The sequence below is a fragment of the Semicossyphus pulcher genome, unplaced genomic scaffold (genome assembly GCF_022749685.1).
Source record: "Semicossyphus pulcher isolate SPU_LCO1_2020_fin unplaced genomic scaffold, fSemPul1.0.p SCAF_13, whole genome shotgun sequence".
Classification (NCBI taxonomy): Eukaryota; Metazoa; Chordata; class Actinopteri; order Labriformes; family Labridae; genus Semicossyphus; species Semicossyphus pulcher.
Genome location: NW_027211637.1, coordinates 22678189 through 22794602, shown reverse-complemented (window position 1 = coordinate 22794602; position 116414 = coordinate 22678189). Strand labels below are relative to the sequence as shown.

The following is a 116414-nucleotide window of genomic DNA, read 5'->3' as shown; positions in this document are numbered from 1 at the left end:
GCTCATTGGAGGGGTATTCGTTCTGATTTCCCTGGAAAATCAGCCCGTCTCCATCTCTCATTCTGTCCCGTCACAGTGTCTGAACACTATTTCTTTCCAGCTCTGTAAGACTGGCACTTAAGTTAGTGCGTAGCTGGTGATCACGCCGCTGAACCTGATGGAAGATGACAGCTGCTAATGATGTAAAGTGTGGTTTATGGAGGATACAGGATTTAAAATGTCATTTAAGTGCGTTGAACAATTTAAAGAAAGTAGCGGTCTTAAGCAAGACTGATTTGATGATTTACAAAAGGTCATTGTATTCAGAAAATGGGATTTAAATAGTGTGTGCTAAGAAATTAAGACATCCATTTTTTGCCACTAGCCAAGGTCAGTGACAGACAGAGCAGTTCAGATGCCCTCCTCTTGGGCTTTTAAGATTTACTCCTGGTTTTCAAGAGGAATTCCAAGGTTCTCCAAATATTTGACTTCAAACTTCCAAATAGAGTTTGCTGTTAAACATGCTAGCAACATTGCTCTAGGGTTGGCAATGTCTATCTGTTGGTTGTCTGTCTGTCAATGTCTGACTTTTGCCCAAACCTAAATATTAAAAAAAATACTTTAGTGTGTCAAATACTTTGGTTTGTGACTTACCTAATGATATCAGCCTCACCTGTACTTTCTGCTATCAAATTTCAGCATGCTAACAAGCTTAAATGGTGGACATGATAAAGAATGTTAGCATAGCCATTTGAGCACATAACTAGCATTTAGCTCCAAGCACTGTTCTGCCCAACTACAGGCTCAGAGTTGCTACTGTGGCAGCAGGCTGTTTGTTAGACTTCTTTATTCATGAAAAAACTAATTTGTTTAACAGTCGAGACGAAAAATATTACAAATTTCAGTATTCCTGTTGTTAGTCAGCTGAAATCAATCTTCTGTACAGAGAGGCAGCAGCTAATAGCATTTGTAGCAGCCTGTATCAACAGATTTGGCTCTCGCTTATGACAAAACCCTATCTACATTTTTTAATTTACTCGTTAACATCCCGAACATGTCCTCTCTCCGTACCTGTATGGGGCCAGGGCCGACTTCAGTCCTCCTCTTAGCCTTAAAATCCCCAATAAGAATATCATATACATTAGCAGATGCAAGGCACACCCTGCTTCCAGTGACATGATAATCTTTGATTAATCGTGACAAGTTTGTTTGACATTTTGCCAAGAATATAGACACAGCTCTCTTTGTGCTGTCAAGCCTGTCCTTTTCCCTTCAGACCGTGGTGCTTGTCATTCAGGCAACGTAACAAGGAACTTTCTTTACTTACTGTAAGGAATCTAGAGGAAGCACTTACTTAGCTAGAAGGTCGGAAAACCAGTAGTTCTAGCCCAGTTAGCGTCTTCTATCCACAAAACACAACTTTACAGGTTTACCAAAGTACTTGTATCACCCAGTTGTCTATAAAAGGGTAAAGTTAGACTTCTGCTTCAAAGCAATGGTTTGGTATTTGGGCCAAAGGTTGGATGAGAAGATACATACTACTCTCATGTAAACTAAATATGACGCTACAGCAGGAGACAGTTAGCTTAGGGAAAAAGCTAGCCTAGCTCAGTCCAAACGTGACAAAATCCTCCTAACAGCACATCTTAAGGCGTTTTCAGACCAAATGTTGTACTTGTGTGTATTTGCCTGCAGGTTATTTGTGTTCATTTGGGTTGTTTAAACATGACCCAGTTTTCACCTTTCAAGATTTGTAGTCAAACAAAATGCTGTCATGTCAGGGTCAATAATATCATCAACTCTGTTCTTTTCACCGCCTTCATCAGGGACTGTGTCTAACATAACTTAAAACATGCTTCTTCCATCTACTTGAAAATGACCAATGACCAGTTGGAGGTCCTGTTAGCCATATCAGCCTCAGCTGCAATTTGGCTTACTACAGGGGTTTCATACTGAAAAGATTTTGCTGTGATTAAATTGCAAAAAAATTCAAAAGTTTGCCGAAAAAACTGCATCATGAAGCAGATTTGTAAAAAGTAAGAATCCATGCTTTGTCAGGTCTGTCTGATGGACGACAAGCAAACTTTTAAAATGCTTGTTTTTTTGAATGGAGTTTGGTTCAACAATTTCTGATGTAATATCAGGACGTCAGGAAAATGTCAGTTTTTTTCCAACACAGCGTGACAAAAATTGGTCTGTCAAGTTTAATTTTTAAAACAACATTAAGATGTCCCTCATTCGCATCATTGCATTGACTTTTATATTATTGCCTTGCAACAAAAATGTGCTTCACTGTTGGTCTAATAAACCTGTTAATCCATACAAACAAAGTTTTTTATGTTAAGTCGTATTTCTTTTCAGAATTTGACGCTTTATTATTGTCAGGAGGGAGCTGATTGGCTCTCCTAGAAGGCAAAGTCTAAAAGTTCCAGACTACTTTTTCCCCTTTTTTTCCACAAACAATCCATCCACACTTTTTCCATACCCCTATGCAGATTTCAGGGACAGGTTAGACTTTCCTGAATCTTTTGACAGCATGTTGGCCTCAGCTCCAGTCAAATTTAAACCATGAATCATCTAGCTGTGGTGAGCGAACAGTTGAGCTCATACTGAGTGTTAAACTTTTATCAGGATGGAAAATAAACATGGTAGGAGGTCATGGGGAGAGGACGCGGTAAGGCCAAATTATGTTTATTATTCTTTCTGTGTTATTCACAGCCTCAGTGACCCTGCCTTACATCCATGCAGAGTTCTTTTCCTGTTATTATAGTTTTTAACTTTTAACTTGTTGCTTGTTTAAATCTATGACTTGTTCTTGTTTAATGAATGCAGGCTGTCATGTTATATGTAGGTAAGTTATAGTCATATTTTTTATTTTAATACAACCCAATTATCTTAGTGAATTTCTAATGGAAAGAAAGTAAGAAAAGAAAACACACACAACATGTAACAGATAATCTTTTCCAGTGACAGATGCAGACTTTCTGCTGTTTGCTGTATCTTGGGTTGATTGTAAATGAAAGTCTTGTTTGTTCAGTTTTTTCCCTCGTCCCTCTTTTAGAAACAAAACCCAAAGAGCAGGAAATGTGATGCATCGCCGATAGTGAAACCTGCGGTGCCAAGTCCCCGTGGGTTCTTGCTGAGCCGGCTCCTGCGTAACACTGTCCATCAGATTCTCAGGATGTGCGGCTGTTGCATTGGTATTGGAAAAATCATCTCTGTGTGCACCCACCTTGATGTGGATCTATAAACTTGTCCGCTCACCCGGGAGCTGGCTCAGGAGTTGTAAGAGTTTAGTCATAGTTTCTTGAGTTCAAGTTTAAAGCACCCGAGTAAGAATTGGCAATCACACACAGATCAGGTTTCTTCTGGTCATGGCTCCGGAGATGCCTGCCTTGTCAGCCCTTTACTCCAGCAGTCTTTATGCTGACCCCATGCAGTTCTCTCTCCTAATGGTGTGTGTTAACAGCAGTGTAATGTTGTTTCCCCTGTGCTCACTTAGGATTGAACTGACAGCTAATACTAGATTGGGTTGCAAATTTTTGCAGCACATATCGTTGATAAATGATTTTTATGGACATTCAGGTCAAACTCACTTAAATGTTGTAGCAGGTTTTCAAACACACACCGGGTGGGTATACTACGAAGCAGGATTTGCGGTTATCGCAGCATATTATGGTAACTCATGGTAATTTGAATTTGTCTAATAGACTGAGGGATAAACTGTTCCTCTGTAGGTTGTGAAAATGCGCCGACTTAATAGGATAAATAGCCTGTTTGAAATCCCTTGGATTTATTTTAAAGATTTAGTAAAGATACAGTCCTCGTTGCACTGATCGCAGGTTTGACTCCAGATCTGCCGATTCATTTGGTGCATGTCATCCCCCACTCTTTACTCCCTATATTTCCTGTCTCACTTTATCTGTCCTATGATTAAAGGCAAAAGCCAGAAAAATAATCTTAAATAAAAAAAAAACTTTTGAAAAGTAGAATTTTTAGAGCTATGCGGTTGTCACAGGAGTTGGGACTATTAAAAAAGGGCCGTAGAAGTAGCTCAGTCTGTAGGAACTTGGCATGGGAACTGGAGGGTTCAAATCCCGGTATGGACCAAGTATGGAAAGTGGGACTGGTAGCTAGTTCATTTGCAGGGCACTGTTAAGGCACCAAACTGCTCGTCCGTGTGCAGCCCCCTCCTCTCTCCAATGCTATATTTTTGTATGCCTGTGCTGCATGTTATTAAATTAAATTTCCCTCTGTGGTTAATAAAGTTTATCTTCTTCTGCAGCTACAAACATATGATGATTTTATAGGATATGACTCATTGCAAGAGTACATAAAGCGGTTAAACATGACATCACCTTACACAACTGCATCAGTAAAATCTATACATTAAGACAAAAGTTGTATTAGTCCTTAAACTTCTTATGTAATGCTAAAACACTGACAGGGATCCTTTTCCTGCATAGTGATGACTACTTTTGCTTTGATGTTTTAAGTACATTTTGCCGATAATCAAACACTTGTACTTGAATGCAGGATTACCAAAGGCTGAATACTTCTTCCACCACAGGTGAAGAGAATGAAATCCCAAAGAAGCCTAGAAGAGTGGTCGTGGTAATATTATCACGTGTGATGCAGGAGAGGCGGATGCTTTGATAAGAGAGGATCCACTGTGATCCTGTGAACCCTTTCTCTGTGGCCTTGATTAGAAATGTGTCCCCGAGAGCTCCAGCTTCTTTGTTATCTCGGTGCTGGTGGATGCATTTACCGGGCTGCATTCAGCATTCAAACATTGTCCCAGGCCCAGATAGTCACCCGAGTGTAAACAGAATTTAGGATGCTGCGGTGATCGCTGGAGAGATTTCATCTTCAGCTGCACATGACAGAAAGTTTCATTTTCTGCACGGCTATGTTTAAAGTTTGCCTAAATGAACTAAAACTGTCTTCGAACTTACTGTATCTTTAAATTTGTGACCTATTACACCGTACATGACAGCTGGATATCCATTTTGTGCTTCAACGACTTAGGCGTTATTGTATTCAGAGCTTGTTATATCTCAAATAGGCACTAGATCTGAGTGTGATGGTGGCGGCGGCGGCACTGTTTGTGGAGGATGATTTTTTTTTTTCTGGCAGTCATTTAAATTCAGCATGAATCGCAGTGGGTGAAGAAGCATAAGAAATCTTGACTGATCAAATATTGATGAATACCGTGACAAATCATTGCAAACTCCAACTCTCTCCCTGTAAATGCTCTAATGGAGCTAATATGACTGCTTGAATGGTGATGAATCGAGTTGTTGCTTCTGTGCCGGATCTCAGCCGGATGTGTGCCAGAAACAAAAAATACATTTAAAAGTAGGCAGTGCGTACAGCTCGCTCATATTTGAGTGGTTTACATTGATTGCACATATTGAGATGCTACTTAACTGTAATTGCTTTGATGCTCGAGACCTGCAGTTAAATGTTTTGACAAGTTTAAGCATCTGCAGGATTGTGTAAATAAGAGTTCTTGATGGAAGATGAATTTATCGAACACATGTTTAGTTGTTGTGTTCTGTTCTTAATGTTGTTTAAGCCTGTTTTCACAGCTGTTCTGTTGACTGTAAATTGTGTTCTAGAGATACAGAGTTGTTCTTAAGCTTCTAAAGAAAGTCAGATGTCGCCGACTTTTAACCTCAGTCCTATCATGCTATTATGGGGAGCTAATGCCATTATGGTAGAACAAAACGCAGTTTCTCTCCGTGCCTTTGGAGGACGCTATCCACTTCTCCAATGGGCCCTTGAAAACCTCCGCCAGACTACGTAAAACGAGCCTCCGATGTCATGTCTCGTTCACACTCGTCAGGTTTGAAATGTAGACTGCAGACCCGAAGATTTTTTAGACGGTCCATTGGTATATTTGCATCGTTTTTCAGATTCTGTACAGCTCTGAAGTGATCAATGTCCTTTTAGTATTTCACTCCATCGTCTCTCGCTGGGCCGTTCCTTTCAGAGGGAGGGGCCCAATGCACACTGGGTGTTGTAGGAATGTAGAATGGGCGAAACCACGAGCTGTTTGTACAACTTTCTCCACAGCTATGGCGCCAATTTCAAATGTTATTGCTTCTATCGATTACAGAGAACACCAGCTTTGACTGACAGTGGCTTTTTCCAGGGGAGAATTGCATCACGATTAAATAGTCGTATTGGATTTCACTGTTTAACTGTTATGGAAATGATTTGTGAATGAACATAATATTTACCACAGCTATTTGGATTAATAATTTTTTCAAGAAGGGGCTGTACACTGGTGCAGCTGTAGCGCTGTAGCCTCACATGCTAAAAGGATACTAGTTCAAATCCCGGTGCGGACAAAGTTCTGTGTGGAGTTTGCACGTTCTCCCTGTCCATGCGTGGGTTCCCTCCAGCTTCCTCCCACAGTCCAAAGACGTGCTCGTTAGGTTTATTGGTGACTCTATGGTATTAATGTGAGCGTGAAAGGCTGTCTGTCTCTATGTGTCATCTCTGTGATTGACTGGCAATCAGTCAAGGGTTTACCCCGCCTCTCGCCCAATGTCAGCTGGGATTGGCTCCAGCCCCCAGCAACCTTGAGAGGATAAACGGTGTAGCTAATGGATGGATGTAAAAAGACAAATATTTGACGGCTCCACCTTCTCAAATCTGAGGACTTTTGCTTTTTCTCATCCTACATTGTAGTACAATAAATATCTTTTTCGATATGATGTTTTTTGGTAGATTTTATTTCTTTAATTACAACACTGATGCAGTCTTTTATACAGTACTGTACCTCTCTGATGGGTTTGGAATCCAGCCAGACGAGTTAATAGTCAGAAAAGTAAATCAATACATATTGAAGCATTTGATAAAGGTTCTTTTAGGTTGTTGATTTTGGCCTGCGCTGAAGTAGCTCTCTAAACGCGCTGTGTGGTTTTATATTGCCTTCTGTTTCAGTCGCAGCGACTGTGTCTTGACTCCTCTGCTGTGATTTGCAGCCTTAGAAAACCTCGGCTGCCCTCGCTGAGTCCCCTGAACGGAGCCTGAAGCCTGGAGATTGGCAAGTTCATAAATAGGTCATCCCAAGCCAGCGTAACAGCTTTAGCATGTGTTTTGGGACCCCTCGGCAGGAAATAATAGCATGATGGAGAAAGCTTTTTCTTGTGGCTGGCGGCGGCCACTCATTTACCCGTGGATCTGCTGAACAATCAGTGTGCCAAACCAAATTTACGAGCACATGAACTCCGTCTCTCCAGCTAAGCCCCCTCTAATGAAATACCCCTGCTAGATTAATGTCTACGCAGGGATGATTTGCATTCAGACCCACCTATAAATCTCAAGCAATGGCCGAAGACTGTTTGCAACTTGCGCTCAAAATCAAATGCAGGCTGCCTTCATGTGTAATGGACTGTCAGTTCTTGCATCTCAGAGTGGCTGCAGGCTCGCTGGGAGTAATCCAGCCTCTGCTGACCTCTGGTTACCTTAATCATTCCTCCTTAGACAGAGGAAAGGTTGGTTTGTGTCCTTTGATGTTGCTGGTTGTTCTGCAAGAGAGGGCAATGATGGCTTTAAAGTGCTCTGTTACCTTTATCTGTTACAGGTAAAGGCCACACCAAGAGGAGGGAGCAAATTATAGAGGGAGTCAGGCTAGCCTAACATATTATGTTTAACACCAAACTCAATCTTGCACAGCTGCCTCAGGTTGCTTTTAACTTTTAAAGGGCAAGAGTGCGAGCAAAAAGTCCTGCTGTTCAGTTCATGTGACATTTGATAAGCTAAGACTGTTTTAAAATGATATTGCGGCTGTGCATGAAATTATATTGGGGCTACATTTCTGGCATCTATTTTGAAAAACATTGAGCTTTTTATTTTATGGTCAAACACAGCCTTTGTGCCTCCCCTGGATTCTGTGTGTATGATCTTAAAACAGGAACTTGAGGTATGAGGCGGAATTAACATGCTTTCAATTCTCTGTCAACCGCTATAGTTGAGATTGATTTGCATTAAGATATGACTTAAAGGCACCCCGTGGAGTTCTTGACCACTAGTGGTGCTAGAGAGCCGTGTTTTTTAAGAGTGGGTCCACTGTTGGTTTCACACTACTCACTGCTCTACAGATGGTGGTGTAAGAGCCAGTTTTGTTTTTTGTAAATGGTCAAAAGAATATTGGTTACCACCTCGGTAGACTATAGAAAATTATAGGACTACAATTCCCACGGTGCTCCAGCTAATTAATAGAGACAGCTGTGCGCAATTTGAAGCTGAAACCGAAGAGAGACCATGTAACGTTTTTATTGTTCATAGTAAAGAAAGATAAATTAGGTTTGCTTCTCATTTTATTTGAGTTTTGCCTTTTTGATTTGGTTTTGACTGTTGTATTGTCTTTGTTGAATGTGTGTTCAAACAACTTTGATTTATTTTGATTAACCGCACGAGCCATCCGACATCAAGCCAGCCGGACAAGCCAAACAAATCACCAAACAGTGAGTAGAGCAGGCCAAATATCTTGTCTCTCTAGGAAATGTCTATATCTTAAAGGGGTCTAAAGTGGCTTAATAGAAAACAAGTAGCAGGAAGCCGCGACAGGTGGTAACACGCATGAATATGTATCAATTCACAAGCTGATAGAGAAAAGAAGATTGCTAGCAAGCAAACCTTGACGTAAACAATGACTGCAGTGTTCAGAATATTCAAAAATATGGCATTGTCATTGTTAGTTTGTCCTCAAAGGTGGACAATATTGAGAATTTCCAAACAAAACATTGAATTTCAACAGAAACTTTGTTGACAAGAAAACATCCACGGGGGTAGTAAATGATATAAAGTTACGGCAAATTGGTCTTGTATAATCATCCAAGTAAAATAAACAAAGTCTATTTAACAACCCAAATCTTAAAGGAATATGAAGGCAATTTAGGAAACATGCTTTTCTCTGCAAGAGTCAGATGAGAAAGTAGATACCATTGTCATGCCAGAAACCTCTACATAAAGCTAGCTAGCAGCCGGTTAACTAGGCTAAAAACAGCTTGTTATTAATTTGTACAGGTCTGTTTATGTACCTATTGAAGAGGTATAACATTTTAAATAGTGCGCTTTACAGGTGCTGGTAGATAGATTATGTTACCTTTTGCCAGAGCTAGGCTAACTGCTCCCCCGTTTTCATTATTTATGCTGTGTCAAGCTAGCTAGCTGCTCACTGTATCTCATGGTGGCAAAAGGAAGTGGCGCCTGTAACTGCCTCGGCCAGCTCAGTGTGTAATTGGAGATGCCTTTAATTAGATAATGAAAGTATAATGTAGACTGTTATAGAAAGCTGCATTCTTTATTGTGGCTTTCATGCTTAAAATGTTACAGTTTTATTTGTGTGCATAGTAGAGTTGATTCTCAGCAATAAAGTGAACCATAAATGGGGCATTGAGACATGAAAAAGCAAACACAAAACTCTCAGTTTGAGCAACTCTAAATGTGCTCTGTAAATTTGATGCACTTAATCTTTACTTCACACCCTTTCACTCCAAGCTAGCTAAGTCATCAGATATTTTGCCCCTTCTTTCTTGTTATGATCAACACTGAAGCAGCACACTTGCAGGGGCTACAAAGCTCAAGTACAGTCTCTTGTTCAGTCTTTATTTTCTTCACAGTTGAACCAATTATCCGTCTCGCAGCTGTCAAAACCAGCTGATGCAGCAGCTGAATCGAAGGCAATTTGTAGCATAGTACCTGTGGAGAGCTGTTTGAAAGGCTGCCATTGGTTTTCTGCCAAGTGGGAGTGTGGTGTGTGTGTGTGTGTGTGTGTGTGTGTGTGTATCGCTGACGAGGTGGAGGCTGAGTCAACAGCTAAACACAGATGAGGAGATACTGCTAACACATCTTTTTAGTTATCAGGTAGATGTCAAACATGGACTTCCTTACAGATGGCTGGGCCAGTGACAACCAATATTTGAGCTGAATGTCTGTTGTGAGCAGTTTGGATGGAGCTTCAACTCTGTGAGGCTGGGAGCTCGGTCCGGGCCTCGGGATGTTGTGTGCTACCTTTTTCCACTATAAATTGGGTCATCATAAGGTTATTACAAGTAATCCTAACTCAAGGCAGTTTGGTCTTAGGGTCCAAAAAACTATTTTGAGCAATGCTTTTGAAAATATTATGTAAAATCAGAGGTGCAGTTTCTACAACATCTCAACTATTGAAAGTTTTCCATGAATGATTCATTTGAAATTAAGAATGTGAGTCAAAGAGATTAACCGTATAATAAAGTTGACCCAATTACAAATATATAATTATGTTGACAAAAATAAACAAGTGGCTAAACAGTGCAGTGGTTAGCGCTGTCGTCTCACAGCTAGAACGTCCCTGGTTTACATCCCAGTTTGGCCATGAATGTAATTGAAAGACTGTGTTCACAAAGCAACTACATTGTAAATAAAAGTTAAGTAAACTGGGACTGTGTTTGAAATTGCATTTTATATACTATAACTCTTGTCTAGCCTCAGGACCCACCACCACTTCCTTAATAAACAATTGTGACCCAAATTTCTGAAAATTTTCAACCACTCAAATATATTTAATGACACATGGTGCACTTTTGCTCCTGAGACAGAACAAAATATCACAGTATGTCAACATAAACAAAACGCAGCAGTATAATAATCAAGTGAAATGACCAGCAGTCAATAGGAGGAAAATATTCATTCAATCAGCAGCCTTTTTTCAACAGAATAAACTCAAAAGGTGCAACATAAATGCAACTACTGTTGGGCTCATCAAGTTCAAGAATGTAAATGTAACTGTTGCTTTGATTACCCAATCAGTGGATACATGGAGTGTGAATAATCTACACTACTACTGCACACAAGTCATTTTTCAGCACACATCTGCAACCCAATGAAAACAGCTCCACGACCTACTTTTGGGTCCCGACTCATCAGTTGAGAACCACGGCTGTATACTATATACTCCATACTGCATACTGCGTCCGGCAGTAGTACGGAGCTGTTCAAATTTATTTTGCAGTACGCTACGCCAGGTGCCAGTTTCTGGTTTTTGAAAGTGGAAGTAAACAACAGCCTGCCAAAAGCAAACTGCCGCTTCTTTAGCTATAGCGCCCCCTTCTGCTCAAAAGACGAAAGAAAGAAAGAAAATAGATTTATAGATAATAGATATATACTGTAGATTTGCAGATTATAGATATGTAATAGATATGGATAGCTCTTGAACCGAGGTCATTCTTCTGCTGTCTGCCTTTTCAACTGGTGTTGTGACGTTCCAGCGCTTTGCATTGTGGGAGACAGTAGGCGAGGTAGACTGGTCCGGTGTAAATTTAGCTTTTGTTTGAATACTACATGCTACATTTTGGCCATATCAGTATGTACTGCTAGTATAGTATGGCATTACGAACAGCCTTAGATCACAAGTACAAGTCAATTTAACTAGGAACGTTTGTTTGTTTTAAATTGTCAACTTAAAAGGCCCAAACACAACAACCTTTTTTTAGTTCATACAACCAATTATTTTTTGACAGTGTAATTCTTGTGCACTTTATGGTAAATATCATCGTTCTTATACTGGTTCTCCCCGTCTTGTGTTTCTCACATAGAAAACAATGAAGATGTCTACTATTAATATCCTGAGTGACTTGCAGGTTCAACAGTTTCCATTGCCTCTTCTCACAGGTGTTGGACTCTAATCTTTGTGTTTCCACTCTGGCTGCCGGTGTGCGCTCCTGCTTGTGTTTTGCGTAACCCTGGAGATTCCGAGGGCTGATCTAAATCCATGCAATATGTTCAGGAATGCAGCCAGGGTGAAAGTGAGATTTACTTTTTTTATCCAGCTCTCTCTTTGCTCGGTCAGGTGCTTTAGTCTAGTCGGGGTTGGAGGAAAGGGCACGCTACCTTTTCGACTTTCGCAAGGGTGTCAAAGATCTGCGACATTAGAGCCAGACTTTTTGAAATCGTATTAAAATTGTCTGATGTTTTTACATTTGAAACACATGGACTGAAAACACGAAAGCTTGGTATTCCTTGCCTTTTGTCCTGAAATAATGTTTGTTGCTCTCAGCCCAAACTTTACCATTAGAGTCCAGATCCATAAGCTAAAAGACGGATGAAACCTCATCTATAGGCTCATCAATAAAGACCCGCTCCCGGCTTGACAACAATACTGATGAGTGACAGAGTCAGTATATCACATCTAACAGACCCAGCACCTCTGCTGGCACATTTCATGCTCTTTGTCATTTTGTCTAAATAATATATCGACTACTAGAGCAACGTCAGATCGGTAAATTGTGAAAAATGAAAGCGGAGGAAGGAAGCAGGTGGACTGTTTTTGTAGCAGTTTTCAGCAATATGTGCAAGAGTGTAAAAATGTGTGCGCAGGGGCCGACAGCCTGTGGGGGTCACACACCAGTAACTCCTTAGAGGAACATAATTTGACAGCACCATAAGAAGCAAACCACTACAGAGGACTGGACCAGCTCATTAGATCTGCTTAGCCGGACACATTTCTGCCTGTAATTAGTTGCTGATTAATACAGATCATTTAGGTCTCAGTAATAGGAACGCCACAAGTACGCAGCGCACTGGGGGGAGCCTAACACATGATGAATGTCCTTCATTTATGCACTGGACTGAGAAAATGCGACCATGCATGCACCTGATTGGACGAGCAAGAGCAAAAGCTACGTGAAGCGCTGAAATGCTGCTGCGAGCTTCATCTTGACTTCAGTGTTGAGCTGTTACAGCCGAGCACAGGTTCAAGTCATTGATCACTCATGACAATGTTGCGTATTAAGGCAGGAGCTACAAAATTGCAGGAAAATTGCAGTTCTGTTTTCTGCAAAAAAGTTTAGTAAATTCAGTCTTACTTCAGATGTGATTTATTCTTTCCCATCACAGCTTCAGGGGAGGGGTTGTTCGCTAAAGCTTGAAGCGTTTCATGGCTGTCACGGCTGCTGCAGAATGACACAGTATATATTCAGTAAAGCCAATAACTGTTTGGGTAACTTTGGAAATAACTCCGGTCTAAGCGGTTCAGTTAAGGACTCTGTGAAGTTCATAATGGAATTCCTGCTGTTAGCTTCCTCAAGCATAGTCGAAGATGAAGTTAGGGCTGCGTGTCCTGATTTCTCAAGTTGAAGGTTCGGTGGAAAAAAATATTAGGAGAATGAAAGGCAGAATTAGAAGAGAACCGGCGATGTTTTGCATGCCGTGTAATCTCAAGTACACACACCTTTTGCAAACTGTCTTACCTTTAAAATATGTCATCAATCACACACCTTGGACAACCTTGTGATTACCAATGAATTCGTCTGAATTGAGGAAAGGAAATAGCCTTTTCCTTTATTGCCTTAGCACTCGCTTTTTTTTCTTATTGCCGTAATAAGGGTGGTAATGTGATGAAGTGCTAGAAGCCATTTCTTCAAGGCTTAACCCTACTCAATATTTTACAGCAAAAAAACAAATAATGGCTTTGTAATTACGTTGGGCGAGGAAAGTAAAACAGCTTTAGGGGAAAGTGCCCGGGCCTTTATGATGCATAGTGGTGCTGTATTTGAAAGTACGGGAATTATTGCACTACAAACATGACGGGGATAAAAACGGGGATGCATTGGGCGTGAGAGATGTTTCCGATGTTCTTTAAATCCAGGCGAGGAGCTATGATTAAACCAGCAGACTGGTGCATTTCTGCAGTCGTGTCCAGTTGCACTGACTCTTGCAGAAAGCTAGATTGATAAACTGAGTCAGCATTTTTGGCGCCGGGTGTGCCCTCTGTCCGTTTCCTCCCTCACAACAGGAAACAGACTGTCCTCCTCATTGCAACACACTCTGAGCCAAAGGGAAAACGGACACCATGTATACCATCCACACATACATGCAAAAGGACACACACATATACACATTGTTGCAATGGGTTAAAGTGCAGGTTAAGTGCAGTGTAACATTCAGTTTAAGTATCAGCTGGGTTCATGTCTTAATTCTGATCAGAGATTTTACTTCTCTCAGGGCCACCGTGGGAGAAACCAATCTCCCAGCCTGTGGAGGCCTTCCTGTGGAATGATACCTCCTGTGGGATTTAGCGTTTCATGTATTATTTAAGTCTTTGGGAATGCACCTGAATTAACCTCAGTAGCTGGTGTTTCTGCACACTGCAGGAAAAAAACTGTTTAACTTGCTTTCAAATTGAGAGATACTTCTTAGATGAGGCCGTAAAATGTGGAATTCACTTATTTTGTGACTTGCCAAATTGTCTTTTTCTAGACTGCAAGCTAAAGAAACTAATACTTAATCAATATGCTTGTTTGTATATGCATTCATTCTAAAGAGCTGTTTCACTTTGTTTTATCCAAAGTTAGTTAGGCTCAAATCCAATTCCTGCAACTCCTAGTGTTATTGCCTGAGCTGTATTGTTTCTGTTTCACTAACGGAGGCAACTCATGCAAATTGCAGAACTGCAGGTATTATAATTTCATGAATAGCAGAAGATAAATAAAAGTTAAGTGTGCCTCTGTTGCTGCCTTAACTTTACAAGCCAGCGGCTGGAAAATCGAGGGCATAAAGTGGTGAAGTTCTGCTTGAATAACAATGACTGATGACACCTCTCACTGTGTAAGACGCTGTAGAAGTGTGAGAGAAAGTACTAGAGTAAATGAGGCATGACAAGGGTCGGGATTTTGTAGAGTAGTAGCGGTAGTAGTAAATGTAGTAGTAGTAGGAGTAAGAGGAGTAGTATTAGTAGGAGTTGTAGTAGAAGTTGGGGTAAAAGTATTAGGATTAGTAACAGGATTAGTAGTATTAGGAGTAGGACCAGTGGGAGTTAGAGTAGGAGTAAGAGTAGCAGCAGGAGTAGGTCTAGTAGTAAAAGGTGTAGGAGTAGGATTTGTAGTAGGAGTCACGGGAGCAGTAGGAGTAGGACTAGTAGTAGTAGGAGTAAGAGTAGTAGTAATAATAGGAGTAAAAGGAGTTGTAGTAGGAGTAGTAATAGGAGTAGGGGTACGAGTAGCAGTAGGAGTAAAAAGAGTAATACTAGGAGTAGGACTAGAAGTAGGAGTAGTAATGAGAGTAGGTAGGAGTAGTAGTAGGAGTAAAAGGAGTAGTACTAGGAGTAGGACTAGAAGTAGGAGTAGTAATGAGAGTAGGGGTAGTAGTAGGAGTAAAAGGAGTAGTACTAGGAGTAGGACTAGAAGTAGGAGTAGTAATGAGAGTGGGGTAGGAGTAGTAGTAGTAGGAGTAAAAACAGTAGTACAAGGAGTAGGAGTAGTAATAAGAGTAGGTAGGAGTAGTAGTAGGAGTAAAAGGAGTAGTAGTCGGAGTAGGACTAGAAGTAGGAGTAGTAATGAGAGTAGGGGTAGGGGTAGAAGTAAAATGAGTAGTGGTCGGAGTAGGACTAGAAGTAGGAGTACTAATAAGAGTAGGGGTAGGAGTTGTAAAAGGAGTAGTACTAGAAGTAGGACTAGAAGTAGGAGTAGTAATAAGAGTAGGGGTAGGAATAGTAGTAAGACTAGTTATAGATGTAGTAGGAGTAGAAGTTGGAGTAGTGGCATTAGTAGGAGTAGGATGACGACAAGGATTAGTAGTATAGGAGTAAGAGTAAGACTAGTAGTAGGAGTGGACGATATAGTAGTAGTACTAGGAGTAGTTGTAAGCAGGGGTGGACATTTACAAAGTAAATTTACTTGAGTACTGTACTGTGGTACATGTTTTGAGTATCTGTACTTTACCTGAGTATTATTTTGGCGGGAAACTTATTACTTTTACTCCACTACATATCACTGTTCTCGTTACTCGCTACTTTTGCTCTGAAGTCAGATGATGAATTTTCTTTTGTTGTCTAAAATTTGTATGTAGCATGTACTACTACAAGTAATAGTAATAGTAGTAGTAGTAGTAGTTGTAGTAGTGGTAGTAGTAATAGTAGTTTATAGTGGCCCGTCTGGAGGACAGAGGAGCTGTCCAGGGTCCTGATCATGTCTTCTCCCTGGTTTGCACTGAGGATGTTTTGTCTGCATGGCTGGATGCAAGCAGCTTTTAAGAGCGACATATCTTTCAGCAAGTCATTAGTGAAATATGCTTTTGGTCTTATAATTTTTTTCAGTGATGCATTATAAACACAGGAATCGATAGCTTCTGTAATTGCCAGTGGATCTGGTCTGCAGCATGTGTGTCAATGAATCTCATCCTTCCCTCTGCCTTTTATTGACCCATCTCGAGTTTTCAGCTTTATTCTACAGTCATAATGGGGTTTGCTCTAATGAAAACAGCAGTGGTATCAAGTTTGCACGGCGCTTTATAGAATAATTAAAGGATGCTTGGATGTCTTTGCCAAGACACCAGACTATCTGAAGCAGATGTTTAAGTAAAAGAGGAGATTCAGCAGGGAAGAGAAGGTGCACAGCGAGAAGAAATCAAACGAGGGAAACAAGTAACAGCGAAGATAGGGAAGAAAAGAAATCAGTCAGCAGTCAGAGAATTGGCAACAGCAACAGAGAGCATCATTATATAAGCTAAAAGTGATCACACAGCCTTTGAAGAAGTGCCTTTGCAGCAACAGAACCTAATGGTATAGTATAGTCACCACTGTATTTGGGCCATTAATGCCTCATTGTTTTCCACATGTGAAAAGTGAAACGAGGCAATAAGGGGGCTCATAAATTTGCCCTGATGCAGCCAAGCGGTCACTTTATTGCCCCCTTAGTGCTATGGTTCACCGAGCAGGCTACATTTTATTTCTGCGGTGTGAAGAGGACTTTTCCTTGCTGTAGGGATGCTGTTTACTGCAGGGTGTTTGTATAAGTACCTATTAATTTTCACGACCAAAATTGAGTGCACAGATCGATGGCAGAAAAAATTACATACATGGGTCAAAAAATACTCGCACATACCCAAATCTCTACCCAAACTAAAATTAAATCAAAACTGTTCTATACCTGCGTAGTATCAGATGACCTTTCATAGTAGACATTTAAGTAGACACAGCTGTTACAAACAACATTAACGATGTTATTAGAAACACCTGTGTTCTTGCCAGCATGCACAACAGAGTTACAAACTCAGAGCTGCTGCAGATGTTTTTTTTTGTGCTTTTAAATCCCATTTAAAATTTTCTGAACAAAATTCTCAATGAAAGTCGTCATATTAAGATGTTTAATGTTATGTATGTAGGTTTTAACAGTTTAAACTTCTTAACTTTAATTAAGTATGTTTTGTAGGCAGACAGCTATAAACTACGGAAGCCCTAAGCGGTCATGCATCCACACATTTTATTTACTCTGTTTTCCCTTGATAACAAGTAATTTCTTGAGGTCAACACTTACCAGGACATGCCATGCTGCCATTGCCCACACTAATGAGGTAAATTCAGCCTATTTCTATGTTTGTTTTGTGCTTTAGCAACTCTGGGGATACATGTTAAGATCATCTGAGGTTACGGTGCTGTAGCGTTATAATCTTGAGATAACAAGAAAAATAAGTCGAGTTTAAAAGAAAACACCGGAAATTACTCTGATCACAGGAAAACGGAGTAAATAAAATCTATGGATGCATGTCTGCTTAGGGCTTCGGTAATAAAAACTACAGTACCCATGAATCCATGCTTCCTTTGCGATGCAGAAAAAGCAAGCAGGATAGTTGATGCAGTCATCAGAATTAGCTTTCCCTTGCCTGTACTTGTCCATGTTCCATAAGATCAAGCTCAATTATTTGTATGGTTCTTGCAGAAAGGCACCTTGGGAGTCGTAGTTGATTTTCCCTTTATATTGTTATGGACATTGGCTTGTAATTCTGACTTTCTATTAAAGAACCAGGTGTTTTCTCACACACTTTAGCCATGTGTTGTACCTTTGATTATACTTAACTTTGAAACGTAAACGGTCCTTCTCCTCCCACTTTGACGCTCTGCTCCTGGACTCTGAAACTGAAGCAGCTAAATGGAACTCAGCCATGATTAACTTTGATATTTACACCTGTGATTTACCTTCTGTGAGAACGTCCTTATCAAGAGTAATGATTGAGACTATGCCGGAAAGATCGAGTCAAAAGTGTTGCACCCCTATCTGCATGATAGCTAAACTGTGCTGCTGTACTGCGGTTGCTGAATCAAGTGATGGTGGTCAGCGAGGTGTTTTGTGACTGTGCATGTCATTACCTGCATTACTGACACACTGCAGCACTCTTGTTTCTACCTACTCGACAAAATCAATCAACCAGTGTTTGTTTCTGTCTTCTAGGTCTGAGTTTGACCCCTCCAGAATGGTGAGGTACGTACAGCTGCCCTACTAATAAATACTGCGTTTATTTCTCCTCAGGATTGTACATCCGGCTGAATTCAGTGACTTTTCTCTCTTAAAACTTTTAAATCCTGCGTCGCTTCTTTTTTTTTATGTGAGTCCATCATGGTGCAAGCAAGTTTAAGTGGTTTTCCTCTGTCTGAAGGATAGAGGCCGGCTTGATATGATGCTATTACTGGTGTTTGTGGATATAACAGTGTGGAGAAAATGATGAGATTTTATGTCAAGTGCAGCACAAAGTCACATCCCCCTGTTGTTAGCTTGTTCGCTGGGTGAACTTTAGTGGCTGGAGATTTGTAGCTGTGTCTGTGCAGAGTTAAGATGTGCTCTGATTTAAACTGTAATGTGAATCCATCGTTCCTCTGAGCACAGTTTAGAAATATGGCTCGCACGTAGAGAGTAAATGTGCTTCTCTCTCCGGTAAACACACTCCTTATCTGCAGCTTCTCTCTTTAGGGACGCCTCGCTGTGGGATCCAAACAGCCCCTTCCTCTGCCTCTGTGTATTGAGGACCTGGCTGTGTCTAGACGAGCCGGGTGCAGCCGAGCCTGTCCCGTGCTTTAGTCAATTTTTTTCAGGCCATGTCTGTTCTTTGCCTCAGTCTTCGCCTGTGTGCGCTCCACAAGCCGCTTTTCTTCTGCTCCAAATGTCCCTTCACAACTTTTATGGAAATCCAGAGGGCCACAGCCTGGAGATGTGTGCCAGTCTTTGTCTTTATACCGTCACTGAAAATGTGTGTGTGAGAGAGAGACAGAGAGAGAGAGAGAGAGAGAGAGACAGAGAGACAGAGAGAGAGACTAAAATCTGTGTATTCTGAATGAAATTAGGAGTAAAAGTAGGGGTAGTAGGATTACAAGAAGTAAGAGTAGGAGTAAGAGTAAAAGTAGTAGTAGGAGTAGAAGTATTAGAAGTAGGAGGAGTAAGTGTAGGAGTAAAAGTAGTAATAGAAGTTTTAGGAGGAGTAAGAGTATGAGTAAAAGTAGGAGTAGAAGTTTTAGGAGGAGTAAGAGTATGAGTAAAAGTAGGAGTAGAAGTTTTAGGAGGAGTAAGAGTATGAGTAAAAGTAGGAGTAGAAGTTTTAGGAGGAGTAAGAGTATGAGTATGAGTAAAAGTAGGAGTAGAAGTATTAGGAGTAGGAGGAGTAAGTGTAGGAGTAAAAGTAGTAGTAGGAGTAGAAGTACAAGGAATAGGAGGAGTAAGAGTAGGAGTAAAAGTAGTGCTAAGAGTAGTAGTATTAAGAGTAGGAGGAGTAAGAGTAGGAGTAAAAGTAGGAGTAGAAGTATTAGTATTAGGAGTAAAAGTTGAAGGAGGAGAAGAAGTATCAGGAGTAGGAGGAGTAAAAGTAGTAGGAGGAGTGTTTTTAGTTACAAAACTTTGCCTCAGGTTTACATATCTTGTGCAAATAAGAGGAATCTATCTGAGATAACAGTCAGTCAGTCAGTGTTCAGTAATATAAGTCATGCATTGTTGTTTCACACTGGAGTTTTGTTTTTTCAGTATACACTCTCTGTTAACGATAATCCTGCACATTTAGATTGGTGCGTTATGTAATACAAACCAAATCTACCTGCAGGTAAAAATAAAGTAACCTGAACCTCAACTGCACCGTCCTCACTGGCTTCCAGTCTTAAAAGCAGCTCTCATTACTGATGTTTTCAAATCCGCAACAAAAGAAAGTTGGAAAATAATCCAAGACTTGGAACACTAGATATATATTTAATGAAATCTCTGCAATACTCTCCATTATCCCTCATTTAAATATAATCAACTTTAGATGGAGAAATAATCTTTATATCAGAAGATTTCTCTGGTTGAACTACATTATTTTTTACCATTATCCCAATTCTATCTGCTGCTGATGGTTGAGTCTAAAAGCATCGAGTAGAAACGCAGGACAAGGCTTCAGATGCAAACGATCCCATCTCACCAAATTGACTCTTTGATGTGGTTGGAAGCTTCCCAAACGGCAGCGGCTCTCTGCATGCCGCTCTTGGTTGTGAATTTGGCCACAGTTCCCAGAATCTTCCCTTCAGTAATATAAAGCAGGTGTGCCAAGACTGTTATTGTGCTGCTACTGTACATACGCTAACGTCTGATCTTCAAGTGCACAGCTCTACCTGCACATTTTAGATCACGCGACAGCTGCAAACATGGGTAGGCTGCATGATGTGCCTCAGAGCCATAGACATGACGGCACTGATCCGTCAAATCAATGAAAATCCTCATGAGCAGCTCATCTCTCACTCTGTTGGTGATACTTTAGTAATGTTAAGCTGCTTTGACACATCTTTATCAAATTAACAGAGCTGGACATTTAAATTAGAGAAGATGTACAAGGTGTTTTGTCAAAGGCTGACAGGGATTGTAAAACAGTTATATAACAGTATAAAGAGGGAATGATAAAAGAATTTACAAGGAAATGAATAAATCCATCATTGAATCAAATTTCAAAGCAGTTCATCAACTCAGAAGGTGACTGGATGATACTAGTTTTTAGTATATCAGCATTTTTATTAAATAGTTTCCCCCCCATTTACTCCATTGGCTTAATCATATACAGTATATGGGAATCTATAGTGTTTCGTGTCGGCCAAATGATGGGGATGAACCAAAGTCATCATGCTTTGTATTTTTTAATGTATGTGGGAATTTTCTGGGGATCATCAAGGGGGGGTAACTTGTTTAAATTTAAAGTTATATGCAGGGGCAATTTATTTTATGACATTTATTTAAGGACCCCCGACTTCCCCCCTGGAGAGCAAAGAAGGATTATCTTATCTTGTTTACGAGGGCAAGTTGGCTGATTAGAGTACCATGTGGGGATGAGGTAGGGGGTTTTGACAGCTTGAACACTCGGCGGAGAACTGCTGTACTTCTCTCCATGCTGCATGTAAAGTGTAAGTAAAGAGACGTGATATGACATAACATTGAGTTTGCTTGTTCTTCACAAATTATCTCCAGGAGGAGAATTTCCCTCACATGTGCAACCACTAATACAAGACAGGTGATGCACTGATGAGAGATGCTGTTGTTTTACCTTAATGCAGATCACCAAAGTGGTTACACTCCAGAGCTGCACTCATTAACAACATTGTATAGAAAATATGCTCATTAGCACCAAAGAAATACTATACAGTTTGTCCTACATACATGAAGGTCATACTCCAAAACGGCAGCTGTAACGCTTTGAATCTTATAAGCAAATAAATGCATGATTGTGAATGAATCACTACTTAATAATGCTGAAATGTAAATTACACTGAGTGGTGACTTGTGTGGTTGAATCGCCCTCTTTTAGATCACCAGTAGTTTCAAGTCGTAAAGTATTGTGCATTGTATTGTAAAAGTGTACAATGTTTATTATGTTTATTATTAGTCATTTTCAGACCTGAAAATTAAGACAATTTGTTTAAAAATGATGGCTTAAATGTACACATCGTAATTAATATAATATAAAAAATTCAAAATGGAATATTTCAGCTACCAAAAGTAATCCAGCTTGAATCAATCAGACCTCTTTCCTGTGAGGGCATGTCAGTCGTAAGATCCAAGAAAGAGACGGTTATTTGAGGAATTTGAAATCCTTAATCTTCTTTGGATATTAAAAGACTTGATTGGCTAGATAAAAAAGGTAAAGTAAAATTATTTGATGCTATATATTACATATATTAAAGTAAGTATTCAGAAGAAGGGCTGGGACAAAATATTGATTCTCAAATATATATCCTGAAGAAGTTAATCAGATATCGTGATGTATCATTATATGATTTTCTTGTGATATAGCAATTATCGCAGAATCGCTGCATCGTGATATTATCCTCATCGTGGGCCACGTATCACGTATTTTATCACGTATTGTGTCACGTATCGTAGTGCGTATCGTAGCCGTATTGTATCGCGTATTGCATCGAGTATCGTATCGTGAGTTACCCTGCGATTCCCACCCCTATTCAGAAGTGTCATGATGTCACATTAAGGGATACAAGTTCTTATAACTTTATTATGTCCTTTCTTTGCCTCCATACTTATTGAGCTCCATTTCACTCCTCCCCAAACACAACGTAGCAGTTACCCTCAGTTTAAACTTGCTGTTTGGTACGACCTCATACTTTCCCTACAGATACAGCAGAAGTATCTCCATGTAAATATTCAGGAGCATCTCTTTTAAATCAAGCAGCAGCCAGTTTGAAATCTCTGTGACTGTTTCTGGGAACTTCTCCATCAGTCACATGTTTTTTCCTGGCTCCGAGTTCCCTTTTGTATCCGAGCTCGACACAATCACTACGAGTGCCAACACAGCACTTAGCTGACAACACACAGCACACTTTACATCTCTCCCCCTGTTAATGTGCCACGGCATGACACAAGTGAGCCTGGCTGTTTAAAATTTTGTGTGTTACACGCCTGCGTAGGTTTCATTATCATTAATAATGAACATGCCTCTGAACCTGGCACAGGCGCTATAAATAAATAAGCTCCTGCTCCCCAAGGATTGCGTTGCACTGGTTGGATAGAGGTTCAAGTGTGTGTCAGCGAGTGTGCGTGTGTGTGGAGTGAATGAGATTGGCCTGGGCATTGATGGGAGGATTACACTCATACACACATTGTGGCTAATGAGAGAGGAATATCAACACGCCGGTGTTTAATTGGTCTGCTGTTTTTGTAATCACAATGGATGGCTTCATTCAGATGCGATTAGAAGCAGGGGGAGATAGACAAGCAGGCGGGGGCGCTCTGCAGCCTCGCTGACCTGCTTTTATTGGATTGTTCTTCACTGAATGTCTGATGATAAGATGTTCCCGCGCTGCCCGGCGCACCTTTGTACAGCAGTCATTCATAAAGCCAGACTAGCACACGACACAAGTCTATACAGCGGAGGAGCAGTCTGACCCTTATCACAGCGACTGCAGAGAGAGAGCAGGATGAGAGTGCACTCGCACTGACAAGTTTGTGCTCTTGTTGTTTACACTTGTTTACCTGTGCGCGGTAAGCTGGTGGAATGTGACTGCCTTTTTTATTCAGAGTGTGTGAGAAGAGAGAGGATAGAGCTGTTCTGATACCAATACTAGTTTGATATAATGCCTCCTATACCGTTATATATATATATATCATTGCACCGATCTGATACTGTAATATATTGACACCAAAAAAATCAACTTTTTTTCACCGCTTCAAAACAGTAGCTGCACTTACTGCCACCGTTAGGTATTATGACTGCGACCAGTAACTAATGTTTCAGAGCAGCAAAGAAGAACTCATTTCTGGTCAATTATCTCGTAACGAAAGCAAATGACAACAGTGCAGTGCTAGCAGAGAGTTCCTGAGGTTCTTAACAGGTGTGGTATTATCAGCTGAGGTCTCCTGCTTTCTATAACAAACTGACCTGGTAATTAAAACCAGCAAAAACCCAGAAGAAAACTGCTAAAAAAACGGTGTTTCTGGGGCGTCGGTTAAGCGTAGAGGTTAAATTGCGCGTCCCATGTACAGAGGCTGTAGCTGCCCTGGGTTTGCTGCATCCCCGCTCTTTCTTTCCATAATCCGACTCTATCCTCTGTACTCTCGAATAAAGGTAAAGGCAAAAAAATATGTCTCTCAGAACTGAAGAAGCCTTTCAAATAAGAGGCAAAGCGTCTTCAAGAACCAAGTCAAGTTCCCTTTTGGATTAAACCTTTGAGTTGCCATGACCTCGATGACCTCGATGACTGAGAACCTTCACAGATATTTATATTGAGATTTTACTGAATGTCATTCTCAGAGGCAGGTAACACAAACATGATAGCAATCATATCACATCTGTTATTTTTTAGTCACACATTGGTATTGGATCAGTACTTGGTATCGGCTGGAAATTCAGGTATAGAAATCAGTCTCAAAAAGACAAAATGGTATCGAAACTTTTGAGTGGTGAATCGATGACAGTGGGACTCCTGAGCTGTGCACATTCTGTCTTTATTTACTGAGCATGTTTGTTGTACGAAGGCCAGGGCAGCTTGTCCTTCTGTAAAGTGAGTGACTAGAGATATCCTGCAAAGCCTCGGCGCAGTGTGCGGCTTTTATCCTGCTGTTCTCCTCAGAGGGTTGGGGGGAAACAGAGAGTCAGGGATTATAAACCCCCCCTGTATTGTAGAGAAGACCTCTGTGAAAGTGTGACTCGGAACAACATCAGAAAACAAAGTGTTTGCCTTTAATTTAAGAGAGTCATTTTAAATGCGAGCAAAGAGGCGGCACTCCTACAACTTGTTTTGCGTCTAACATATGAGGCATTCACTGACATCACGATGGAGCTGCAGTTTTCTATCTGCAGGCAGGACATTAGTCTCAAACAGCACAATGTGTGGACTGAACTGTGCGTAATTCACACAGAAATCTAACCTAAAAAAGAGCCGGAGAGCACGTCAGGGCAGCTGAGCTAATATGTATCTGCAGGGACGAGAGAGGTGCATATCTTGTGCTGTCTCTCACCCTCAGCCGGCGCTCTCTGCAGGGATCACACAAACCCTCCCTCGCTGTCCCTCGCTGCTTTGAGAGCGACGCTGCCGTCTCTGTCCTTGTGCGAAGTGGATTTCAGCTTGTAATCATGCATTGTTCTGAAAACAGTTCCCTCCACAGGAATTAAAACTAAACCCAGCATGTGTGTGCAGGACATAATAAAAGAAAACAACACAATCCCCAGCTGGAAAACAACAACTTTTTAATGAACTGCAGGTATTTGGTTGTCAGTCATCTCTCTGATCTCTCATCTCCGGCCTGAAACAATACCTGCGTGTTTGAGGCTGCAGCTTTATAAGAGTAACAAACTAAGGGAAACACAGGGAGAAATTTCAGACTAATTCAAGGTTCACAGCTCCAGACTCAGCCAGAGCAGAGAGCATTAGCATTTTTGAGATTAATAATTCATTATGCCAAAACAGCAGCAAATGGCAGCAGCCATGACACAATTAGCCATCGAGATTACTCAGCGCAGGACTCTCCACACAGAGTAACAGCTGTGTTCAAGAATGAAGGATACGAATGCATTTACAAATTTAATGACTGAAAATTAAAGGAGGCATTTCATTTTGATTTTGGTTTCATTTGACTGGACGATGATGTTTTTTTTTTCTCCCGAGCCGGATGTCACTTTATGTTTTGATGAAGTCCTCCTCCGCCCGGAGGGACAGGCAGGCCGAAGGTGTCTGGCTGCGAGTTGACAGCCTGAGAAATGTGCCCGGCCTGTCGGAGACAACCGGCCCAAAGGTGGCAGAGCTCGGTGAAAACCTTAACAAACAATAGATGAGAGAGAAACGTCTCTGTGGAAATGGTTTCCAGTGGAAACAGATGAGAAATGTCAGAGCAGTGATCAGTGGAGGACAAAACTGCAACCACACACTGACCGTGAAGACACAGATACATCAGTACAGAGAAACCTATCAACCAAGTCACCATTTTAAAATGTTCACATTCACTGAGCAACTTTTAGACTGCCGGAGATCACGGTCAAACATAATCTGGGGTTTAATCTTCACAGTCATTCATTTAATGTTGTTTAATATTTGAAATACAAGAATCCCATTGGCATATTTCTTCGTTGTCTTGACCTGATGATAAAAAGGAAGCAATTTTCTATCCGCTCCTCGACATGTTGAAGGCGGCCTTCTCATAATGCGTGAGCGTCCTCTGACCTTCGACACGGTGTGCTTGCATTTACACTGAAGGTAGCTTGAAGCTTTTGCTTCTAGCTACAAGATAAGAGGCGGATTTTGTTATCGCTTTAGCAACACGGTAGGCTGTCGTTTACTGACAGAAGAAAAGTGACAAAATACATCGATAGCTGTGGGTATCAAGAAGTTCTTTAACTTTTATTTTTCATAAACGCTTTAAAAATTGTGACGCAGGTTTTTCAGACCTGGGAAGACCTGGTTATAGATGCCGATTGTCTCTTTTCCCACTGCCAGTGAAGTATACTCCTGTCGGTCTCTTTTCTGCTGCATCACTGCCTGATGTCACAAATGCGCCCGAAACAGGGTTAGTAAACAGTGATGTTATGGTGGTTAGGTCTTTATTGTATCTATTCCTCATTCAGTCTGTTTATCAAACTCGGCGCGAACAAATTTTGAGCGATGTTCGAGCGCTGCTCGGATGAAGGGTGGATTTTGTAGCTGAGATGACGAGGAAGCGACTGAGCATAGTGTAGTGCCGGAAAGGGGGCGGAGACTAGCGTGTCGACGCAGGTTTTGTGTTCACAGAGGAAGTTCCAACACAGAATTTCATCTGGTTTTCTTTGCTACATTTGTGATATTACAGAAATGTGATGCAGATACACTGAGGAAAAAAACATTTCCCCAAATCCCAAAGGGAAACCTCAGGGGGGTTTATGACTTTGACTTTAACGCAGAGCAGCCTTTTAACATATAAATGTGTATTTTACATCTGCCCTTCTGTGTCAACAATCTGAGAAGTGTGTTTTGATGTAATTTGTCCTTCTGCAGGAGACATGCCTCCCTACCTGTGGAAGTCATGGAGAATCCCGGGAGGCTGGTGTCTGCGGGCCACAGGAGAGTCGTCCCCTGTCGTAAATGGAAGTCTGCGTCCTTTGGGTACAGTAAGATGTTATTTTATGATTACATGCTCAGTGTTTGTCCCGTGAGTGCCCACTGTGTTTCCAGCACGGAGGCACAACACTCATTTTCTTGTCCTCCTCCTGCCGTGTCAGTGTCTAACAGTTGTCACAGTGGATATCGATGCCCTGGTAATTACTCAGCCTGTCTGTGGTGGATATATCGGCCGTGACAGCTTGACGGCTGCAAACTTCGCTCTGATCTAATATTTGAGTCTTTGCAGCTGAGCTCCAATCGTCAGCTTTTTATGACACAGCGGATTCAGCGCAGGGATGCTGTTTTGCAGACGTCTACGATGAACTCCAGTGAAAGAGGAGGTCATTAGGCTTAGTCTTAATGAAATATAATCCGTTAGATATGATCTGCTTTGTTCCTCCTCAGCCATTAGCCCGTGCCGAGCTCGGAGACAAGGAGAGACGAGCGCAGACAGTCGCATCGGTGGGACAGAGTTAGGGGGCTTCAAAAGGCTGGAGAGAGTTTCAAAGACGCCTCCTACTGTAGCGCTGTGTGCTTCATCATCAAAAAGCAGAGTGAGCCTAATCCATAGCCCACTTTTGGCTCGTGTGCAGCCCAAAAATAAATCCCAGTGCATCGTGGTTCTGTTCTATTTTTAAAGAGCAGTGTTCAGAAGTTTTCTGATGAGCACGAACATCTGGGGGTTGTTTTAAGACTTTGCTAAAGCTGCAGTAAAGAAGAGGAATTTGCAGTTTCTCGCCGATGAATATCTCACTCGTTTGTGTAATTGTCGCTTTGTTTGTAATTTGAAGCATGGCTGAGAGCTAACAGGTTAAATGGATCATGACTGTAAACAGAATGATGGCTGCGATCGGAGGTTGATTGTTTTCCTCTCGGGCTCTGCAGCATTGTTTGCTTCTGTTTGGGCTCAGCCATCTCTCACAGTCACGCTGTAATTAACCCTAATTAAGAAATGATGACAGTGCAGGAGAACACAACCCTTTCAAATCGCTCATCATTCTGACTTTTCTCATTTATTACAGTAAGCTGCCTCATTACCTTTTCACAGATGGAAGAATTACAATAAAAGAGTCTCTTTTAAATAGGGATGCACCGATACCACTTTTTTTTTGGGTACTTGCCGATACCGAGTACCAATTTGAGTACTTAATATCATTACAGTTCTCATAATGACTTAAAAGTTTCATTTTCATCAGATGTTCCTCACTTTCTGACTGTCACAAAGTAAATCGACAGAATGATGCAACTTTTGCTGACATTTTAACTTTGTTTTACTTAACAAACAAACATGACACTACCACACATTTTACTTTGGCGTCACCTATAACACATTCAGTGGATTTCAGTATAACACAACATACCACATATAGTGTAGAAAAGATCATGTGATGAACACTCCCATTTCTGAGCGTACCTGAATGCAGCACTACACAGCGCATCCCCCGAAACACGGCAGTGAGGGAGACATGCCCGGACTTGTTTACTCCACTTGCTACGGAGACATCGGTGATCGCTGAAGGACGGTATGTGTGTCCATGAATATGTAAGTTAGTTTGCCTTAATGTTTATGTTACACTCTGTTAGCAGTTTGGCCGTGAGTGGACATGTTAGTGCTGTCTGTGAGGACTAAGCGTTTATCTGAAAAGTGCTCCTTTTCCGCCTACCTGCTTCACTAACGGGAGGCTAACGTCAAGACTTAAGGTGGTATTCGTCTGTGGTAGTCGTCGTAGTTTTGAAAGTACAATTAAGAGTATTTAAGCTCCGATTTAGTTTAAAAAATCTATTTATTTAACCTTTTTTTGACCTTATATGACTTATAAAAGAGAGCAAAAACAGACGAGGGACCGTTAAAAAATAGCAAATTGAGCACGTAGGAAACAGACAAGAAACAGCATAAACAAAATCTAGTCTAGAAAAAGCAATTTCACTCTTCAGTTCCACCGTTTCTAAACTTTGTTGAAGCTTTGAACTCTGTTACAAGCTGCCAACTTATTTCTCATTTTGCTCACTCTACATGTTTGATCACTTTTACTGTGTTATTGTCAGTACATGGTATTGGGCTGCACGATTATGGCCAAAATGCTAATCATCATTATTGTGATCAATATTGATTCAGCTCAGCGGTTGAATACGGCGTCCCACATACAGAAGCTACTGTCCTCGATGTGGCGACCCCGGGTTCAACTCCCACCCTCAGCCCTTTGCCGTGTCATCCCCACTCTCTCTACCCATGTTTCCAACACTATCCACTGTCCACTCTTTCCAATAAAGGCATAAAAAAAGGGCCCAAAAATACATTTAAAAAAGAAAGAAAGAAATATCAAGATCACGATTATGAATCACGATTATTTATTAATTTTAAGGACAACATTTTTTATTGTACTTTCACTTTTAAAGAAACAGAGTACGCTTCAAGTTCAGTTTTGTGCTGCATTACAGCTCATGTACAAATTTTGCATCAAACTAAGACTTCACTGGTGCATCTTCTAGAAGCAAAATATAAATACAATTGTACCAAAGCAGGGCTGCATGGTGGTGCAGCGGTTAGCGCTGTCGCCTCACAGCTAGAAGGTTCTTGTTTCGAGTCCCGGTTCGGACGATGTGGGCCTCTCTGCGTAGAGTTTGCAAGTTCTCCACGTGCATGCGTGAGTTCCCGACATGCTCGTCAGGTTGATAGGTGACTCTAAAACTGCCTGTAGGTGTAAATGCGAGCGTGAAAGGTTGTCTGTCTCTATGTGTCAGTGATTGACAGGCGATCAGTCCAGGGTGTACTCTGCCTCTAACCCAGTGACAGGTAGGCTCCAGCCACACCTGGACCCTTAACAGGATATGCGGTATAGATGATGGATGAATGGACTGATGTACCAAAACAAGCAGTTGCGTTGGCCTCTTGGCCTTCATACACTCATCGTGCTGCTCTTTGTGGTGTTAGTGAAGTTAGCTTTGTTGCTTTGCGGCGCAGACACAGGTTTCATGCACTTTTCCACTCTTATTGTCGTCAATATCGCCGCCAATTGTGATCAGGATTTATATTCGATTAATTGTGCACCCCTCCTAGGCGGTATAAACACTGAGTATATGCCCACAAGACTTCGCACACACACCAACACTCATGCACCAGAAATACTAAAAGACAGAAATTAAGTCCTTGGTCACAGCTGTTTTTGTGTCATGTTTGACCTGTCATCAAGCATCCTTTCCTTGAGCACAACAGGAAGTTACCTTTACGTGATGTGCCAAAGGTCTCGGGCCGGATTTGAACTCAGGATGTTGCAGTTAAGTGGTTTGTGCTGTGGATCCCAGAGGCCCTGGAAAACAACATTTTTCTCCTCATATCTGAAAAGAAATGTGAAAATGTGTTGGGTAATCATTCTCCATTGAAGCATTTTTGGCTCTCAGTGAGGGAGTGATCTTTGTGTGTTTGAAGGAAGGAGGAAGTGAAATATTAATTATTGTGCCATTTGTGAGCGGCTGTGCCGTGCCCTGCAGTGTGCTGAATCACTCCACTTGTTTCAGATGTTTTGAGCATATCGGGAACTTTTTAAAGAAAACTTTCATTACAGGAAGTGATTGTACTTGTAGCTTTTATTCTGCAGGAACTTCTGTTCCAAATAATAAAAGTGGAGTTATCGCAGCCCAGTTAATTTCAGCCTGTGTTACTTTCAGGCGTCGTTGTTAGAGGCTGTCGGTCTCCTAAAGCTTCCTTAATTCTTTGGAAAGTGAGTTAAAGAGAGTAATAGGAATTAATGGGGCAACTTTGGTGTCGAAGCAGTGCGAGTGGCTCGCTCGCCGTGCTTAATGGCAGAGTTTGGGCGATCTCTTGGGACCAGCTTTCAGAGCGAGCAGAGCGGCTGCCAGAGCGTAAGAGCAGAAACCAACCCGGGGGATTTTCTTCGATTGTTGCTTCTGCTCTACATTTCTCTTTACCTCTCTGTCTTTGTTTGCACTCCTCTTATATTACTCTGCATATGTTCTTTCTTGCTCACTACCTCTCTTTTATCTGCCTCCTTCCCCAGCAACAAAGCAATCACACACAGAACAAAGATTTGATCAGCTTCAGAGCTACACGGATAATATAACGGCTCAGATCTGCTAGCACATATTACATGTCTGAGTGAGCATATTTGAGTCAATCTAGTTAACTAATGATGTCGTTGTTGGAGCTGGTTATGATGATTCTTCCACTAAGATGATCAGCGTGGAGTAAATGAGCTCACGAGTACAACAATAAGCTCCTAAACTGTTCAGATTGATTGTGAAATCACTACAACCACAGTGTAACACACTTTGGAGCACAAAGGGAAACAGGATTTGTTTTGGGTACATACAGGACAGACCACATTGTAGTTTTCTTGATGTGGTGCTATAGTTTTTGGTCTAGAAGCTTCTTTCCATCTATCCATTATCTATACTGTTTATCCTGTTCAGGGTCGTGGGGGGCCCGACCCCAGCCTTCAAAGGGCGATACATCCTGGACTGATTAATCACAGGGCCGTCACATAGAGACAGACAACCTTTCACGTTCACACTCACACCTACGGGCACCAATGAACCGGGCGGGCATGTCTCTCTTGTCGTTTTGTGGGAGTTTTTAACCAGAGGGAGCCCACGCATGTCCGGGGAGAACATGCAAACTCATGCACAGGAAGGCCCACTTCGTCCGAACCTGGTTTCGAACCCTGAACGTTCTAGCTGTGAGGCGACAGCGCTAACCACTGCACCCCATGTGCAGCCCAGAGGTGACTATTTCCATCTACTTTTGTCTAACACTTTATCAAAGCAGTTAAATGTTTTTAAAGGAAGAATAAGCTTTATTTAGGGCTAGGCAGGTACGCCGTTCTATGCACCAATATGAGTTCTAAAAAACTGGCAAAAAAGAGATGATTTACGGTTATTGATCGAGTGATGACGGCCAGTAAAACAGCATTGCTACAGTATGCAAGGCTCCAGTTTTTAACACACAGGTTATTATACATGATACGTATATACAGAATGTGTATATTTTTTCAGATCAGCGCTTGGTACTGGCTCTAACTCAAGTTCAGGTATCAGAATCTGTACTGGAATGAAGGAAATAGTATTTGAAGATCTCTACTTGTATCAGCTTTGCTTTATCAGTGAAAGAATTTCATCTACAAGATGTGAAACTGCAGGATTTTAAATGTCTCATTTTTCCTACCAAGAGTAAAAAACCAGAGGATATTTAATTTGTACGCAAGAAAAGCAACAAAATAATTAGACAACTGTTTGACTTTAAATGATCTACTAATTTATTCTCTGACTTATTGTTTCATTTGTTCTGTTTAATTGTGTATCCGCTGTCTGTGGGATCCTGAGCAGGAAAATGTTACTCCCAGGTTTCACACATGAGCACACACTGTTACCATGAACCAGTTTAATTACTGAGGAGCCTCATGTGTGATGATGTTGCCTCCAGTGCAATAGAATACCTGAACCTGAACAAAGGTCTGAGATTACCTGACCTCTATCAGAGAGCATGCTTCTCGAGGTGTTTAATGTCTTTCTGCTCCCGACTCGCCCGCTCTGCCTCCCGCTCTGCCTCCCGCTCCTTCACTCGGCAGCCGCTAATAAAGCTGAGCGTGTCGCGCCCCGGAGCAGAGGGGTAGAAATGCCGGCAAAATGAAATGCAAGACATTAAAAAAGCATAATGTTGAAACAGGGAATTAATGAAATAATAGAAGGGGGAATTACTTTGAGAGATGAATTATAAATTGGATACTTTAATAGTTGGCTTAACTGCCAGTAAAAGTAACAGGTGGAAATTGCCTCTTGAAGTGCTACAAGAGGCTTTATTAAACTTAATTTGAACTTTGCTTCTGAAGCACTGCAGTAAAGAACAGCCAGTGAGCAGAGCTGTGATAAAAATATGTAAAATTTAGAGTTTTATTCAGAGAGAGAGGACAGTGGATAGTGTTGGAAACAGGTAGGGAGAGCGGGGTTCACGCGCGCCAAGGGGCTGAGGGTGGGAGTCGAACCCGGGGCTGCTGCATCGAGGACTGAGCTAAACCAACGCTCCTCAGCTCAGCACTTAAATGTAAATATATCTAACTTAACAGGTGTGCCATGCAAACAAAAGATATTCAGTGTCTTTTGATCCCACATATTGAGGTTTGTTAAGCCAGTAGTCAGCCGTGACAGCACAGTAAGGTGGACTGGATGTGATCCACAGCGCACCTCGGATGTGTTCCTGTTACAGCAGGAGTGTAGTCTGTGTGGGTGTAACAGAGTTGTTAGCGCGCATCATGTGCAGCCTTCTTTGTCACTCTGTGTCCCTGAAGGTTCCATGTGTGAATAAAACTCACTGCTTTGTTTGTGGCGATCAGTTGTGATAGTTATTGCCTTCTTATACAGCGAGCAAAAATACATTTCTAAAAAGGCTACTAGAAATGATTTATTTAATTGATCTGAATCTATTATTTATTTCCTTCATATATTTAGTTCTATAAATGTTGAGTATAGGAGTGAAATGACCATTCGCTGGAATTGCACCGGGCTAAAGGTGTTCTTCAAAGTGTTTGTTTAGATTTAGACCAACCAGTCTTAAAACTATAACTTAGATATTCACTTTAATCATCACGTATATAATATGTATAATATGATAAGATATCATAATCATATGTAACAAAGACAACCAACAAATCCTCACATTTAAGAGCATGGAGCCAGAGATTTTTTCTTTTAGTTTTGCTTAAAAAATGACAAATGATAAGGAAAAAAATCATTAACTAGACCGATATATGGGCTGATAAATGGTCCAATATTAGCTTATTGCATATGCTGTATATCAGCATTATTATAGTTTTGAAGTTTAAAGAAAGTTTTTATTTATTTTTATTTAGTTGGTTTTACAAGTTCATAAGTAGTTTTATTTAGAGGAATTGACTAGTTTTAGTTTAGTTCTTTTTTAGTTTTCGAGCAGGATAAAAGTGGTCGCTATAGCAACCACGGTGTGAATCGTGGGGGAAAACGAAAACTAGCTTATTTTACCTGCAATTCTATTTAGTTTTAGTTTGTGTTAGTTTTATTGTTCATTGTAGTTTTTGTTCTTATTTCAGTTAACGAAATTATTGTTTCACTGCTAGTTTTATTTTTCATTAACTATAATAACCTTGCTGTATATCCATATCAGTGTATGTAGGGGCTGCTGATAGGAAATTACAGCCAAACTAGGTTTTTAATTGATAAAAAAAAACAATGACCTCATTAGATTGCTACAAGAGCAGCTTGCAGGAGTCCGGCTCGCTCTGCTGTGACCTACAAACACAAAGCTTTAGAGTCACCCAACCTGTCTGACGTCAGCATTATAACTATGAAGTCTGTGAGGTTCACTATTTTTTCCCTCTTTTAGTCACAATAATTTTCTCTCCCGCCCAAACCGCTGTGTAGGAGTCCATCATAAAACGAACCCACTGTGAAAAGAATCCCCATTGTTGTGGCTGTATTGTTTCTATTGTAATGTGCTTCTGCTGCTGCTGCTGCTGCTGCCACCGTGAGAGGTGAAAGCATGAAGTGTGTTTGTGGGTTGAGAACGTGAAAGTGGAGCAGTCTCCTCGGCCAATCAGGACGCAGGATTAGAGCTTATTGTGAGAGAAGCGATAATTGCTCTGTACGGTCTGCTGAGGAGAAAAGAATCTGAGTTTATCTCAAGGCATGTGACGGCAACTTGAAAGGAAACGGCACAAAAGCAGCAGAATGATATAATACGTGATGAGATGTGACGTCGGAGTACAGATGATGTCATCAATAGAGGAAAAAACACTTCCTAGGTACTATTAAACACACGAAGAAGAAGAAGAAGAAGCGTGTGTTAACTGATTTTTGCTGTTGCAGTAGCTGCTGTATTCATCGCCTGCAGCTGCATTCCATTTCAGTCCTGTCCGGAGTTGGGACCTCTGTGCGCCAATCAAGCCAAGCTCAAGGCTGAATGAAGGCTTTTAAATACCCAAGATGCACTCCTGTTTCTTTTCGCCTCTCTTATTCCTTTTTTCTTTCACTCAATCAAAAAACATCTGCTTCTGTGTATCCCTCCACCCTCTCTGACTCTGTTTGTCTATCTCCGCCTCTTTTCTCTCCTGCTTTAATTAATAAATTACATCCGACTCGATAAATAGACAAAGGCAGGGGCTCTGCTGAGGTAAAGGTAAGACTATGCTGTCAGGGTTAAAGTGTAAATCCTCCTGCAATCCTTTACATCCCTCTTGTAAAGCTCCAACGGTGTTACCGAAAGGTCGTAAAGCTGCTAATATGTCACCGCTCCGTGTATTTGTGTTCTGGCGTCGGAACCAGGAGCTCTATTCCACGTCTAAATAATTCAGATGCTTAATGGTGTTCATTATGGGGAATGTCTATTTCAGAGCTGAACCTGTGATTATCTGCAGGCCCCTCTAATAATACCACTGCAGAGCCTATTGATTCCTGGGAATGGCCTGATCACAGACCCCCCCTCGGCCTGCCTGCCCGCCACAAACAGCCGGGTGTTATTTGCTGACGGTTGGAAGCCGTGCTGTAGCCGCGGGGGTGAATGTATTGGACGAGTGACACATGCAGTAGATGGAGACGTATTTCCATATGCAGGCTCATGCACCGTGCATCCTGTGTGTGATGGTTGTGTTTTGCACCGCTGCATCCCCCCCTTCACAACATCTGAGGTCATTTGGAAAAAGGCCTTAACGACACGGTAAACATTTGTCGTACGTGGCAGCAAACAGTCCTCGCTAAATGAAGGAGCGGTCGCTGTGTGCCAGAGGAGGCCGTAATGAAAGTGCCTTCCACCTCCTATAAAACCGCCCAGTTGTATGAATTCTTCCTTTTTATTGGGCCTTTTTTATTTACTGCTGTTCGTATTGTAAACTTTGATTCCACCAGATGGGAAACAATGATTTAACAGCCCCATGAAACCGAGTGCCCACTTCCATAATGTGTTTGAACTCCGAGGGAAAAGCTCCCGCTTGTCTTTGAAGTTCGCAGCTTCTGTTTCGTCATCACATTCTCAGAGAGTTAATTACAGGCTCCGTGCTGCGCCGTGGAGCCCGATCACTGGAAAACACACACTTTTGATTCTGGAGTGAACGCGGCCATGTGGCGTCTGATAAGTTGCTTTGACTCTTAGGAGAAATGCGAGGATCTTGGTGCCACGTGTCTCTAACTTCACTTCTGCTGTTGATCCTTTTGGCCTAGGGAGAGAAGCCTCAATGTGTGTATTTGCGTGTGCGTGTGCGCCTGCTTTGTTTTGCATTCAGACAGCCTCTCCGCACATAAACAGTTTGAAGGATCATGAAACAATATAATAAAGTCTGGCCAGGATTCAGCCGTGAGAGGACTGGCTGTGTTTCATGTATTTTAAGTCTCTGTGCTATTTAAATTCTGTGGATGGATTTAAAGTGAGGCTGCATCAAAATGCTTCACAGATTATCATATATTCAGTCACTTTTTCACAAATGTTATATTAATACTAACTACAACTTTTTCCTTTGTCCTCTCAAATTTCATTAGAAACTTTCACTGAATTGGGCTGCAGTGGTTAGCTCTGTTGCTTCTGTGTGGAGTTTGCATGTTCTCCCCGTGCATGCGTGGGTTCTTTCCTTGTGCTCCGGCTTCCTCCCACAGTCCGAAGACATGCTCAGCAGGTTCATTGCCCGTAGGGGTGAACGTGAGCGTGAAAGGTTGTCTCCCTTTATGTGTCAGCCCTGTGATTGACTGGTGATCTGTCCAGGGTGTCCTCTGCCTCTCGCTCATGACAGCTGTGATAGGCTCCAGCCCCCCGCAGCCCTGATCAGGATAATGTTGTAAACACAAATCCGTGAAATTACCTTAAGTTGACAAGCCGCCATTTCTGCGGTGGCATCTCCCGATAACATCTGCGCGTTTGAATGCCAGCTGTCCTAAGAAGTGAACAGCTTTCTACTTTTACCGTTACTTCCTATGTAACTTTTGACAACGATGTAAAGGACATCAGGAAGAACCTGGGGAGTCATCGGCTGCTCTAACAGTCGTGACGGACTTTAACAATACACAAGAGTCCCCCTGTACGAGGCTGGACACTACACAGATTCATTAGCCACGCAGAGGACTAAGATATTCTTCAGAAGTGGATCGAGAATATTATAATTGTTATATTATTATTATTACAATAACTTTGGCCCTGTCTCAGTGACCTGTAGGAGACATGTTGTTCATCGCCAGGCTATATAACACTTCTTTACTAGCTAGTTAGCACAATCAAGTAACTGCTGCATGTACTTATTACAGATCATTTGCCAGTACAACTATGTGATGATTAAATGCAGCTTTTAATTGATTAACGAGCTAAAAGAATGTTGTTATATTACACAGCACTTCATCACAGATAAGTGGCGGATGGTTTTTCTCCATTTCTCCGTTACGTAATCAGGCTGTTGAATGTAATGTAAAATGTAAAATCTAAATAATGTTAAGATCGCCTGATTAAATCATCTTCATCAGCAACTGGATGCAGCTGTCTGACGTCTTTAATCCAGCTATCTGTGCTGCTGTCACAGTCAGCAGGCAGCAGCAGACACTGGCTGTGTTTGAAGCGCTATACTACATACTACACACTATATATTACATACTGCATACTGTGTTCGGCGGTACTAAGTACGGAGGAGCTTTTCAAATTCATTTTGCAGTACGCTACGCCAGGTATAAGTAACAATAACGCCGCTTCTTGAGTTAAAGCGCCCCCTTCTGCTGGAATGCTGCTGTCCGTCCTTTCAACTGCAGCTGTGACGTTCCAGCGCTTTGCATTGTGGGAAACAGTAGGCGATGCATGCTGGAGATTTTCTCCAAATCAGTATGACATCCGGGTGTTTTTGGCATACTGCACATTTAGCTTTTGTTTGCATACTGCAGACTACATTTTGGCCAAATCAGTACGTACTGCTACTATAGAACGGCTTTAAGAACACAGCAACGAGTTGCCACTGCAGTGATGGCAGCTACAGATAGTGTATAGCTAATGGTTGGATGGATGGGATTTTTACTTACTTATTTTTTGTTCTAAATAACTACAAATAACAAATCTGGCCTCAAATCTCATGTTATTAGAAACTGACTATTTGTGTTATGGTCTCTTGCTGAAGAAAGAAAACACACATTTCAATAACCTACAGGATCCTAAGCAAATCCAATAAAGCGGACATTATCTGAGTGAAAAGAACATACAGTTCAGTCATCATATCAGCGATGTTCAAGGTCTGCCTGTATGACAACATAACCCGTCTCATTGTTTCCTTTACGTAATCCTCTCTTCAGTGTGTCCTGTGCTCACTGACAGGCAGGCGCTGTGAGTCAGAGTGGAGGTTCAACATTTCCTTGACTTGATATTAAGTCTTAATAACCGTGATGTCCTTTGACACTATCACTGCAGCGCACGCACGTCCCAGCAGCAGCTCCAACCGTAAACCTTTGAATCACAGCCTGCAGACGCTCGCAGTAATTAGCCGTGACTTTATCTATGATATGGGCATGGCTATAGACACGGTGCGAGAAAATGTGTCTTTTGTGCTCTTCTTCAGACAGGCGGGAGGAGCTTGTGTGACGTTCATTGTGCCTGGAGTAAATGTGTCTGTTTGGAAGTAATGGAAAGAAACCCAGGTGTCTAAAGTGACAGAATCATGTGTGACATCAGCGTGATTCTGAGGGCTTCAGGTGATGCAAGCCAGAGGGAGACACGTCAGAGCATCCTTTTGTAACCAATGTTATGCCTGCGTTCTAACACACGTTGTCACTTTCCCTGTTAAAGTAGATACAGGCAGAGATTAGCGATAGTCTCTCACATAGCTTATCCTTTCATCAGCTCCATGCCAAAGTAATATCAGGCAAAGGGCCGCTGAGCGCTTCAGATCTATCTCCCCGTCTGATAGAAGGCATTTGCAATTCCATCGCAGTGTATCGCCACTCGGATCGAGCAGAGGGAGGAGGTGAGGGAGCAAGGAGCAGTTCACTATCCCTCCAAGAAAATAAGAGCGGCGCGATCGCTTGATCTCGCCTGCTTTTTTCAGGGATTTGTCCGCGTATATGCAAGAAGATATTAACAACATGCCGCCGCTGCCGAATGTGTGATCTGTTTGTGTGTGAGGTGAAATCTCCTGCAAGAGGAGAAGAAAGTGCAGATGAAAGAGGGATTAGTCTGTGAGGGTAGAAAGGGCCGTAACAAGCAGAAATGAGACATGCAGAAACAGCTCAAGCCGATCGAGCAGCTCTGAACTGGCTTTTCTTTGTGCCTCTATGTGTGTGATGTTGCATGTTGATGGCATAATAAATACTAAATCACCCTCAAGTTTAAGAGTCACATGCAAGGAAGACATTCAATTTATCTTTAACATATCTGTGAAGAGGGATCATTAAGAGATCAAGATAAATTACTTATTATTCACCGCACAATATGGTTTGCTGGAAAAGAAGGCATTGACAAAGAAAGTTGATAGATGAGACGATGAACCTGACGTTGATCTGTGACCGAGTCAGTCAAGGCCAAAGATGCTGGCTGAACTTATCCTAACTATCAGTCACGGCGATAATAATCATGTATGAGAATAAGAGGTCCTGATTGGTTCAGAAGTTGTAATAGGGGCAGCTGTGGCTCAGTGGTAGAGTCGCTCGTGGTTCGATGTCCTTGGGCAAGACGCTGAACCTCCCGGTGGCACAGCCAACGGTGTGTGAATGTGACAACAGACTGACAGTTGGGCACTTTACGTAGCAGCCTCTGCCATCAGTGTGTGAATGGGTGGATGTGACATGTAGTGTAAAAGCAGCTGTGTGTGGTCACAAGACTAGAAAAGCGCTATAGAAGTGCAGTCCATCTACCATTTACTAAGTCTGTGGAGACGTATCTATTATAGAGGCGTAACTGAGTCCCTTTCCTCAAGTATTGACTTTAAACTTCAATTCTTTGACATTTCAGACTTACATTTCACTACATTTATTTGACTTTAGTATATTTATTTAATTCAATACCTTGCTCGGACAAATCCGGTGGTAGATTGGGCCCCTATAAATAAAAAATAACTGTTAAGTCAGGAAAAATGATCCAATTCCACCCCCAAAAAACAAAGCAGACAAGTAAAAAATGTAAAAAAAACAAGACCAGTTTTTCCACTTTCCAACCACTTTTAGCATTTTCATACACCATCAGTCTTAACATTGTGACCACCTGCCGAATATTGTGTAGGCCCTTCTATTGGCGTCAAAACAGCCCTGACCCGTCCAGGCATGACGTCTGTAGGTGTGCTGAAGTATCTGGTACCAAGACCAGCAGATCCTTGAAGTCCTGTAAGTTGCGAGGTGGGGCCTCAAAGGTTAGGACTTGTCTGTCCAGCACATCTCACAGATGCTCGATTGGAGTGAGATCTATGGAATTTGGAGGCCAAGTCAACATCTTGAACTCGTCATGTTCCTCAACCCACTCCTGAACCATTGTTGCGGTGTGGCAGGGCGCATCGTCCTGCTGAAAGAGGCCACAGCCATTAGGGAATACTGTTTACATGAAGGGGTGTCCTTGGTTTGCAACAATGTTTAGGTAGGTGGTCCGCTCCAAACTTACTTCCACATACATGGCTGGACCCAAGGTTTCCCAGTTCTGACACCTTTATCAGAACCAGCGTTCACGTGTTCAGCAGTTTGAGCTTCAGTAGCTCCTCTGTTGGATCGGACCACACAGGCCGGCCTTTGCCCCCCACGAGCATCAATGAGTCTTGGTCGCCCATGACCCTGTCGCTAGTTCCCTGGTTTTCATTCCTTGGACCACCACTGCAGACCGGGAACACCCCACAAGATCTGCGGTTTTGGAGATGCTCTGACCCAGTTGTCCAGCCATCACAATTTGGCCCTTGTCAAAGTCTCTCACATCCTGACGCTTGCCCATTTTTCTTGCCTCCAGCACATCAACTTCAAGGACAGAGTGTTCACCTGCTGCCAAACTATCCCACCCACTGACAGGTGCCATTGTAACGAGATAATCAATGTTATTCACTCGACCTGTCAGAACTGCAGGACACGTAATGGAGTATCTAGGTTGTACTTTTGGTAAGCTAAAGGTGTCAGTTCATCTTCCACTACTGGAAATATTAGCTGTGTGTCCGAGTGCATCTACAGCTCTGCATCAGTATTACTGACACCAGCTTATCTGGAAGTCTAAACCTCAGCGAAGGCCTGGTGGGTCAAGAATCGTCTCAGTCTGTACTTTAGAGTCGGAGGCAGAGAGACAGCTCTTTGTTTGGCCTGCGATGAAAAGCTCGTCTGTCTTCCTCCTCTGATGTTCTCAGGCTGGAGGCCAAGTCAGTGACAGGAGGAGCCTTTGCACAGCGCTGTGCCCTCTGCCAGAGAGCTGCAGAGAGTTGGTGCTGGGTGGTTGCAGCGAGGAAGATAAACTCCCTCATGTGCAGCGATGGGTGGAGAGGTCACGCTCTCAGGGGAGTTCAGTTTTTCCAGCTTGTGACGCTAATTTGAGCGGGTAGCAAAATATTTTTGTGGAATCGGAGCAGAAAAGTGAACAAAACAATGCTGAAAAACTGTGATGTTTTATTGAGAGAAATCACATAAAACAGAACATAGTTACATCAGCTCCTTGGATTTTGTGCCCCGTCATCTTTCTTCTCACTGAATAGGTTGTTATGTTCATACATGTGTGATTAATGTTGCTAAATTAAGCCTTCAACATGTGCTTTTCCTCTCTTGGTCTGTGGCCTAACAATAAACCCCCTGAGGGAAATATTTTCCCATCATCAGTAATGGTATCGATCACAGCCGGCTGCTGCTGTTCATGCAGAAGAGGTGAAGCACTGCCATCTTGTGGTTTGCCGAGCACAGTGCTTTCTCTCTCTCTCTCCTGCTCTCTCTCTCTCGTCACTCTCTCTCTCTCTGATGTGTTTGAAGTGGGCTGAAGTCTCATGAGAGGAGACGGGACCCCTGCAGAGCGGCTCCGCTGGCGGCAAAATAATGCTTCCTACTGTTCGGCACTCACAGTTCCACCTGTGCTGTTCAATCTATTGTGCAGACACGCTGGAAACGTACACAGTTTCTGTTGTTACAGCTGGATGAGTTTCAGAGGAACCAGCCCCTTTAAAATGAGATAAAACAGAATGCACATGATGGGATTAAAGTGCTGCATCAGTTTGCAGAAGTTGTACAGTACAGGACGTGCTGTTTTGTGACCTGCAGCAGTTGTTTATCTCAGTTATCCGTCTTTATATCAGCTAAGGCGACTCAGCAGAGACGGACAGCTGATTCAGCCAGAAAGCAGCTACGTCAGGAAACTCTGTGGTTTTCTCGAGGTCTTTGAGGTGGACTCTTGAGGGGGGGGGGGGGGGGTTTGTCTCTTCTCAGGGTTACAATAACAGCAGTGCTGCATGTTACAGTTATTTTCATCACCCATTAATATACCAATTAATTATTTTATAAATCCATTAGAAGTTTTGTGCAAAAAATGTCAGTAAATACAGAAAAAGTCCAACTTAATTTAACTTAAAACCAAAAACCTGACGGCAACCAGTTTAACCACCAGAAGGACTAAACAATACTCTTTATTTGTACATGTAAGATGCTTAAAGATTTTCATTTAAATAAATGTCTGTTAAGTCACTATCTATCGCAGAATGAGGTAACACAATGGTGATTGAGCCTGTGGCCCACTGATGAAAGCCTTTGCATTTGCAGTATTACAGACTGGGTGGGCTGTGGTGAAAATCACAAGTAGCGCCCAGTTAGTGACATGTTTTCCATCACCCAGCAGTGGTTGGTCTGCCAGAGAGGGTAGGCGGAGCTAAGCGGCTGCTTTTCCGGTCTCTGCAAGTGTTGCGAGTAAACAGTAATCTACTATGGCTGATAAAGAAAAGATCGACGACTACAGATACAACTTCAAAAATAAGATAGAAGAAGAAGATAAAAATAATCCAAAGAAAAAGAAACAAACTCGACGCTCAGATGAAGACAAACAGTCTAAAAAGGAAAGCGACCGTCAGCGAGGAAAATCAAGAGTTACAACCGGAGCCAACCGTGGACGTAACACGTGCAGCACTGTCTGGATATCTAAGAAGTGTGCTCCTGCAATTACCGTTTATCACCATAGGTGCCACCAAAGAGAATGAAACCGAAATACTAATATTACCATTTTAAACTGGGAATTTTTGTTTTAAAATATTTTTTTTAAATGCCTCTTATTAATTAACTGATTGTTTCAGCTCAAGTATAAGAACATAAATCAGTCTCAACCAGCTCATCTGTCTTTTTGATTTTCTCAGCTGTTTAACATCTAGATAAAGATGCCCACTCTCCCTCTTCCACTGACTTTTGGCATTTCTCCAAATTTTTCTTGAAGAAATTCGAATATTTTCCATTGTTACATAAGGAAGTAGGCTGGATTTACTTTTATTTTCAATTTCTATGACTGATTTACTTTCATACGTTGTGAAAATTGCTGAAGTAGTTAAGTATGGGGTAGACGGTAGCTCAGTCTGTAGGGAGTTGGCTTGGGAACTGGAGTGTGGCCGGTTCAAGTCCTGGTACGGACCAAGCCTGGAGTTGGGGCTGGTAGCTGGAGAGGTGCCAGTTCTTTTCCTGGGCACTGTTGAGGTGTCCTTGCCCCCACTGCTCGGGGCGCATGTCCCTGTGCAGCCCCCTCACTCTGACATCTCTCCATTAGTGCATGTCCATAGGGTCCTGTTTGTGCATTTGTATATTTGTGTATGTAGCATGTTTGTAAAAACAGAGTGAAAAAATTGAATTTCCCCTCTGGGATTAATAAAGTGTCTTCTTCTTCTTCTTCTTCTATCAACCATGTGCGCTCTGTACTTAAAGAGGAATATCTTTAAAAGGACTGAAGCCATCAGTATGCATTTCCCTCTAACAGTAAATGCCTCCTATGGTGTGTTTTGTTTGTGTCACGTCACATATGTAAGTGTATTTGTGGTTTGCGTGTGTTTTGTGAACTGCCATGCAGGACAGCATTCTGCACACACTCCTGTAGAATCCCTGTGCTTGTACAGTCCAGCAGCTAACATCAAACAGGAAGACCAGCTGGATTAAAAGGGGCCATATGGTGACAGAGGAGAGCAGGGAGGTGGCACAACAAGGCCAACGTAGGCAATATTTTTACATCTTTAAGGCCACATAGCAGGACAACACTGTGAGAAGATGATATGGCATTTTAAGCATTAACTTCCGTCCTTGTAATAATGTTTGTGCTTGTGTTTCTTTTGTATGTTTGTGAGTGCAAATGTGGAGGCGTTAGGGCTTTTGTGTTGAAATGCGTATCACTGCTGAAACCGTGAATTTAAGGTTATTTGTCAATTTGAAAGAGCATCTTGCTCACCGCTCTGCTCCGCCCGTCTGTGTGTGTGCCCCGACTACTAACGCTCTGCTCGAGGTGTGCAGAGATACACGCTCGAACACCGCTGCCCCCGGTCAGAGCCCCTCCCCCCCCACAACCTTTCGCCGTGCGTGCACTGTGAACAGAGCTCACAAATTGGTCAGGAGTCAAACGGGAAGCTTTGGTAGGATTGTGCTCGTGTTTAACTGGAAGACCTCTTTAATTAACCGTCTCTGTGCTCACAGGAGGTGACATTACACGTCCTACTTGGGTCCATATTGTGTCGTATGCTGTACAGATTGTGAAACCCCTTGACATTCCTAGGTGGTCAAGTCAAGTCGATTTCATTCATACAGCTCAATATCACTTATACCGAGTTAACTTGTGCATTTTAACTATATAGATAGGTCAAACAGCCTATCGCAGAGCAGAAATCACAACAGCCAGTTAGTCCGAGGTTTTTGCTTGTGCTTGAACTACACACCAGAATACAACCGTAACTCCCATGGTTTTAGAAATTGGATGTCTTCTGTAAAAGACAATAAACAGTGGTCATTGTGAAAGTGAACTCTTTTTATCCCTCAAAGGAGAGAACATTGTTGACAAAAAATAGCTACATGACGTCAACAAATGGACGCTAGTGGCAGCTCTGCTCGTAGCCCCCTCAGCGTCTTGTGTCCACTGAAAAGTGTGAGACACTGATTTTTACCTGAAACGGCTTCATTCAGTGTTTTTAATGTGTTAAATTATGTTGGCTGTTTGTCTTGAACCTCTTGTATAACGAGCACTTAAGGTATCCTTACCAAAAACAAAGTAAGCTCTTAGAAACTAGCTTAGCTAACGTTAGCATTAGCTGGGTTTGATGGTCTCTTGATGTCCTATTTCTGTTGCGAAGCATCAAAGAGACGCTGATTTTTAACATGAAACACTTTATGTAGTGTTTTCTATCAGTTTTGATCATCAGGTCTGTTGTTTTGAAGAGGAGGAGACCGCCGTGGATAAATAAGTACCCATAAAAACCTTGTGGACGAGAGCACTGAAGGAATTTTAACGTTAGAACAACACTAGAAACGAGCTAAGCTAACGTTAGCTGCAGCTTGGCTCACAGACCCTCAGGCAAATCGTGTCCTATGAGACCATCAAAAAGATTTACTTTATTCAGTGTGTTTAGTGGTTTTAATTCTATTTACTTAAAGAAATGTGTGAAAATCAACTAGCACATGATAAACGAAATTCTTAAATTTAACTGGTGAACTTTCTGGTTTCTTCAGGCCTCCATCCTTCTTCAAACAACAAACATTATCAATTTATATATTAAGATAAATGTTGATAATGATACGAGTTATTGTGATCATATTTTTTGTGATGTTGCCCAGCTCTCGGTGGGGCTTAAAGTGTGTAATCTTGCAAGTAGTAGAAGAAAGACATTGGGCTCATTAAAATGAGACTGTGTCTTCCTAGAAATCCATATTATGAGATATCGTGGCCACAGCCTGGCTGCCAGATTCATTAGTATTCCGTGTTGAAAATGTTTAAGTCAAATTTTATGCAGGGTTTCCACTCTGCACTCTCAGGTGTTCTCACTCTAACAAGTGTGCACAAACACTGAGTGAAGACAGGCTCATGCCAGAGCTGGAGAGATCATTATTGTACCTGATAATTGGAACATACATAGCCAGGGTAATAAGCTCAAGATGACGCACATATACACAATTAACCACTACATGAGTTCATTAACAAAAAGACAAAGGTCTGATAGTTAGTCACCTTGGCGTTAACACTCGATACATCGACGCGCTCTGTGCCATTGAGTCTGCCCGCAATGAAACGCATCCTCCCCTGGAGACATCAGCCCAGGGTTCCTGTCTGTAGCTGTGTGTGTGTGTGTGGCTTATTAGGTCCTGATGAGCACTCGTCTCTATAGACACCCTCCTGCCTGCCTTCTGTCCCACTTTTCATGCTGTTACCTGGCAAAGGTGTCAACAACCGTATTTTCCCTAATAGCAGCACAGAACATTTTGTTCATTCTGGCGCACGTTACAGCTGAATCTTCCATTTCCCCACTAAAATCAGGTAGAATCTCCAGTAATGTTGCCTTATTTCAGCTTCATATTTCACACTTCCTTTCTGGATTTGGTATCGCTTGTACATGATGCAATATCAGTGCAAGCCGCTTCTCTTTTTACTAACTTTGTGTGTCTAACAATCTATGGTCCAGGACAAAAGACAGAGTTTGTAATTCTTCTACCGAATGTCTTCTTTTCCGTCTTATTATCTCTGGAATTGTAATCTCAGTCTCACTTCTGTAGTGTGTTTTTTTTCTTTGTCTGCAGACATAATGAGCCAGAGCTATAGCAGCATCTTTACCTGTGTGCGCCATCCCTCATTAGACTGGAAAGCCCCATCTGTTTTGAAAGACACTCCAGAGAAATGTGCATTGATTCCAGGAGAGAGAAAGATGGAGAGGGAGGGAGGTGAGTATGTGAGAAGAAAAAAATGGGATAAGAGAGACGGAGATAAAGAGAGAGAGAGAGAGTGAAAACAAAATGGGAGGGAGGGGAGAAGAGAAGGCATGATAATGAGCCCTACCTCTGACACATCCTCCTGTTTCTATGGAGACCAAGGAGCCAATCGTGTGGCCCTGCTGAGGACTGTACTACTCAGAGCAGATAAGAGGGTGGAGAGAGGCGCTCGCAGATGCTTCTCAGTGTTTATGAGAGGCATTAAAATCTCCTTGTAGCTCCACTTCAGGTTGCTTTCTGTTCAGGAGTGGCTGCCTTCCAGCTAAAGAAACCAGCAGAGAATTACCCATCATGCTTTAAAACAGAGGCTTCTTATCAGTGCTACAGCCTCTTAAGCTTCTAGGCTCTATGACCACCCTCCAGTACTCCTCCTCCATCTCCACCTCCATCACTCCCCCCCCCCCCAGCAGACGCCAGCCTCTTGGACGCTCCTCGTTACATCACTCACACTGCTCTCTGGCAGCCCGTGTTTGTGACTGGGAGGGAGAGAGGGAGAGTGAGTGAGCCCGTGCGCGCATGCCATCCCCACCACCATCGAGTCCCCATTGACCAGCAAAACAGGATGGACAAGCCGAGCGTGTGGCGCGCCGTGGTGAGCAGCACGGACCCCAGGCGGACGCGAGACCCGAGCAGACCGGGCTCTGCCATGGGGTACCGGCTCTACGACATGTGAGTAGCATGTTCGGCGTGAATGCAGTCAGATTGGGGCGGCACTGCTGTGGCTCCCATTCATGGAGACAGCAGTGGTGTGGGTGGATGTGGAAAACACGGTGTCTACCTCTGCTGAGTCACCTTTGGCATCCAGACCTCGCTGTGTCCTCTCGTGTTTCCTTCCTGTGCTCTTAGTAAACAACGTCTCTCCTGGGGAGGGGCAGCGGGGAGGTGGAACATGTTTGTGTGAATGAGATGCAAAAAATGTGTCTTTGAGTGTTGTTCTGTATTTATGAGTCCTCTTTCAGGACTGAAATCACAACAGAGTCATGTGAGCGACGGGTTCAGACCCTCGGGAGGCTGCGAGAAATGACTCATTTGTGTAAGATGCTGTGACAGCGTTCGCTGGGCACACGAGTTCCTCGCAGCTTCTGCCGTATATTTGTGGGTGTGAGTGTGTTCCCGTGTGTGATTGGTACAATGTGTATGTGTGTGCGGGGCATTGCCAGAGTGTGTACGTGTGTGTGTGTGTGCGTAAAATGCGGCTGGGTCTGAGCTGTTATTTTTGGGACGGTGATGAATCCTGCAGCCTGTGTTTGGAAAGCTTCAGTAAATCGTGTCAGATCTGCTGAGAAAAAGGTGGAGAAAAACAAATATCATGTATTTTTAGGGTTTGTATTTTTGGTACGCTGCTACCACCCTCTCCTTGCACTCAGCGTCTCCTGTATTTAGCTGAATAAGCACTCTGCTGCCTTATTCCTCTGCAGAGGCACGTTAAAGTTTGTGTTGTGTACGTCGTCTGCATCCCTTTAGAACCCTTGATTCCTTAACAGCCCTGTAAGTGTAACCACTTGAATTTCTCACACATGTACTTACCAGCTGGTGCATAGCGTTGAGCTGAATTACCCTGCCATGTCATGATCTAATGCCATACATGGGGATCAGTCATCTTAATGAATATGAGACCTTCACGGGTCCCCACTGAGTCCTTCACAGGCAATCTGGCCCTGCTCCACACCTGCTTAAATCTCTGTCTCGTTTTCATCAGTGCATGCATGAACACATTCCTCAGACTCTCCTGTTCCTGTCCTGCACGTGGAGTTTTAATTTTATTACATGCTTCTGTCTGTTTTTAGTTGCGTAACAGGCGAGAGAGATTAAACATCTCTGTGGTTCTGAGAAAGCGGCTGATTTCTCTCCTCCCTGCTTCCTTGCAGCTTCGTGCCAAAGACAGCTTTAACCACAGAGAGTCACATGACTGGGCCGAGGGGCTCAGGAAGGTGAAAGTGTGCAAATCGATGACTTTGTGAAACATTCAGGCCTGTTGTTAGAGGACAGAGGCAGCGGATTGACACTAATGTGTGGGTCTGACTGCCCAATTCTCCTTTTAATGAGGAGCTGAAGCGGGATGAGTCTGCTCTGTCATAAATGTCAGTCCGTCCTCGCTTGCAGGCCTCACTCCCACTGGAATTTAAACGCTTTGCGTTAAACACTGGAAGCCCAAGAGGAGGATATCCTGAGCTCAGCCGACGGCTCTCTCGGCCTTTAAGGATACCACACTCCACTGCTCCGGCCTGCAGGGATGCAGAGGTCGCCTTTGGTAGAACGCTCCTAAAATAGGACAAGAAGTGGATGATGTTCGGTTTGGGACAGTGGAAGAAAAGCTGCCATGAAAATGTAATATCTGCATGCTCAAGGAAGCTAAAGACGGAACAAATGAAGCGTTTACAAGAATAATCCGCCATGTGTGAAGCCATTTGGCGAGGAATTTACTGTATGTAACTGGTTGTCAAACAGTTTAGTGGTGCGGAGAAATGTACAGCTGGACCCCACGGGCAGAAGAGATGCTGTATGTTAACAGCCCTTGACTTGGTTCTGCCTGCACCTTCCTTGTGCACAAAAAAGGAGTGATCACTTTCTACTAATATGCTCATTTCTGTAATTCCAGGTCGTGAAACATGTACGAGAGATGTAATCTGAAATGCTTGGTAATCCCATTGTCCGTGACTTTACCATCCAGCATGTTTGATCTTTGAGCCTGGATTGTTTTATGGCGTTCGCTCTCCTTTTCCTGCACTCAGCACTTTGAAAACACCACATTTCCTGGATAAGGTAGCTAATAAACATCAATGGGCTTTACCCTTCATTGAGATAATGTCACGCATCCTCAGAGGGCATTCATGCCATAAAGCCGCTACAGCAGGAATGCCTACTTGCCATTATCATGAGAGATGGTTAATGCGATGCCCCCGTCCGAGTGACGCCAGCGCTGATGAAAAAAGCGGAGTGCGTCACCGGGAGCTGTAAGGCTGTGACGGCACATTCCTCCACTCTGAGCCTCTGACGGCGAAGAGTGTGCAGACGGAGAGAGCTGGCAGCGTTGCTCTGAATGTGCCTCTGCTGGAGACAGCTGCTGGAGGATGCACGCTGCGATTGCACGAGACAACAACTGCATACGGCGTGTTGCATTGGCAGCACATGGGCTGGAGACAGAGCATGCTGTCAGAACATGTAGCGTCAGAGCTGGCAGCAGCGAGACATGCTGCATGTACCAGCCTGTCTTTGTAAGAATCAGGAGGATTGGTCGCTACGACGACTGACACTGCAGTTATTGACTTCAAGTGGACATGATTATAGCCATAAAAGCCCCAACATTAATACTGCAGACATTATACCCAGGACTGTACGGCTTATTTATTGATCGACTGATCTTTTCTGAATAGTTTTGATGGATAGCAGGACATTTAACATTTCCTCTCTCGCTTCATCAATAATGCCTGACCTTTATCCGATAAAATATGGCATGATATAGTAGATAATACATTAGCGAGAATGGACGATAGAGGGGTCAATAATCACCGTCCTGACATGTAAAAAGAGCTCCACACTGTTAAAACAAGCAGCCCACTGTACCCTGCTGTCCCGTACTGTACCCAATGCTACATTAGCAATTTAAGCTTATGCCAAAATAGCACAAGCTTGGCTCAATCCTCGCTAACTCCCAACGTCAGCGGCCGGACATCTGTAAGGCTGGCACTGAGAGTTTTCATTGGCCGATTCTGCAGTTGGAGCCGTGTCAGCCGTGTGTGCGAGGGTTATTATCAAACCAACGGGAGCTGCCCGCTTCTCGGGGGGGGTAACATCTCAGCAGAGCCGAAGTTTCCTCGAGGGAGTAGTCGGTTGGTTTTGAAACAGCCCATAATAAGCCCCTGCCTTTGCCAACAGCAACGTCAGAGGCGACAGCACCGAGCAGAGATGGGTGCATCAGAAAGAGAAAAAAAAAAAGGATGCATCTCCAGAACATTTTGTTCCTCTGGCGAAAATAAAAGCAGATATGAGGATATGTTTATCAGCAACAATGTTATATAAGACGCAGCACACACAGATATCACTGAGCATTTTGTCCCGCAGATTGATTCCTGTTTGAAAAAAAGGATGCTGCATTCATGCTTTAAGCTGCGTCTGCACACACTGACTCATGCTGAGACAGTGTGTGCTTTCTATACATGTTTTATGCTCTCATGACTCAGGCGTTTCTGTGCGTGCTGTTTGTGCTTACTTCATACAAGACATGCTAATCCTATCAGAGATTCTGAACTGCGTATCACGGTGACTCAGTCATAAGTCAGCCTGTGCAAACAAACCATGTTTATCAAAGTAGATAAAAAAAAAAGCTCCGCTCCGTCACAGTAGCCTTGAGCCTGCTGTGTTGGACGCCGCACATGTTGTGCCCGCTTTGTCGCCCCTCCTCGGGTTATGAAAGGCCCTCAAGACAGCTGGGAGAAACTGATTTGCGGTGGGATCCACCTCCAACCTGCTAAAGAGGATTTTCTCCCCCTTTTTTTTTTCTTCTTCTTCTTCACTTTTCTTCGCCTGTACTTGATTTGAAAGCTGGAGGAGTGATTCTGCTGTTATTATCCTCATCCTCCTCCAACACACTCTCCGTCTCCTTCCCTTAAGTTCTGTCCTTTTCCCCTCTCCACCTTCCCCCTGCATGGCTGCTTTGAGGCTGGAGGCTAAACAGCTGTACAGTACGATCTGTGTGATGCAAACGTCTGTGCTCATGCAAACCGTGCTGAAACCTTCATGCAACATTGATATGAAATTATATCATCTGCTGCATAGAAACTTACAAGCTAGTCAGATATGCTTGCGCCTCTGTCCCTCCCTGTTCGTCCAGTAGTGGTATCTCCCTGCTGTCGCTAAGAATTTTTATCCCAAATAGAAGAGATAAAACACATCAGTGACACCCGTGTTGAGATTTTTCACTTTAAATCACCATCCTTGTGTCCGTGCAGCTTCCAAAAACTGAGCACAATGATCCAAAAATGTCTCTTTTGTGTTCAGATGCTCGGCTTGACAGCCACAGATCTGACGCCTGTCATTTATTGAATGCTTCTCCGATGTGGGATGAATAAGAAATAAATTAATTCCCATCATGTATTGTGTTGATGTTCCATCAGTGAATCAGCATGCCTGTCAGGCTCCTCATCCCCCCGATCACATCAGCTCATCGGCTCGTAACCTTTGAAAGCCTGGAAGCTTCTCTGACCTGCCACCAGGGGGCGACCTTTTCTAACACATGCTGTCAGACGGGCTGTCCTTCACACACGCTTTCATATGAGCTCAGGCTCTTCTTTAGACGTTAAGTCCTCGTTATCAGGGTGGATTTTTGGTACAATATGGCTTTTATTTTGTGCTCTCTTTTATTCTATGATCCAAGATTGTTATTATATGTGAGGCTTTCTCCTTAAATCCGCATTGGTCCCCTTTTCTTTTGATCTTTGTTTGCAGAAAGGCCCGGACACGGTATCAGGGTTAAGACTATAGTCCAGTGAAGTTATTTGTAGGAAGGACGGCCACCGTGCGAACACCTCGATTGTAGCTGCCATCCTCTGCATGTCTGTCTCTTCCTTTAAATCCTTGCTCCTCGTGTTTCTCCCTGTGCACCACGTTTCATTCAGCTCCCCGTTTCATCCCGTCGACCAGAGGTTTCACTACAGCAGGCCATTTTCTATCGTAGTGCTCATTGACTGCACGTCTCTTGTCAGAGCAGGTCACGGTGGAACCCTCAGGGCAGCTTATGAGTGATTGACAGGGTCAGTCGCAGGGAGAAGAGGGGTCTCTGCACTGTAACCGCAGCCAGCATCAGTGCACGCACATCAGCAACGAGGACGCGATGAGAGCTTATCAGAGGGATTTCCACATGAGGTCACTGAGTCAGATTGATGGCTGAGCTGATATAATTGTCTGTCTTTCAAGGCCCTTTGATCCCTAGAACATATTGATCCACCTGCAGGGAAGTGGGGATCATTTTTTTCAGGAAGGGAATTAGTCATCGTCACCGCACATTTTGCAGACATTTTAAGTGTCAAAAACAGACTTTTGTAAGCTTTATGTGACCTACTTCGGAGCTGACCTTGAGCCTGACCTCTGCAGAAATGCACTGGGTTTGGTTTTCAAGGTTTTTACTCCCCTTAAAGGTCGAATAGAAGATCAAAACTAATCTCACCATGTAGGTGTACATAGAGCTGTCACGATACTGACTTGTTCTACTCATGCCCCCATGCAGTTCTGCGGTTAACTGCTGCCCCAGCCCGCTGCCAGAGTAGGTGGAAACGCAAGTTTATCAACCACTACTAAGTTTGTATCCTTATTTGTTGAAATTAAATCCGTGGAGACGGGCTAGGTGTTGTTGTAGCGGCTAAACTAGCATGTTAAGAGACAGCACACAGGCTCGTCTGCACCGATTAGATGCGCAGAGGGTTGAAACAGCAGCGCTCTTACAGCGAGGTTTCTTTTGCTGATTACTGCTATTTTAAAAAACAGTTTGTTGTTCGTTCTGTGTGGGAAAGATGAGGTGCCTTCCTAGGACACGTGGATAGTGATTTTACTGTGTCCCTTTAGATTGTAATGCATCAGAGACGGAGGACACGTACCCAACAACAATGGGTCCAACACTGGGTCTATGATATGGTCACTGAAACCCCACGGTTGGTGTTATAACCGCGGTTAATGTTTATTGTATTCTTCCCCGCATTAATCCCAAATGTTTGTGTCCATTTAGAAAAAGAAAACAGCATTTTTCACGGGTCTAACAGTGAAAAACGACGGCCTGCTTATGTTTAAACACAGCCATTAAAACTTTGGTGGATGCATGCGCTGTGATAAGTGGAAAGAATGTTAATTTCACCTTTTAAAGTACACATACAGACATGCACATGCCTGCCATGTTAAGCGATCTATCCCTCTACCTGTTAATTCATACCCTGTTGTTCTTGTACAAAAACCCGCTCCGCTCTTCATCCGACAAAAACAAATAAAAGCGTGTCATGTGAGCTTGAATCAGAACCATGTGTGTTGTATTCCTGTTAGTGCTGCAGTAATTGCTCTTCTGTGCCTCTGACAGACTCTGGTATGTTCTGCTAACAGAACCAGCGGGGGATCCACCCACACTCTCCACTGGAGGAAGCTTCACATGAATTAGAAACGGGGAGCTAAAAGGGTTCTCCGTGTGACGAGACCCACATGAGTAAATCATCGCTATAAACAAACGACATAATGACATTTGAGAGAATATTTTTAAGTGCAGTCCTGCAGATTTAAACTGCGGCTACACATGCACGGGAGTGGATAATTGCTGATATTTTCCAACTTATTTTTGACATTTGCTGATGCCAGTACAAATATATGCACATATGTTTTTTCCTTCTACTTGCTGAGGTCAGTCTCTCCTGTAGTGGCATTAATATAATATTATGCCTACTTTTACTTTTATACGTCACATGCAAACGCCATATTTATTTCTGTATCATATTTTTAAAGGTGCATACAGCCCCCAATTGTGTCCTTACTCGTAGGCGAGTGAGCTTTATGAATTCGTAATCTTAATGGCCAAAAATGTTTGTTTGGAGCCGCTGCAAACGTTTAATTCTAAAGCTTTTATCTGCCGATGCGAATCACTGTATATAAAGATGGACGACGCATCTCTATCTACTCACATTGTACAAAAGTGAAGCCAAAATACCACCGAGAGGGTGGCTGCCATCAGCGCTGGTGACGTCTTTTGGAGCCAGAGCTGCGCAGTAGAGATCGGCGGTTGGAGCCACTTCCGCTAACCAAAACACACACTTAACTTACTGAAAACAAACGGCAAAGATCCCGCACGCCGCCGTATTTAACAACAGAACAGCTCCTTGTGTTGGTCTGAAGCAGACGTTCACAGATATGGAAACTTCAGCGACTGTAGTGATTGTTTTAGTTACGTCTCCTCTCGACGTTCCTCCTCTACTCTGCTAATCCAGAACAGATCGGCTGCAGGAGCCGGATTTGTCAACAGAGCTGTCAATCATCATTTTTACAGCATCCAATAACTAAATAAAAATAAACTTGAAATGTATCGAGCGTGTATTTTGATTTTATAGTTTGACTCATGTCCCATCCGTTAACATGGAGGAGGCGGGCTGTATGACCTATACTGCAGCCAGTCAGCGGGCGATAGAGATGTTTTGGCTTCACTTTTAGGGAGCTGTCATGTCGTCCATCTTTACATACAGTCTATGTCTGATACGATGACATTGGTGCATTTTATCTGGAGCATTAGCCTCTGTTGCTAAATATTACCTGATACCCTGCTATAAATGTGTCCTTACGTCTCAAATTAAATGTAACCACTTAAATTCAGGGTGTAGAAATTTAAACAGGAAGATAATCCCACTTTTTATATCGATGGAACGTGAAATTTCCACTCGCTGTGAGCCGTTTTCATCGAGGCAAATTGAGACGGATAAAAGCCTCCATCAGTGTGTGGTCATTTTCTGTGACGTGTGTGTAAATGAGGAGGCCTGAATTGTGACAAAAGGCTGAGGAATGGTGTGTAGATTAATTAATTCCTTAGGGTTAGTCCCTGCTCTTCCCACTGGCTCTCTGTATAGCCTTTGTGCTGCTCTGGCCTCTCTATATGTTGGCTTGGGAAAACAGAGGACGCCCATATTGTGCCAGAGGGTGTCTGTGTGTGTGAGGAGACTCATGGAGAACACTTGAGTTTGAATTGGCGTGTTAATGTTTAAATATGCACCCACATTAATACATTTTTTGTGTGTTTTTTTGTTTGCATATTGTGCTCTTCTTCCTTGTGTAAATATGTGTGTTTCTGCAGTGTTTGTGCGCGCACACAGACAGTAGCTGAATATTGATGAGAGGCCCCTCCACACCCCCTTTCCCATGACTGCTGGGACCGGGTGGCACTGCAGCGTGGCACTGCATCTCAGGCAGAGAAACAGACCAGCACTGTGCTTGTGTTCAATGCAAAACAAAAAACCCTTTGGCAAGAGAAAGAGCGCAACATTTTATACGTCTCAAGTCTTATTATAGCCCTCCTGAGCTCTGCAGCACATTGGAGCATGCCTCTAATGAAGACGCTCTCTTCTTTGATCCACGTTTAACACACTGGCTCTCACGCAAAATTCAATTGCTGCACATTTATTCTGCTATTGCACCATTCATCTCTCAGGCTCACACTTTAATTCACTTCATGAATCACTCCATTGACCCTAAGTAAGCATTTGCTCGAGCAATCTAGCAGCAATTGTGATTTCTGTTCTGCCTCAGTGACCTTGATGAGTCAAAAAATGCAAAAATGTCCTTCCCTTTTTACGAGATGCTGACAAACACATGAGAGCGCTTGAAGCTCATGTTTATTTGAACAAAGCTTGTGTGTAAACTCATGTGGTCATACAACATTGCAGCAGCCCCCCCTTCCCCGCTGAGAAGCCGGCCAATCAGGGGCCGCTCTGCTCGGCTCCCGTCTGAAGCTTCAGTAGTACCGTAGTGTTTCCCAGCAACCAGAATCGGCACATTTCTGGGAGGTCCTGTGTGGATGGCAGCAGCTGTAAGAGGGAGAGGGAGCAAAGAGGGAGAGGATCAGGAGACAGAGATAGAGGAGGAGAGGTTCAGGATTTCACTGGAGGAAGGAGGAAAAGGAGATGGCTGAAGGAGGAGAAACGCTGCCTTCCAGTCTCCTGCCTCATTAGAAAGTTTGTTCCTGCAGCAGAGGAGGAGACAGAAAGAGGAGGAGACAGAAGAGGAGGCCGTTGATGATCCTCGTTGGAGGAGTTCTGGAGGATTCCCCCTCCTATCTGCGCTCCCACACATTCCAGTACCTGTGCCTGCTGGAGCGGCGCAGAGCTCCGGCTGTAGCCATGATGTCTCAGAGGATCCCGGGCTGACGCACTGTGTTCAGGGACCGGCACAGAGGACAGACGGACTGACCTGGATAGGAGCTAAAAGGGAGGCGAAGCAGCCGACATAGAGCTTATTTAAGGAGGTGGATCCTTGAGCTTTAATACTGGGTCCGAATCAGAGCTCAGAGAGGCTTCCTGGACGTCCGGCTGGTGATGACCGAGGTGGTTCAGGGCGGGCTAACACCACTCAGGACGGATCGAGCAGGGTGTTTGTTCTGCCATGATGCCTTTTGATGTCGTTGGATTTCGCGCTCCTGCTTCCACGCTGTTGATTCTCTGAGCTGAAGATGTGGAAGTTCAAAGCGTTCTGCCTGGATTACTGGCATGTGCTGTGTTTGCACCCGCACAACAACTTTTACAAGAGGTATGTTTAAAAATGGCCGCTCTCACAGTGATGTTTGGCTTGTGCTTCTGTGTTTTTCTGGACAATCATTATAATCACAGCGCTGTCAGCTTGATGCTGCCTTTCTCCAAACATTTAGAAATCAATATGTTTCAAAACAAACCAAGTTCACGAAGCATGCCTGATGGATAGAGAAACTGTTGCTCTGCAGGCTGACACACTGTCTGACCGAGGGAGACATTACTCTGCCTGAACCGTTATCGATTTCTCCCAGCGAACCAGGTTACGGCTCTTATTTTGCAGGAGCACTTGGTTAAGTAACTTAGAGTGATCTTGTTTGTGCCGGTTGTCTGTTTAGCGCTTGGCACTGCCGCGGAGAACGAGAGGAGCTGGCTCTGACTGAATTCATTCATCGCCGTGTCCCACTGGGACCTCTCCTCGTTCACCTTTCACCCACTGCATCATCCGCGCCCGAGCGCCGAGGCCCGCTCGCACTGAGGGTGGCAGACAAATCCATGCTTTATGAATGTGTAATGTGTTTGGGGACTTATTCCTCTTTCATCACAACATCATCATCATTTCATTAGGTTTGATTTCATGTCTTCTGCGGTGGACCAGATGATGCATGATACATAACACCTAACATATATATAGCATCTCTTTGCAGGCAGCGTATCAGAGGGTTTAACACTGACATATGTTTTTTCAGTTTCCAGGTATGTTAAAAAGGTGCACACTCCTCTCCCACACTGTATGAATAACTCACCCCATCCCCCTGCTGCTCTCTGGAGACCATTAAAAAAGCCCTCTCATGTTTTTTATCACGACACAGAAATCAGACGCTCCACATTCTGTACGTTTACACGCCTCACAACGATCCTGTTAAGGATGCAAAGACACTGATGGATTGATGATGGATTGTGGGCGGTCTTCCCGTCACTTTCAGCTCAATCTTCTAAATGTCACATGCTCTGAGACCCCACATCCGTGTTTCAGGCTGCGATTCCTGCTTCAAATAACAGTTCCTCCTTGAAGTTCCCTTTTTCATATCATCATATTTAAATCTGCAGGTTTTTGCAGCTGCACCGTCAAGAGCAACAATATTTCCGTCCACCTTCCTCCTGCTAATCTCGATGTTCGCAGAGGTTTCCTCCGCGTCCCGCCGTGCAGATGTTTGATGTCTGAATCAGAAGCTCTGCTCGCCGTCTCGAGACCGATCTGAGAATCTGCCTGCTGTCACATCTCTGTATGCTAATGCGTTCACACCTTTATAAACACACAGTTTGTCACGAGGATTAGTCTGAAGGTGAGGATGCAGTATGTCCGTGATTCATTAATAAAGCATCACAGCAGGTTTATAAGCTGGAAGCTCTGCTTTGAACGTGGGCTGCAGGGAACCCCCCAGCTGTGTGTGACACTTTAATACCAAGTGTTTGTGCTGTTATAATCAGCTTTTATGTGATATTTAAAGCATTAAAATCAGACCTGGATGTTTATTTTAGATGATTGGACATTCATCTTTGCTAACTGCGTCTAATGGCAGGTTTTAAAGTTTGATCCCACTCTGTTTATGCGCCTCAGTTACTGGAATATCCCTGTCATTGGGCGTAACTCATTACATTGCTCTAACATGGTCAGATTGTATCGCAGCTCTGAGACCGTGTTGTTAAAGCGAGGTCAGTCCGTGCCGTAACTCAGCCTCTCCCAGCTGCTGAGCTGGGGTCGCCCTCCCTCCTGCGCGGCCTTCCCATTGAGATCAGTGTGATCGTTGGACACGAGCCCAACTATTACCATACGCACTGAAAGCTTTCTCATGCTCTTTCTATCCATCCATCTCTCTCTCTCTCTCTCTCTTACTTCCACATAAACACAAACAGGCCCTGCCCAGCACCATTGGGGAGCAGCAGATGAGTGAAAGATTGCGTAGACAAAGGAAGGGGTGTCTGCACGGAGGGGACAGAGCCTTGTGGGTGGAGAGCTTTTGTTAAGAAGAGGGATGATTTTCTTCTGCTATACATACTGGGCCTTTACCTTACTTGGTCATCAGGCTGCTTTGCTGGAGCAGCAACTCTGAGCCCAACATAAACCAGGGCTGGGAGAGCTTCGGAAAAGGCGCAGACGGAGTAACTTTAGCAGCGAAAGAATGAATGTCCCTGTGGCTTTTTCTCTGGAAAGTGAAGGATGTGGGGTGTAATTTGTGGCCGAGCAGGGAGTGAGCACAGACTGTACTTTTCGTGGCTGTTTTAAAGGGAGTCGCTGCAATTTTTTTAAACACTTTGTTCAAACTTCCTCTTGGTGCCATGTGCTTTTTTTTCGGGCATGTCCGATGCCTCTGGTGATGTCACCGCCGTGTGGAATGCCATGTGGAAGTACTGCATTTCCAGCCGCACTATAAGGTAGGAGAGCATCTGGCGGAGAGCAGCGTGGACGGCATATAAGTGGTGGTTGTCTTGAGAGCGACCGCAGCAGATATTTCTGACGTCTGCCCGATTAAATAACATTCCTGTCTATATGCTCCAGCCGGGTGGTTTCCTCTGCAGGACCATGGAAATGTAGGATCACAGCTGCACAGAGTGAACAGCAACGTCTTTCAGAGCAGACGTCTTTATCAAGGACGCGTCTTTGATAATCCAGACTTTAGAATAATCTACCAATTCTTCTTCTTCTCTTAATCCGTGTTATCACCTGACTTTGTTCTACCGCAGAAGTTTAACGCACGGATGTCCTCTGACATACAAGATTCACATCCCTCTCTGAACGAGCACAGAAACCTGCATTATTCATAGGAAGGATTTTCTCTCTTCCTCTTATTATTCAATAGTGATGGAATGATGTGATTTAAGGCTCTACTTTGTATCTTCCATTGAAGCTTCCTGATGCTTTCAGCCTGTGATAATAATCAGGCAGCCTGCAGGGAAATGTAGTTCTCTCCTCACAGGCAGGCCTTTCATATCATGCCTCCACTTTCTTTTTCTGTACAGGTTTATTATTGTTGTTACAGATTGTTTGTTTGTTTTTGGGGGGTATTTGTCATAGATCAGCTTCTTATTTCTCCCACCATAATTTGCAGTACATACATAATTCTGATCATATGATAATCTCCATCCATCCAACATCTATACCGCTTATCCTGGTGAGAGCCACGGGGGGCTGGAGCCGATCCCAGCTGTCATCAGGTGAGAGGCGGGGTTACGCCCTGGACTTAATCGCCTGTCAATCACACAGAGACAGACGACCTTTCACGCTCACATTCACACCTACGGGGAAATTTTAGAGTCACCGATAAACCTAACGAGCACGTCTTTGGACTGTGGGAGGCAGCCGGAGAGAAGCCATGTATGTGCAGGGAGAACATGCAACAGAAAGGCCCACTTAGTACGAACCAGGACTTGAACCAGGAACCTGTTAGCTGTGCTTATGTACATAAACATTAGAAACATTGTGGAGGACTATATCTATAAAGATCTTACAAACAAACATATCTCAATCCCTCATTCAGATTGTGTCAGCCACATTAAACGCCTTTCCTGCACCATTAGGCAACTTTTGGTTTCATTTGCACATTAAAAGTTGTTTTGGCCAGTTTTTGAACATTTTGGCGCCTGTTCTGTAACATCTGGTCTGTTTCCATAGAAAAAGGTTTGGTTATATTCCAGTAAATCAGCCCCTCCTCTCCTCCCGCGTGTATGATTGAGACCAAAGACGATTGAGGCCGACAGATCTGAGATCAATAGGCTCAGCTCAACGGGCTATAATGTATTATTGATGGCCTTAAAGTCATTTAAGTTTAATACAAATACCGATCACTTTTCTGTCGGAGCTTTGTGATAAAAGTCTTCTGTTCATGACAACTATCAACATTTAGTGCAACTTCATGGGGCCATTTTGACATTCAGACAGCAGCGCACTCTCTCAAGGTTTAGTCTCGTCCGGCCTCTCGCTCGATCACTCTCTTTTTTTAAGATAATGTTTTTGGCCTTTGCCTTTATTAAACAGGACAGCTGAAGAGAGACAGGAAGTGTGGGGAGTAGAGAGAGGGGGATGACATGCATCGAATGATCACAGGCCGGGAGTCGAGCCTGCGATCAGTGCGTCACGGACTGTAGCCTCTGTTTGTGGGGCGCCTGCTCTACCAACTGAGCTAAACCAGCACCCCGATCACCCTCTTTTTACGTTGATAGTTGGCATCCTTTACTGTTTGTTCGCCTCTGACATGTCTGACGAGGAAGACCAAGTTTTTCCTTCAGGGTCAGAAGGTCATGCTTTGACCTCTCAGTGCAGCAGTGCAGCATCACAAGGATTTACAATGTCATTCTTCCATAATGTTAATTAAATGCAACATAATCTAGACGTCATTTATTTTACTTTATGACCTCTTATAAAACAGGTTGCAAGAAAATTCCCTTTATTAACTGATAATTGGGGGTGTTTTAGTTTTTTACTGGGCTGCTTGGTGAACTGATAAACTTCCCAAAATAGCTCCTCTTTCTCAGCCAGCCCCCCTCCTCCCTCCCTTTGCTGTCTATCCCTTCATATCCCCATCCCTTCCCATTTTCCTGGATGCAACATGAGGAAAGAAACACAGAACAAACACAGCATAAAGAAGGTTAACATCCTGAATGTGCTAAACGAGCAAGACTAGCCTCGTCACTCTAAATGAGGCCATACATGGCTGAGACAGGAGTCCTGTGGCAGCGACACCGTAGACACCAGCGTACATCTGATCCGACTCTGGTTCTGTGTCAGAGAGTTACATTACTTATTAAACGTGTGTGGATGTGGAGCCTGTCACTTCGGCCTCTGCGTCCCACAGGAGAGGAGGAGAGGAGCCTCATCTGGATGAACTGGGATGTAAAGACCTCATAGCAGGTAAAAGGCTCCAACTGGACCTGAACAAGTTTAGGCCTGAGCTGGAGAAGGTAAATGAGAGCAGGCCGTGACCTCTGTGTTGGTCCCCTGCTTTGGTACGCTGGCTTTATGACAAGTGAGCTCTTTTCTTGGAGGGGGGGGTTGAGAAGCTTGTAATGGAAAATGGAAAAGTAGCAACCCGCCAAAGCGAGCTTGCAGTTCCACTGTGGTGAGTGAAAAAATACTCTCCGGGGTGGAAAAGCTTAGCCGTGTCTCGGATGGAAGCCGCTCTCTGGTCAGAAATGTCAGGACGGAGGAAACATGGAGAGGTTGTTACGGTCGGTCTCAAGTTGCAGAAAAGGCGACTGGTTTTCTCGCCCTGCAGATCGGTTAATGTTCTTTTTGTATTCGGTGACCTGTTGTGAAGCATAATTCAGCATATTATCTGCGTGGAAATTGTGTTTTTGTATTCAGAACGCTCATCTAGTGGAAAATAGGTTTACCGCGCAACCACCTGTATCCTCATGCAGCTGCCGTGCTCGGGCTTCCACAGTGGGGTGCATCATTATGGATGTTTTTTCCTATCACTGCTCATGACCAGAAAACAAGCTCGTTACGCGTTTGTGCTTTGGTTTCCTCGACATTAAGAGCACTCTGTATGCACAGGCCTTAAGTTGCAGGCGGTGTCCACACCGCTGAATAATTTACACCCCTGTCTCTCCCAGAGGGACATCGGCTTTGTGTGGGAGGATAGTTTTCCTCTTCTTTAAATTACCTTTAATATAATAGTTTTCTTCAAAGGATATTTCATTATGACGGTAATAAATGGGCTAATGTGCTGTGGCCATAAGGGACAAGCTTGAGAATAGTCTCTTCACCTCTTTCAGCTGCAGGGTTGAAACATTACATGAGACTGTGTTTGAGAACGTTGAGCCGTGCCGCAGCATCTACACGGCTCCTGTAAAGCTGCACGGCTTTTGAAATGCTAATCATGTGAGGAAGCCAGTTTGTTTACTGTAATGCTCAGGAATGCTTCCCTCTCATGCTCAGGCTGTTTACTGAGGTGTCTGATGAGGAATGCATGCACACAGCACACATAGAGATGCATAGATTTAGTGTCTGCGATGTCCTCCCTTTTGTACACGTTATCTGTCTGATTAAAGCAGCTAGGGCTAAAACATGTGTCGCCCCCTCTCGGGTCTTTGTGATCAGTCGGCGAGCTCAGAGGGAAACACAGGCGCCGTCTCTTTCTGTTGCTCTTTCACTTTTATTCCACTTTTGATGACATATTCCTTTGCGTCCCTTCACAGCGCCTGCCTGGAGAATAATGAGGGTGTGTGCTGCATTAACTTATGTAATGGCGAGCGAGAGGAGAGGGGGGCAGTGAAGGAGGAGGGGGGAGAAGAGAAGAGTGATGAGCTCATGCTGCTGCACTGCAGCTCTGCTACACACACTCTGCACCTTGTGGACTAAATGCCATGTGAGCTGTGTTGCACATGCACAGATGCATATGTGCAGCCTCAGTCTGTGTGCAGCTTATCGTTGATGCATACATTCACATGCAGATTCAGATTTAAATAGAAGAGCTGATGACTGCAGAATGTGAAAGCTGGCATGCACCATCTCTACCACTCATCCCTCTCTGTGCTTTGCTGTGAATGGGAGTGAGTGTGTGTGTACTCTGCCGTTTACCTGCCCCTCTGCAGACACACGCATCCGATGCCCAGCTGTGAACAAGCCGAGGCTCCACAGCTCGTGTTGGCATAATTGCTGCTAATCCACCAAGTCTTTTCTGTGACAAAGCAGAGCCTCATTATGCGCTGTGTGTTTTGATTGCTGTCACAAATGAGCGAGGTGGGGAGGGGTCAGGGGACGAGGGGCAGCTCATAATGGCAGGTATATAACAGAGTGGTCCCTTTAGAGGGGGGTTTGCTTTGTCTCAGCCTGCAGTGAATCTGTCAATAAACGGATAAATACCGCTCTTGGCAGGCGGCTAAACATCAGAACATCATCGGCCATGCTAATGCTAATATCATAAACACATAGATCACAGTCAGGAGGCGGACATACTGTGTCTCTATTCTCTGTGGCTGCAATAATTAAGCCTGATTAAAAGCAGAATTGAGGATTTTTTTCCCCCGCTAAACTAATATTTGATCATGATCAGAATAATTTGCACGCATGGGGAGGGCTGTGACTCGTAAATTAGCCCACGTCCCTGCGTGAGAGTGAAATAACGGTGCTGTCAGGGAGGCTGGGACTGTAAACAGTCATTAAAGTTAAATGTTTATCCTCATTCCATTAATTGCTTTGAGCTGCGCGTGGATGCCTCCACACAAACACAGGAACACACACACACACACATCTATGTCTTCAAACGATTCGTCGGACACTGCGTTTTTTTTTTCTGTCAGCCTTTGCTGTTGCCTTGACAACTGGCCTCAGAGATCCGTGCACGTGCATGCAATTGTGATAAATCCTGCTCTCAGTCTACGAAGCAGCGTCCGCAGAGAGACGTCTAATGCGTGTGTCACTCGGGTTCCTGCAGTCACACGACCAGTTCTCTCTATCCAGATATATGTCTGTATTGATTCAGTTTTTCCGAAAGACTGCAATTAATCTGACCACAGGTAATAAATCAGAGGTGAATGGGAGGTAAATTATTGATCATTATTAGTGGAATTACAGTGGGAATGTGCGTGTGCTTTCAAGCTGCTGTGTACACTGTGTCAGGGCTTTTTACCCACTCTGGCAGTTCCTTTCAAAATAAGAGCCTCTCGAGGCTGGAGCTGGAGAGTCATTTCTGACAAATGAGACAAAGAGATCAAATCTGTCTCCTCATGCAGACCCTCGAATGTCCGCCTGCTGCTCAAATGAGCTCCCTCGGGACCCGCACGGGAAAGTTTCTCCCCTTCACCATCCACAGCTGTTCTCCACCTCCTTCCAGATCAGAAGACGGAACTTTATGAATGCTGAAGGAAATTGGCTTAAATGCAGAGAGGCAGTGCAAAGCTACATCTTCTCCCTGCAAATGTCCCCCTATTTTTAACAGCCACCCTCCCACTTCTGCTCCACTTAACATCAGCGTGCTTCCTTGCCCCCGTTTGATCGTCTCTTTTGATCATTCATACATCCTAAAACCCTCCACGAGTCTCGTTTTTCTGTACACTAGCACCATCTGTTGACGGAGACAAGTCAGGACACGGAGCAGCCTCAAGGTCTGAGAAACTCTCCTGTGACTACTTGATATTGGTCTTATGTTAATCTCCCTCCCACTGTGCGGATAGTCCCAGACGCCGACTGCCTTTATCGTGCAGAAACAGACAAAGTTACCCGCTCGTTTGTTCAAACTCAGGCATTCTGCTGCGAGGAAGTCAAGGACAGAGAGCTTAGACATTAAACAGTGTGAGATATTTTTAAGTCAAATAAGTGAGCGGTCCTTAATTTTGAGCCGCCGGCGAGCGGAGAGAAGACAAATGGAGGCAGATGGGGGCTCTCGGCTTGTCTGGAGTCCCACAGAGGCTGCTGCAGCCTTGTAGTCTGTTTCTCTGGCTCTTTTCCCGGATAGATGCGCTCGAGATTTACTGCCAAGGTTTACTTAACAGTTCTGATATAATAAGGATAAAACCAGGGGAGGAAAAGTAGGGGTTTTTTTCAGAGGAATGAGTCATGAAATCTGGGATTTCGGTCCTGAAATATTCCTGGAAAAATACAGAGAGAGCAAATCTTTCAGAGAGTTTTATTTTATTTCAATCATAGGGAGAAATGACACCAAAATGTGTGCATGTTTGAGATTCTCTGCACTTTAAGCACCATGATTGCTGACATATTTGTGCAGCTACTATTAAAAGGTTGGAGCAGGCCTCAGATGGACAGAAAAACTGCTTATTTTTTTTGTTTTTTGTCACCGAAAATGATTTTTAACCTGTTTCCAACTAACATTTTTTAATTATACTCCTCAGATACAAAGAGATTTCTAGCTGATCTGTTATCTAACCACATTTTTAGACTGTGCTCTGCCTGTCTGAGGATGTGTTCTGGATGAGAGCTCCGATTTCCCCTTCGGCACCACCATGTGTCCTGAAGAGAGAGAGAGAGAGAGAGAGGGGAAAAACACACACACAAATCGGTGACCTTGCAGAGCTGCAACACGCAGACTACAAACGTGTCCCCGCTGAACCACAGACATCAACACGGCAGCTGAATAAATGAACACAGACTGGGGTGGAGGCATGTCGGGGTGTGAGAGGACAGCTGATGGTGGAGAAAGAGAGAGAGAGAGAGAGGGAGAGACAGATAAAGGAGAAGGGAGAGATTCAAAGAAAGAGTGCGGCCGTGAGGGAGGCAGAGGGGGGAGGGCGCTCTGCGTGAGGAGATCCTCCTCCTTTCATTGACGTTTAGGGGAATGTGCTGATTAGTGGAGAGTAAATCAGTCAGATGGAGGTTCCCGGTCGGCGCTGGCTGCCAGGGTTAGCGTAGCTTCTCCCTGAGCTCGGTCACCTTACTTCTGTGCGAGGAGCCGCGGTACTTTGTCATCACAGCCCCGCTTCTTGTTTCAAAGTGTACGGGCCAGAGAGGAGACAGATGTGTGGAGGTAGGTGGGCTCGACTCCCAAGGTGTGTGTGTGTGTGTGGGTGTGTGTGTGTGTGATCTCTCCGGCTGTGAGGTGCAGGTGCATATAGATTCTGGAGCCGAGGCAGCAGATGTGTGCATCGTCAGATGCTGCAGGTGTGAGGTGAGCTGACATGAATGACAGTTCAGAGACAATTACATCTGTTTCCAGCTGCTCGAATGTGAGGATTTTGTGCTTTTTCTCCATTTAATACTTTTGCAAGGTGAATATTTTTAATTTTTAAATATTTGTCGGGGTGAAACAAGGTGTAAAAAATGTCTGCTTGGGCTCTGAGAAGTCCTGATGAGCATTTTTTGACCTTTTCTGACCTTTTGTAGACTCAACAAATGACTCAATTTATCTGTAAAATGATCAACACATTAGCTAAGGATCAAAGAAATAACGAGTCGCAGCTCTTTGCAAGAGAGATAACTGTGTATTTGTATGGAAAGTGTGTGACACAGAGCTGTTGATGCTCGTACTCAGGGGTGCCAATGCCTGATGTCACACTCACGCTGATGCTCTGTGCAGGAGGGGGGGGGGGACTTGTTTGTGTCTCTGTGAAGTTAAATATCAAAATGCATTTTATATTTTAGCAACATGTGTTTGCATAAATCACAAAACTCCAACAGGTTGTTTTTCTGACCTTTTAACCCCCTCATGTTTTCTGCCTTTGAACCGGCCGAGCCCCCCGTGTCCCCACCAATCATCTTTCCTGCTGATTGTCCGGCTCACGTCGGGCATCCTGTTGACATCTTTACAATGAAACCTACAGCAGGACCAGAAAGCCTTCCGTCCGGACCTGCTCTCATTAGACGTGTTAACAGGAACGGTGGCTTAGCGAGGACATCATTAAAGCCTATTAGATGCACGGAGCGTGAGACGGCTTCTCCCTTATCAGTCATGCAATACATGAGAATACAGAGCTGCACTGTACTCCATGTATGCACGCTGCTGCTTCTACCACCTCACGAGCAACTCGCCCCTTTCCTCTCCGTCCATTTACATGGACACCACCCATTCTCCTCTGTTTACTCTCCTTTCAGTCACATGCGTTGTTATCGCGTCCTCCTGAGTTACATTTTGTGGTTCAGCTAATAAAAGGGCAGAATTCCCCTCTGGGATCATTAGGAACGTGTGCAGCAGCTCTGAATCTCAATAGCTTTTTATTGCACACAATTCCTTGGAGTTTCATCATTAAATGCAAAGTAATCACAAAAACGATGAAGCAGCTTTTCTTTGGCTCATTATTCTGAGGAAAAAACAGGAAAAAAGTTCAAACTGAACAGATTCTACAAGGACGAGGATCTCGTCCTGTTATCAGGTCTGGTTTGAGGATGTCGCTGACTCACCATGTCCCTGTCAGTAAAACTGCTCCTCCCTGCTGTCACTCCGAAGACTTTTAAGTAAGCTGTACAATTAAGTGGTTAAAGGTTTAAGTCAGGCCTGATTGACCGTATTTACAGAGTGGACGTGTTGGACAGATGGGACGGGATTGTTTCTGGATGGCGGACAAAGACTGGCTGGATTATGTCCATTCAATATAGATCAAAAAACCCAACAGCATCCACGATTACAGAGAGCTTTAGAGGTAGTTAACTTGTAGCAACCAGATCTAAAACGGAATAAGCTCACCAAAGCGTTTTAGGTTACAGATTCTGTTAGCATCAAAAGGGTTGTTTGAAGGGGTCAACTCAAAGATCATAATCACCAGACTCTGTCGTTCTGTAGTTTTTCAGCATCTTTTATTTTATGGTTTTACATCCTGCACCTTTATCGTTTTGTCTCACTCTTCTTGCTCTCCTCAGCACCGTCTCCGGCTCTAGCCAAACTGTAATCTACCTGTTCAGCACTCAATGGCGGACGCACTAAGTCGATCACTAGCTAATGACCACAAAGGAGCATTTAGCGGGGGCGCTGGTTTAGCTTAGGTGGTAGAGCAGGCGCCCCATATACAGAGGCTACAGTCCCCATTGCTGCGTGTTATATCCTATACTCCCTGTATCTCCTGTCTCTCTTCAGCTGTCCTATCAACAAAGGCAAAATGGCCAAAACAAATAGTGCGTGCTGTATGCTATGTAGCTACAGTGCTAGCTGAATGTATGTAAGCTACCTCTTTACTTACTAGAAAAATGGAGAAGGGCGAAGATTCAAGAAAGATTCTTTACTATGTAAGTTGTTTTGGGCGTTTGTATGCCTTTATTTAGAGATACAGGACAGAGTATAGTGTTGGAAACAGTGAGAGAGTGGGGATGACACAAGGCAAAGGGACGAGGGTGGGAGTGGAACCCGGGGCCGCCACATCGAGCACTTTAGCGTCTCTACATGGGCCGTACAATTTAACCGCTGAGCTAAACTGGTGCCCACTTTACTCTGTAAGTTTAACAAACTTTGGTACCTACTTGAACTGATTTGAAAATGTAACCAACCGCAGGAATCAAAGCTTAGTTGGCTGCCAGCTAATGCAGTGAAATGAATATATAGAATACATCTAAATGTCTCCAGATTAAATAAAACATAATACTTTGTTTGCGTCCCAGGCGTGGGAATAAATCAAGCAGCTCGTACTCTGAGGTAGACCAGATGTACAGTTTCTCTTTCCCAGAGACCAAATATTCCTTTTTCCACAAAGGAAAGTCTTCCAAGCCAATATATCACAATTTAAAAAAAACATCACCAAGTGAACTCCCAGAATTCAAACTGTAACTGCACTGAATAAGCAGCTCCAGGAAGTAGACTCCACCAAAAGAGAAAACATTCTCATATGACCCCATGTTGATTTTAACGTCAGTCCTAGATTAACGTGGGGGCGTGAGAATAAGTCTCCACTGATACAGGCTGCTGCTTGTGATTGACACCTCAGGCTGGGAGGAAGCTCAGCCGATTAAAGTGACGGAATAAGGACGTTCGATAAAGAGAGCCTCAAACCAAATCTGCAATCAGCCCTCGACTTTTCATGCAAATTTGTAGGATCCTGGAAAACGGGAGGCGAGGGGAAACATCCTCTCTGCCCTCGGATATTTCCGAGTACTCGTCCAGGGGCTTTTATTTTGGTGTGAATCATGGAAAACTAAGAATAAGTCAGACTTAAGGGAAAAACCAGACGTAGCCGCTTTACTGACAATCTTATACACACATTGAATCAGCTGCATAAAGGACCGGTCTGTTAACCTGCTCCTTTAAGCTCGTACGAGGGGCCTGTAATAAGTAATTGAGGGTCTGCAGATCGATGTGCCCCGCAGCCTGCAGAGACCCGGGCTGCTCCTTCAGTCAATAAAACAGCGAGCTTTATGGAGCGTACATCAAACCTCCGAGGATTCAGCCAAGGTAGCAGACAGATTTACTCTACATTTGAAATCCATTCTTCTGTAATGACAGGAATTTGTCTTTATTCTTTTATTCCCAGACTCCTCTCGCCCTGGCCGGGTGTGTTGGAGCTTTGCGTTAATGTTGATGTATGAAACGGGCTCGTCCCTGTAGGAATCGCGTCCTCATCGAGCCCCCATGTGCGCCATAAAGCGTCCAATCAGCTGCTGTTGTGTGTGTGAAAAAAAATGGGAGCCAAACAACATTAACCACTGTCAGGTACTCCGTCATGGAGGTGGTGAATTAATCTACGTGGCCCTCTTTGCTTGTAAATGCCTCGGCGCCGTTTCAAGCAGAGGTCGCGGGAGGCATCGAGAGAAATGAAACAATAAACGTGCTGCCGTGTAGACGTCCTCGAGGGGTTGTTATCGTGAATCTGCTTGTTGTTCCCAAGAACTGTCGCTCTGTAAAGCCAGGTTTCATGTCGTATACCGGGCCTGCCTGCATGTTGAAATGTAAGATCTGCTGACTTGCACATGCCAGGTCTTGTGGAAATGTGGTATGAATGGAACTTGCTCGCTCAGGATATCTTGTTCCAGTGGAATATGTCAACATGAAACCATTTCTCAGCACAAAAGGTTTCCTCTGCTTCCTTTTTTTTTTACAATCCCGAGCCAAAAGAATGCAGATCGAGGACGGCTGCTTTATCTCCGAGCTTTTGTTCTGTGATTGATTGCTTCCCGGCTGTCGGAGAAATGACCGACCAATTCTATTTCTTAAAACATCTTTGCGCTGCTTCTGGCTCATTTTCAACCCTTCCAATTTCTCGACACGCGCGTCAAGGGAAGACATAATCAAGAGAGACGGAATCATTAATAATTTCTCTTTTAATTCTGCCTTCATTGTCGATGCTCTTTCGACTGTGGCTTCCGTTTAATATTTAAATACATCTGATCAGGTGTTCGGTGCAGCTGGGTGGAGTTCTCATCATGTGTCAGCTGATACGATGAGTGTTTGTCACGTTCTGTCTTTCATGGCTCGGTCCGGGGTGGACGTTGTTTTCTGCTTGGATGTGCAGAGTTTTGGAAAAGATAAGGGGAACAAAATATCAGGATTTCCTTTGACAGAAGGGATCCTGACGCTGCAGTTTTGCTTAGTTACTGAGTTTAAACATTTAAACCTCTCGTCTCTCAGGGACTTCAAATAAAGAAAATAGTTCTTACTTTTAGTCATACAAGACCTATTTTGGTGGTTTACCCATGTTGCCTTTATTTTAAATTATATTTAATAGTCAATTAAGATTTTTTATCTGCCCATTTGTGCCTTTTTATTGACAGGAAAGCTGAAGAGAGACAGGAAATATTGGGAAGAGAGAGAGTGGGGAATGACCTGCAGCGAACAGCTGTGGGCGGTACCAACTACATGACTTCATATGAGTTTTATCTTTGCAGTGAGGCTCCTTTGTGATATGATTTGTATTTTTGTGTTGACATTTATGATATTAAACTATAGACTGTATAAAAAGATGGACGACATGACAGCTCCCTAAAAGTGAAACCAAAACATCTCTGTCGCCCGCTGACTGGCTGCAGTACAGCTCATAAGGCTCGCCTCCTCCATGTTAACAGATGGGAAATGAGTCAAACTAATACACGTCTAATAAATTTTCTAAAAAACATGGTTTCTCTCATTATAGTTAGTTCTCATCATGTTCATTTTTAGTTAGTTATTTGATGCTGTAAAAAGGATGATTGACAGCTGTGTTGACGTATACGGCTCCTGCAGCTGATCTGTTCCTGATTAGCAGAGTAGAGGAGGAACGGCGAAAGGAGAAGTAACTAAAACAATCACTACAGTCATTGAAGTTTCCATATCTTTGAACGTTAACCTCAGACCAACACAAGAAGCTGTTCTGCTGTTAAACACGCCAACGCGCGGGATCTTTGCTAACTTTCGGTAAGTTAAGTGTGTGTTTGGGTTAGCAGAAGTGGCTACAGCCGATTTCAGCTGCGCAGCTCTGGCTCCAAATGACGTCACTAGCGCAAGATGGCAGCGTCCGTTCAATTTTGTACCATGAGAGCAGATGGAGACGCGTCGTCCATCTATATATACAGTCATTGTATTGAACCCTTAGGTGTCCTAATTTGCACAGCAGATCACACTTCTAAATAGCGTCCTTTTCTCCTCCACATCTGTATACAGTCCTTCACTTTCAGGCCCTTTCCCCTAAAATAACATTATGTTTCCTGCCTGATTCTGCCCCTGTCAGCCTAATGAGGGCCATTACAATGAAATACGTTTTATACTCTCACTTCCAAGCGCAGCAGCATCTGTAAAAAGAGCTTTAACATAACTACTTTGGTTTGTCCCAACAAGAAAACAACATATATTTGGCACAGTCGGACATATTGACACACATTGGTCACTACAGGGTCGCCCCTGTTGTTCAGTGATGTGTTTTCCCCAATCGAAGCCTGTAAACGCGTGATGGAACAGACATGAGAAAGGCTGTCTTTATAAGAAGTGCCAACACAAACAATGGGCCGTGCCAGCGTAGACGGGCCGGGCCGGGAGCTGCTCCTCGGGGCTCAATAGCCGTAGTGTTTGCGCCGTGGGCCTCGGATGCCACAGAGGCACAGTTGGGATCAGCCAGGGAAGGGCGGCCGAGCGCGGTGTGTGAAGTCGTGGATGTTTGGGGCTGAAAGCGAGACGGACTCTGCTAAAGTGATCAGACAGCTGAGTGTGGAGAGGTGAGTAGAGGTGGAATATAAGCCATGCAGTCTGAGAATGACAGGAATGTGTGATTCCTTCTTTTTATCCGCTTCTCTTCCATGTTTAACTCTTATCTGTGTCTGCATATTATGTAGCAGGATGCACCTCTATTGTACCAACAAGTGTGCACCCGTTGTTGATTCAGACTTTAAAGAGCAAACATCGATTCAAACCCCTCTCTGCATGTCAGTCTGTCTGCTACTGGAACCTTATTTATTCTACAATCAGCCCTCTAATTCATAACATTATTTCATGCTCTGCTGCTAATGAAATCTTGTGAGCGATTTGAATGATTGAGCAACACAACGCGAGCATCAGCTGTTTATCTGATCACCGATGCAGTCGGCAATGAACGGGATCTGATTGAAGCAGCAGTTATTATCATTGTAAGCCCTGCAGTCAATTTACCCAGTTCAGCGATGTCATTTAGCTCATGGCTCCGAAATTGATTGCTTTGCCAGACACACACACGCGTGTCACATACACACACATAGTTAATAATTTAAGGAACATGGCGGGTTTATTTCAGGGGATACAAATGTTTTGGTCGTGATTATAAAAGTTTTTGGCTGATGTGATGCAGCTCAGGAGTTGGTCTGATGATTGATTGGCCATCGTGGTGCTGTAAGACGGAGAGGCAGATGCTTGAGGAGGTCGGGAGGCTTTAAGAATGAATGTTTTTTTGTATTCTAAAATCTAAATTTGCCTAAATCCTCTGGGAAAGCAGAGGATTGATGATCATCTTCCCTGTGCCACATTTTCAGACACATACCGTCCACGCACTTCAACCACAGGACTTTCTCTGTGTGACTTGAGACAGGTGTGAGTCTGCCACTGCCTCAAATAGACTATTGCACCAACCCCCCCTCTCTCACATACACACACATGTCCCCGCCATCATCTCCCAACCAGAAGCGGCCGGTCCTTTTACACCCTGGTGCCTCAGCCGCCCTCCTGACTGGACACCATGACAAACACGTCTGACCTCAGCCGTCCTGATGACATCACTGCCACATGTCCTCCCCTGAGCCTAGTTTATTCTTAAAGGGAGCGTGTAGTGTCGTTTGTAACCAGTGGGTGGCACTGTCACTCTGAGAGCCCGTTGTGGAACTGGTCTCAGGCCTTTTTTGTTGGATCCTATGTCAACTATGACCATCATGGGTATTTATACCCACTGTGGCCTTTATAACATTAACAGTCATGGCTGGTCTGGGCTCTAACCCTCGTCTAAGTCTTCCACTGTCTTTAAACTGACCTTGAAATCTCACATTGTCATTGACAAACGCTGCCACACAGGAGCTGATGATGAAAAGAAATCAGCGAGGCATTCAGCGGCCGTTCTCTTGTGTTCCTGTGCATTCTTCCTCTTGTTCCTCGCAGCATTGTTCGTCTCCCTCGCACAGTGTTTACCAGAGTGTGTCACCTCACATGGGTCTATTTTTAGAATTGTGCTGTACAGTGTTTCTGTGCTTGGGGTGGGGCTACGGTGGAGAGCTTCAGAGGAATATGGTATCTGATAATGGAGTTCACTGAAAGGAAATATTGTAAATAGACAAACAGGGCCCTCTTCTACAGTACGCAATATGTGACCTTTATCCGCTTTTATAGAGTGAAAGAGAAGGAGATACTTGCAATCAGGAGCAGTACAGCTTTAAAGCCCTCTATTTACTAAGGTTGCATCAAATGTATATGTTTTGCAGAGCTGCTTACACAGACAGAAGCTCAGAAATATGTGGTTGAGATGTAAAGTAAAGGCTTGCTTGATTTCCAAAGCAAGGGTGTCATTTCATTCATGCATTTTGTCTGCCCACTCAGTCATTGCCCAGGACAGGTCACAAGATGCCCACATTCAAATGTTTGGGCAATTTAAAGTCTCCACCCAACCTGACTTGTATATGTCTTTAAGGAAACCAAAGTAAACCCACGCAAACACTGAGAAAGCATGAAACTCCAACTCCAAAAAACTGAGGGGCAAACCTGGATGCCTTTGTGCGCAAGCTAGCTAGGTGCCACTTAGACACGTTTCTCGTCTTTAAAAACTTTTTTCATTGAGCTAATGAAGCTAAAACTGATTGCTTTTTAATATTCTCTCAACAAAAGCAGTCATATGAGAAGCTTGAAAATGTGTTAAACTTCTATCATGTCTATGCTTTGTACAGTAGAGCAAAGCTGCAGCCAGCCGACGGTTAACTTATAGCAGCGTAAGACAGGGACCAAGAGATAAATGGTTAGCGCAGCGTCTTTCAAAAAAGTACATTCCAGCACCTCAAACTTTACTTACAGCTACACAATTGAGAACTAGTGGTTTTTAGGGAGAGTTATGTGCTTGACTTGTTCTTGTATAACTATTTATTTCACTGACCTCCCGGCTAGCTGTCCAGCTTTTATGCTAACGATAGCTAAACATCTCCTGGCTTTAGCCTCAAACATAGAGTACATACATGAGAGCAGTATCAATCCTATCATCTAATTCTCCACAAGAAATCAAATAAGAATATTTCCAAAAATGAAGGCATCAGTCCTGACCGTGAATCAGATGTTTAAGTTGAGTTTTTGATAACGGTACAAGCACTTTTCAGTGAGAACTAAAAACTACTGAGGCGCAGGAGACCAGACCCAGCTGAGGGGTAAGGATATTTCTCAGTTGCTAGCACTTCTCAATGTCTTGAAACAACAAATTCAATCTCTAAAGTCATCTCCTGTAGTTGAGACTTCAGGACCAACAAATTGTTTCTACCCAGATTGGTAAATGATGTTTGAACAGGAGAGAAGAGAAAAGCCTCTCAGCCATCACTTGCCACTGATGATCTTTGATCATTCCCTCTGGATCCCACAGGCAACACATCTGCTGCAGCTTTGCTGCCAGGATGTGATGAGCAGAGGCAGCATATCCTTTAATTACTCTCATTTCAGCTCTATTTATACGTTTGCTGCCAGATCCGTCTTATGCACAAAAATTCTTTGTTCCTGAGAAATGTGTTTCTTTTTTGCGTTTCTTTTTTTCCCCCTCCTATACAAAGTCCTCTGTGTTCACTAAGCTATCCCGGGCTACTACATCTCATTTAGTATGCTGTTGTATCAAACTATGACATCAGCCCGTTCTAATTGTTTCCAGACCAGGCAGGGGCCGACTTTTCTTTTTCTTTTCCATTTCTTAGCGCCGGTTTCAGCCGCTCAGCATCCAGCAAACGCAGATAATGAAAAACGGTGCATGATGTCATGTAGACGGAGCATGGAGCGCCAAAATCTTGTGACCAAGTTTCCAGGAAGTGATCACTTTCCCCTGTCGTTTCCTTTGCTGTCTTTTCCTCTGCTCTGTCTTTTTTCATTCTCTTTTTTTTCCTGACAGTATTCAGGTACTTCATCTGTGGGAATCCACCTGATAAAGGCGTTTGTGTTTAGCTGACCTGCGGATGCCTCTTTGGCCTTGTCCCACGTGTAATGTATCTAGATTTCCTTACTCAAAAAAACAAGAAGGAAGAGGAAAAGAAGGGAGGGCAGAGAAACTGAAAGGAGGGGGATGATAGAGTAGGAGCTGAAATGCAGAGAGACCATATGTATTGAGTTGAAGAAATGGCGTTTTATGAGCGGAGAGTGGGCCTCTTGCTTGGAATTCTCAATGACATCATTCTGGAGCCGTGCAGCCAGGACTCAGGAGATGGACCTTCTCCAAACGGGACGACTAGACTGGATCGTTACACAAGAGGAGGAAGAGAGAGAGTCAGAGGCAGACAGACTAGAGTATTACACAGAGTTACATGAAGTTTGTGCAAACTTTTACAGCTCCATGTATCTTTTTAGATCAAACTCTCCTCGATGCTGCCGTTGTTCCTCATGTTAAAACAATCACATCACCATTGGGGCTTACATGCATCACATGCTTGCCTTCAAAATGAGCCCATGATATTGCCCCATATCTCATTCCCAAACAAATAAACCCCAGTTAGCCACTCCCTGTGGTCCGCCGGCAAAACAAAGCCTGCAGTTGGGCTAATATCTAATATCATGCACATATTTCAAAATCTAAACGCCTGCCTCCGCGTGCGCCTCTTGGGTGGCAACATGTAACAGAATATTCAGCTCATTAGGACGGCAGTTTTATTACAGGGACGTCCTTTATGCCTTTTGCACAATTATTTTGATTTATTTATTATTTATTTATTGTTGATTTCAGTCGGGGCTCGCGTGATAGGTGAGATCTGTCCGTTGAGTCAAGTATCTGCAGCTCCAGGAGGCAGCTGTAGTCACCAGAGAACAGGGCCAAGGTCTCACTCTGAAATAGATCAGTCGACCAGTTACTGTCTGTCCGCCTTTCTGCACATAATCATTCTGCCTGAGTCACACATTGCGAGTGAGTCTTTGCACGTCCCCTGCTGTGATCCATAACACATGTTAAAATATGCATACTCCAGACTTTGGGTTTGCTTCGTGTCTCTTTCGCTTGATGAAAACAGTCCAGAGAAGGTGATCATTTCAGGGGCTCAGGCCTGTAATTAGAGGACATCAACATCTCCCTCCAGAGACTGCTGTGTGTAGATGATTGGTGTCCCTGTAAACTGGCTCCATGTGGGAGCCATTCTCCTCTGTTTCCTGTGCCTGTTGTCATTAGATAGAAAATACCTTTGACTTGGGGCTAGTTTACCCCCAACCCCCTTCTCTCAGAGGGGTGATTAGTCTCTGGCCTGTCTTAACAGCTCCAGAGAGGAGGCAGCGGCTGTTTGGGGTCTGCTGCGAGTGGAAATCTGGATGGAAATTTGTCTTTATCGATAAAATAAAACAATGCTGATTTACAGGAAGTTAAAAAAAACAAGGGCTTGAGCGGGACTGCTTTTTCTCTACTGTGATTTGCCGCAGCAGAAAGACACACAATCCTCTCTAGTTCTTTTCTTAGTGCACATCTTAACAGTCACTTCTCAACCCTGAAAGGCTCTATTAATAGTGGTGCTCTCTTGTATTTTCCATCTCTTCCCACTAAGACCTTTTTCCTTTGTGCAAAAAAAACACACTAACAAAAGGTACTCTGACATTTAAACACTTCCAGTCCCTGTTTCCTCCCACACTACCTCCTTTCTTTATGTCACCGTCTCCTCGCACATTCTCCTTATTACCTGCTTCCATTCCCATTGCTACTTATCTACCATACCTTTATGCACCTAACTGGATCAGGCTGTCACTCTCTCCCTCCTCTGTGTGCCTTTAGCGCCTTACTTTATCTCTCGTTCCCAACCCTCGCTGTCTCTTTTTTTTCATGTTTTCACGTTCTCTGATAACATGCCTGGAAAAAAACGTGATTTCCTTTTCCACGTCCCCTAACTCCCTGCTTATTCGTGTGTCCCCTTCCTGGCACAGTTAGTCCCGTGCAGGAGGTATTTCATCCCCTTCTCTCTCTTTCTACCCAGCTACAGAGCCGACCACGCTCCACACACACCCCCTCCTCTGCACCCCGCCCCCTTCCATACTGCTCAGGCCCTGGCAGAAACCCACACTCCCCTGTCTCCCAGCCTCCGCCCCCCCCCCCCCCCCCCCCCCTTATACTCATACCAGCCCGGCGCACGGAGGACAGAGAGGAAGAAAGAGAAAAAGAGAGAGCTCCATTTGTCTGTCAGAGATTACAGACTGCCACTTAGCACTGACCATGTACGCCTACCATACATAGGAAGCTGGAGGGACAGACATGGGAACGTCTGCGAGGAGGAGAGAGCTACGAGCTATAGCAGAAGGCAGTTTGGAAATGTGTCTGACTGTAAGGAAACCTTTGAGGCAGTAATGGGGACCGGTGAGGGGGACTGCTAATGTTTGGAGTACATCGTACAGCATGTGGTGTTTGCAGTGTAACTCAGAGAAGACCCAGTCGCTGCTGGAACTGGAGCTGAATGGCTGGTAAGAGTAATAGGAGAGTGTAAAATGTTGTGTTTGTTTTAGTGTGTATGTGTGTGTGTGTGTTATGTCATTGGATGAGGTCACACCAGGGTGCTGAAGCTCATAAGGCTTTGTTTATTATAAACAGCAGAGAGACTTGGATCATACCAGCTTAAACAGCTTGTTGTGTTTTTGTCACATAATCCACACTTGAAGATGACAGGAGTGTGAAGCTCAGTCACGAAGATCATGAATTTTAAAGAAGACGGGGGTGGGAGGGGGTCTGTCGTTTCAATTTTGACTCGATGGAAAACGGATCACGTCTCTGTGTCACCATACGGGACGTGTGCTATCATGATGTGTTTAGCCTTACTGTACAGAATCCATCTGTGAGTCGGTCTGCCCCCCGTCTCCTCCTCCCTCCTCCTCCTCCTGCTCGGCTGAAGGGCATTCCTGTGGTGAGTCGCGGCCCTCCCGCTTGCTGGCCGTGACTTGGTGCTTTTTTCATCGCTGAATCTTCAAGGGCAGGTGCTGAGCGTAGTGTGGAAGACAGCTTAATTATTCATCACTGGAACATAATGACAGTGGCTCTGATGCTGCTGCTGGTGCTGAGACGGGACGCCGCGATTGTGACAAAATGAGACCTGGCAGTTAACAAGGGAACGGTATTGATTTGCGATTACTTTAAGTACAGTGACAAGTACATGGATGGCATCAACAGAGTCAAACCACTCATCGCTCTCGCAGCGGAGTAGGTTTTTAATTCGCAGCATCTGTGCTAATAAAGCTCTTGAGTCATCTTGAGAAATGTGAAGCACAGTGCATCTTGAGGAAGGCACATAAACACTCAATCACACAATCAATAATCAGCTGGCTTTATGTAGTTTAAAACCTGGTTTTCATCAAATGTTATGACTGGTAATTATCCTCAATATGTTGTGATTGGAGCTCTGAAGGAGAGATCACACATTACTTTGTCGTTTAAAGTGTCGTAATCAAGGAAAAGTCGGGTGCAGGACTTGAATGAAAAGACACCACAAGCCGCTTCATGATTTGTAGACATCAGCGCCCTAAAGCTGTCAATCTGAGGTATACAACTTACAGTAGTTATCAACCACGCGTCTTATCAGGCTCCAGTCGACTGTATCCCGTCTGCTGCGAACTCTCCTGAGTGATACTGTCAGTCTGCTGGCCCTCGCAGCTCTCCAGCTGTGTCCTACTATAAATCCCCAACCTGCTTCCTTGTTGCCTTTTTATAGCCGTTACAAAATCATCCATTAGTTGTGTTATCCGCGCTGAAATGACGGATATATCTTGAGTGTTTACTGGCAGGTTTTACCTTCTAATGCTGGACCTCATTATCATGTTACTGTGTGGTCCACCTGAAAAAATTCTATCTCCCCACATCTGTGTTTGGAGGGCTGCTGCATGCATCTGTATTTATGAGCTCTGAGAGTTACTATGAAGAGAGGGAAAACATCTGCTTTTGTTGTGTCTGGAGCACATGTTGGATGAGACGTGTGATATGAAAGGGCTGTTTGATTTTCATTAGAGGGGTCACAGGATTGTCACTTTAAAGCAGGAAATCTGATTAAGCATTTACATGTGTTGCATCAGTGTTATTACACATATTCTTTCTTAAACTCTCTCGTGAAGTTCGGTAAGGAATCAAACCTCCATCGCCATCTGCCTTTTGTGTACTTCAGTGAACGAAAATAAACCTTAGTGTGAATACCGCCAGTGTAATATGGTGTTAATCCAGCAACACTTCTTTTTAACATGCAAAAGGCTAGTTAACATATGTGGGGTCTATTTTTGCACATGTTCACACCTCAAGAAACTCTGCATTCGGTAAATTTGGCCAAAAATATCAGCAGAAATGTTGCTGGACAACATTTGCTTTATAGGGGGTATTATGCTAATTTCATGCTTCATATTTCCCTCTGTGATACCTGTGGAGTAGCTTAGCATAATTTACAGTTAAACATTTTTTTTCTCACACTGGTGCTCTGTGCAGGCCCTCATACAGCCTCTGCCTGTCAGTAAGCTCTGTCCCTTTAAGAAACCCCGCCCCTACAAGCCCGCTTTCTTCTGATTGGCCAGCTCTCCGAAGCCTGCTAGAAAAAAACTGTGTGAAACCTGGCGTTCACAGCAGCCTGCAGACTGAGCTGAGAAGCCTGGGGATTACTCCAACATGCTTTTACCTACAGATTTGAATCTTCACCCACGTTTAGCCTAGACCTCCAACTTTGTAGAATTATATGTCTTAAAATGTGAAATAGCATAATACCGCCTCTTTAATCTGAAAAAAGCAGCTGTATTTCATGTTTATATAAATGTTCCTGAAATCTGATTGCCCTCTTTACATGTACCGAAGCTCTGCCGTTATGTCGCCTTTGCCATTCGTTTGCCATGCCAACAAAACTTGAACGAGGTGTAAACAAACATTACATACACCGCCCTGTTCCGCCCTGCTGGCTCCGCCATTTACACCAACACTGCTTCGCCTCTGTTACTACCTCAGATGAGGCAGAACAACTTCAACCCACTATTCCGTCTCTGTGCGTTTTACATAGAAAACGGGGAGTAACAGAGATGTAATAATCCCGCCTTGAACTGGCAGTGTAAAAGGGGCTTGAGATTGGCAGCTAAAGTGAGGAGTAAATGAGTGTATATCTTGCATCTTTTAAAGAGTATGACGTCAGAGGTGCTCCTCTACACAATGATGGCAACAGGTATAAAATAGAAGAAGAGTTAAATTACTAGAAGTCTAAACAAGACTAATCAGATTATTGTTTTGCCTCCAAGTTCTTTGTGTATGTGGGAAGCCATTCTATAAATATTTAGCATAGTTCTCATTTCAATCACTTTTACTTTCACATTTGAAGAGGGAGTTTAATTGTACTTTCTCAGACCGAGAAGAGCCTCTTAAAACAAATTAGGAGTTGATTGAAAAAACATGGCAGCTCAAAGCAGTTGGTAGACTCCTCTGTCTTCTCTGACTTGGTTTGGCAGTTGTGTTAGTTCCACACTGTGGCTCTCTCTTCCTCCGTAGCTCCAGCCTGCACTTCATTAGCCTCCTTCTATTCCCAGAACTCCTGTAGATGTGACTCCTCTTTTCCGGGATGGAGGAATGTTTCTCCCTCAGGTCCGACTGATGGAACGGGTTGAGGCCTGGGCGAGGGGTCCGGGCCTGTTTGTTCAGGATGTGTTGAGAGGGAAGGAGGGGAGAAAGAGGGATGGGAGACCCCCCCCCCCCCCCCCCCCCCAATCCGCCCCCACCAAATCCCTGGATCCCATGGCTGAAAATCACTGCCAGCTGAGCCGACATGCTTATCCATGCCGACATCAGACCTAACGGGGGCTCCTGGTGGATAAAGAGCCAGACTCAGCGACAGACACCATCGAGCGGTCGTTGCCAATGTATTTAGATCGTATTTCAAGGAGTGAGTGTCACGACAGGAAGTCTGCTATGGTTGCTTCATCTGTCACCTCATTGGTTCCACAATAAGTCTGAGATATGACCCATACTGAGTCTCTTAATATGCTTCTTCGGTGGAATAGTATCATACATCTTCCCGCTCTGCTGTCGTCCATTTTTTCCCTCAACATCCATTACAGCTTCAAACCTCAGCTCTTAAAATGCCGCTCTCTCTTCGTTTCCCCCCTTTTTTCCCGCCATCGCGAGCAGCTGACCTCACTCAGTGGAGAATTCAGTGACCTCAGAGCAAAAAGTACTGCAGCACTTATTCCCACTCTCTTTCTTCGCAAACAGTCTGGATGACTGGTTGGGAGAAAGTGAAGCAGAAGGAACAAAATGAAAGGAAAGACGCTGGCTCCAGGAGCCGTCGGGGACAGAGAAAGACAGTACTGTAGTTTCATTTTGACTTTATGCTGTGTTTTTAGAGGTGACTGGGTGGGTGAGAAAACCTCAGAGGAGCACTGTAGTAGCTATAAAAAGCAGCTTGTAGTTTATTGTGTTGTCAGTTGTTTAATGTAGACTCAACCCTCCTTCCCACAGATAGATTGCTATATTACACAAGTTGAAATTGAAATGTATTTTGGTCCATAAGTAATTATACAATATCAGATACAATAGAAAAGGCAATCACTCCGAACTAGAGAACAATAGAACAAAACAATATGACACAATGAGACTAGTGTACTGTCAGCCATTCCAGCAGCGCCTTGAGGCTGTAGTTGCTTTAACCTTCATGCTACTGTTAGCATGCTAACATGCCCACAATGACAAAGCTAGTCTGCTAATGTTGGGTAGTTCCAATGTTTACCATCATCTTGGTTATTCTAAGCTTAATCCAAAAGGCAACTCGACTTGGTTGTAGCTCTTGAAGACGTTTCACCTCTCATCCGAAAGGCTTCTTCAGTTCTAAACTGAGCGGTGGACAGAGCTCGAAACATAAACCTACACGTATATTTCTGGATTATAAACCTAAACTTGTATCCCCGGTCAGTTTAGAACTGAAGAAGCCTTTCAGGTGAGAGGTGAAACGTCTTCAAGAGCTACAACCAAGTCCAGTTGCCTTTTGGATTAAGCTTAGAATATCCAAGACCTGGATGACTGAGAACCTTCACACACATCATCTTAATTAGGTATGCTAGCATGCTAGAATTTGCCCGTTATCCATAAACAAAAACAACCACTAAGGCTAATAGTCCTTACTTTTTAAGTTAGTTGGTTTTAAACCAAACTAATGGACAAAGGGACCACATAATAGCGCTAGATGACAGTTAGGAGATCACTAAAGTTGTTACAGTCCATCCTGAGGGAAACATAACTGTGTATGACTGTGGATAGAAATCCATCCAGGAGTTGTTGACACATCCCAGCTAGCAGGGAACGTTCCCATAACATTGGCTAACATTACCTACAAGTTCTAATTTCCTTTGAAAGAAAACATTTTAATCTAATATTCAAATAACTTTTTAAGGATGTTTATTATGTCAAATAAAGTTCTTGTAACGTTAAAAGTTAAACAAAGACAAAACCGTTTGACTGCAACATTCTGGAGATATGTTCAGGATGTTATTGAGGCCTGGGATGTCAGAACGCCTTTTATTAAACATTTGCTCAATGTTACATGAAAGCAAAGGTAGAACATGCTCACTGCAACATTCTGAGGATCTTTTCAGGATGTGAGTACGGCCTGAACTATCAGAGCGTGATTTATAAAACGTTCCAGACATGTGATTTCAACATTCTTACTGCAACTCTCTGAAACTGTTTTCAGAGGACGTTCCCCGACTATTAAAAGGAACATTCTGGGAACCAAATAAAAATTTCCCGGTCAAAACATTACCAGAACATCGCACGTAACATTCTCAGAACAAAAAAATTTCCATCTGGGATTTGTGTCAAGTGTTAACTTTGTAGTGTCTCAAGACAAAAAGATATTGGGCTTCATTCAAGCCTAATCCTTCCAATAGTCTTTGAGATAATTCAGTCCTGACCAAAGCTCAACAATCAGACAAGCTATCTTTGCAAATAAATGTTTATACTGATGAAAACCCATTTTGCGTCTACAATATCTTTACTACCACAATTTTAAGTATCATTTTGACTTCATTTCCATATCTGTTCTGTAAGTGCGCAAGGTGAGACTGTTACCTGTAGGGTTAATGCCATCATAGTTTGCCATGGTAGATGTTTGGGGGGATTTGTCCCAATGGTCACTTTGAAAAGAAGTATTTTGTACCGTGTTGTTTAAGGTTTTATATTGACCCAGCAGTGTAAAGGCCATTGAACATTGTACGTGCCTATAACCCTGAGTAGTTAATTAGCAGTTACTTACCACAAAGTTCCCGTGTCACAGTGGCCTCGGCTGACCCTGAATTGTTCTCCTTCACTGTGACAAATAGGAAGGAGGCCACTTAATGCAGTTCACCCGATGTGCTACTTTAGGGCATGTTAATATCTCCAGTTACACAATCTCAACCGCTGAAATCAGTCTCATTGGCGGTAGTTTTACAGCCACAGCAGGACGACGTGCTTATATATTTCACAGTCAAGTGCTTGGTTGGAAAGCAGAAGTGCCTTACTTGAAAAAGCGCTTGTATTCGAAAGTGTTTATTTTTGTCTAGACGACTGAAGCATACAAAGCCATGCTGAGATGAAATCATTGTACACTTTATATTTCTTCTTATTTAATTACAAAAAAACTTTCTGTTGGAAGGGACAAGTTGTGGGTTGTGAATTTCCTATGCTGTCTATGCTGTCCAAAAAAGGTCAGCAAAAACATCTGCTGCGTGAACTTTTGACCATATTCAGTTCCACTTTCTCACTCAGCGTTTGTGGCTATTTGCTGTCAAACTGGTGTTGCTGAATGTTGATTTGAGGCTGTCTAATGAAGGAAGTGGATTGTGTACACTGTATGGGTGTGTCGAGTCACAGTTCAAACACATTAGCTGCCAGCGAAGAGTGAAAGCACTGGCTGTACCACGGAGGAGAGGAGTTACAGTTAGTGTAGCGCTAGATATTGAGCAGGTGGGCTCCACATACGCCCACATCTTGGCTATTTCTAAAGAACCGCTGATTTAGTGTTTGCTCTGTCATTCTACCCTGAACTGGACTTTGTAGCGCATATTGGAACAGTGTGTCGTCGCTCCGGCAAACATGATGCAACTCCCTTTGGTCACTGATTGGCCCTGAAGGAGGCATAAACTTTGGTTTCCCAGAGGAGCCCGTGTACTCTGGACCTCACTTGACTGAAAGAATGGTGGACAAGATTTGGAGGAAGAGTTGGCAATTTATAGAAAATAGACGGTCTTTTCGCAACAAGCGGTTGTCGTGTAGTGTGGCAGAATGTAAGAGTGAGTGAGTAACCGCTTGTTTTTCTTTCCACTTTATTTGTGTAAGAGGTAACAGAGGAAGGACATCAGGTGACTGTTTGATATATGAGTGTTTATGTGGCATTTGTATTTCCTGAATGTGTCGCCACATGATCTATGGCTTGTTCAAATTTTGGTGGATATTTTAAATAGGAAAGTCCCATTTTTAGACAGCTTACTGTTGAATGAAATGTGTTATATTGTAGAATCGGCACATTCCAGAAACAGCTTCATTCATTTACACTCTCTGGAGTCATGTCACGTGTTTTGTATTCCCTTACAGACACTAGACATACTTTCTAAGCGCTTAAGGCCACAAGGTTAAGCGTATTTTTTCTTTGACATTTCATAAGATGGACCTGAAAACAGAGCTGCAATAACCCAGTAATGCTTCAGTCACAATCTCACTCCAGAATGTATCTTTCATCGTCTAATCTTACCCCCCCTTTTGCCTTCTCTTACAGTGTGGAAGGGGATGGACGGCCCAATGACAGTGGCCCTTCCCTGGACGGTGGAGCCAGCTATGGCCAGGGCCCGGTGACTCACGGCTCGGCCATCAGCCCCGACCGATTCGACAGCCCGCTTTACAGCCACGGGGTCCAGCCCGGGCCTCAGAGACCCCGTCGGCCCAAGCTCCAGCACTCGCAGTCCATCCTCCGGAAGCAGGCCGAGGAGGAGGCCATCAAGCGGTCCCGCTCGCTCTCCGAGAGCTATGAGCTCTCTGCGGACCTCCAGGACAAACAGGTATTCAAGAATACACTGGCTTAATAGTTTGCTTTGGAGTTGGGCAAGGTTTTTTCTATTCCTTTATCACAAGAGTCATGTGCAGCATTTCCTAAAGAATTTGAATTGTGTGGTATACTTATCAGGAACACAGCTTGGTACAGGAAAGAGCAGGAAAAAGCTGTTGTTAGATCGTCAGCTCGTCAGCAAATTATCAGTGACAGTCTGATGAAATATTGCATGGGTGGCAGCTTCTCAAAATAATTACTGTTTTCTCTTTAGGTGGAGATGCTGGAGCGTAAATATGGTGGACGGTTCATAACTCGGCATGCGGCTCGCACCATCCAGACAGCCTTCCGCCAGTATCAGATGAACAAGAACTTTGAACGTCTCAGGAGCTCTATGTCTGAGAACCGCATGTCCAGGCGTATCGTTCTCTCCAACATGAGGATGCAGCTCTCGTTCGAGGGCCCTGAGAAAGTGCACAGCTCCTACTTTGAAGGGAGGCAGGTGTCCATGACGGAGGACGGCACCCCGTTGTCAATGGTGCAGTCTGAATGTGGAGATATTGAAGTCCACCAACAGGCCAATATGGCGTCCCACCCGGCCCAACAGGGTGATTTGACAGACGCCATCACGGAGCTGGAGGACGCCTTTTCCAGGCAGGTCAAGTCTCTGGCTGAGTCGATAGATGATGCACTGAACTGTCGCAGCCTGCAGGGGGACGAGGGTCCTGACCCAGAGGCCATGGGCTGCTCTCAGGTGGAGAGGGAGGTGCCCTATCAGGTGAAGTCCCACCGCAGGGCAGCCGGACGCATGCACGATGAAACAATGGCGTCCTATAGCGATGTTACTCTGTTTATCGATGAGGAGGACATGTCCCCCTCTATCGCCCTGTCGAGGTCAGGGGACCAGCCCTCCAGCACAGAATCAGACTTGCGTTTGCGGTCAGTGAACTCCTCCCAGGAGTACTGGCCTATTGACCCCAAAGATGAGGGTCGTGACACAGACACGAGCTGCCGCAGCACTCCTTCTCTAGAGTGCCAAGAGCAGCGTCTCAGAATGGACCATCTTCCATTGTTGACCATAGAACCTCCTAGCGACAGCTCTGCAGAGCTTAGCGACCGCTCTGAGCGCAGCTCTGTCAAACGGCCGCCTGTGTACGAACCTCACGGCCACATTGTAACATCATCCCAAGCTAGCCCGAAACACATATCCCATGGACCCCCACCACGGGCTTCTTCCCGTGACGACGATGCGCCTCTGCGCCATCGTCACCGCCAGCTGGAAAGCCACTTAGCCATCAACGGCTCAGCCAACAGACAGAGCAAGTCAGAGTCTGACTTCTCAGACGGGGACAACGACAGCATCAATAGCACATCCAACTCCAACGACACCATCAACTGCAGCTCCGAGTCGTCCTCGAGGGACAGCCTACGAGAGCAGACGCTCAGCAAGCAGACGTACCACAAAGAGACCCGCAACAGCTGGGACTCGCCCATCTTCAGCAATGACGTGATCCGCAAGAGACACTACCGCATCGGCCTGAATCTGTTCAACAAGTAGGTACTCAGCTGTGATGGAGGAGGTGCTTGACCAGGGTTTGCTGTGATTAAGGGCCGAGCAAATGGACGAGGATGATGATAGAGAAGCCTCTTGAAAAATCCTTCAATCACTGTGATGAACTATAAACTGTAATTAACTGCATTAATATCAAATTCAGAGGTGTATGAGTGTAACATGTTTATGGACTGAATAGACTTTAGACTGAATTTGTTCATACTGGTTTTAATTAACCTGTATCTAAATGTTGAATTTACCAGGAAGCCAGAAAAGGGCATCCAGTACCTGACTGAGAGGGGATTCATCCCTGACACGCCGGTCGGTGTGGCTCACTTCCTGCTGCAGAGGAAGGGGCTGAGCAGGCAGATGATCGGAGAATTTCTCGGCAATCGACAGAAACAGTTCAACAGAGATGTCTTGGAGTGAGTGTGTCTTTTTTCTCCCTATTTTCCCCAAATCTATGAACTCTTTGAACTTGTGTAAATATACCAAAGTCCAGAATCTTTGTCCACATGCACAACAACAAAGAAAGACTCTGTACCAAAATTTTGTTGCCTCTGCCTTTGATAAGTTAATTGAAGATTAAGGAGAAAGAGTGACAAGCACTTCTCAAACATGACCAGAAATATATTTCAAGAACCCTGACATGTCTGATCTCGCCTTGTAAGATGTAAAATAATGGGTCATGCCCACAAAACTTGTTTCATGCCATGCTTATATATAATTTTCTTGTCTCTATTTGTCCCTTTATTCACCAGCTGTGTGGTAGATGAGATGGACTTCCAGGGCATGGAGCTGGACGAGGCTCTCAGGAAATTTCAGAACCACATCCGTGTCCAGGGCGAGGCCCAGAAAGTGGAGAGGCTCATCGAAGCCTTCAGGTTAGCTCACACACTGACACAAAGCATTTAAAGATATCAGACGCATTTTGGCACAAAGAAAAGAGGGAAAAAGCCGCCCTGAGCCACCTCACTTCAGCAATAAATTGTTGTGATTTACGAAAGAAGGGGAAGAACACACTGTTAATATTTGTTTCCGTAAAATATAATGTCTGTTTGTGTGTTTGTTGAGAAGGACTGCAGACCAAAGCTGTTCATTGAACCACAAATTCTGAATGCACATAAACATAAAACACACATACATGCTTTGAGCTCATAAAACTGGAAGCATTCTTACAACCTTTATTGATTTTTGGACAGTCACAGCTGCGGGGTTTCCTCACAGCTGTGTTGTCCAGATAATGATTGGCACACACAAAGAAGCAGTTCCTGCATTACTTCTGTTTTTCTCTGAATGTTGAAAGCGTTTCCTCACGAGAAGAACATTTCTTTTGTGTGCGTTTTGTAATCCGAGTTCGGCTGTAAGTCTAGATGGTTGATAGTGTTCCCCTGTCTCGTGTTTCCAGCCAGCGTTACTGCATCTGTAACCCGACAGTGGTGCGGCAGTTCAGGAACCCTGACACCATCTTCATCCTGGCGTTTGCCATCATCCTCCTCAACACTGACATGTACAGCCCCAACGTCAAGCCGGAGAGGAAGATGAAGCTGGAGGACTTCATCAAGAATTTAAGAGGTAACAAACCACTGACTGATATGATAATGCCACCCTAGGATACACTCACCCTAGGACACAGATGACTATCAATCAATCAATCTATTTTAGGTCTGTTTAATATGACTCTTGTCTCTATTATGTCTCTTACAGACAAACAAATAAAATCCTTCCCTTGTATAGTAACTTTATTCTCCGCTGTGTGCCAGGTGTGGATGATGGGGAGGATATCCCCAGGGAGACTCTTGTGGGCATCTATGAGAGGATCCGTAAGCGAGAGCTCAAGACCAATGAAGACCACGTCTCACAGGTGCAGAAGGTTGAGAAGCTCATTGTGGGAAAGAAACCTGTGAGTACTGTTTTTTATCTACTTTTCTAAGTTCAATTAAAGATATTATAACATTCAAGGTGTAACATCAATCTCATCTTTGGCTTATAAGGTTTAGACAGGCAGGATTATTCTTTAAACAGTACTAGGAAAGCTATAGCTCCAAAAGCCCGACAGATATTGGATGTTTGAGACGGATACAAGTACCAATAAAGGGGAATTATAGCTGAAGAGTTGAAAAGAAAATAGACCTTTTCTACATTGATTTTGCTTTGATTTGTACTTCTCAAAATGTACTTTGATGGCTGCTTTCTAACACGAATAGCCTCATCAAAGAATATTAAACAATATTACACATAGTCAGTGAGTTCTAGCGCGGGACTACCGTCTGCTCGGCTGTGATGCTCTGCGACATTTGCTGCAAACAGTGCTGAGAGTGTTGTCAACTGTGGGCTCAGACTGCGCTCTGGTAGACCCAAGTATTGTTTCTTAATTGACCCTTTGCTTAGTCCTGCCCCCCTTGGTTACTGTTGCTACGCCTGTCAAGGTTTCGCACCGGCTTATAAATATTATGGCGAGAGATGTTCCAAGTGAAATAATAGCAAATTTCTGGAAAAATAGTTCCCGAATATCAGAGAGAAGTCGACAGAAAGGACGACAATACGCATCTGAGAGCTACATCCAGAATATAATGTGTCAGAGGAGCGTTGTGAATGAAGAGGACAAGCTCACCGGCCCCAATGCAAGCGTCAGGCCCCCCCTCGTCTTGACAATTCATGTTTAGGACAATCATACAGCAACAACAATGTTGTCACAGCAGGTTAAGTCAATATATTGATATCAGTGGTGGTAGCGAAGGGCTGAAACCAGCTGACTGTCTTCCACAATTTTTAATCCATGTCCGACATCTCTCCTCTTGAGTTTTTGGCTTCGGAAAAGCGAAACACCCCCTCTAAACTTTGAGGATACCTGCTGTCGGACTTGCAGATTCCATACGCACACCCATTTCTCCTTGTTCTGAAAGCTTGACAGGCCTGTGCCGAGTTGCGGTTGCTAACGTAGGATTGGACAGTGGCCGTTCAAGGGAGGGGCTTAGTGAGGGGTCAATTGTTTTGTATAAAAGTTGGCGGGAATGAGACACCCATAAGATATATCTGTGATAAGCCAATAAAGGACCGCTTATATCGGCAAATCCATATATCAGTTTGGTTTAATATCATCTTAAAAATGTCTCTCTTTAAATAAAGCTTCTCTTTAGATTGATGAACCTACAGAGCTTGGCTTGTCAAAGAAGAAACAGCATGATTTAGAAAATCTTATGTCCTTGGGTGTTGTTGTGTGAAAGGGGACTCATGCCTGGGCGAAGACCTTCACGCTGGTGATTTTAACACACTCAAAGCCCTTAAGAGATGTCACACAGTGCTGCAGTCTGATGAAAAATAGGCCCTGTGTTCCACCTTTAGTTCTTTCCTAGTTGTAGAGGGAGAAGTGTTTGACAGCAGCGTATAATTTGCAAGAAATAGTTGCGTTGGATCAGTCAGTTCATTCACAATCATTAGGCAGTTTATTCCTGTGGATAAATAGTGATCAGAGCTCGAGCAGCATCTCTGCATTATCCTGCAGGCACTGACATCTCTCTCATGTGTGAAGGTTAAAAGTGTGATTAACCTATGCAGCCGCAGGGAGAGGCTTGTCTCGCACGGAGGACTCTGTTTCAGTCGGTTTCCAGTGGGATGGATGGGTTTCTCTCCCAGTGATCATGTCGAGTATTGAAAAATGATCCCTCATCACCATTTTAGCTGCAGAATTAAAAGCCCAGTTGGACACGCGGTAAAACACTTTAGCATAATAACCACATTGGAATTCCTCTCCAGAATAATCAGGTCCGCTAGTGCTGCTCGGAGCGGGTTTCTAGGGGAGGATCTGTTTTCATTCCAACATCATTACAGACTCCCTCGACTCCGGCAGCGGAGAAAGACCACCACCCTGTGCATGCATCTTCATAGCCGCTTTAACGGCTAAATGTGCACAGCCTGCAAGGGCAGTGCTTATAAAGGCACTTTTAATTATCATGATATCAGAGGAAATGTGTGTGTAATCTTAACTGAACAGCTGCATATAACGTCTTCTTTATCCTCTCTTTGTAGATCGGATCCCTCCACCACGGCCTTGGATGTGTAAGTAGGCTAAATATCTATAAATCACACTTTATTTGATCATTTTTCATTCATTCTTTCACTGTATGCGCACAGCTTCCTGTCTCTGAAAGCTGCACATAAGACAAGTAGTTTCAGAGTGAGATTATCTAAAGAGGCTGCAACTTTTCCCCCTGAAGCATCACATCTGTTCCTGAGCGATGAGCGGAGTTTCTTCTTCCCTGGAGACAGAATCAACAGACATAAATTGTAGGCTGGCATTGAGCTGCAGTGTTTACAGATTGTGCCCTCAGCAGGGTGTTCATCATGCAGGTGCCTCCCAGTAACAGAATATATATCACACTTCCCCCCAGTTTAATGAAAATGATTAGTTATCATAATTTTATAGAGGGAGCTGTGCGCTGACTTAGCACGAGTAATTCATAACGTTTTGACACATGGATGTTAATACACGGTTTCTATTGGACGTGTTTTCTTGTACGTAAGGGCTCCTCAAAATTCAGGTTACAGTTTAACAGGTGACATCAGCGCATAAAGTTAACTACATAAAAGAAGATGATAGTTATAGCAACAATAACTTATGTAACCTGTGTTAGTCATATGTGTCTAAGAAGATTATAGAATACAGGACTTTAATGAGACACTCTAAGGTGGCCCTATGGGGCTAACAACTAGTAACCGACCCAAAAAGTAACCGTGCAAAACACCTTAAAACACTCAAGTACATGGGAGTCATTAAAGGACACACAAACCTCTAGAAGCCTCTCAGGGCGCCCCACCTGCCGACCGACAGACAAAGATCCACACACCAACAGAGCACACACTCGCACACAAACACAGACACAGTCAACACAAATCAAACATATAGAAAAGCTCTTTTAAATGACTCTTTGCGTAAAGAGGAAGTTTAGACTGTATAATAAAATAGTTTATAACTTAATAGCTTTAAACTGACACAGTGGATATGTTACTGGATGCTCATTTCTCGATCAACAATAACTTGGAAGAGGCTCTGAAATGTTGCTTCAGAGGATCGTCTGCTCCTGCAGTAAACTTATAACTTTAAGATACTGGACTAATTTGATTAGTATTTTATATGAACTTAGCCTTCAGGTAATTGTAACTATCCTTTTGCTAACATTTTTGTTACAAAAGTGATGAAAATAAACCTTACTTGCAGACCTTAAAGGTTGTATCCTAAATGTCCCCACATCTCCCCATCCGTCACTGTGAAGTCATCTCTCTGTAAAGAATGTAAAACACAGTGTTGGGGTGAATCACACCTTCTTTAAATTCTGCTCAGAGGAAGCGCTGACCTCTGTTTTTTATTACCGTGTGGACTGAGGCAGTAATGACCTCTGAAGTGTCGGTATCTGTGCTCTTTCTTCCTGCCTCGTAGGTTCTTTCGCTGCCCCATCGCCGGCTGGTGTGTTACTGCCGCCTGTTTGAAGTGCCAGACCCCAACAAGCTCCAGAAGCTGGGCCTGCATCAGCGGGAGATCTTCCTGTTCAACGACCTCCTAGTGGTAAAAGCCAATCTCCAATCCTCTCCTCCTCCTCTCCTCCTCCATCTTTAGACCAACTCTTAAAGTATTCTCTTTGCTTTCAGGTAACCAAGATCTTCCAGAAGAAGAAGAACTCTGTGACGTACAGCTTCAGACAGTCTTTTTCTCTCTACGGGATGCAAGTCATGCTGTTTGAAAACCAGTGTAAGTGGCATTCCCTTTTAGTCTTTATCCCTGTGGCGTGTTTACATCGCACCGTTTGATTTAGCACAGCAAAACTGAAATGTCCGACCAACGGGCTGTGACATTGTTTAAAGTCCAAACTTCACACAGATTCGCCCGACGTGTTTCAACTCGGATTTGATCAATGGCCCTTGTGTAAATGTCTCTCCCTCTCTGTTTGCCATTTCCCCAGATTACCCAAATGGAATCAGACTAACATCAGCGATACCAGGTGCGGACATCAAAGTCCTCATCAACTTCAACGCGCCCAACCCCCAGGACCGCAAGAAGTTCACAGATGACCTACGAGAGTCCATCGCCGAGGTCCAGGAAATGGAGAAATACAGAATAGAGTGTGAGCTGCCTTTTTTCTCCTCCTCCCTTCCCCCTCTTTCTCCGTCTACCTCAGGCTGTGTAAAGTGGAAACAGGGCATGGTCCTCATTACTCAACTGCGGCAGTTACGAGGGAGAGTTTTTACAGAGTTCACAGGATGGCTAACAGGAGGGAGGGTGTTTTTTCTGGACGTTCAAAAGGCAGTTCCGTTGCGAAACAAAACAACAGGATGTTGGAAATTGCATAGATCAATAGTGGACTTTCATAAGTTTCAGACAGCATGAATACAGTCAAAAACATGTCCAAAGTCACACCCTGGCTAGAGTGAGACGTAAAAACCACTGCCACTTACCTCAGTCTTTCCTTGGCTCGTCTCCACAGCTGAGCTGGAGAAGCAGAAGGGGGTGGTGAGGCCCAGCATGTCGCAGAGCTCCGGTCTGAAGAAGGAGGCCGGCAACGGGAGCATGAACCGCGCCAGTCTGGACGACACCTACGCCATGGGAGAGGGCCTGAAGAGGAGCGCGCTCAGCAGCTCCCTGAGAGACCTCTCGGAAGCAGGTACAGCCAGAGAATCTTGTTTTTTAAGAGCAGAGTTCACTCCTTCTGTCATCCAGCTCTCTGTGATGATGTCAAGGGGATAAAAATAGCAAAATGTTGTTTCACGGCACCATACTTTGATTTTTTAGTCTTCCCCTTTAAATCCACGATTTAACTCACTCATGATTGGTTAGTTTGGTCTGGACGGTGTGTCCTTCATTGTTTTTTGTACTCAGAGAGACTTTTTTCACAACTCAAAGACTTTTAAACTGTTTAGAAAAGCAGTTTCTCCCGATTCGTCCTCTCAGTGATGAATGAAATTGACGGGCAGTTTATCTCTCAGCATTTCCATCCATGTTTTTATCCTCACTTCTTCTTTTTTTCCCCCCTACACAGCACTGCTGCACTCCTTAGTTTGTTTTATCCAAAGGCATTTCATGATAATACTCTGTTGTTTTTAATTCGAACATCACGTGCCATTTCCTCCCATGTATATATGTGGACCAAACAAATCAGCGCTGGTTTGTAAGCAGCAACGAGAACAAGACTTAATCTCCACGTCTGTGAATATCAGTGTTAAACTCAGCCGCTGTGTCTCTGAAGCAAGAATGCATTTCATTCATTACAGATTACAGCTATGTGAAGTTATCGGGTGATTAACCTGATAATAAATGAAATCCAGTCAGGGGTCTGCCTCTCTGTTGGTAACTCGACATGCCTTGCTCTCACCTCAATGGGACATCATAGGTCAGTCAGTGTCTCTGTGTTTCTCGATGCAGGATGCGGCATGTTAGCGGGGCCATTTTTGTTGAGTGTTTTCTTTTTTCCTTTTCCTGCCATACTCCATTCCATGTGTATTTACTGTGTTATTTCCATACACATCAGGTATTTTCCTGTATATGTGTGATTATTGGTCATGTATCATTGGCTGAGTGTGAGCCTAACAACGGCAAGAGTGCTCTGTTCGCCCTCAAACCTGTATATGCCTGTACATCCCATGTGCAACAACCACTGTAATGCTTTTGATGTGTCTCCTCCTTTGTGACTGTCACTGAGACTGGCTTTATGCCACCCGTTTGACCCGTTTGAAAATCTACATCTTGTGACAACGTTAAGAACGAGTTGTCGCAATTTATCAAGTCAAAAAATCTTGGACTCATTAGTTTTGGCATCAAAGAGGCCGAAATCTTTTGGTAAAATCAGACGGAGTTCATATTTGTTGAAATTTATTCAAAGTTACTTAACAGAGCCTCCATTTTAAAGTGCGTTTTATTACATTAATCGTAAAAATAAAAGTCAAAGCAGCTCTAGTTTCAATGATTAAAAGAAGTTATGTTAGCCACCTGTCACCCACGTCCCTCCCAGCCCCAAACGCGCTCTCTCCCCCCCCCCTCCCGCCCATATTTGGACCTTACTCACAGTCACAAAACCACTGCACTGCCCCCTACGGGACTGGTGGGCGGCCTAAACATCTGTAGGAGTGCTGTCGATCTCTAATCTGTGGTATTGCATGTCTCGGGCAGGCAAGCGGGGGCGTCGCAGCAGTGCAGGATCACTAGACAGCAATATGGAAGTAAGTTGGAAGCAGCTGGTATCCAAGCTACTCTCTATGTGATGATGTGCACTGTGAAAACACACCATTTATTTTTTGGTCTTACACCTTCTTTGCTTCATAGACTCAGTCCATTTGTTTGGATCATTTATTTTTTCTTCCTGGGATGCCTTATAACCTGCTTGCCTCAGTTAGTGTGCATGCATGGGTTGCCTGCCTCTGATCCTGCCCCTCTGTGGAACCAGAGATCTCCTGTTTTTTGGTCATGCTAGATGACCAATACACACTTTATCTTCCAACAAGCATGACTCTACTAATCCCTCCTCTGATCCCTCCCCTTGTCGCCTGTCTCTGTCTTTCATTCAATCACATCACAAGCGGTTTTTCATTTGGTTCTTCTTCTCCTCTGTAGCAGGGTGGTAGCTCTGTGAGACGCTAGGACCCCCCCTCTCCCTGTCCGGGTCTTTTCTCTTTTTTTCCCCCCTTATCCACAACTTCTCCTATCTGAATCAAGGTTTAGGGAGGAACGTAGCCTTCAAAGTGCTTCACAAGCACTTCTAAAGATGTGGATTTCATTCATTCATCTTTCCCTCATTTCATGTGTCCATGAGTTCATGTGTTGGGTTGAAGTCTGGGACCCTGAAAATTTCATTCTGCTTTCAAAGACGTCATACGGTCTATTTCCAGTGTGAGATGAAGCATGTGCCAAAGGAAAAGTTTACTTTAGGAGAATATCTACCTGGATTATAGAGAGCATTGTTGGATCCAGAAAAAAGGGGGGAAAGTGTCCGGGCCTGTTGTGAAGTCTGCACACGAGAGCTTAGTTCCTCCTGCCTTCTGACTTCTAGTTGAATGTTTGGATGACGAGTTTGCCTGTCACATCCTCTGCATGTGGAAACTCTGCCTCCATTGATTATAACAAGTTGCATGTGTGACTCGTAGAGGGTTTGGCACACTGACTGCAATGAAGATGAAATGTTGTCTCTTCTACCCCTGTTTATGTCATAAATTATGCTCCGATATGTCTTCATGTGATTACTTTTGTTCCAGATTTACTGTCAGTTAGCTCCTTTGAAAACAGGCTCCCTCCATCCTGAAGCTGAAGTATTCCTAGTGTTGCTGCTGCCTACCATGAAAACATTTTAAGTTTCTCATTTGCATGCTCTAAAACATTTTGCTACTTGTTTATCTGAAAAAAAAGACAACTGTGAATCCATCCTGCTGGTGCCTTGTACCTGTAGTTTAGCAGCTGTTGTGCAGAATCTGACGGGCATGCTGTTACCTTTCTTCCCACCTGCAGGGGTCCATCATTAGCAGCCCGCACACGCGCCGGAGAGCCACCACGCCACGCGAGGGCGCTCCCCGCGGCCACCCCACCATCCCTAACTCGGCATCGACTTCCATCCTCGGGTCGCTCTTTGGCAGCAAGCGAGGCAAACCTTCATCCCAGAGCCACTCTCCTTTCCCTCCGCCCGGCCACCCCACTCTTATCTCCCACAAGCCCCACCCGACCAACCTGCACCACACAGCACAGTCGTCGCACCCAGGACAACATCACGGCCACCACTCCCAGTACTGCCAAGTCCCGCAGAACCCGCCGCCTTACCACCACCACCACCACTACCACCCGCCTCCCCACACGCACCACCACCAGCACCCGGCCTACTCCTCGCACGCACACCAACACAGCCACTCGCAGCACAGCCACTACAGCCAGCATTCCCATCACTCCTCACACTCCCAGCACGCACCTCACCACCACAGTCAGCAGGCGGGTTCGGCGCCTGGCGGACCCAAACCCAAACACAGTGGCATCAGCACCGTAGTGTGATGCTGAGAGGAGGGGACTTTCAGAAGGAGCTTACACCAAAGGGACTGACAGCATAACTCTATGGCCTGTCCACTGTGTTTTCCTGCTGCTGTGACGGAGACGAGTCACACGCCGCACACGACTTTTTCACCTCCAGGTCCAACTTTATGCAGGATGGAAACGGACTCAAATCTTCCACCAGGGGCCTTTACTAGTTCGCCTGATCCCCGGGCCAGGCCCCATCAGGGTTTTGTGCGGGTGGGTGCAGGAAGATGCTCTTATGTTTTCCACGCTCACCGCCCCGGCCGGTCCCCTCTGCTTCACCCCCCTCACTACCCGGTCTTACCTTCACATAATCAGGAGGAAAGGCGACCCGAGACGAGAGCAGAACATGGCTGACTGTTTTCTCCGCCGCGACGGTGGCGTACTTTCTCGTGCACAGAAGTCAACCTTCAACTCTTTGGTTTTGCAGATCCTTCCATCATATGAATGCAATTTGTCGTTGCCTCCCGTAGAGCTCATACGTAGTGAAGAACCTAGATGTAATCATTTCACACTAAATCAAAGGACAGGTAAACAGCTGAGTCGACCGTCTCAGTCATTGTAGTTCTAGTGCTGTATTTACTGTAGATGACAGCTATATGTGTTGTCTCCTAGCTCTCATAAATAAATGTGCCAATTATTAATGCATAATCTATTTAGTCAAGACTTCATGTACAGTATATTGTGCGTAAAGTAATTTGTAAGATTATACTTACAATTATTATTATCAGCAAAGATGAATTCTATCAGTATTATACTGACTCTGTGGTAACAGGATGTAGACCTGAAAGGAGCGAACTCCCATTCAGTCCGGCCTTTAATCTCTTCTGGATTTTTTGCCTTTCAAAATATATCAGAAGGAGCCTCTGGAGGGCAGCTGTCGCATATGGGCTTCAAACAAACGCTGCTGACGCCTGAAGCAGACTTCTCCTGTCGACCTTTGTGGGGTTATTTTAACCTCCGTTTTTTTCTTCTTCACTCTGTGGCTGCTTAAACTTTTAACAAGTTAAAAGACATTTTTAATTACACTCGGTGGCTCGGTTCATGCTACAAATGGACCCGTTGAACACGCGAAGTCTGTTGCCTTTAACGTACGCGGCAGCTGCCCTTCTCGACCCTTCAAAATAAAATCAGCGACACTTCTTTTGCCTTTAGTTTCTTTTTATCCACCAACAAAGTTTAAGAGTGGATAAAATCAGTTCTTGCGTAGTATTTTTTTCATCTTTTTTCTATCATATGTGCAATATCTTTGTACTGATTTTGTACATTCATAACAAGGTGTCCCCTAACCCCCGATTTGTGCGTTGTTTTCATGTTGCGTCATTATTTATTTACCTTTTGTTTTTGACCCCGTGTCAGAGTCGTTTCTCGCTAAATTAATGTGCGGCTGTCCTCGTGTCCTTATGAGAGGTACAGACTTGGAGTTTAGTGGAATGTCTAGTGAGTGATTTTTGCATGTAATGTTATTAATGTGAGGCTATCCTCTGCACATTGTATAACAAATCAGTGTTACCATAGCAAGTTTAAGTGCAATCATGTTCAGAAATACGCAGACTTGTACTGAGAGTGGAAGTCTGTTCTCTTGTTGTCCAGGACGAGATTCAGGTGAAAAAAAAAACCCCAACCTTTTTTCATTTCAGAATATATAAATACTTACTTACACAGTTCACAGTGGGAAGAGGAATGTGTGTATATATTTTAATAAAAGGAAAATGCTTCTCTTTGGGCTGAACAGAACTATTTTGCTGGATAAGCACATATGGAAGAGAACACTTTCATTCTTTTCAGGAAATGCAATTCTAATATACAAAAATGCAAACTGAACAAAGGAGCTGGGTATATGTAAAGAATAACTTTCTACATTCTACAAATAAGAGTCTATTCTAGTGTGTAAATTAGTGACAGTAAACTGTTTGTCCCGATATTCAGGTTGTACATGTATTTTAACAGTCACAAATAAACCATCGCCATAAGTCAGGCTTATCTTCACCTCATGCGGAATAAAAAGGGAAGTTCAGACGACAGACATATCACACGTGGGACGTTAATGATCAGCTGAATGTGTCTTTCCATTGATTTCATATTTTTGCTATGATTCTGAAATCTTGGGATGTAAAGCGGAATTTGTTGTAGTGCTTCAAACGTCTACAGTCATTGTTTGTGAGAGAGTACCCCAACGATGCACTGCATGGATCATCATGTGTCCTCTTCACTGTGAGCTGATGGGCGAGGGGGGGGGGGGGGCGGGAAAAAAATCAGCGTTTAAATTTTGGTTTTTTGATCGGTTTCCTGATGTTGTTCTTGTTGTTCCATGTCTGACTGGTAGATGTCGAAGCTCAGCATGCATTTCATCAACAAAGCCATTGTGTAAAATAGAAACATAAAGAACATTGCACTTCTGTTTCCTGAGGGCTCTCGCGGTGTAAATATGGGATTTTGATGTGCAAACTGCTTGGACGGAGGAGCTGTAAAGGGACCAAGATGGCGGTTTAAAAAGGAACTGTACATAATGTGTATATGATCAGTGCTCTATTCTGATATCCGCAGTGAAGATCAGGATGTACATACATCACCTCATAGATGGATCGGAGGGGTGAAACATATCGATTGTCTGTAGAAATCAAAAACAGACTGTTAGAAAGTTTGCTGCCATTTTACATCCAGCTCTCTTTTCATACATGCAACCCCCACCCTACACACACACACACACACACACACATATACTGTACGCAAACCTACACACATCCTGCTGCAAGCTGTTCAGTCTGGCGTGAGACACATTTAAAAAAAAAAACACATGAAAAGACAAGAATGGCCTCATTTCTATGTGCATTCTGTTTGTACAGTGAGTAGTGAGTCAGTAAGACCCCAGTTATTGTAAAACTTCAACTGTGACAATGTTGAGAACGCAAAATAAACAAATATATGACTTATGGTACGCATGTGTTCTTCTTGCTCTCCAGTACTTTCCCATTCAGAACCACGTGATTTATCTAACTGAGCAGCTTTCAGCGTAAAGAAAAGGAAAACTTTTTGTCTTATCTTTAGGCTCTTTTATCTCCCTCTTCCAGGCTCCAACAATACTTTCCACCAGTGTTGCAGCTTTTCCACTAGAGGGCATGCGTCAAAGTGCTTCAACACGAGAGGGAAGACCTGTGCCGTGACACCACCTATGGGTGGAAAAGTGCGACACAGCTCCTCACAGGATCAGAGAAAATGATTGCTCATGATCTTGCCTCTCAGCTTTAAATCCCTTCTCTGACGCTGTGAGAGCAGATTTTCTGCCATCACATGGCATCAGTGTGTGTCCACTCTTGCAGCTACGAGCCTCCTTTCACAAACGTTTCTCGGCCTTTAGGCTCATTCAGCTTTTTTAAATAGTTACATTTACAGAAAGCTTTAAAAGCTCCCGGCTGTGTTTCGCCCTCGGCGGCCTCAGCACTGCAGTGGATGTCAGTAATAAACACAGTGTGGCAGAGCTTCAGCAAGCCTCCGCCTCTGTTATTAAAAGATAAACTCTTATCTCCTGTAAGCAGATGGGTTTCCTTCATGTCGAATGCACCAAAACCGTGCTGTGTCATTGGTGCTTCCCCACACTGACGTTGCTCTGTATAGGGTGTAGGATTACTAAAGAGTTAAAACACGTCGGTTACAAAGCGGCGAAACCTCAAGCACAGGAGGAGGAACAGTTTAAAGGTCAAATACAACATTTGGACCGCGACAGAGAAAATATAGGGAAATTTAAAAGATGACTGGCACCACAAGAAGCAACTTGGAAGTTGGTTTGACTCTAAAAGGTGCGTATTCTTCTACTAAATGGAGTAAAGGAGCGATTTTACTTTCGCTTGTCATTTTCTTTGTCACTAACAATTACATCAAGATCAGGAGTGTTATTGTGTGTTGTTAAATGTTGTCCCATTACACAGCTTCATGAATAATATCTGCTTTAAGAATGCAACAGTATAAACACTCGCTTAGTGCTGCACTGTAAGCATCTGTTAAAGGATCCTCACTGTCCCCATTATTATGCACACTGAAGATTACAGGGAATAACCTTTTCCTGATCCTGCAGGATGCCTTCTGGTTTAAGCTTAGCTGTCTTCCTCCTCTGGGCCACATCATGCATACACGCTGCTTGTCAACCCTGCACACGCTCAGCCCTCCCGTCGGCCGGCCTGCGAGTCAACTGCAGCTCTTTGAACCTCATGGAGCTGCCTCACCTGCCCGCGGACACCACAGAGCTCCATGTGCAGGACAACCGGCTCTCCTCAGTGTCTCCGGGCACGTTTGACAGGCTGGTTGGTCTAAAAAAGGCCTCATTATCTGGGAACCCCTTCCACTGTGACTGTAGGATACAATACCTGAGGAACTGGTTGCTGAAGAATAAGGGTATCGTCGCCAAGGGGCCCACCTGTGCCAGTCCGAGCTCTGTGGCTCAGAAAGCCATCTCCGAACTCACTGATGACTTCTTTTCCTCCTGTGTCCCGGAAGGCTGCACTGATGGAACTTATAACATCCTGTTGGGAGTGCTGCTGTGCTGCCTCATTGCTCTGCTTCTGTGGAGCTTGAGACTTGCCAAAACGTCCACCTTCACTCTGTACATAGATGAGAGACATTCAGGATTGGAGGCGAACTCTTTGCGCTCTCTGAAGCCCAAACACAGGAGGAGGATGCACACTGGTTCTCTTACCTTTACTATGGATCTAGAAAAACCACCTCCCAACATGGAGTTGCTGCCACAAGTACTGGATGTGTTGCACAAGAAGCACAATATAAAGATAAAGGCTACCTGAGGGACCTCTTTTCTACGACAGTGGAATTACAAAAACAGAACAGGTGGCAATTTCCTCTTTGGTTCTTGCATTAAAGCCTTTTTAACACAAAACCACAACCATTACTTCTCCTCAGACTTCTTCTGGGTACTGTTATTTGATTTATAGTGATGCTAACTTACTCATTTAGGAATGCAATAAGAATAATGTGCTTATTACAGATACATAAGGATGGGCATCAGGAAGGTGCAGGATAATCAGAATGACAGCATCCGCGTTAAATGGTCGTCACGAAACTTTCTCCACGCCACAAAAATAATTTAATAATCACAACTTTTTGATCGTCCTTGGATCTTTGTCAGGACAATGTTTGAAAAACTGGAGACCACAACATTTTGCACACCATGAGGCTGACAAGATGTTTGATGGCAGCTGTGGTAAACAATCAAAACCTTTCAGGATGACAAACATCAGAAAAAAAAGATTCAATTACATTATATAGTAAAAATATAAGTATTTATATGGTATGGCTTTTGTAATACACATTTGTGTATAACACTTTTTACTCTAACATATATATTTAGATATCAGATAGAGATGCATAAAGTACTCTACATCCTCTACATGAAGAAAATACATGAAGACAAATTAATAAGGAAAACTTCTATAGACGAACACAACAGTGAGGATCATTTTGTAATCCTGTTTTTCTCTGTCTACTTCCTATATTCCTATATAACTGAATGTTTTTTTGGCTGTTTATCAGCCTGAATAGTTTAGATAGCCACCCCACCTGCCATTAGAGAGCGTGTCAGCCTATTGGTGTGCAATGTGTTGTTTCAGCTTCTTCAAACATTTACTTGACAAAAATAATCAAATGTAAGAGCAATGAGAACTTTTTTAGCTTCTAACAGTATTGGAATGACTCATCAGCCTTTGTCTTAAATCTAATCTGTCAATCATACGGAGAGGACTAGCGACTTAGTTGAGCACATACTGTATCTTTAAAGGCGGGGTATTATCCTAATTTCAAGCTTCATATTTCGCCCTGTGGTACCTGTGGAGTAGCTTAGCATAATTTACAATTTAAAAAAACTTTTCTCACACTGGTGCTCTGTGCAGGCCCTGAAATGACTCAGTCAGCTCTGTCCCTCTAAGAAACCCCGCCCCTACAAGCCCACTTTCCTCTGATTGGCCGGCTCTCCATAGCCTGCTGATCACAAAGTGCAAGGTGTAGTAAGCAGCCTGCAGACTGAGCTGAGAAGCCTGGGGATTACTCCAACATACTTTTACCTACAGATTTGAAACTTCACAGACGTTTAGTCTGGACATCCAACATTGTAAATTTATATATATGTCTTAAAATGTGAAACAGCATTGTACCCCCCATTTAAAGGCATAAAGCTTAAAAATCTACACTGTGTTGTCTGTTACAGGTTCCTTTATGTGATTGATCAATATCTTGGCCAGTTTTCGATCGTTTTTGTTTGAAAATAAAACACACAAACAGTTTGCAAAACTTGTGTAACTATTCCTTATATTTTTTTCAAGGTATTTACAATGATACGATACTACAAATGATCAAATATGGCAGTGGGAATTGCAAAAGCTTTTGATTGGCGTTGTACATGAGTCCAAACAAATGTCTAGTTAGCTTTTGCTTCTGCAGTAAACGATAAAAATATAGTAAACAGATGATGGCAGGAAGATATGGTAACATTTAACATGGATGAAAGTCTCTGATCTGTGCAAATGCTGATCAAGGCTCTCACAGCTAGACAAAATGCAGACAGACGGTACTATTAGAGGACAATATTGCACATCAAACAGTTGTTTTTTACAGTACATGTATTACTCTCAGATTCATGCATAGATTTTCTGGGATAAATGGGTAAACAAATGAATAAAAATGCATTAATAAAAGTCACCTTGAGAACAAAGGTCCCATGTTATCTGTATATGCTTCTTAAAAACACTGGTAAATTCTTGTAATAAATATAGGATGATTTCAGGATCGTAGTCATCTAAAACATTACTATTGTCTAAAAAAATACTTAGCAGGGTCAAATAAGGCAGTTCTTACACTTTCCTTAATGAAAACAGGAACTTTAAGGACTGAAGAGATCACAAAACAATATATAAAAGAGCGTTTGACAGTAACAGTTACATGATTAGTTTTCTCTAAAGTTCGTCTCAATGTTAAAAGTATCATAGATGACCCATATTTTTTCAATGCCCTGTCAGGTGTTTAAACAATGTCCACAGTGTTAGGCTCGTCCCCGTTTGTGCATTAAGTGGTGTACCCAGACTAATGCTGCCCACCTACTCTCCTTTACGACGACCTCCCATTGACCATATTCACATGGCGGCCATTTTTCTCTGACAACACACTCAGAGAGGAAAGCTCAAATGCTACAATATTTCAAGGTAAAACACCATATTTATTAACTCATTAGCTACCGTCAGACTACGGCTAATGTTAACATTCAGCCACATCCTAGCCTAAGTTAGCTAGGAAGTGGCTGAATGCTCACAATAACAAAAGTTAGCTAAGAAGTGGCTGAATGCTAACAATAACAAAAGTTAGCTAGGGAGTGGCGGAATACTAACAATAACAAAAGTTAGCTAGGGAGTGGCCGAATGCTAACAATAACAAAAGTTAGCTAGGGAGTGGCCGAATGCTTACAATAACAAAAGTTAGCTAGGGAGTGGCCGAATTCTAACAATAACAAAAGTTAGCTAGGGTGTGGCCGAATGCTAACAATAACAAAAGTTAGTTAGGGAGTGGCCGAATGCTAACAATAACAAAAGTTAGCTAGGGAGTGGCCGAATGCTAATAATAACAAAAGTTAGCTAGGGAGTGACTGAATGCTAACAATAACAAAAGTTAGTTAGGGAGTGGCTGAATGCTAACAATAACAAAAGCTAGCTAGGGAGTGGCCGAATGCTAACAATAACAAAAGTTAGTTAGGGAGTGGCCGAATGCTAATAATAACAAAAGTTAGCTAGGGAGTGGCCGAATGCTAACAATAACAAAAGTTAGCTAGGGAGTGGCTGAAAGCTAACAATACCAAAAGTTAGCTAGGGAGTGGCTGAATGCTTACAATAACAAAAGTTAGCTAGGGAGTGGCTGAAGGCTAACATTACCGTTTGATAGTGTAACACATTACAGTAGAAAAAGAATAACTTTCTAGCTAATGCTAAAGTTAGCTAGAGAGTATTTGAAAGCTTGCTTTAGCTTTTGTTTAACTGTAGTTAATTGTTAATTAGATTTTCATGGTCTTTTTAGTTGCTTTTTAATGAAGAAGCGGTAAAATTATTATTCTTATATTTACTGTATAAGACTAACAACCTAACATTTGAACTTCCCGTCCTGACTATGAAATCAGAGGGAAACGGCTGCCCAGCGAATATGTTAAATGGCCACACAAGAAACATGTTGGCTCATAACTTCTACTTAGGCACAAACTTCTCTTGCTCAAAGATGAGGTCAACAGCTTCTGCCACATCCTGCACAATGTGGCCCGGCTCCACCAGCGCGGGGTCGAATCTGAAGTCCCGGTGGCCGTGGAACACAGTCTCTTTGATGCAGCGATTCGCATCAGACGGCACCTCTGCGTTGGGGTTGTAGACCCCGGTGCAGACCAGCACAGACTTACAGGAAGTGGCAGAGGGCAGCGCCAGCTCGCTCTCCCACATGTTGTCGATCTCCTCCTCCTGGGGCACCGCAGAGGTGGAGCCGGTGGCTGCAGCCACCTTAGCAATGGCTTTGGGGTTCTTTATAGCAACTTTCTCCTCCAGGTAGCGGTTGTATAGGTTGGCGCCATAGATGTCAGTCATAAGATTGTCCCTGAGAGTGCACAGGGGAGAGATAACTTAGTGTCTCAGCTAGCATGCACAAAGATAGCATAGATACTGATATGTGCAAGAATGTTTTTTTCTCCTGCTGCTCACATGACAAGTTTACAAGCAAAAGAGCGTGAAACTCGATGTTCTGACAGGGAGGTGTTGAACAGTATGTTCACTAACACGCTTGGGGGCTGTTGATTTTTTTCACATGATGTTTTTAACAGATAATTAAGTAACCACTCAAAATGGAAAACTAAAATGTGACCAAACATGCTTTTAGAAACTGAAAATAAAAGTAAGTTGAGGTTAGATCCGCCTGAGTTAGCAGCACTTGTTCCTGCTCGCTTCCTCTTTTCATTACTTGCATGTGCATTGTCATCAAACTACCTCAAAACATCATTCTAATCACAGTCCAGGTCTTATTGCTTCCTCAGTTTATTCATGTGCAGTGTAGTGTTCACAAATCTTATTATCTTACCCGATAGCATAAAGGGAAGTGATGGGAAGTTTCCATTGCCTCTGCATGGCCTGACTTCTGATGAGGTACTCTGCGAAATGATAGGTCAGCTCACTGGGTTTCCCCATGAGAGCATCGTACTTCAGGTCTTGACCTGTTATCTTCTTATAGATGTTCTCTAGGCACACAAGAAATGTTCCGTGGCCAAACCTGAAACAAAAAGACAAATTGAAAGGTAAGAGGATTAAGTTAAAGTTGGCCCCTTTAGAGACTGTGCTTTGGTTGCTCATGTTAATAAATTAAATCATTCATTTCTGTGACAGCTCTGGTTTTTACCGTGGAGAATGTGCCTCGGCCATCCACATGAGGTCCATGTTGCAGGCCAGCAGGGGGAGGTGAGGCCTCTTCTGTGTTTGGTGAACACCGCTGAGGTTCCCGTTGGTCAGCAAAATGTCGATTATCAGCTGCAGGTTGGTCTCCCATCGAATTGGCTCACCGAACAGGATCACAGCTGTATGCGGGATTAAAAGATTAAGATGAAATACTTAAAATGCCAGTGATTAACCTTTGAGATGAAATGAGAGGTGGGAGTTCTTACCTTCAACTTTAGGCAGGTTGCCAACAGGATTGGACTGAAATGAAAGAGGAGAAACTAAACCTTTGCTGTCTATTACGACTATAATTGAGTTTCTGATACAGTTGTCAGTTACTCACCGGCAGTTTGGGTCTTCTGTTGTGATCCACCATGTCCAGCAGCGGGAAGGATTCCCTCAGCATATCAATACTGACAACATTCTTAAAGCCCACACTACAGACGGAGTGTTAAGGACAAATAAAGTATTTTGGATCATTAACAGAAAACACAACAAAGCCAGAATTTCAGGATACTTTTTAGCTATTTCATGAACTGGTCCCTGTCCCGACACCAGCACACACTTATCATGAAACTTCTTAAACATCCTCAGTGGACTGTGGGACATGATGACTTGATCTAGTGTAATCTGAAAATAGATGTAGGGTCAGGAGAGGTTAGTAGCGCAGGTAACAGGGGAAAAAGAAAAAGAGTGCATGTTTTGCGTCTGAGTAGAACAGTGTGATAACTCACAGGGACTCCCAGGATGTGAGAGAGCTGGTCGGCTTTTGTTTGTCGGAGGCAGTTCCCTGCATTTGTGACAAAAACAACTGGCACCACAAACTGTCCCTGAGAGTCGACCAACTTCTCAAAAGCCTTTTTAGCTGCAGGGATTGGCATCCTTCCCCGGACAAGGACGCCATCTATGTCGAACAGCAGCCCGAAGTTTGGCTGCGGCTAGTGGAGGGAAGGACAAACACGGGTTCATCAGACAAAGCGGAGGCAATAAATCAAAACTCAATTAAAAGACAGTGGATAAAAGAGGGATGATATAGTGATTCAGTGTTCTTAATAGGGCTTAATTTTGCTAAATTTGAGAACTTGAGACTTGCACATAATCAAAGACTTCATCACTACAGAAAGGGGAAGTACAATCACTACCCAAACTGTGTTTAATTCACTATGTAGTGTGTATAGGTCTATTTTAGTGTATTTTTCATAACATAAATGTAACACGGCTATTATGACATCATATTGACCCTTTATTATGTTGGCAACATACGGGGCATACAGAGATGATACATAGTGGGAAACCTAAAGTGACCCAGCAGTACATAAGGTGTTTTCTGTTACATTCTTGGCAAATAAATGATCTTACAGCACTATACAAACAGTGTCGCATGTCCTTTGCTGTTTTTTCTTGGTGTTTTTCTGATGCTCTGGTCGAAAACAATTAACAGGGAACACTCTGTTATTTTCTGATGAGGGAAAATAACAGTAAGCCACATCTGCTGTTATCCCTCACATCTCTTGTTTCCGCCAGCGCATCAGCTGCGAAAGTTGCATGCAACATTTTATGTATGCAACGTCGATTTGATTCAATACATTGTAACTAAAAACCTAAAGCAACCACAAAGTATCGCCTTGTCAACAGACGCCCGAGCCCAGCCGAGTCGAACCGTACCTTGCTATTAGACTGAGTTCCGCAAAACCCGCACCGAGAACCGACAATCCCAGCCTTTCGTCTGGCTTGACGGTTACTCAGGCTGTACAGTCCCCGGTAAAACGGCAGGAGTCCCCTCATCTCCTTAGTTTATCGCCGGGTTAAAAAGAGGAAAGAATAGAAAAGAAAACGGCCCCGCATGAAGCGTGTAAAGCCGGCTCGCTCTGGCCGCGCTGCTGCTGCTGCTGCTCGACTTGTTTTTTCTCTGGTGTTGTGACGTTCCCGAACGATCCGATTCTTTTGAACGGCTCTTTGATGCGAACGACAGGAGCCGAGTCGTAGGTGAGAGCTGTTCTTTTTATAAGCTGTGTCCCAATCCAGGGGCTGAAGCCTTCAAAGGCTGTCTTTGAGAGTCCTGCATTTCCCGGGCCGCCAAGGATCCATCAGGTGCATCCCCAGCATATCCCGAGATGCATTGCACCCCAATTCAAACAAAATCAACGTTTAAATGTAAAAGTACAGGAAATGCTCCATAGACAAGACCGTCTCATTTCAGTTTGACTTGAACGTTCTACGCAGGGTATGAATGGAGCAACCTTTGTAGACCGCCTCCTTCTGCAGCCTGTGGATTGGGACACAGCTATAGTTGTGCCCAAATTTCACTGCCCACCCTAGATGCACTCCCCTTTATGCCGAACGACGCTATACTAAGTCACGTGCTGCGGAATCATTTCGCCACAACTTAGTGCCGACGGTGAGCGACATTATAACCCTCCGCCAAGTTTTTTTTCTTGTTGACATCCCTGTAGTCATACAGAGTTGTATCATAAATTATTGGCAAAACAATGATGTTGATTAATTGTTTCTACATTCTGCTATTTACTTTTAAATTTTAAAAGCACAGAATTTTATATAAGCGTGTGTGTTGACATGGGAGAATAGAGTGCAGGCATGTCCCCGAGTGACCTCAGATCTTATGGCTCCGTTACTTTCCGAGAGCCGGAACGGAGCCATAAGATCCGGCTCCCTTCCAAAAGCCTAAATTCCCAACACTATTTTTTTCTCCGATTTTTCTCGCCTATAATTTGACTGGGTGAGACACGATGATGTCATATGAGGAGGAGGAGGGTCTCTTGCTGCATCCCCGCCGGAAGGAGCTGAGAGGCTGCATCTGCACTGCTGCAACCCCCGCTGCCATTTTAGACACCGACGTGGAGCTAACCGTGTACTGCGCGCACGAGCAGCTATGTGGATCACAGGGAGAATTCTGCAGAACCACACGAGCTCAGTAACCACCATTACCCTCATCTACATTGTTTCAGACCACCTAAGTTTTCTGTTGAAACACAAGTTTATGGTGGGTCATTTCTTCCCAGAATGAGGCACAACATGGATACCCGTGAATCTCAAATTTCCATTCTCCATTTTACTCTACCTTTAGGGTGCTTTCCCCGACTCCTGTCACATGCAAGCAGTCTGCCCTCATGTTTTAGATTCGCCTCAGGGTGGCTAAATTTGGGAACCAGAAGGAATTTGGAAGGGGAATGAGCCTTTCTGTAGGAGACAGCCGAATCCTATTTTCAGTTTTGACCAACATACTTTGTAAACAGCCCTTCAGTAGAAAAAAGTGGTTGCACAAGCATAAAGGTTGCTTAATTCAGTGCAAATGTGGTTGAATTGTAGGAATGTAACACTGCAAGAGGACAAAAGGTTTATAGAGCAAAGAAAGGGCTTTGTGTACTGTTTACATTCAGATCAGGTTATGTGTTTATCTTGCAGATTAACTTGCATTTGAGCTTTCTTGAAGACAGTTACTGTTATCATAGAGGCTCAGGAGTTGAGTAAGCATCAGTAGGTCAGACTCTTTTGAACAATAGACAAACATCTGTAAAAGAAAAGCATTCATACGCATGCACAGCCACAAAATTCAGACACAAACGTCCTCCCCGTGCTCCTCCAGCTTTATTGATAGTTTAAAATTACATTTCTATTTTCTAGGACTTCAGTTGCACTTTCCTTCCGACTTAAAAACTGAGTACAAGCAAATGGTATTTATACAGTAGTCTAAGTGATATTGTACAAAAATAACATTTTGATTTCTGTGAAAACATTTTTCATTCCCAAATAACTCCTAATTCTGCTGTTATGACGACTGTTCTTGATGTTAAATTTTGCCAAGGTAAAAAACAGAAAGAAAACAAAAAAAAATTTTCCAAAGCCATTTTAAAGGAAACGTCTACCTTGGACTACCAAGTGATATTTAAATTGTAAACAGATTTCTATAAAAGAACGCGTTTCTTTTAATACCTCCAAAATTTTTATATCATAGCAATATAACATGTAGTTTGTTATCGCCCGCTTAGCTGCTTGTAGGGCTGAAATGCATCATGTTATGAACTGTTTCCATTTCATACTCTCTTGGCCAACTCATATCCCACTAAAACAAACCAAAATAACCATACATGGAAGTTCGGTTTCCATTTACTCCCTTCTCTCATTTTACTGAGGCTCACTTCCACAAGCTCAGAGGTCCTATAGATTCCCATATGTTTAGTCCCATTTATTCATCTCTGATCACCAGTGGCTTGGAAAGGGGGGTTCTTTTACAAAGCATTATACATAACACCGCTACCAAACTAAAACATTTTTGTATTGAATGCAGAAAGATATTTTTTTCACCCCTTTCTTTGTATTACATGTCGAGAGGCTCACTGGCCTGGGACTAGCCTCTGTTAGCCAACCTTTGGCCAGTGAAGAGGATTCAGAGAAAATAATACAACCAACCATCAATCTGAAAAAAGGAGGGGCAACAGAGGGCACTGATTATGCGGTGGTGTCGATGGTGCACTCTTTTGCCAGGTGGCCGGCCTTTCCACAGTTGTAGCAGTTAGTCTCGCTGGCTTTACTGCAATGCACAGCAACGTGACCAATGTCGCCACACCTGGTGGAGACAAACGGTTGGCAGAGTGAAAACCTAGCCAGGAACTAAATAAGCATTATTTATGACAGAAAGAGAAACATGGATTTTATGAAATTCCACACAAAGCGGTACAAATTTGGTGCTCACCTGTAACATTTCACCTGAGTGCAAAGCTTCTGGATGTGACCAAACCCACCGCAGGAGTAGCACTTCTGCTCGTTAGCATGATCACATTCACGGGCCATGTGGCCAGCTTTGCCGCAGGTGTAGCAGAGGTGCTCCCTCTCCTTTTTGGGCTCCTTGCAGTCCCGGGAAATGTGGCCACTCCTGTGGCAGTTGTAGCACGCTAAACAGAAAGTAAAACAAAAGAAAGTTTGTCAAAACACATGGCTGAAATATTACGGATGGAAATGGAAATTAAAATGTTGTAATCACTTCTCCAATTGTGTAGTAAGAAATTACAATGTCAAAACAGGCTAATAAGAACTGAAATAGAAGTGCAATACACACCATCCTCAGTTTGGTCACAGTCTCTGGCCATGTGTCCTTGGTCTCCACACCGATAACAGAACAGCTCTGTAATGACAGAAAGATAAGGATGCAAAGTTGAAAAGAAGACTACATGAAAACATCTCACATTTATGGCTCTAATCACCCCTCAAATTTGTCTTGTGCACAACATACAAAAAGTGTAGTAAAACAAGAATAACATGCATCACAGGTTATTGTAACATTAATAATCCTTTATATTACCCTTGCCACGTCCCCGGCCCCTGCCGCGTCCACGTGACCCGCCGGCATTGGGGCAATGCTTGATCCAATGCCCGGAGCGGCCGCATCCAAAGCACTCGCTGTTGCTGTTCATCTCCATGATCTAAACAAAAACACAAACATGCATCAGACAACCAAATCCTTTCAAAATACAATCTCTACATGCACTACTGAACTCCTACTATACTGGTAGCATTTTAACTGTGGTTTTCAGCTACTCAATTTTGCAGGCTTTCACACAAAACACACAAAAGAATGTAATTATTTCCAGCGAGAATATTAATACAGTTTGGAATGCACCATTTTGATTTCCACTGGATTTTAAGCTAACTTCAGCACTTACCCACCACAAAATACTTGTCCATTCTGGCAGACAGGACCTTTAATGTTATTTATTATTAGTTGTGAATCTGTACGTTATTAAATATGGATGTCAGTTTAAAAAGGCATTAACGTTCTACATTCTGGTACAAATTTATCCCAGAGAGCAGCCTTGGTTGGTATGATGTTAAAGGATATGAGAATCAACTTGGAACAATACTCTAATCACTGGTATCTTTTTAAGCAACTCACAGAAACTTGACTTCAACTCAATGTTATTTGTTGTATTGGTGTGAAATCCACTCATCTTACAAATCAACAGATGGGTAACAGAACAGCTGCCTATGTTTTCAGATCAGCCAGTGTACACATGGTGTCATTAGTGCTCATCAGCAAGAGTAGTGGACATGAAAAATCACTGTTTGTGCCAGATTCGGAAAATCAATACAAACTGAGATTGAAGTATTTTTGTATAGTACTATATTTAAAAAAAAATCCTTTTTAGATTACAATGATTTCAACAGGTCTAAGACAAAACACAATTCACAAACACTTCAAGAGTCAGGATAATTTATAACTACCAGGTGGGGTCTAGTCTACAATCAAAAAAAGGGGGGGGGACTTGTTTAAGCTGCGGTATCTATCATAATTGGCCATGAGACTACAACTAACTACTAAGCTAACTTACACGATCTCGTCAATGGAAACATGTTGTGATCGCCATAGGCCAAACTTCTGTTTGCTGACAGAGCTAAAGACATCAAGCCAGGAAGAATGTGAGTTAATGAGTAATCAAGCTCCTCACAAATGGTGCCCCAACGACGACGCGAGATAACAGAACGGCGAGGTTGAATTATGTTTTCTTTGTATAAGGCTGCAAAAAAATCATACTTGTTGCTTCTTACTCTTGTGTGGATAGCCATATACACATCGGGCCCTAAATTATAGCTTACATAACAGCGGATCAATAAGTTGTTGCTTTAAGGTTTATCCAATAACCACGTGTGAACTCGTTTCCCAAACACACAGACAGCTGATTTCAGCTTATTCGGTAACTTAGTCTAATATATCTCCCAACACGCTTCTGACTGTAGAAGCGGCCATGAAAGCATGCCGTGGGTTGTATGCTAACTTGCAAAGCTAGCTTCAAGGGGCAGGCATATCCCAGTGTGTTGTGATGGATATCTGCGAAAGAAGCGACCCCGAAGTCTCAGGAAGATTCAGATTTGTATCTTGACTTCCTTTTAAAGTTTCTAAGGATCATCCGTTTCAAGTAGGTAAATCAGACAACGGTATTCCCAACAGTTTTTGCGTTTGCAAAACATAATCAAATGCCAAAGGTTGCAGCCACGCTAACGGTGGCCTAGTCACGTTGATTTTCCTGCGCACTCGCGAGACACTGGTGCTGCTGGCTAACACATGCTAGCAGACCACCTCACGATCACGACCAAGAAGCACGGTTCAGTCGACGATCGATCTTCTATCTCCGATTGAAAAGTCTCGATCTGACTCCTATAGCGATGCATGTTTATTTTAGATTGTTTACCAGTGGTATTCAGGTGAATTTACCATAAAAACAAAATTTCCCGCGCAGGGCGCAGACACCAAAGTCGTTGTGACGAGCTAACGTTAGCAGGCCGGACTGACAACCCGATGCTTCGCTGGTTGAAGCAGACCACGGTGCTGCGTTTTTACAAAAGAAAACCAAACAAACGCAAATGTTTCACAATTAGCTGGTTTAACACGTCATAATTTCATAGTTTATACACATTCAATCACTACTAAATAAAATATTTTAAATGCTGTTTTATTGCTTACCTCGCTGGCTACCTAGCTATGTCAGTGTTTACGCCTCCTTCTTTGCGCTGCATGCGGTGTGAGCAGGAGTTCCTGAATTGTCATTCACGGTATCCAGTAAAAACCTGCACAGTCATTGGCCACATACTCTGCGAGGAGCCAATCAAATACGAGAATTTGTGGACACCGCCTCTATGAATCAGCCAATCCTGAACACAGAATTGTGCCTTCTCCATAAATCGACTGGCCTTATTTTATGTACTTCATTTTAACATAAAAAACTATTAAAATAAGAAATATTAATACGACTAATATACTAATAGCAGTATACTAATACTGCAAGTTGTTCTGCTACGTCATAAATATTGTAATAATACTAAAACACCAGAATATAGTTTCCAGAAAAAGAAAAAGGATTTATGAGAGCCACAAAACTGATTTTCAGACATCAGCCTACATTTTAAAATGTTTAATGTGATCACTAGTAATTAATTTGCTATCTTCAATTTATTACCTTAAAAAAGATTAGGTTCCCGTCTGCAATGTATCTTTTACAAAGAAAATAACGTATAATATTGGTGGTGCATGGACCTTTCTAATCCCTATAATAATCTTTTTCAGCCAACTTTCCTGGTAGCCTACATCTACTGTTTTATTTGATCAAATAATGTATCAGAAAAGGTTTTATTTACAGCATCAGTGCAATAACTTGTGTAGGGATGTCTGAATCTGAGCCTCCATGGATGTTACCACTGTTACTGCTTTAAATACCAAAGTCAGATAAAAATATTTACATACATTTAAAGACTAAAGTATATAAGAATCTTTTACCTTGAGCAATTTTTTTTATGTATAGGATTGAAAACCTTGATGTTGAGACCAGAGATGTTTACTTAAAACAATTTTCTTTCTTTAAAAAAATCTGTTTACTAATGTCCCTAAGTTAAACAAATAAAACAAACCTATCAAAGAATGACATTTCATAAAGATTGTAAGGCCTAAAACAGTCAAACAAGGGGGTGTGTGTGTGTGTATCAGACTGAGGATTTAATGAAGATATTACTGTATCACTCTGATGCAGACCCTCCTTGTTGAGTGAGTCCTCCTGGTTGCATCATATTTAGAATACAAGGGAACTGATAGAGACAACAATCCATGCAAGCATCTTAGCTAACTGGCCTGTAAGTGCTCAGTCAGATCAATAAGTGGGAAAGATGCATTCATCTCAGTCTTAAGGTGGCTCTGGCATATTGTTATTTCCTGTGAATTTTATTCTTCAGCTCATAAACTTTAATACAAAACAGGAGAAAAAAAATCACAACCTGGGGTGCATAATATTTATTGGATAAAGAAAGTATCACAAAAGTAGCATTTGCTGACTGAAATACAATGGTGCTGTTGCATGTGGGGTGGAGTACCTTAAAACGCTCCACAATGACAAAGCCCTGCCCTCATCTATACAGAAACCTGAATTTGGCATTTCTGCTATTTGCTGGACAGTGTATCCGTTAGAAAATGACATTTTCAGTGAAAGTAGACTGAATAGTCAAGTTAGATGGATAGAATAAAAGTTAAAGTGGTTTCAAAAGAGGATTACACCATTAGTTTTTAGCTGAAAGTGTCTGCTGCTTCTTCATGGAAACACTGTATTCTGATCCCATCAAGACATATTGTCCTGGATGTTGATGAAGGTGTTTTATTCTCAGACCGTGTTAACTCCAGCCTGCTGAAAAGGACCTATGAGCCATCTGTGAGGATCAGGGTACCTCAGGGGACCCAGACCGTGATGCTACAGAGATGGTGAACACATGGTGAGTGTGCAGGGTACGGTCTCACAATTGTTCTGTTTCAGAGCCAGTTTGGAACAGAATAAGGTGTGTTCTTTACTCACAGAAGATTTTGTAAAGACTAAAGAATGATGCATTAGGCCTACTGTTAATTTAAATACATCCTCTCTTAACGTCAGGTGGAACTTTTTCCTGATTGGCCATAGAAAAACAAAAACAAAAAACAAC

At 43.4% G+C, this 116414-nt stretch overlaps 4 protein-coding genes across 8 annotated transcripts; 2 read left to right on the top strand and 2 right to left on the bottom strand.

Moving 5' to 3' along the window:
- Positions 1-47190: 47190 nt before the first annotated feature.
- Positions 47191-100435, top strand: iqsec1a (IQ motif and Sec7 domain ArfGEF 1a). Of its 4 annotated transcripts, none has more exons than XM_069659568.1 (14): positions 47191-47365; positions 85640-85919; positions 86181-87460; positions 87722-87883; positions 88220-88342; positions 88867-89033; positions 89222-89361; positions 91488-91517; positions 92896-93021; positions 93105-93204; positions 93416-93577; positions 93938-94114; positions 95617-95666; positions 96946-100435. In XM_069659568.1, exons 1-14 carry the CDS (start codon positions 47259-47261, stop codon positions 97474-97476), a joined length of 3435 nt encoding a protein of 1144 aa, XP_069515669.1. In that variant the 5' UTR covers positions 47191-47258; the 3' UTR covers positions 97477-100435. The 4 variants fall into 4 exon arrangements, with proteins under 4 accessions (XP_069515669.1, XP_069515671.1, XP_069515672.1 ...); XM_069659571.1 differs by lacking the exon at positions 47191-47365 and adding an exon at positions 56887-56953; XM_069659569.1 differs by lacking the exon at positions 47191-47365 and adding an exon at positions 78141-78350.
- A 723-nt stretch (positions 100436-101158) lies between these two features.
- gp9 (glycoprotein IX platelet) lies at positions 101159-103861 on the top strand. Its single transcript, XM_069660962.1, has 2 exons — positions 101159-101294; positions 101570-103861. The coding sequence occupies exon 2, from the start codon at positions 101571-101573 to the stop codon at positions 102288-102290; it is 720 nt and encodes a 239-aa protein (XP_069517063.1). The 5' UTR covers positions 101159-101294; position 101570; the 3' UTR covers positions 102291-103861.
- Positions 103721-108802, bottom strand: LOC138590344 (haloacid dehalogenase-like hydrolase domain-containing 5). The gene is made up of 8 exons (XM_069660961.1): positions 108612-108802; positions 107681-107884; positions 107464-107576; positions 107290-107383; positions 107174-107207; positions 106912-107086; positions 106597-106785; positions 103721-106119 (listed from the first exon to the last, which is right to left on the bottom strand). The coding sequence occupies exons 1-8, from the start codon at positions 108729-108731 to the stop codon at positions 105723-105725; spliced, it is 1326 nt and encodes a 441-aa protein (XP_069517062.1). The 5' UTR covers positions 108732-108802; the 3' UTR covers positions 103721-105722.
- A 1731-nt stretch (positions 108803-110533) lies between these two features.
- cnbpa (CCHC-type zinc finger, nucleic acid binding protein a) lies at positions 110534-114504 on the bottom strand. 2 transcript variants are annotated; one of them, XM_069660753.1, is made up of 5 exons: positions 114421-114504; positions 112264-112384; positions 112021-112086; positions 111658-111856; positions 110534-111531 (listed from the first exon to the last, which is right to left on the bottom strand). In XM_069660753.1, the coding sequence occupies exons 2-5, from the start codon at positions 112379-112381 to the stop codon at positions 111414-111416; spliced, it is 501 nt and encodes a 166-aa protein (XP_069516854.1). In that variant the 5' UTR covers positions 112382-112384; positions 114421-114504; the 3' UTR covers positions 110534-111413. The 2 variants fall into 2 exon arrangements, with proteins under 2 accessions (XP_069516854.1, XP_069516856.1); XM_069660755.1 differs by having other exon boundaries at positions 110534-111495.
- Between the last annotated feature and the right edge of the window lie 1910 nt (positions 114505-116414).

Bases quoted from the DNA above. Each gene is read 5' to 3' on its own strand.
- gp9 (XM_069660962.1), top strand. From the start codon at position 101,571: ATGCCTTCTGGTTTAAGCTTAGCTGTCTTCCTCCTCTGGGCCACATCA.
- cnbpa (XM_069660753.1), bottom strand. From the start codon at position 112,381: ATGGAGATGAACAGCAACAGCGAGTGCTTTGGATGCGGCCGCTCCGGG. The intron at 112,087-112,263 runs GTAATATAAAGG...CTGTCATTACAG, and splicing joins GGGCCGGGGACGTGGCAAGG to AGCTGTTCTGTTATCGGTGT. The intron at 111,532-111,657 runs GTGAGCACCAAA...TGTCTCCACCAG, and splicing joins ACTCAGGTGAAATGTTACAG to GTGTGGCGACATTGGTCACG.
- LOC138590344 (XM_069660961.1), bottom strand. From the start codon at position 108,731: ATGAGGGGACTCCTGCCGTTTTACCGGGGACTGTACAGCCTGAGTAAC. The intron at 107,208-107,289 runs GTGAGTAACTGA...CTTTCATTTCAG, and splicing joins ACAGAAGACCCAAACTGCCG to TCCAATCCTGTTGGCAACCT. The intron at 106,120-106,596 runs GTAAGATAATAA...GTGCACTCTCAG, and splicing joins ACTTCCCTTTATGCTATCGG to GGACAATCTTATGACTGACA.
- iqsec1a (XM_069659568.1), top strand. From the start codon at position 47,259: ATGGACAAGCCGAGCGTGTGGCGCGCCGTGGTGAGCAGCACGGACCCC. The intron at 85,920-86,180 runs GTATTCAAGAAT...TTTTCTCTTTAG, and splicing joins CGGACCTCCAGGACAAACAG to GTGGAGATGCTGGAGCGTAA. The intron at 89,034-89,221 runs GTAACAAACCAC...GCTGTGTGCCAG, and splicing joins CTTCATCAAGAATTTAAGAG to GTGTGGATGATGGGGAGGAT.